At 36.8% G+C, this 144179-nt stretch overlaps 2 protein-coding genes across 2 annotated transcripts; both read right to left on the bottom strand.

Moving 5' to 3' along the window:
- Positions 1 to 32555: 32555 nt before the first annotated feature.
- LOC131044815 (pentatricopeptide repeat-containing protein At2g15630, mitochondrial) lies at positions 32556 to 35876 on the bottom strand. Its single transcript, XM_057978250.1, has one exon. The coding sequence runs from the start codon at positions 35769 to 35771 to the stop codon at positions 33696 to 33698; it is 2076 nt and encodes a 691-aa protein (XP_057834233.1). The 5' UTR covers positions 35772 to 35876; the 3' UTR covers positions 32556 to 33695.
- Positions 35877 to 49776: 13900 nt separating this feature from the next.
- LOC131044801 (peptidyl-prolyl cis-trans isomerase CYP22) lies at positions 49777 to 117100 on the bottom strand. Its single transcript, XM_057978242.2, has 7 exons — positions 116754 to 117100; positions 92020 to 92043; positions 91690 to 91777; positions 91394 to 91486; positions 66902 to 66934; positions 50436 to 50492; positions 49777 to 50178 (listed from the first exon to the last, which is right to left on the bottom strand). Exons 1-7 carry the CDS (start codon positions 116912 to 116914, stop codon positions 50068 to 50070), a joined length of 567 nt encoding a protein of 188 aa, XP_057834225.1. The 5' UTR covers positions 116915 to 117100; the 3' UTR covers positions 49777 to 50067.
- Positions 117101 to 144179: the final 27079 nt, after the last annotated feature.

The raw sequence follows: 144179 nt of genomic DNA, 5'->3' as shown, positions 1-144179 counted from the left end.
GTATCTTGTTCTGGCTTCATGTTTTGGTTCAACTATGTACTGGCAGACACTTCACCAGCAGGATGGAAGGATTTCTTTGGTTACTAGCAATGCAGACTGACGTGGTTTGGAATAAGGTTATCGGTATTGGAGGCCGACATATTTTGGATCCGACATCGGCAATTGTTTTTGATATTCATGTATTTATGTTATCTAGATGACATGTAATTTGATATTGTAATTATCTTTGTAAGTCCACATAAGGCATGATAAATTGTATAGGGTATATAGGCTAGTTGGATTAGATCATTCTGTGATATATGGGATATGTGAGATTATGAAATATGTGAATGTGATATGATGTGAAATATATCAAAGAGATCATGTATGTGAGGATATTTATGTAAGGGTTATTCCGGTAAAGGGTTTAGGGTTTCAGACTGGAACAAACAGAGCTTAATTGGAACTGTATTCAGGCATAGGAGATGTTATCTTTTATAGTTCAACACTTTTCTGGATTGTAGTATGGATTTAATTTAGTCAGTGATTCTCCTTTTGTGATTGAGCAGTGTGCTCTAGGTTGTAAGCCTTCCTGCAAGTGCAAGCCCCTTATGTTTTGTAATATCTCTTCATATGGTTAGTGAATTGATATTGTGGGTCACAAATCTCATCGTGGTTTTTCCTCTTTGAGGTTTTTTGCGTATAATTTTGTGTGTTATGTTGTTCATTTATGTGATTGGCTTATTGGTTTCTTTACTTCTTTCAATTATTTATGTACCGATATACCGGTTGGTGTATGCATGTTTTGATAAGGTTAAAATTGATCATACCAGTAGAACACTAATTCACCCCCCCCCCCCTCTTAGTGTTCTTGGATTCCAAAAATAGAAGCATATCAATCCTCTGGAACTTGCCGAGGAACATACGAAACAAAAATTGGGCCAAACAAGGGCAAATCACAATACCTACACAATTGGACTGAGTCTTGTGCATTTAGGGATTAAACCTACACATTTAAGAGCCCTAATTATGTAATTTATCCCTGTTACTATGCAGTTGAGCCAGACCCTACACAGTTGGAGAAGGGCCACAAAAGGCTCACAATCAAGCATCAAATAGGCCTTGCAAGAAAAAATAGATGAATAACCATTTGAGGGGTGTCCATTTCCCTTTCTGAAAACCCTTCAATTTGACCCCAAGACTTAGCAATTGAAAACAAGACTCAAACCCCTAAAAACAACCATATAAAACTCAATTAAAGAGAGAATTCCAACTTAAAACTAAACATACATAACCAAAAATCAAAACCACATTAAGATTGCAAGAAAGACGATAAATGCATCATTTTTCCATTCCCAAACAAAGAAAGAAAGTTCCAATAAAAAGGGTTATAAACCCTACCTCGAATACTAGAAAGACAAGAAGAATGAAAAAGGAAGAAAGAAGGAAGAACATAATCAATCCATGAATAGCAAGGAGTTTCCAATTAGCAAGCAAGCTAAAATGTAGCAACAATCCTCCAGCCAATCCTCAAATATATAATGCAAACAATCTCCAAGAATCTCCTCTCAAAATTTTCTCAAGAATTAAAGAAAATCTTTTCCAAACCCTCTTAAACCACATCCAAATTCAATCTCTCCAAAACGTTCCAGCAATCACCCGGCATTCTCTCCCCAAAAATCAATAAAACAAATAATATTTATCCGCACACAAACATGTATGGGAATTCACAACCGCCATCCCAAAACAAACTATACAAATCTCCAAAATAAAATAATTAATTAAACTCACCTATGCAACTAACTCCCACCATAATAATAATAATCCAATAAATAGCATTAACTTCCTCCAAAAAGAATAGTATAGTAAAAAGTGTGATAAAAAATTTACTTCACATAATAAATATAATTACACCCACCATAAATGCTCATAAATACACAAAAATGAGATCAAATATTATAATATTAATATAATCAATTTATAGCACATAATAAAATAATAATAATAACAATAGTAATAATAATTAGGAGAGAAGCTAATACCATCAATAATATTATTAACATAAAAATTATTAATGGCATAGGATAAATAAATGCACATAAACATAACCAAGATTAAAACATCAAACACCACGCAACCAAAGCTAACTGACTTAGGGATACAGATATTGCCTTCATGGCAATTTGAACAGGTGATCTCAAGATCAGGGTTATTTCCCTAATTTAGGACAACGTCTAGGGCTAGGTCAACTTGGGCCTTAATGTTATCTTCATTACCACCATCAGGGATTGTTTAGGCACGCTCAGACCTGTGAAGCTAGGTAAAATCGATGTCTTATACCTATTGGCAATTGACACTCATCCGGTTTAGTTGTGTTGTCATTGATGGCAACACACATCATTTTGGGTTGGACACTTAACCAGTACTCACTAGTATTCATGATTTGGCAATCGGCATTCAAGTCATTCGGCAGACAAGGGAAACCGGCAAACTAGGAACCGGTATATGAGGCCGACATAGGAGATTGATCTGACAGGTCTACACAACAACAATCAGCGGCATTAGTCACAAAGTTTAATGTATTTATATTTGTCTAGGCAGACATGTAAATAAATTGTAATATCATTGTAAGCCGGCATAAGAAATTCATGTTTATGTTTGGGAAGGGTATTTAAGTCAATCTGGTTAGGTTATTTTGGATATACATACAAAGAGAAGGAATATATAGTGGTGTGATATTGTGCGAGCAATGTTGATCAACTAAATGCGAATATAATATTTTGTAGTCAGTCTTGGTTATTGGTTTAGAGGTTTGGGATGCGAAGTAAGTTATCGATAAAGGAGGACACAGTGAAAACTAGTACAGACAATGCTTGAACCAAAACTCATCCAGCATAGTAGATGCATTCTCTGGGTTTAGAATTTTTGTTTGTAAACCAGTATTTGGTGTTTGTAGTCAGTGAGGCTCCTTTTATGATGACCCGTGTGCTCTAGGTTGTTGGCCTTCCTGCATGTGCAGGCCCCTATTGTAATATTTATTCATTTGGCCAGTGGATAGATATTGTGGGTCACCAATCCCACCATGGTTTTTCCTCTTTGAGGTTTTCCAAGTATAAATATATGTGTTATGGTGTATTTTCTTGTGGTGGCACCATTTCTACTTACTGTTATATTCTTTTATGGTTACCAGTTACTGAATTACTTTGTTAATAAGGTTAAAATTGATCTCACCAATAAAACATTGATTCACCCCCCCCCCTCTCAGTGTTCTTGGATTCCAACAATTGGTATCAGAGCCTCATACCTTGGAGTAAGTCTAACAGCTTAAGGAAGATCCTGAATCCGAAATCCATGGAGATGAGTATTGACAAACAACTTGATGTAGCACTTGAAGATTATGGTGTTGAAAGGATGAAGAACTTGAAGTTGCAAGATGAGTTGAACTCTACAAAGGAATTCATTCTTATCCTACAAGAGAGGTTGTCATCTGCTCAAGCTAGGAGGAAGGAACTTTTACAAAATCAGGATGATGAAGAAAAGAATGTCCTTAAAGAACAATGTCAGAAGCTGAGTCAGGATAATATTGTCATGAAGAATGAAATGCAAGCCCTAACTATGAGGAGTTGCAGCAGTGTCTGGAATATGCAAATAAAACAATTTTTTGGAGCAGACACCAGCATGTGAGTCTAATGGTAGGTAGAGTAAATGAAATAGTTAAGGAGACCCACGAGGCATGGGTAAAATTCTTTGTAGATAAACCTTTTTTTTTTACTCCACTGGTATTCCCTCCTAAGTCTAGTATTCAAGATATCTCAATTGATGGTAAGGGGAAAGGTATATTAGGTTTAGATTCATCGGTTTTGGAGTAGAAACTAAAAGAGGATATTCCTCTAGTAGTATCACCTGTACATAATATAGAGAAGCCGGTAGATAACACTGAAGTTGTGCATGATAAGCAGGATACACCGAAACAGAACATTTCGGATGTAGAGTTATTGATGTGGATATAGAAAATAAATAGGTTAAGGATATTGAACCATCGACAACAAATGTACATACATAAGAGGTTAAGGTTGAGCAGGTTACTACACCAAGTGGTGAAGCCACCAGTGCCAGTCAGCAGGTTAGAGAGTCTAGTAATTCATTGTTGGCACTTGGCTCATCCAATCAAGTTAATTTTGGATACAGGAATATTGAGCAACTGGGCAGTTTTGAATTGATGTATATTGCATCTCAGAGGTTAAGGAAGGAAGGAACATAAGACAAGCAAGTCATTGAGTAGGCCAATTCGGTTCTGCAACAGCTAGTTCCAGGATACACTAATCTGGTAGCTAGCCCCTCTAGTGAGCTTAAGAGTTTGACTGAACACATTGCAAAAGAGTTTCAAACTCTTCAACAGATATCAAACTGGTAGTTAATAAAGAGATACAATGCAGCTAGGAAGGTCGTCTGTGACAATATGATCATATCAGACAAGATCAAGATGACAGAGCAACCAACAAAGATTGATGAGGCTCTTAATCGATGCAGTTGTCTATAAAGATCTTGTACTAACACTGGCAAAATTATAGCTAACCTGGAGGTAAAAACAAAAGTGGCAAAGGCCCGGTTGGAACATTTGGCTAACAATTTTGATGGTACTCAATCATTGACCAGCACTATTGATGGTCAAATTTTTGTTACAGAATCAGAGATATTAGCCTTGGAGAAAGATATGGACAGGTTAATCCAACAAGCTTGGGAATTGAGAGGATCGGTTAGTCCCCAGTTGAACAATTTGTTACTTCATAACCGAGAAAGTTTAGAAGATGAATAAACCCACACCGGCAGACCTAACTGAAGAAGAACTTCATGCATACAATCTTAATGTGTTTGTATCTATTTTGGGAACATTGAAAACCGGTTGGGATACTTAGTATTTTTTAAGGGTGCTTACCCGGATATATTCAAGTACATCTAGATCCGGTAAACACATTTTTTATTTCATTCTTTCATTCATTTGCCCAGCCTTTGTCATTAATGTCAAAGGGGGAGTGGTTTTTGTGAAAAATGTTAAGGGACATAATAAGTAATGTATATCTCAGGGGGAGCAGGGTCCGTTTTGGGGAGGAACCGGACAGCACTTTAGTGACACATTTTTCACATGAGTGTTGCCATCAATGCTAAAGGGGGAGATTGTTGGCAATTGGCACTCATTTGGTTTAGTTGTGTTTTCATTGGTGGCAACACACATCATTTTGATTTGGACACTTAACCAGTACTCACCGGCATTCATGATTTGGCAACCGGCATTCAAGTCATCTGGCAGACAAGGGAAACTGGCAAACTAGGAACTGGTATATGAGGCTGACATAAGAGATTGATCCGGCGGGTCTACAGGGAAACAATCAGTGGCATCGGTCACAAAGTTTAATGTATTTATTTTTGTCTAGGAAGACATGTAAGTAAATTGTAATATCATTGTAATCCAACATATGGCATTCATGTTTATGTTTGGGAAGGGTATTTAAGTCAGTCCAGTTAGGTTGTTTTGGATATACATATAGAGAGAAGGAATATATAGTAGTGTGATATTGTGCAAGCAATGTTGATCGACTAAATGCAAATATAATATTCTATAGTCAGCCTTGGTTATTGGTTTGGAGGTTTGTGATGCAAAGTAAGTTACCAGTAAAGGAGGACATAGTGAAAACTGGGACAGACAGTGCTTGAACTGGAACTCATCCAGCATAGCAGATGCATTCTCTAAGTTCAGATTTTTTATTTGTAAACCAGTATTTGGTGTTTGTAGTCAGTGAGGCTCCTTTTGTGATGAGAAATGCACTCTAGGCTCTTGGCATTCCTGCATGTTCAGGCCCCTATTGTAATATTTATTCATTTGGCTAGTGGATAGATATTGTGGGTCACCAATCTCACCGCGGTTTTTCCTCTTTGAGGTTTTCCACATATGAATCTCTATCCTATGGTGTATGTTCTTGTGGTGACATCATTTCTACTTACTGTTATATTCTTTTATGGTTACCACTTTGTTAATAAGGTTAAAATTGATCTCACCGGTAGAACACTGATTCACCCCCCCCCCCTCTCAATGTTCTTGGATTCCAACAGTACCTATGTCACCCAACACACAAAACACATGCAAAACATATATATCCATATACATATCTAACGATAACATTATTAATCATAATTCAATCCTCCAAGAATCACCTAAAACAAATATTAGTACTTCATATTTGTTCATAATCATAATACTTCATCTCATTTCTAAACATCAAGAAATCATAAGCACTAAACCCTAACATACCATCATTATATCATCATCATCAAAATCATAATTGTAACCATAAACCCTATTACCACCAATAGGTCCTTAAAAATATAGATCATTATAACATAATCATGCCCTAAAACATTGAGTCATTAAGCATAAACAACCTTCAATAGACCAACTTCGTATGACTACTCCCAACAAACAATATGAAACTAAAGTCAACATGAATTCAAGAGATCATAATCAAGAACGAACATAGAAGGTGTTACCCTAGATCATAGTTTATTTCCCCAAAAGAGATCACATAGAAAACATGGTCAGAGAAACCACTAGCCAACTATTCATTACATCATTTATAGAGTAACATTAAATAGCGACCTCTAGATAAGCACAATCAAGATATTACACATTATACCTAGGCACCCTCAAAATCATATAAGCAACCAAAATATTAAATTCATTGGAAGGGGGTTTTAACATCACACGCACTCTCCAATTATGTGATATCATCCCTTTCCATCTAATCGTCCATATAGACATATCCATGCTAGCTTCAATAATTAACCATATTAATAAGAACTTTATCATTGAAATGAACACTATTTCTAACAAACATCTCTATCTATACTGATTTTTATTACATCACTTACATCATCTGCATTAAAGTGTAGGTTCAGTATCATAATACTTATTTTATCATGTGATGGTTAGAGAGGTATTACATATTGAGGATATTTCTAATGTTCCTTATGCTAGTTCTATTGGTAGTTTAATGTATACAATGGTTTGTATTATACCAAATATAGCCCAAGCAGTGAGAGTTCTAAGTAGGTTTATGTCTAACCCTAGTAGAGAGAAAGACAATGAGGATTGGATGTGATAGTGAAAATGTTGTATGTCTGGACAAAAATCCTATATATCATGGTCGTACTAAGCATGTTGATGTTCAACATAACTTTGTGACAAAAATAGTTGAGAATAGATAGGTCTTGATAGAAAAATTTATCACTTTGGATAATGTTGCAAATTCTATCACCAAGGTAGCAACCACAAATAAGTTATTTTCATGCAAGAACACCACAAGCCTTAATCACTATACTTAATTTTATGTTTATGTATCTCTATGGGTGTAAATTATAATATATAACGCAAAGTGGGAAAATGCTAGAATTTAGGTGTCATCAACCTTCTAAATCCTTTAATTATGTGTTCCTCTAATGTTACTTTTAATTTACCCATAAGAGGTGAAACCTTTTAACCAACGATGGTGAAAGAGCTCATGTACAGATAAAGTCACTGATACAGTTTGGACTTTAGGAAAAGAATAAAATAGCTAGCTTTCCCATTTGGAATCTTCTATTTTTAGCTTGTTGGACACATGTAAGGGGTTGTAAGTTCATGTATGATGGTTATGACAAATTTCATAGGCTATCATGAGTCACTATGAGTCCATTTATGATAGAAAACTACTATATTGATCCAATTTGGTGAGACGCTTTATGGAAACGATAAGAGCATCTATAAGTGGTTATTTTGGGCTACATGCATGATTCTGAGTTAGGCGTAGGATTTTTCCAAGTGGTTTTGATGCCTATAGTATTGTGATACCATAATGGTATTCACTTTCAAGAGTTTCTACTCATTGGGGCCTTGAGCTCATAGTTTGTATCAAGTTTTATTTTGTTGTATAAGTAACAAGGTGTTTCCATATTCTACAGAGTTTTCTAGAGAAGTGTATAGATGTTGTAATCTCTCATTGGATTATTAATATACCTGCCTCTCTTCTTGTGGTGGAACTTTTTTTCCCTCAAGGGTTTTCATGTATTTGGTGCTAATTGTGTTCCGGTTCTCTTTTTTCTTTCATTCTACAATTGTATTCTTTAAGGGTTAATCTTTGGATTCAGATTTGCAAAAACTTTAGTTTAAGTTCATATTGTAAGATTTCTTCATTCGGTTATTCAACATAAAGGAATGAGGTTGGATGTTTGATTGTAGAGGTTGCACAAGGAAAAGGTAGTGTTTTAATTGCTATTTATAAGCAAAAGGAAGATAACTACAATGTGAGAAGGCAATAGAAAAGAAGAATCTAATTGTGATATGCAATAAAAGGTGCTTTTTTGGTCTCCCAATTTTTTTAAGAAAACCTAAAATGTTTTGAATAACATTACTTTAGAATAGAAAACAATTTTAATAAAAATTAATTAAAAATTATATTCCAATAGTTGAACTTTTAAAAATCGTCAAAAGTGTAAATTATATAGTTAAAGATTACAATTCATATGTATCATTTCGGGAGTAAAAAATTGTAACATTTTTTTGCAAGAAAGGGATTAGTAGTTTTGAAATCTCATTTAAAGCCAAACATTGGGGAGTTATAAGGTTTTTGTTTAGATTGATAAGGATTCTCAAAATTAAAAACCAATGGCTACCAATACACCAAAAATAATACTTCTTGACTCTCAATTTTTCAGAGGTGACATCTACGTTGATTGGAAGATAAAAGTACAAGCCCAACTTGAGTTTGAGGATCTTTTGAATATAGTATTTAGAAGAAAAAAACTAGACCTATATATGCTAGTGGTGATAAAACCATATTTGGAAAGGCCAATCAAAATGTAAAAGTGGTCTTTTTTTTTTTAATTTTTAGATGAGCTTCACCCTGATATTAATATCGACAAATCAGCTTGGCATCATCTTAAAATAGGTTATGATGCCAAAATTAGAATTGAAATCTCTACTTGCAATGTCAATTTTAGTGCCTACAAATGCAAAATAATGAGAAAGTAAAGACATTTCTTAGAAGAATTGTAGAGATTATGACTTCACTACAACCATTTAGGGAAGATAAATACCCCCTTCATTTAAGATGTTTGTTATTTGACTTAATTTGGAAAGTAAACACCCTATTTTCAAGAGTTAGTAAATTTGCTTAAACAAGAAGAAGCAATCCATGGTGAGACTTCAAGATCCTCAGATAATTGGGCTCTTCCAATAAAGGAGGGAAAATCAACTTGAACATCAAATTGGTTCATTAAGTTCATCAAAAAAACTCAGGGAAACTATTCTACAAAGAAAAATAAGTGTCTCATTTATGTAAGAAAGGGACGCGATCTTAAGGATTGCTAGTAAAATTCATGTGTTAATAGTGAATTTAGCCATAAAAATTCTTAGGGGTGAAACAAGAAGAATCCTTATTGGTAGAAAAAATACTAATAATCAACATGGAAATATTGCATCTACATGAGATTCAAATCAAGAAAACTTCTTGTATGCTACAAAAACAAAGGCCTCCACTTCAAATAGTTTTATCCAATACATTGGTTTTTTGTGCATCTAGACATATGAAATGTGAGAAAGAATGGTTTCGCGATCTCACTCCACCCACCTCCTATGGGAAAGTATCTTTTGAAAATGATATATTATATGAAGTTCAAGGAATAGGAGATATTTCCTTTCCTCTTAAAACTCATAAATATAGAATTACAAAGGTTTTGTATGTTCTAAGACTCACAAAGACCATTCTCTCAATAATATAGTTAATTGAGCATAACTTGATGTTAGGTTTTAGGCATACCGAAGAAATAAATAATATTAAATATAATGCATAATAAAAGACAAAAAAAATAATTCACAATAACACAAATTCAGCGTGGCTCACACAATGTGGGCTACATCAACGAAGAAATAACTGTCCACTTTTTTTTATTATCAATGAAGAGAAAATTATAATACAATGATATTTCACATTACATAGCCACTTATTCATCAAGCCTTTTGGTAGTTTCCAAAGGTCAATTTACATGAAAAAAAAAATAGCCAACTCCTTTGTTAAATAATGGGCATTTTTTTGCTTTGAGGGTACTACACCCAATCCCTTGGTTGGGGGTGCTACCCCCAAAAACCCTTGTTGGGGTGTTGTTGTCAAACACCTACTATGGGCTCCACCCTTGATCCCTCCTTGGGGAGATATCACCCCTTGGGCCCCGCAGGAGGGGCTTTGCCTCCCCTACACTGCTTGTCAATTGATTTGGGGGGAAACCATGACTAACAAAGTTACTAAAGTTTAAGTCCAATAGCATGATAAGTTGCCACATACCAAAAATCTCCCACTTGGAGACCAATCAAGCTCCACGTCAAACAATTTCCCACTTCGACATTGATTAAGCTCCACGCCAAACAATTTCCCACTTGGAGACTAACCCAAGATTAACACCACTACACATATATATTCCACTAGATTGACACACCTAGACTTGGCTTGTTTCTCATTTCCACTATTATCATGCTTTAGGGCCAACAAAAACTGAGCAAGAAATCAGTTTCTCTCAAGTTACAACATTGTTTAACATATCTACAAGAATTTTGGCTAGTGTGTAATCCTTCTAGATTCAACTATCTATCCTCTAAAATTAAGCATACGAAATGCTACTTGAGCTTGTAGCATTGTAAATTGTATTCCTTTAAATATGGAGTCTAATTTCACACTCTCCTAACACTCATTTTAGTATTTCTCATTCCTCTATGCATTATAGGGCCTTTATTGTACTAAATTAATATTTAATTCAATATTATGAGTCTCACTTCACTTTTATATGTCAAAAATTTATCATTTGGGCCCTCATTTTAAGTGTGCCCTTTATAGTATTTTATTTCATGCTTATATGGGTCCTATGTTACAATCCACCATTTCTCACACCTAAACATTATTTTTCATATAAATTACATTTGTGGTATCAAGGCCCTACTATCTCACAATCCTAAGAATTTGGGCCTAATTTATCAGGAGAATGTCGCTTGAGCCACCATTGTCTGACACTTTTTGGATAAAATTTTGGGAGGATAATATGTCAATCTTGTCATTTCAAGAACTATCTCCAATGTGAAAATATGATAGTTCTAAGTTGACAAACTACATCAAAGCATCTTCAATTATATTTTTAATTACGAATTTCATGATATAATTTATCATGTTATTGCATCAACACATGGAGGACTTATCCTAAGAGAATTGCATCATCAATTGAAGGTATAATCATTTCAATTATTTATTTCCATTGAATCATTTCAATTCATATTTCTACTTCCAATTCATCATCATTGTAGGGTTGAGTCACAACTCAAGGTTTGACTAAGGCACTACCCTATATAGACCCAAACACAACTTTCTCCTATTATATGCAAATCTAGGCTCAACTACAAGCCTCCGATAGAGATTGAAGAAAACAAATCTCAAGACCAAAAGATAGAGGACCTCTTAAAAGCTCATAAAAATTCACCTAGAAGAGAGAATTTGGGGTGTCATTGTCCTAGACAAGGGTGTGTAGGGCACCATTATCCTCCTTGTTTAGGTTTAGGTTTGGAAATAAACAGGCACATGGTCTTGGGGTTTTAGATCTAGTTTGGTGCTCATAAGTTCTTCAATTTGACAAGGTCACCCCAAGCACCATCATCCACAACATTTCAACTCATATTTCAAGTGAAAATTCCTCTCTGCATCCCGTTTCCAAATCTAGGTTGGTTTTGTGTTGCATTTACTTGTTTAATGTTAGTTTTTCACCTTTTGACCCTAGTTCTTTACATTCAATTTCAAATCAATTGACATCCTTTCAATTTCTCATTTTCAATTCAATCAAGGAGTATTGAATTCACCTTGTACTCAGCCATTTTCTAATAAGTTTAAGGTTGAGCCTATTGAGTTCATTATCTTTCTAAGTATGATTATTATAAAATGGGTTTAATTCCTAGTTTGCATGCACAAACTAGTGAATCCCTATTTTCCTACATTATAGATATGTATATGTTTCATCTTAAAGTGAAGGGTTGAGTTCTTTGCAAGATGAATGACACTTCAACTATTATTGTACAACCTACTATTCTCCTTCTTATTGCCTAATTCCTCCATAAACCTTTATAACCAAATCACCTCCTTACTAGCCTTTGTAGCGACAACACACACTACTTCTATTGTGGAAGGGGAAACAACCTTTGGCAATCATGAAATCCAACTAACCATCATTCCAACTATAGTAAACACATACCCTATGGTGCTCCTCATTCTATCAATATCTCCTGCTATATCTAAATAAATATATCCATGTAGAGTAGAGTTGAAACCTCCAAAATATAATGCATAAGTAGTAATACCTCTCAAATACATGAGAATCCACTTTACTACATTCCAAATGTTTTTCTAGGATTGTTCAATATACTTTTTCACAACTCCCACTACATGTGCAACATCTGACCTTGTACACACCATGACATATATCAAGCTACCAAATATTGAAGAGCATGGAACATTATACATGGAGTCCATATCCTCTTGTGTCTTGGGACATATCTTTTTAATCAATTTAAAATGAACGGACAAAGGTGTACTAACTGATTTTACATCTTGCATCTGAAATATTTTCAACACCTTCTCTATGTAATTATTTTTAGATAATGTTAATGTGTATTTTTTCTTGTCTCGAGTTATTCTCATACCAAGGATTTGTTTTGTTGCACCCAAATCCTTCATATCAAATGAATTTGCTAATTTCTACTTAGGTTCATTGATATGTTGTATATTAGATCCAGCAACAAGCATGTCATCAACATATAATAACCGATTAATATAGCTACCATTATCCAATCTCTTAAAATAAACACAATGATTAGAATGAAATCTATTGTAACCTTGTTCATCCATAAAACTATCAAATTTATTTTTTAACTTGCACATTAAGTTTCCCTTACCTTTGACCTCATATTCTTGTGGTTGCTATATCTAAATACCTTCCTCCAAGTCTCTATGGAGAAAAGTTGTGTCTACATATAATTGCTCAAGATGCATGTCTTGTATAACTACAAGACTTAAAATAGTTCTAATTGAAGTCATATTAATAATAGGACAAAATATTTCATCAAAATCAATACCTTTTTACGTGCAGAACCTTCTATTGCAAATCTGACCTTATATCTTTTATTGCCTCCATGTTCTTCCTTTAGTTTGTAAACTCATTTATTTGGAAATGCTCTTTTACTTTTAGGAAATTGAAATAAGTTCCAAGTCTAGTTTTGTATTAAAGAGTCCATCACATATTTCATTCCTTGCTCCCACTTCTTTCAAGTTTCTGCATGCATTGCTTTTGCAAAAAATTATTTTCTACTACATAGTATAATGAAGGAGAGTATCATTTAGGGGGTCTACTCATATTGGTAGATCTTCTTGTAGGATTTTGAGGTACCTATTGTTGTTCTAGTTGAATATTTTAGTTTTCTAGCACCATTGGAACTATATTTTCTTGTATTTCATCAAACACGACATATTTTATATTTTCATTGTTCTATTTCTTTCCTTGCAACCGATCTTTGTACATGACCTTCTCATTGGATATGGCATTTCTACTCCTAATGATTTTGTGGTTTTTAGAATCCCATAAATGGTAACCAAAATCATTAACAACATATCTTTAATAAATGTACACTTTTGCATTTTGCCTCAATCTTTGTTCTATTTTGTATTTCAATATGGACAAATGCCTTTCTTCATGGGATGAAGAAGATATCACTTCCAAATTGTGCCTAAGATAAAAATGTCTACAAATTTTCTTCTTGTGGCATTGTAATCCAACTTGACCTATTGTCTGCTACACACTCTCTTAAGAAATGATACTTGATAGGAATATGTTTTTTCCTCAAGTGCATAACAATATTTTTTGAAATGTTTATTGTATTTGTGATGTCACAAAGTATTGAAATTAGATGATCATACTCTACTTTGATATGTTCTAATATCTACTTCATCTCATCACTCTATTGCTATGTACTTTTCCTCTATTTAAAATAAAGAAAAATAATAATGCTTCTTACTTAACCAAGACACTAGACTATTTCCAATTAATAATGCTCCTCCACTTCTTCCTTTCCTATCATCAATAATACCTGCCCAATCTACATATGTATATGTTGTTAGAGTGAAATCCTCATGTCTAGGCCACCACAGGCCAAAATCCATATTGCCCTTTAGATATCTAGAAAAAAAATTGACAAATTTCACATGAATCTCTTCTGCTACCCATTGCTTGCATGATGTCTAGTCTTTATGATGTTACATATAATAAGTTGTCAATCATTCACCTATATCTACTTTGTTTTAGGAGATTCATCAATCTTTCTTAATTTACAGCTTTTGACAATGGATGTACTTACTAGTGCATAGTCTTCCATTCTAAACTTGTTCAACATATCCTTGATGTACTTGGTTTGTCAAATAAATATGCCTTTGTCAGATTGAGAAATCCGTAAACCAAGAAAGAATGACAATTTGCCAAGAATGGACATCTCAAACTCCTTCTACATATCCTCTAAAAATTATTTGCAGATTTTATCACTACTACCTCAAAAAATGATGTCATCAACATACACCACAAAATAAACTCCTTTATAACCTTAAATCTTGATTTATATATTACTATCAATAATTCCTCTCTTGAAGCCTTGTTTTTGTAGATGTTTGTCAAGTCTTGAATACTATGCTCTAGGGTCTTGCTTTAGCCCATAAAGTGTTTTCTTCAACTTGCACACATAATCCTTATTTTCTTATAATAGAAACTCTTCTAGATATTCAATGTATACCTCTTTATCTAAATTTTCATTGAGAAAAGTAGATTTGATATCCATTTGATATTTGAAATTCTTGAAAAAAGAAATGCCAAAATCATTCTAATGGAATCTAGTATTGCAATATGAGCTAAATTTTCTTCAAAGTTGATACCTTCAGCTTGAGCATAGAATTTACAAACTAACCTTTCTTTATTCCTTATCACTTGACCTTCTTCATTCAACTTATTCCTAAATACTGACTTGGTATCAATCATATTATCATCCTTTGGTCTTGGAATGAGTTCCCATGTCTCATTCTTTTCAACTTGATTTAGCTCTTCTTCAATAGCATCAATCCAATGCTTTTCTTCACTTGTTTATTAAAAACCTTTAGGATCTATTTTTTATAGTAAGGATTGCATATTCAAATATTCTTAGTGATCTTCTTCTAGTTTGTATTCCTATATCTTTATCACCAAGAATTATATTTTATGAATGACTCTTGTAGACAGATTTAGTTGGTGCTTTTGATACCACCTTTATATCCTTTCGTTCTACTTCTTTTTATTCTTATTATTTTTATAAATAATATGATTCCTCTGGTGATCATTCTCTTGTTATTTCTCTTTTTGATGCCTTGATTCATCCACTTTTACATTAGTACTCTCTACGATCTTCCGCAATCGTTTGTTGCAAAGCCTCACCCCTTGAAGAATAGCTAAGGGAAATGCCTTCATTAGATTTGGAATGAAATTTACCCAAGTCTTCATCATATCTACTTATTTACCACTTACTCCCAAACAGTTTGAAGCATTTAATTATTGTTGATTTGTCCTTCCAAAATTCATAAGGTGTTTTTCTACTGTTTACTTTGATTTATCCTCTATTTAGAATGTAAAAAATTATGTGAACATATTTTCTCAAAAACATGTATGATAGCTATGGTTAATTCCACATTGTTCTAGTCATCTCTTGTATAGTTTTATTCTTCCTTTCTACAACTCCATTTGTTGTGGATTCTTTGCAATTGAGTAATGCCTCTTTATTTAGAATGATTCTTGAAGAAGTCTTCAAATTCATTTGAGGTAAACTCACCTCCTCAATATGATATCAAGAACTTGATTTTTGAACTAGTTTCATTCTCAAAAAGGATTTTTAAAACTTTAAATTTCTCAAATGACTCAGATTTTCATTCAAGAAAGTAACCCATGTCATTATAGAGCAATCATCAATAAGCAAAATAAAGTACCTTTGACCTTGCAAACTTTTTTATTGTAGGCTCGCAAAGATTTGTATGGGAAAGTTCCAGTGGCTTTTTTGTTGAGTACTTTCTCTTGAAGCTTGCTCTTGTCTATTTCCCATGTTGACATTGCTTGTAGAGAGTGTATGAGGTCTTAGCAATCTTTGGCATATCTCTTATAGCTTTTTTGTGTGTTGATTTTACTAGATTATCAAATTTCATATGGCTCATTCTTCTATGTCATAACCATCTATTATTTGTTTGTCCTATTTAAAAAAATTCTCCCTTGATATCAATAAGGTTGTATAGGTTATTTTTTGTTGTGTTTGCCTCTACAACTAACTTTCTTGTTGTTGAGTAGAAAATTGCATACCCTTTTACAATTCCACCTACACTTTTGTAGTCACTTTAGTGTTCATTCCCCTAGCATTTGAGTAGGCTCATTTCAGCCCTTTCATCAACCTTTTCACCAGCTATCCTTCAACTTCCGTTTTGTACTAGTTGTGTGTTTCTCTTGTCGCTTGTCATTTTTTAGCATGATTCGTTTGGACACTAGAACACCATGAAGACATCCATGTGTTGCACATTTGTCCCATGACATCTTAACATTCAAATGTTGGTTTTGTACATTTTGACACTTGTCACCTATCTTAGTCGTTGGAAATGGTTTAGAATATCCTAAACGGCTAGCTAGCCTCTTCTTTCCCTCCTCTTCTCTCTTTTTAAATCCATCTTTTCTCTCCATTTAGGATCTCTCTCTCAAGGTTCTTCAAGCAGTCTCTCTTGTTCTCTTGGATCACACATCTTTCTCTTTCTCTTTTGCTTGCTACAATAGTCTTTAGTTTGCTACAGCACTTTCAATCTCTCACAATACTCTTTGCATCTCTCTTGGCTTTCTCAAGCCTCTTTGGTAATATCTTTCTATCATTATATCTATCTTGTCTTTGAGCATCTTGAGATTTATCACATCCCCTATCTATTTGATCATTTTATCATTCTATCTATTTATCTTTTTTATCTATATATCTATCTAGTTGTTTGTGAAGGTGGACACACCAAAGCAGGGGTTTGCCTAAAGCAATCCCCTATATGTCCCCAACAATTTTCCTCTTATGTATGTATGTAGGTTCCTTGAAGGGCATTCAAATGCATAGAGATTTGTTGTATCTATCAGTTATCCATTTCTTTTATTTAAATCTTTATTAAATACTCCTTTGTATCTCTATTGTATAATGTTTGTTGGTATATTTCTGATTCTAGTTTTCGTAGGTTCTTTGAAAGAGGGAGTTGGGTTTTCTCTATTTTCTGAGTTTTCTATTCGTAGTCCCTATGAGACTACAATGTGTCGCGTAGACGTTTGTGTGTCGCACTGGCGTCCTTGATCGAGATGCTCGGATTCAGATTGAAAACTTCCTATCATCCGCTCTCACTATTTCTATAATTAGATATCTTCACGAGTCTCACTAGTTGGAGATATTTGAACATGTATTGTGAAATTGGCTCTCAAGGGAACATAGTTCTTACCTTTGTAGGGTCACTTTTGCACCATTACATTTTGGTGAACCTGACATGAACACTTCTTCTATATTATTTTTAAAGCATTCTTTGTCATTCCTTCAGTCATTCAATATCCCCCCTAAAAAAAAGGACAATTTCTAATCTTTCCCCTTCTTCCAAAAAAAAAGTTTAGGGTGTTGCCTTGAACCCCATTCCATGTTGTCAATCTTTAAATGATACATCAGCCTTCAGCTGACCTCTTTATGCATTGTTCCTTTAATATAGTTTACTATTTTCAAAATGCATTTTTATCTTCTTTTATTAGTTCTATTTCTAATTTTATTCAAAGTACTAATGATGTTCCTTTTCATGCTTATGATGGTGACTTGGCCTTGCCTATGTCACTCTATATCTTTGATCTCTCTTGTAAAAATTATTTTGTCTCAGAAGATATTTTGTTGCAAGAGGATGAAATAATTAACACCTTTCTTAATGTAATTCTACCTTCTCTTCATTCCAATGCACTCTCTTCTAGAGTTGATGCATTAGTGGATGATGAATCTCATGTCACATCCAATCTCCCACAGGTTGATATTGAGTGAGTTCCTTCAACTAATTCTTCTACAAGTTGTACCAAGTCTGGAAATATTATTGAAGTCTCTATTGCCCCTAGAAGGCCTAAGAGATCAGTCATTTATGTGATTTCAGCTAGTCCTTCTCCAAAGAAGATAATTTCTATTCATCATGTTCCTTTTAAAAGTTACTCACTAAATCTTTTTACGAGATACAAATAATCTAAGGCTCATTCTTGTAAAATGGTAGCCCACACTTATAACACTCGTAGAAATAAGAAAAATGTTGATCACTCAAATACTTCTTTACCACCTTCTCCACTGGATCTTCCTCAAGCACCTTAGCCTTCAGTTAAGCAACCTAGTGATAACAATCTTATTGAGCAACTTTGTGTTACTCCCGCTAAGATCTCACTTTGGGATTTGCTTCAGACTGCTCTAATTTATCAAGGTATGCTTCAGGAAGATCTTCAGAACATCTTGTTGCCTTCTTCTACTAGGCCTTCAAATGTAAATGCATTGATGGATCATATTCGTGCATATTTGCCAAATATTACATTCTATCCACATGAACTCCCACCTCCAAAAGTAAGAAATCAAGCAGATCCATTAATGATAATAGTTTACGTTAACGGTGTTGGTATTAGACGAACTCTCATTAATACTGGCTCAGCACTAAATGTTTGTAGTTTAGACCTATTTCCCAAAATCAAAGTGGATTTGAATTCTCTTTTGACATCTTCTATGTTCATTTGTTGTTTTGATAATACTGGTAAAACCACTTTGGGCATTGTTACTTTGCCTGTAACGATTGGGCAAATTACTATTCCAACCTTGGTACATGTTATGTTAGGACCTTTATCATATAATCTTCTCTTGGGTAGACCTTGGATTAGTGCTTTAGAAATCGTAATGGCTGGTCATGTTGTCATGCCCAAAATTTTGGGCACAAACGGAATAAAAAAATTTTGGAAACATATCCTTATAAAACTAAATTTGCTAAAATAACGCAGTAACAAGTCTTATCTTAACTATGTTTGAAATATTTTTCAACTAAATTAAATTTAAACAACTAATTCAAGTAAGCGAGGTAATCTAAATTACATGCGGAATATTAACTCTCCAAAAGAATTATTATTATTTCATTAATTAATTAAATAGTAAATTCATTTAAGAAAAAACCTCTAAATTAATTGACAAGAGATATTATTAATCTCAATTAATCTTTTTAATCATTGTAGGAATTTATTAAATTAACTCTAGCAATTGGATTTTAAAATCCCATGATTTATTTTAACAATAATTATAATGTGTCTAAAATTTGACTAAAGGGCTAAATAGATACATAATAAAAATTTGCCCTATAAAGTTTAATCTCGACAAGCCTAAATTTAGGTGGACTACAATAATCCCCCTAAGCCAATTAACTTACAAAAAAATCGCTATGAAGTTTCAAAGATTAAACTCCAAAAGTATTTTAAATGTAAAACATCATATTTAACTGATTGTATAATCTTTTATAAAATATGAATGTTTAAATAAAGTAATTAAATTCAAGTTAGATTTATACATTCATATTTTTAACTATATATATATTTATTTTTTTTCATTAAACACATATATATTTATATATGAGGATATTTATTTTCTAAACCAACATTATTATAAAAATATCCATGTAACCTAATTAAAAATATTATTATATACCCTCTCAATCCATATTTTTTTCTTTACAACTTCAAGACTACCCTAACCCGAACCGGGTTAGGGTTTTATGTTTTTGTGCAGGGTCGAGGGTGAGCAGGCAGAGGCAGCTAGAGGCGGCCGCAGGGTTTAATGGAGGTGCGGCAGTGGTGGAGGCCATGGGGGCTCCCCGTAGGGACGACCGCAGCCGAGCCTGCGGGTCACGGCCCACAGAGGTGACCTTGGCCGCCACTGTGGGACGCGGCCCGCAGCACGGTTGTTGTCGTCCGCAGGGGGGGCCGAAGCCACCCCGTCTGTGGGTTGCGGCCCACAGTGCGGCTATGGCTGCTGCTGGGGTTCGCTGCCCACAGCGCGAGGGGGGCTAAGGCTCCCCTTTTTTTTGTTTATTTTTTTTTTAGAAAAATAATTTAAATCTTTTTTTAATATATATATGTATTTTTCTGTGGTTATAATATTTTCAAAAACAACAGTTCCACAAACTGAGAATATTTTTAAATAAAATACGTAGTCTTATACACACACACACACACACACACACACACACACACACACACACACACACACACACACACTTAAGCAATCTATATTTTTCTTTTTAAAACCTTTTTAAATCATACAGAAATTAATAAAATATTGACAGCATGGAAATAGGGGAAAATTTTCTTTTATTTACTTTTAACAATCTGTTTATATTTCTTTTTCCTAAAATCACTTAAAGCAGGTTTTCAAAACTAACATGTTTAAATAAAGCATTTCTTTTTCTATTGACAATCTAGTTGCTAACTTTAGAGATGGATTACTAATTCTAGATTTATTTACTGCAAATAAATAAAATGACAAAATTTAATAAACAGCAACTATATTAGACTAGAATTCATTTGAAATAATCCTTAAAGATAGACAAATTAAATCTTTTAACTATAATTTGTAAAAGGAAATAGATATGCCTAATTTTTCTCTCATTTCCATTATTTCAACATGCATAAGGAAATAAACTGAACTTTTATTTTCAAAAATAACATGAATACAACAAATATTATTTCAATAACTATAAGAACTTAATCCAAAAATAAACATTTCATTTTGCAATAATAACTTAATAGAATAATGCATTTCTTTAAAGCATATTTAGAATACATTGTAGTCAACATTACAAATGGGTGGGATACCCATCTAGTCTCTCATTTCTATTAAATGAGGGCTTTAAATAAAATGAATACATTTCTTTTTCAAAATAAATACAACATAAGGCTTTTCTTTTACATTGCTGCAACTAAAATATAATATCTCATTCCCTAATCTTTTTCTGCAAATCAAGTAAAAACCAGCTTCTCCTAGATGTCTCTTTCCTTTCTTTTCCAAGCAACCTGCATAAAATCATTTGGCTATGACCATGGAGAGCTCACCTCCCAGCCTAGGCTTACGAGAAGCCACCCCCGAGCTTGGAGAACCAAGCCCTAGACAGGTTACACTTAGGCAAACACAACAAGCAAGGGAAAAACATACAACAAACACTTTCCCAACCAAGGCTACACTTCATCACAAAATGTGATGTTCTTACATGGGTGGAAGTGGACCAAATACCCTAAGGAGACTGCAAGAATGGTAGATCACAAAGTCATCTCATGGCAAACGAAGATATATCATAAGTACATTAACCCCACATCCTTATGCCCCCCAAGGCATCCATGCCATACTTTCTCTCCTTATGACCCCCAAATGCATACACAAGGCTATGCAGCAAGGGTCACATATACAACCCTTGAGATCACTCTCATAAAGAGAGCCTCCCACTCGAGGGTTGTCAAACTCCTTCCACCCGCAAGGCCATCCTACTCTCCTAAGAGTAGGAGGCCTTGGTTACTCTCAAATCACAAGAAAATGCATAAAAGAAATAACAGATAGGTCACATAATTATTTCACAAAGGAAAATACAAGAAAACAACTTATACATACAAACAATCTTTCCAACATAAACATGCAACATGAAAGGGAGAAGATAAATCCAACCTTCAATCTGCCCAAAGGTTTGCTAGAACTAGTTTGAGGATGAGCAGCCCAATTCCACAATCATTTCTTCTACACTTAGCCAAATTTCTATCCCAAAACTATTCTTTTCAAAATTTCATGATCTCCAAAAATGGAGAGTGCGTGATTACCCACAAAATCTCTAATCCTTGCCTAAAAAGGTCACAGTGAGAGTTCACATAGGTTTTTAAAACTGAAAAAGGAAAAAGTAAGAGAAAGTGGGAAAAGAATCTCACATCAAAAAGGAAGGTTATCTAACCTAGATGGCACCTTCTAATTTGAATTTTCGCTCACCTTAGGAAACCCACTTTTTGAGGTGACTAAACAGTCACATGGGAGTAGTCACATGCCTAAAAATACTCCTAACCCATAGGTATACCTTATAGGCCTTAGGAAAAACTTTTAAACTACCCCTAGGAGTCCATTTGACCCCTTAGAAACCCATTTGAAGTTAACTTTCGAGTCAAACCTGAGTTGACCACTCCAAAGACTCTCTACCCAAGGAAAATTTGGGACCACATTCAAATGTTTGAAAAGGCTATGGTTGAAACAACTCCCTCCAAGAGACAAGTCAAAAATCAAGACACAAATCAACACATGTGTCAAGTGACACAATAAAATACATTACAAAATTACACATGAAATTTGTCTCTTGTTGGATTTAAATAAATCAATAAATAAAATTTAACACACATGCATCATTTACTATTACAAATAAAATACGATACATACGAGGTGTTGTCTCTCCAAATAGACAACCCCTGGTTTTACGAACGTACATAGGTCTAAGTTTGGTTCTCCATAGTATTTTCATGGTCACATGGATAATTTTCCTACGCAACTCAATTACACATTAGTAATTCCAAATAACCTCATATAAAATTAAACGCATGAATAAGAATACACATCAAACACTCTGCATACAATCGACATTAAACAAATCAATCTATCTTATATCCAAATAAATCCACATAAGTAATTATCATAATCCTCATAATTTTTGATCCATACATAAGACATGCATCATATTTCTATCATCATAGTAAAGTCCTGCAACTCCAATAATGACATACATCATCTCAAAGTTATCCTAATCTAGAAACATATAGTGTACTATATCCATAATGCATATAAATGAAGCATCAATATACATCAATGTTATCCAAATCATGGAATCATATAAGTTATAAATCCATAATGCATAAAAATAAAGCATCCATAATAGTCTCAACATGAAAATCACTGAAATGCTAGGATGAGTCGGGGTAGGGCTTCACACATGCCTTAGTCACACCTACCTTTAAGAACTATATTCCATCTTTATCTTTCAATATGCCGACTATTGTTCCCATCGACCCTCCTAAAGAGGAAACCCATGAGAAGTTTGTCCCTAAAGAAGATTCTCCCAAAGTAGAAAGTCCTAAGTCTACTCCTACTCCATCTCCTTCAAATTCTTCTTCTTCTCAATCAAATGCATTCCTTGGTAATGACTGGGGCTCCTTTAACTTTACAAGCTCCTTCATTGGAGAATATAAAGTCAACCCTATCCACCTTAACATTCAAAAAGTATCATTCACACCCGCTATCAAAGATGATTATTCTTCTATATCTTGAGATCATGTGAACACCATTGGCTATACCATTAGAGGTGATCCTCCCCCTTTGGAGGAGTTGCAATCACGTTATGGTCCAGGATTCAATATTGCTTCCACCTATGGATATAAAGGAAATGGTCTTGGGTGCAAGGGTCAAGGAGTTAAGGTCCCTTTGGAATCGATACTATGCTCTTTTACACTAAGTTTAGGTTACAAAGCTTCTCCTTTGTCTTCATCCCCTCCATTGTCTAATGTATCTATGTCTTCTTCTTCTTGTGAGCAGTCAAACTTTTCTCCACAAGAAAAAGGCTTGCTTCCTGCTCCTCATCCTTTATCTAATCAAGAGTTTATTTTGTTGAGGCTTCTTAAAGCCTGCTTGATTGCTCTTCCTCCTCCTACACATAATAACTTTCATAAGGATGATAAAATAAAACATTATTTTTGTGCATACCATCGAGTTCTTAGCCATTCCACAAGTGAATGTAAGGCCTTGACAGACAAGATACAACAACTTCATCAATCGGGTGTCATTAATTCTTCATCTATTGATGCACCTTCTTCTTTGCACAAAAAGTGATGTCGAGGTTTACCTCTATCCTATTCTTTTACATATTCCACTCATTTGTGCATTCTTAATATACTTACTCTCCACCCATGGTGGCACCTATCTCTTCTTCACTAGCAATGGTGCATGTCTATCTCTCGCCCACTGTGGTGACTATCTATTTGTTGCCCATTATGGTGATCGTCTATCTTGGCCCTTATGGCTCTTACCAAAATTGATCTTATCTATAATGGCCTCCCTCTGTAGTGAGGAGGTCCTATATAGCATCTATTTATCTCTATCGATAGTGGCTTTCCTTCATAGCAAGGTTGGTTCTACTTATCTTTGATCACCTGGCGTAACACAACTTGCTAGACTATGATCTATCTTTTTAATCATTATCATCTACATGAGCGCTAGCTACAAAGCAAGCTAGTGTCTAGGTCATGTACTATCTCTTCGATATTAATTGTTTCTCTGACTTTTGGGTGCATGCCTCCTTGAGGCAATTGATCCTTACTTTTTTCTCTCCTTTTTAGATTTTCTCTATGTGTGGTTTCTTGTATTTTGGGGACGATGCATAGTATTGAGACAACCTTTTATATTGAGGTCTCTTTCACTTTGTTGACTCGAATATTTTAGTTTGTTATGTGCTTTCATGTGTGTGCTATACATGTTCTTATTTGTATGTCTATATGTTTATTATGATCTAACCCCATTATCTTGGGAATTTTCACGTTCTAGCCTTGTATTGTGTAGATTTTTCTATCTAATGCATTTTCTTTGTAGTCTTCATCTTGGAGGCAAGCTTCCTTGGCCCGAAGATTTGTCTACTTCCTCTACAGTATCCTTTTGGCATCATGATGTTATCTTCTGTTCAGTAGATTTCCTTTAGCATGCATATACATGTTGATTCATAAGCCTGCTAAAGTGGGGGCAAAATGTAGAGTAGAAAATTGCACACCCCTTTGCAATTCCACCTACACTTTTGTAATCACTTTAGTGTTCATTCCCCTAGCATTTGAGTAAGCTCATTTTAGCCCTTGCATCAACCTTTTCCCTCTCGGGATGCTCAGCACACTTTTTCAGCAGCTATCTTTCAGCTTTTGTTTTGCATTAGTCGCGTGTTCCTCTTGCCACTTATCGTTTTTAAGCGTGATTCATCTAGACACTAGCGCACCACGTGGACGTGTGCACGTCACGCATTTGTCCTGCAACATCTTAGTGTTTGAATGACGGTTTTGTGCATTTCAACACTTGTCAACTATCTTGGTCGATGGAAAAAACTTAGAATCTCCTAAATGGCTTGCTAGCCTCTTCTTTCCCGCCTCTTCTCTCTTTTTAAATCCATCTTTTCTGTCCATTCAGGCTCTCTCACTCTCTAGGTTCTTCAAGCAATCTCTCTTGTTCTCTTGGCTCACATAGCTTTCTCTTGCTCTTTCGCTTGCTACAATAGTCTCTAGTTTGCTACAGCACTCTCAAGCTCTCACAATACTCTTTGCATCTCTCTTAACTTTCTCAAGCCTCTTTGGTAATATCTTTCTATCACTCTATCTATCTTGTCTTTGAGCATCTTGGGATTTATCACATCCCCTATCTATTTGATCATTTTGTCATTCTATCTATTTATTTATTTTATCTATCTATCTATCTAGTTGTTTGTGGAGGTGGACACACCAAAACAGGGGTTTGACTGAGGCAATTCCCTATACAGCCCCAACGATTTTCCTTTTTTGTATGTGTGTAGGTTCCTTGAAGGGCATTCAACCGCACAAAGGTTTGTTGTATTTATCTGTTATGCATTTCTTTTATTTAAATCTTTATTATACTTTTTTGTATCTCTATTGTATACTGTTTGTTGGCATATTTATGATTCTAGGTTTCGCAGGTTCTATGAAACATAGAGTTGGGGTTTCTCTGTTTTTTGAGTTTTCTATTTGCAGTCCATACGAGACTATAGCATAGTGCGTAGACGTCTGCACGTCGTGCTGGCGTCCTTGACCGAGACGCTCAAATTCAAATCGAAAACTCTCTATCATCTGCTCTTACCATTTCTATAATTAGATATCTTCACTAGTTTCACTAGTTGGAGATATCTAAACGTATGTTGTGAAATTGGCTCTTAAGGGAACATAGTTCTTCCCTTTGCAGAGTCACTTTTGCATCATTGCACTTGTACTTGCCTTCCTAATCTCACAACCTTGAGCATGAAACGTATGGGTATGCCTTTGATCACACATTTGGTTAACCCTAAAAATATTATGCTTTAAACCTTCAACATACAATTTATTTTATGTTTTTGTCTTTCCGCTATCAAGGCTAAGAGTACCTTTATCAACTATCCTTGTTGTATCATCATCACCAAATTTCACAATGCCTCTAATTGCTTCCTTCACAAAGAGAAACTTTCTCTTGTTCCCTATCATGTGGCTTGAGAGCCTACTATTAATGTCCCATTGGTTTCCTTCATCTTGGACACGAAATGTAGTTTGCACAAGCATGGACTTATTTTCTATTTTTCTTGCTCTTGCCCCCTTTTTCTAAACTTTTGTAGGTTCTTCCTTTTGTTTAGTAGGGATATCCATTCTAATATCCTTTATAGGAGATTCCACAAAACCATGTCTACAAGTGTGCTATATGACCAAAATTGTTGTGCTTGTAGCATATAACATTGCAATCCAATAAAAGAAGAAATTAGTTGTAGTTTCTACTTGAGAACCTACAAAGTTTACTTTTTTATCATCACATAATCATTTCTTACATTTTTCCTACACTATGTTGCCTTGAAGGGAATGATCTTCTAAAACCCATGTTATCCTTGTTGGTTTTCTGAGAAATGTCACCTTCTCTATTCTTGTTGCCCTTATTAATTATAGGTCCCTTGAGTGCATATGGATGGATGTTAGGCTTTTCTTTCAGTAGAGTTTGACTCCTGTCATCTAGCCCACTTAGGATTCACCACCATCAACTATAGAGGTTCATGCACCTCAAACATCTTCTCCAACAAGATGAAGTAAGTAGCATACCTATATTCATTAAAATAATAAAAAAAATTAAGTAGCATGCTATATTCAATGTTCATTAAAATAAAAAACTGGAAGTTTGATACAAAATTAAATAAGTGGAATACCTTGTGTCAATGGGTTTGAGGAACTCCTTTGAAAATGACCTAAAGAGAGCAAGTGAGGTGTGGTGGTTGCAAATGAACATTTGAATGTCTCTAGGTTCTACCACCACTTACTTCACCCAATCTATTTTTCCTATGTCTTTCAATGCATGAACACAACATGGGGTCCAAAAGATGTGTCTATAAACACCCTCCACCATCATACTTGATGATTTGCACACATATGTTGAATCAGTGATCACCTCTACAAAATTAGCAGCCCCAACCTCCTTTATGGCATCTCTCAAAATGCTAAACTGGAACTCTACATCTTTACTGTAATGTTCCTTGACCGTACGGTGTAACTGGTAAGGGCATATGGACGGTTTGAACTGGCAAGGGAGAGGTCGTACAGTGAATAGGCAGTATAGTGGTGAGAGGAGGAGTGGCAGTACGGTGGTATGAGGAGGGGGGTCGTACGGTGCAAATGTCATACAGTGGAGTGAGGGGGTCGTACGATGCAAAGGTTGTACGGTGGCGTGAGGAGGGGTAGCAGTACGGTGTGAATGTCGTACAGTGGAGTGAGGGGGGTCGTACGGTACAAAGCTTGTACGGTGGTGTGAGGAGGGGTGGAAATATGGTGTGAGACCGTACGGTGAGGGTGCAGACCGTACAGTAGTGAAGACTTGTGGCCCGAACTAGGTCGTTCAACATGTGGTGTATTCAACCAAAGTGTGGTATGTGGAATCGATGAAGCTTGCAATAAGGTATGATGCTAGATAAACGATGAACAAGAAGATTTATATGTTATTGCACGAGCCAGAGAATAGTTAGATTAATGCACTTCAAATTTCAACAACTCGGGACTGAGAGCAAGGCAGAGTAGGGTGAGGAGTTACTCCCACAGAAACTGTGAGAACCAAATAGGAAGGGTCTTTCACCTCCGAAATGGCGGATAACAGAACTCCAACTAGAATTCGCACAAACAAGAGAAAATACCAAATTCGCATACCAACACAAATGACAGACTCGGCCATAAATAAGGGCTTCGGGAACTTTCCCGAAGGGTTACAAACAAGCCGGCACGACCAAACTAAGACTTGACTAATCTAATTAAATAAAGGACCCGAAAGATTTGTTATTACATTTGGGGCCTTACAATAAAGTATTTAAATTTATTATTTAATTATATCGGGGACATCGCATTTACACTTCCCTGAACAATCCACAACTTTTACAAAATAAGAATTGGTAGGGCATGTGACAATGATATTGATGAGTGGCCGATATTTAACATCAATCCACCCATCCATCACAATAGAGCAACCAAACCTCATCCAAGTTCGCCTCATATCCTCCATTAGCACATTAATCTTGGAATACTCTTTGTCTAGGAGAGTAGTCTATAGCTTATGATCTCCAAGGGGTGTGAATGTGGAACCGATAATGGCTATATCTTTGACCATTTGTTTGAAGTAAGGGGAACATGCCACATGAAATGGGATGACATTAGCAAAAAAAAAAATCTACCAATGGATGTCTTTGTAGCTTCACATCCTTGTACATTAAACAAAGCTTCTACTAACCCTCCCTTCTCACTACTCATCTTCCTCTTTCCTCTTGTCTCGACTTGACTACTACTACCAATAGTGGATGTCATAGGCACTGATGTTTGTGAACATGCAAAAGAAGGTGCCGACATTACCCCATCTTGTTTCCCCATTTATGCCTCCACGTGCAATCTATGACACTCTATTCTCTCCTCATCTTTTCAATTTGGACAAGCTTTGACCCCATGGCCTGGAACACCTTAAAAATGAGATTTTACCCTTGTGTAGCTGCCCCTAAAATCTATCAAGCAAACATGACAATCCCACACCCTACTCCCTCTTAAATTTCTTTTCCTTTCACCCTTAGGTGTAACATATTGGAGAAGAAGTTTTTTTTTTTATTGAAAGGGCCCTTGCATATGTTTCCATGATTTTTGAAGGGCACTTAATTAGGTTGCTACCCACTACTTCTCTCAGCACTTCCACTTGAATTTCCACCAACCACTTCCACTTCATTCTCACTACTACCATCACCCTCATTGTTGCTCTTTTTTTGAGATTGAATGAAAGTTTAAACTGATGAAATACAAAAAAAAAAAATTTAAAATCAGACATTTCACTCATTTCATTCTTCAAATTTTGAAAAAAAAAATGGAAAATAGGAAAATCGAAGAATGAAACTTACCTCTTTCAAGCTTGAGGAAGATACTTGCCCTAGTTTGAACCACATTACCTTCTATTCATTGTTGCACCTCCTATTTCAATGGCTTCCTTCAAACCCTCTTGCTGCTCCAAGTTTTTTCTTCACACACAAATGACGAAATGAGTCAAAATGTGTAAAGCGATAGCTTTAGGGTGTTTCTGGAGGTAGGGGAACAATGTTGCTTTTTTATGTTTTATAGTTGCAAAAAAACGCCCCTGCCGCAGGGGACGCCCAGTTGCCCTTGGGACAATCGAGGGACATCCCAGACGTCCCCTACCATCCTCGGGACGACCGAATGTCTTATGCAGCTAGGGCCGGTGTCCCCCTGTTCCCAAGATGTTTCTTGGAATTCCCAACAGATTGGTGACGAGAAGGAAATGTCCCCTAGCCGTCCCCGGGACTAGGACGAGGGATTTTAAGCCAGTGATGCATCCCCGGGTTACATAGGGGTATATCGATAAGGCACAAAACAAGGTGAGATGGAGATGTGAACAAGAAGAAATTAATGCAATATCCATTCATATACTAGCAGATCTTTACAGCAGGAAAAAAATGTTTTATCAGAAGATTTATGGAGCAGATTTTAATCAGATTTATGGAGCAGATTTGAAGAAGAATGTAATCGTATTTATGAAGCAGATTTGAAGAAGTTTTAATCAAAATTATGGAACAAATTTGAAGCACTTATAATCAGAATTTTGGAGAAGATTTCAAGCAAATTCCATGAAGGTCACTCATTGAAGAAACTATATTCTAGAAGGCGAAGTTTTGGAGGTTGACTCCTATCAATAGAAAAGATTGGAGTCTCCTGCTAAGTTGGTGCTTGGTGGTGGGGATTGGTATCTCTAGTGGGTTGGTGTCTACAAAGCTTTGTAAAGAGATCCAAGCAGCAGTTGTTTCTCTGTGGTTTTCTCCTGAAAGGGTCTCCACATAAATCTTGTGTCTCTAAGTTGGTAGATCTGGTAGGATTTCTTTTTCATGGTTATTGGATTTTAAAATAAAAATACCGATTCACACCTCCTTTCAGTATGTTGTGCACTTGTCACATTTTTCACTACCTCACCACATCTTCTCATCTTATTCAATATGCATGTTACTCTAACATAATTATCTAGAAATTTATGTTTATCTTTCACTCTTAAAGTTTGAAGCTTTGTAATCCTTACCTGATTTGTACCTCAATATGAGTTTTCTAATATTGTCTATACTTCCTTTGATGTTTTGCAACCTGTGATTCATAGGTAAATACTGGGATCTATTGCACTCTAAACATAGAAAAGTACATGACCATTATTTTCTTTTTTTGTTTTTCCTCATCTTCTGCATTCAATACATTCCAATATTCAGGTTCAACATAACCACTTGCTACTATATCCTATACTCTTTTCCATATTAATAATCTTTTCAAGTAATCTCTCCAATAATAAAAATTCTCTTTTAAACTATGTAACTAGCATGTATTAGGATGTTAAACTCTAGTGAAGAAGCTTCAAATCTGAACTTGTCCAATGTAATTCACACCTGCACTAATAAACATTTGTCCCGAAAAATGTAGCTCTAATATCACTGCAGGGAAATTTCGTTTGGAATAGAGGCAGGACAGCAACCTCAAAAAAAATTTAGACATAGAACACTAAATTGCATCCATAGGATGTTAAGAGTCTTCCAAGACCTTTTGGAACAATTATCTCTTTTTGTCAAATCAAATCAATAGCCTACTCCACTTTAACATCAGACCAAGCTTTCAAAATCACTTTTTCTGTTGTTTTGCTCTCACTGCTATACTAACATTGATCTAGCATTTCTAGATTTAATAATAAAGCAAAACACTCTAAATACAGCCTTGCTTTTGAAAACAAAAAACTGTCCTATTTTTATCTTCCTAATTTTATATTCAACTGCTGCTCCTATTTTTGACTGCCGCTTCTGGCATCATGCTTTGTCGTATTCTCCTGTTCTGATTAGTATTCTGACATGTTGTTCTGCTGCAGCTGTTTAGGCTGTGCCTTTTTGACATCAATTTTTCCAACACAAGTACTGTGTATTACAGTATCTATGATGAGTTGAACTTTACTGTTCCACTGAAATCGATTCCTTGATCCAGACAATTGAGAGTTCCAAGAGTTGACTCTATCTCTGTCTCATAATGTGTAGTTGTATGTTTGATGATTGATCATATCCCATAAACACCATTTATTGTTTTGTGCCCGAGTGCAATGGTTTAACTTTACTAGAATGGAAGGTGAGCCCTCAATAATACTACACAACATTACGGTCACTAACACAAAAGCATGTGCTAAACTTACAGCATTTGCTTTAAAGTTTGATTTGCTCATACTTTACCATCCCTGAGACCAAGCCAGTCTCAGGAGTGGTAAGATAGTTGTCATAATTAGCAATATGTTTTACATATAATGCTCATGTTAGTTGGAGGAGAAAGCAATGCCTCTGTTCCAACAATCATTCATACACTATGTAACCAGCATGGATATTATTCCACAAACTAGGCAACTGGCTCAATGCACCTGAAAACAAGATTACTTTGCAGCAGCAAACTGATGAAGAATATCACTCATCGTTTGTACCATAGTGCAATAGTTTATCTTTACCACAACGGAAGTTAAGCTCTCTATTATTGCTACATATCATTATGGTTACTTATACAAAAGTGTGTGTTAAACAGTATTTGGTTTAAAGTTTGATTTACTCATACTTTACCATCCCTAAGACCAAGTCAGTCTTAGGAGTGGTAAGAATGGTTGTCATTATCGTCAATATATTTCACATATATTGCTCATGTTAGTCGGAGGAGAAAGCAATGCCTCTGTTCTAACAGTCATTCATACACTATGTAATCAGCACGGATATGATTCCACAAACTAGGCTACTGGCTCAATGCAGCTGCAAACAAGATTACTTTGCAGCAGCTAACTGATGAAGAATATCACTCATTATTTTGATTTACTAATATTTTACCATTCCTTAGGAACGGTAAAAAATAGCTGTCATAATTATCAATATATTTTACAAACATTGCTCATGTTGGAGAAGAAAGCAATGCTTCTGTTCCAACAGTCGTTCGTACAATATGTAATCAGCAGGGAAATGATTCCATAAACTAGGCTACTGGCTCGATGCAGCTGAAAACAAGATTACTTTGCAACAGCAAACTGATGAAGAATATCAAAAGGAGAAGAAAATATTTAATTATATCCAGTTAACAGAACTTGGTAACTTTATCGAGGTGGCAACATGACTTCCATGATCAGTGTCAACATTTGAAAGAATCTCCAACTTGGAAAAAAACATTCTGACTCAGACATTGTCACCCCAGACACTTTAGAGTTGAGATCGATTGATGCCAACACCTGGCAGCAGTGCCCTTTACTATCTGTGCTCCCTAGTTCTCTTCTCTTGGAGGACAGCAGAACCAACCATTAGTTGGTAACTTCAGAATATTGTAATGCATTTACACCAATCAATGAGATGGTCATTTCACCTCCTGCAAAGAGTTTTCCTTCATTCATCTCCTCTTGGATGAAGCTCGTGTCAACATGTACAGATGTATTCTGATCACAGATATTGTTCATAGATTTAGACATTCAATGGCTATTACCACTCTGATGTGTGTATTAATGATGTTTCTGTTTTATCTGATTCCTGTTTGGAATTCGCTTCCACTAGTAACACAACTGAATACACAGTAATTTGGAGTGTTGAAACCCAGAGTACCTCTGCGCTCTCGATCACCACTGCGAGACTAAGATATTTCAAAAAATTTCTCCTGAGAGAGCCATCAACCAGGGAAGAAGAGAGTCAATCTGCTAAGTCAGTTATGTCGCTCAAAAAATTGCCAGTAATATGTTGTTTGGCAGTCAAAAAATTCCAATTTTTTTTGGTGCTACAAGCTCCTGTCATATGAGGGTTAATTCTTTGAACATAACGGGTTAGTTCATGAGTATTAGTCTCAGAAGATAATCCAAGGGTAATTCATCACATTCATTACAGGGTATAGGATAATCATAAGAGATCCAATGAAACTGCCTTCTGCAAGAAAATGCACATGTAGTGGAATCTCTTGCAGTTATGCATGAGGACTGCCATCCCATGCACAGAGTACATACAAAATATGCCTAACGACCACATTTTATGACTTGCATGGAAAGATATTATTTTAGTTAGACTAGTTGTCATTGATCTATGCTTGTTCCATGACAAGCAATTGTGTGGGACTGCAAAGGATGTTTAGCCCAACTGAACATAATCACATTATATACAAAGCTCGAGTCACTGCTGTCAAGTTTGACTGCATACATACTACGAATTTCGCAAATCAACAGCCTCATTCAAGTTGCCTTTCTCAAAGAGTCCATGTACCATTGACATGTAAGTATCATCATCTGGAGCAAGGCCTTTTCTTACCATTTCTCTCAAGAGCTCCTCTACTTGTTCTCCATTTCCTGTTCTGCATAACCCATGAATGAGTACATTATAAGTACACACAGTAGGATTAAAACCTTTCCTTAACATTTCTCTACGTACCCTGCAAGCTTCTTGCATATCACCCTTCTTACAGTACCCACTAATAAGTATGTTGTAGGTAATATGACTGGCTTCTGTACCCCTCTTGATCATCTTTCCGAGAAGCTGTTGTGCCTTCTTGACCTCTCCAATCTGGCAAAGTCCATAAAAAAGTGTATTGTAAGTAACATCATCAGGAAAAATATTTCTCTTACCCATCTCATGCATCAGATCAAGGGCTCGCTCAATGTTCCCTATATTACAGTGTCCACTGATCAAAGTATTGTACGTAATTCCATTGGGGTTCAAACCCTTTGCAGTTATCTTTTTGAGCAACCACTCTGCATCCTCCATATTACCTTTCGTACAAAGCCCACAAATCAGAGAGGTGTAAGTGGCAGCAATGGGGAAAAAGCCCTTACCGAGCATTTCTGCTTGGTTCTTAAATGCCTCCTCTAGTTCCCCTGCTTTGAAGTAACCATCGATCAATATGTTGTAGGTGATTTCATCAGGAGATAAATCCATCTCAGACATTTTATCGACAAGGTCCTTGACTTCTGCAATTTTGCCCTCAATCAACAGCCCACGAATCAAAGCATTATAAGTGCAAACACTGGGTTGTATTCCCAGATGAAGCATTGAATTTCTGAGTTCAAAAGCCTTTCTCGTATTACTCTTGTTGCAGTACCCATCTATCAGCACATTGTAGATGGCATCATTTGGCATCAAACCCTTCTCCATCATTTGTGTCAAACACCCACTTGCTTCATCAACTCTTCCATCTTTACACAATCCTTTGATGACTGAGCTATAAATCAAAACATCAGGAAAAATATTCCTCTCAAACATCACAGACAGCAACTTAAGGCCATCTTCCACCTTATATCTCTTGCAATGGGCATCAATTACAGTGGTATATGATACAACTGTAGGCCTACATCCCATGACTTCCATGTCCTCTAAAACCTTTTTTGCTTTGGTGAGCTTCCCTTGCTTGCACAGGGCATTAATCATTATATTGAATGTGTAGGCATTGAAAGATATCTTCGATCTAAGCATTTCTGCATTAACTATCCACAGACTATCCATTTCTTTTGCTTTCAAGAGAGCACCGAGGAGGCCATTACAGGTCTCAATTGCAGGAATGAATTCATAGTTTTTCATCAATCCAAAGACTTCAACAGCACTATTAAGCATGCCTAAATATACCAATGTCCTGATAAACAAATCAAAGACAAAGGGTGTGGAATTGCATGCCTTGTATGTGGCAACAAGGTTATCAAAAATCAAGTGGGTCGATCCAAAGTCAAAATTCAAGACCCTTTTCAGAAGCTCTTGGGCATAAGAACTCATTCTAGCCTTAGCCAAGATGTGTATCACAATACAAAGTGAATGGAGATCAGGCTTCAGTTCCAGCTGGCTCTCTGCCCAGTTAAGCAATTCAAGAGCTAGTTTAGGGCGCGTTTGTAGTTTTATCAGAACATGTTGAACAACATGAGGGAACCCCATTACCGATCCCATTTCAATCAAATCATTCCAATGATGTTGTGTAATGGTGTTAAGGATTTTATTCATGGTTTTTTCATCTTGCGAAGCAACAGGGTTTCTTGTATTGGTATCAAGCACATCGGAGTTCTTGAGCTTAGGTACTGTAATAGTTGCTATCCTATTAGGAAAAAAATCTTTGGATAATTCATTGGAATAGTTAGATGGGTGTAACTGACCTCTGTGGTGGTGGTCTTCTTTTTCTGTGTATTCCACTGTCATTGCTAGGGTATGACCGAAGGTATGTTGACAAGTGTAAAGGTCTTCTTGGAATGAAATAACTCTTGTATATAATCTCCATGGCTGAAACCTCCCTCGTTTTCTCATTGCCTCCTGTATAAATCCATTGAAATCTATGAGCCGAGTGAGCCCCGAGAGGCAATAAACATCTTTCCTTTAAATACCAGGGGTAGTTTAATCGGTGTTTTTATCTTCTACCACTACCCTCGACTTTCTGCCGTTTGATACTATATTTATTAATTTAAAAAAAAAAAACACAAATTGGTATTATTATTTTTTTTAATATTCTATTTGGAAGTCGTGTTCACTCAGCACATTATAAATTGCGGAAAATCTAACACTATTTGTGTTCATCTCTTTAGAATTCTTTTTCATCCTGATGATGAATCACGAAGTGTGATTTGAAACGTTGATGATAAAAATTTGCATACAATTGAATCCAAAAGCAACAAATGGATAATTATTTGTTGTGTTCAAAGTTATTCTTTAATGTAGGATGATTGAAGATGACGATTCGAGTGGTTAAATATTAATTTTAAATCATCAATTGAAACTTCATGTGTAGGAAGGGTTCCATAAATTGTGAATTACACCTACCAAAACAAAACTAGTAGAAGCTATTCGACACCATTCTTTTATTCTTTGTTTCTCATGTTTATTTTTCATCTTGTTAGATGTCTTTCAAGAAGGGAAGGGATATGAGGATCTAAATAAAATCATCTATCAATTTTTGTGGTCTAATTGAAATAATTATAAGTCTAGACTTCTTGCCTACATTATATTCAACCCAAAGCCAAGGGTGGTTTGAGCCTATTAGATCTCAAGACTCAAGGCATTTGTCTTGATGCCAAATGGATAGTCAAGGTAGTTTCATGAGAAGAACTTTGGAAATGTTTGGTTCAGCATCACATTAACCGTGTTGTTGTCAAAAGAAATGATATGATGTGAGATGGGTTGATAAAATCCTTCTTGATCCATAATTTTGTTTGAGAGCATCTTTTCCTCTTCGGTCCATCTGGAAAGCGTGGCAAGTAATTTGCAAGTTTTTAAATTGGAAATACTATTCCTTGCAACATGGGTTCAACTTTGCTTCTTCTTCCATTTGATGGAATAGGCTAATACAATACCATGTTAGCCCCTTCTTGTTGCATTTCTTAGGAACGCTTAATCTGGTTCCATTTTGTTACTTTAGCCTTCTTGTTCTTTGCACTGAGTATGATTTGAATAGTCGAGCTCTGACACGATTAAGAAACTGCATCGAAGTCTGACGCCTATTTTAAAACTTGGACTTAGCAACTTCTACATAAAAATTGAACAAAGATTGATCATAATATAAGTTTGGGTTTGGGCGTCAAAAGTCGACAAGACACTTAAAGCTTACACTTTGGAAAACTACAAGCCTAAAGTTTAAATGTTGGACAACATGTTGGAATATGATGTAAATGGCCAAGCCTCGATGCGGTTAGGAAATTACATCAAGGTCTGACGTGACTTTTGAAACTTAGGATAAAGACTGCCAATAATGAAAACACTTACACGGAAAAAGAGCAAAGGGTTTGAGCAAGTACTTAGGTGATTGTCGAACTCCGACAAAGGTTTTTAACCAAGGTAAAACCCCAACACACTTCAAAAATGACTAAGTATTGAAACTTAAGTGGTGTAAGTGAAAATACGCATTCTAATATTTGAATTATCATATCTAGACCCACAAGAGAGGAAAAAGACTAAATTTTAACAAGGGAGGGGGAATTTAGGCAATAGTTATCTCTGACTAGGAACAAAGACTATTAAGGATGAAGCCATTGTTGCAAGGTGCGGCCCTTGGTCTCTGTGCAGCAAAAGCGGTGTGTTTGTGACGTGGCTTAACCACCTCCTATGGATTTTATAAGTCTAGTGCTTGTATCGGGCATTAACAGGTCAATCTTTTGGTGCAACGGCAACCACTCCCAACAAATGGTATCGGAGTTGGGTCACAGGTTCAAACCCCGCCTGTGCTAAGGGGGGATTGTTGCAATGTGTGGCCCTTAGTCTTTGTGTAGCAAAAGTGGTGTGTTTGCGACATGGCTTAACCACCTCCTGTGGATTCTACAAGTCTAGTGGTTGTATCGGGCATTGACAGATCGATCTTTTATTAAAAAGGTCTATCTTTTGGTGCAACGGAAACCACTCCCAACAGCCACAGACCTTGAATCTCTAGTTCGTAAAAAGAGAGAAACTAGACACAACAAGGGCCAAAACACACATACCAAAAATGGAACACAAACCAAAATTAACAACACCTAAACTACTATAATACAAGTCAGGGTTTACCTACTTCATATTTGATACAATTTAAGATCTTGCCATTGAAATGGAGAGGCAATAGTGTTTTATAAAGATAAGCTAACTTCATTGCATTCCCCCACATCTCTGATGAATCTTGAATAGGCCCTTCCATAAAAAATTAAAGTTGTCGTGCACTCCTTTCGTCTCTCTCCTTTTATCCCACAGTAATACCAAGTCTCCCTCCATGAAATTCTTGGTCTAGCCCTCCTATCAAAAATATTCTTTACTCTCGCCTGATGCAAACTAATTTTGTCTTCCATATCCTCTCTCTATTCTTCAAGTTTATCTAGATACATAATTCTCTTTTCTAAAGAATTTTGAAATTCTTGATCTTCAATCACAATCAACAAATTTGACACAAGTAATTCTGATGGTAGAGATAACACAACCTCAATTCCATAAACTAACTCAAAAGACGACATGCCTATGGCTCTTTTTGAGTTGTCCTATCAGCCCACAATTCTCCACAAAGTTTCTTGTGCAAGTCCTTTTGGTTATCACTCACCAACTACTTCATTATTGCAACTAGATTCTTGTTACTTGATTTTGCTTTCACATTGCCTTATAGGTAATAATTTGACGAGAGTGAAAGTGAAATGTCATGTTCATAACAAAACAAGGTAACCTCGAATGAAGAAAAATTAGTTACATTGTTTGTCGCAATTTTCAAAGGTACTCCAAAATGTACTACTATATTTTCTTTTATGAAGTCACATACCACTCCAAAAGTAGTTCATTTGACTGGTATAGCCTCTACCCACTTTGTAAATTAATTTGTCGCTGTTAGAATATGGGTATGCCCGGCACTCAAAGTAGGATGAACTGGCCCTATGAAGTCTAAGCCTCATTCTTCAATGACCATTGGTTTGTGAGGTAATGCTTCTAACTGTGGTCTTCCTACAAACTGTCTACATTTTTCACATCTGGCAACCCATTGATAGGCATCTTTGAACATCCCAACCAATAATAACATTTCCTTAAGATCTTAAAAGTTGTCATGGTTGAAGAAAAGTGTCCACGACATGCTTCATCATAGAATGATTTTAAGAGCTTCTTTTGTTTCTCCTTATCTACACATCTCAAGAAAGTACCATCAAGACCTCTCTTATACAATGTATCATTCCAAATCACATATTTTGTTGTCTTTAATTTTAATTCCCTATTTTCTCTAGGAGATAAACCAAGGGGACACTCACCATAAACAAGATAAAAGGCAATGTTCGAGAACCAAGAATCTTGTATGCTAACTAATAGCACTAGAGGTACTTCTTCTTTTGCTTCAGCTTCATTATCAGCTATCAACTTGCAAAATCCTCAACCTCTGACTAATTTGGTTGGCTTAATTTCAAGGTTGAATTCCTGAACTTTTGCCACCTAGGCACCTCTCATGTTACAATCAATATCTTGTTGAGTGAGGACACTCTTAATGGTTGGATCAAATACGAATACTACAGCATGTGAGTGTAGGATATAACATCTGAATTGTTTTACTGCTTTCACCACTGCAAACATGTATTTCTGTATTTGAGAACAATTCAATCCATGCTTCTTTAGGGGAGTGCTCATGAAGGTGATAGGTACTTCGATTTTTTATTCATTCATTTGCAACAGGATGGCTAACATGGTATGCTCTGATGTATAGCAATAGATAATGAGATCTTTACTGAAATCTAGATGTAATAATACAGGGGCATGTGCAATTGCCTTCTTGATATCTTCAAAAGCCTGCTTACCAAAATCATTCCATTTGAAACCATTTATTTCTTTCATCATGACCACTATGTGTTGAGTAATCTCAAAAAATCAAGAACAAATTTCCTCAAGAAGTTTACTTGAACAAAGAAAGACTTTACCCTTGTCCTACTAGAAGTTAGGCTCAATTGTTGCATAGCTTTAACCCACTCATGATCAAATTCTAATTCCTTCTTTAGAGACTATATGACCGAGGAGCTTACCTTTGGGGACATAGAAAATGGATTTCTTTGGATTCAAAAAGATGTCATGCTCCCTACATCTTTGCAAGATCACCTCTAGGTCTTTTAGGTGATTTTCTCTCTTTTTAGAGAAAATAGTCAAATCATCCACATAGATAACAATGATCTTATTCTTCAAATCTCCAAATGACAAGTTCATATCTCACTAAAAGGTAGCACTTACATTGATTAGACTGAAAGGCATATGATTGTATGTGAATGTTTCCCAAGATGTGATGAAGATTGTCTTATGTTGATCTTTCTTATCCACGTTGATCTGATTATACCTTGAAAATCCATCTAACATAGACACCATCTCTAGCTAGAAAATGTTTGTAATACATGGTCCATGTTTGGTAGAGGATAATTATCCTTAAGCAAGGATTGATTAAAATTCCTGAAATCCACACGTATTCTTATTTCTTCACTCTTTTTGCACACTAGAACAATATCGGTAATCTATGTGGAATGATAATGGGGTACGTAATCCTGACCTTCGGCATCTTATCAATCTCCCTAAAAAAATACCATCTATAATTTTAGGATTATAATTTCTTTGTTTCTACTTGAAAGGAGAAGCTCCTAATTTGAGCGGTGTATGACGTTGAAACTATCCTCCCATGAAATTCTTTAGGTCATCATAGCACCAAGAAAAAACATCTTTATATTTCATCAAAAGTTTAATCAAATTGCCCCTCTCCTCGAGTGTATAACACTTGCCAATACATACCAGTTTGGGATCATCTGAACTCCCTATATTCACTGTTTCATTTTCACCAAAAGCATTGGTCGACTAAGCCATCTTCATTTTGATATACCCATTATGCCTATCAAAAATTCATTCAAGTGAAACCAAACAATTGGAAATTTTGTTTCCTTTAAGGTGTACCATGCCTTCTAGTTCCTTCTTCTTATCTAGGCAGAATTCATTGCAATTGGTTTTGCTTTTGTCAAAGAAAGTCTCCATGAATGTCTCGGTATTTTTCAAGAGCGTTATGATTTGCCTGTCATTTTCAAAAACCTACCATGATTCTACATTATCAACCTATGGCCATTTATAAACAAGGATATATAAAATACGTGGGGTTTAAGATTTGACTGAGCACAAGAATGGGTTTTACTATTGGACGACAAGCTGGAAGTGGTATCTTCATTGTTTATCAACTAATCATTAGCCAATTTTGGTGAGTTAGAACAATTGTCTTTTAAATACTTAGTAGGAGAAATTTGAATTCTAAATGTAGTAAAGAATTCAACTATATCAAAAGAACATTTGTTCTTCCCTATGGGTTCAATATTAGAGCTTTTATGAAGAATAACAAGAGTCTTTAGAGAATCATAAGTATTATTCTTTGTATTATAAGGAGATTTCTGAGAAATAGACACACCTTTATGATTTGCACTTTGTTGTCCTCTCATTAGCACTTTGTTGTTTGGTAGGGATCTCCACCTGCCCTGAAATCTAATTCATATTTAAAACATTTAACTTCAGAGTCACCAATACTTTGTTGTACATCTTCCTCATTAGTTACTTCCTATATCAGTTGTTTCATTGTGGTCATTTGCATGAACTTTGTCATCTCCAGACAAGAAGAGCCGTCATAGTCTATTTTCAGATGAAAAGTACAAATGTTACTCCTACTAAGACCATATGGTGCCTTGATTGCTAAACTTTGTTGTGCAAGAGGAAATTGAGCTTTTTTATAGTTACTTCCAATCTATTGATTAAAAAGCTTTCCAGTATTGTCGTAAGGGTTTTGATGTTGAAAGGGAGAATTAATATTTAAAATTTGTCTTTTCAAAGATATTATATCATTGGCCAACCTTTGGATCATATGATCTGAAGAAGTTGATGTTTGTGCATTGTGTGATTGCAACTTCTTCCACTTCCCTGATGTTATAATCATCTTCCCACTCAACTGCTATAGACTGAGCATTCGCCAAAGCTACCACTTTGGCTCTTCTTAAATGGGAGTCGATATCCAGTAGCATTGAATTGCAATAAAGAACCATTTTTTTTATTTTCAGGTGTAGGTCTCTTAACAACAGGAATATTATTCAAAAATTTGTTGAATTTAGCAACGAATTCTCTCATAGGCTTGTGTATTTCTTTCTTCAATTATGTTAATTGAGCCAACAAAGAATGCCCATCTTCTGCACTTTTAAATATATTCATAAATTGTGTCCTTATATCATTCCAATTAGAAATAAAAACATTTGGCAAATGATAAAACCATTTAGTTGTTTCATCAACTAGAGTTTCAACAAATAATCTAACAGACATATCTTCGTGTTGCACACCCAAAATTCCACAAGCAAGAAAGAATTTATTAATATGCTCATCAGTTGAAATTTTACCATCTCCGCTAAACTTAGGTAAGTTCTTGCGAGATCCCTTTAGTAAATCATTTAAGTTTTGTCCTAGATTCAAGGACCAATCGTTGCTTCCCAAGGTACCGATAATGGTTGGGTCATGATGTTATTGATATTGATTGAAATAGGCGAGATAGTATCGTGCATGACTAAAGCTTGGCACACTAGAGTCTAGGTTGATTTTTTATGAGGTGAAGGAGGTCTACTCCTAGCTTTTCTTGTGTGTCAAGGTAGGTAAGAGAAGTTATCTTTTAACAACTTCTCAAATGTAGGTTCAACTAATCCCTTCTTACAGTTACTTCTAGTAAACCTTTTTGTGTCCAAATTGCCTCAGATAGTATACTAACTTGCAAAGATTTGGTCGAATTGGATTCGATAGGATTATAAATTTAATTCCTTCTGAGATTATCTTGATTTTGACTTCTCCTAGGGTTTGACTGATTTTGACCAAATCTAGGATTTTGCAAATGTTTAGGGTTTCTTTCAATGAATACCATAGGAACTCTTTCAATCACTTTCAGACACTGCTATTGGTCATTAAGCGAGTTCTTCCTCTTCCTCCAATACAAGATTTGCTCACATATAATTGGCAGTGTTTCCTCTGTCTCCAGGCAAGGGTGTTCAACTATGAAATGATATCTTTATGTTTTGCATGCACCCAATCCAAATTAGGTTGAACTACTGAAAAGATGTTTTCATGGGGTAACACCATCTTGAAGCATAATGTAATCAGGAAATTGTGATAAAATCTTCTTTTAATCCCTAGCAGAGTTGCCAAAAATCTATTAGTTAGCAGATTTTGTCCTTCCCAAATAACTTTGAAAATGACTCACTAAACCCAAAATGAAAGACAAAATTTGAACTCACATTAGCAATTCTTCAATTCTTTTGATCATTCAAAGAGAGTTGTACCTTTCGAAAATTCCAATTGAGTCCCTCTTCCCAAACATCCAGTTCTTCTGAAAACTTTTAGGATCCTAAATCCAACACTAATAAATAATTGTTGGCAAAGTTGCAAATTGACAGTCATTTTGGTCGAATGGCTTAGAAATGGATTGAGAGGATCAAAGTCAAAGGGATCCCATTCGATAACAACATGTGTAAATCTTTCAATGAGCAACTAGAAATGCAATTGTCACCAAGATAAGTAATACCAAAATGGAAGAAACTTCACATGTGCAGACCATTGAAAAACTACATGAAATTATGGATATGGTTTTTGAGGTTGCAGTCGTGAAGAAGATTATTACTTCTACCACTATGTGAATTGAAAGCTTAAAATGGAAACATACCTTCTTACAATAGAACCTTTGGGAGCAGGACAAATTATTGAAACAAGGTAATAAAATGATTGTACATCTCAAACAAGAATTCTCAAACATTGGATGCCAAATCAAGAAGGATTATTTTGGAAGTGCTACAGTTGAAGAGCTCAAAGCAAAGTTCTAAAATAATATCAATTCTTTGTCTAATCCAAAGACCTTCAACGAGGAAAAATATGAAAAGTTAGCTAGGATAGATACCTCTTTGATATGGTGTGCAAATCATGATAAAAAGTTCATAGCAAAGAGTGAGCAAATCGGGAAAGAGAAGGCATTATGGGGGTTGAGAACAAGCAATTTCTACATTCCTTGTGAACAAGAAATTCCACCTGTCTTGAAAGCATTGCAGGAGTACAAAGATCAGCAAGCTCAACCACTGACAGGAGATGCCAGCACAAGAGATAAGGAGTTGCGACCTCAGCCTTAGTGTTGTTTAGATTTTCTTCTATGATGATATATGTTTGATGTTCTAAAAAAAGGACTCTTTTTAGTTATATTATAACGATTCTTTAAAAGAATCGATTTTCAAGAAGTTTAGACACTTATGAACAAAATGTCTTAAATATGCATTGAACGGACTATGCAATGGTTGGCATTTTTTATTCCTCTTATGCTTTGACATATGAGTGAGACTCAATCAAATTGGAAGATTAATTTAATTTGGTTAGATATTTTAGCTTCTATGACTATGTGCATTGGAGTTGGGTGTTGTTTATGTGTGTTATAAATCTTTGAATTTATGCAGTATGAATGTGATACTCTTTGAGGTGTTGGCATTCACATGAATAATTATCTATTTTCTCGAAAATTCAGTCAGTGTTTTAGAATCAATTATTCTATCTATCCATACATAAGTTATCGATCTTTGAGTTGATGCTTGTGTTGGAACTTCTTTTGTATATTGTGATACTTTGTGAGTTATGAAGTTGCAGACTTAAATTATAGTTAATTTCAAGCTTTGTTCTATATCTGCTTCACGATAATGGACAAATGTTAGTCTCCTTTACTACTTTCTAGTTAAAAATATACCTGAATTTATGCATTCAAAAATCTAAATTTTGATCATACAAAAGGAGTTGTACCTTTCCAAAATTTAGAAGAGACCTACTAATTCAATAGTGATTCCTCCAACTATGAGTTATGATTTTGTCTTTCATTTTTGACTTAGTGAGTCATTTTCAAAGTTATTTGGGAAAGACAAAATTTGTTAACTAACACTATGTTATCAACTAGATTGGTGCTTATTTGGGAACCTATGCCCTCAAAACATATGGTGCAAGTGCTATTGCATGGATGGTGCAATACTTTAATAAAAATACTATCTTCTATGCGTCTTTGAATCAAAAGGGCAAAATATGAAAGTAGCTCTTGAAGAATCAATGTGACCTTGAAAATATATGGAAGAGTTTTAATTGGATACATGTAAAAATACCATCTTACTTGAAGTTATCTTACTTATATTTTCAAAGTATATTATTTCTGATGAGGAAAACGCATGTTGAAGATCATGGGCACATGCAATATATTGGGATCTTAGCCATCACTTATTAAAACCTTTGTGAACTGATTGGTTTTTAGGTGATGTCATTAAGGGGGAATGTGCATGTCAATGACACGACTTAGTGGCTAAATCTTTTGTTTTAAATCCTACATGTAGGTATAAGTAAGTCCTAATAGGCATAAAACCTATGTAGTTATTAGTAAGTCCTTAAAAAGCATATAGGTAGGCATAAGTAAGTACTAATAGGCATAAACTAAGACCTACATAGGCATTAGTAAGTCCTTAAAGCCTACAGGTAGGCATTAATAAGTCCTTAAAGCCTATAGGTAGGCATTAATAAGTCCTCAAGGCTTGCAAGTAGACAATTAGTAAGTCCTTTGTTTTAAGTCCTATGGGCACATTATCGTAAATCCTATGGGCAGATGTTTTAAGTCCTACGAGCACATTATCGTAAGTCCGACAGATGTTTTAAGTCCCATGGGCACCTTGTATTAAGTCCTATGGGCATATTGTAAATTCTTCTCCTTGTAAATATTTCACTTGCAAAAGCATTATATTAAGACCTACAAGCACTATGTAATGAACTTGGGTAGAGGCTACTTTGAGGAGACTGCAACTCCAATATATTTTTTATAGACTTCATAGCATCATTTTTAAAACACTAGGATTATAAATTATGGCAAGATGATTTTCATGTGGTCCGAAATGCATGATCTTCATGTTGGCATATATTTGTGTCCCTATCTATCACTATCAAAGAAGACCTACGATACTAGTGTACTTCATTTTTTCTTTTATAAAAATTGACATGTGATGCCCCCTATTAACATTAAGGGGGGATGTTAGAACATAATGTTATTAGGGGTCATAACTTTTTATCATTTATATATAATGTTCTAATATAAGGTCATAAAACCTTATATATTATATGTTTTTTAAGCATGTCCCATTTGAAATAATTATAATCTAATAACTATTAGATTTTTAATTATTTATGAATGGAGGTTATTGAAAAGATGTGACTAGTGAAGTCACCCTTCCTCCTATATTAAAGGAAGTCCTCTCTCATTTGAGAGGTGTGCAAATTGGGAGATTTGTAGTGAGTTGTATCACTATAAAGAAGAGATATTGTTGGCTAGGTGTAAGCATTGGAAGAGTGTCCCCAAGTTCTATTCTATTTTATGATAAGACTACATTTGTAAGTGTTTTAATAAAATGAAGCATTACTGAGTTTTTCACCCAAAAGGGTTTTCCCCGTGTATATCTTGTATAATGTGTTAATTTATGGTTTTATTATTCTTAATGCATTTATTTTATATCTTGTTTATAATGATTAGTATCCTAAGATCCTAGTTTTTAGTAAAAACAAATGCAAACTAACACGCTAAAAGGAGGTCACTTGAAAATGCAATGCCCCATTTTTTAGCAAAAATGATTTGTGCACAATTGGCCTTGTTTCCAAACTCTTCTTGAGGCCAATTGGTGTGCTTTGAGGAACTCCAAAGTTCTCGGAGTGTACAGGGTCATTATTGCAGGGTTTTCATTATTGGCAATTAACTCAATTGACAATATGGAGTAATATGATGATTTCAAAAATGTTTTCTAACATCTAGAGTGTTCTCCAAACTTCTTGAAGAGCACATCTATTTTTAGTAAGTCAACAAGTTGGCTCCAATTATCATGATGTTGCTTCAATTTCTTCATCACGTCGTCAAAATTTGATTCTTATGTCGTCGCAGAGCTTTCTACAACCTGGGTGAGTTATTGAGTTATTAATCAATATTTCACTAATGTTGTATAATGTTGAGAATCGTTAAAAAGGCAACTTGGTGTAACAACTTATTGGAAAGGGGAATAAGTGTTTTCTTAGTTGAATGCATAGATAGTTAAAGGGGCCTTTGCATATGAAATGATATTATTATTTCCAAAAAATATCTTTGTGATGGAAATAAAATGAATTGTTATACTTTTAATTTGGTTTATTCCCTCCAAAAAGCTATAAAAGGAGGTGTTTGGGCTCATTTTGTGGATATGTTGTTGATTGATACTATTGTTGTTGGATTGAACTAGAGAGTTCTTCCACAATTATTTGAGGATAAAAACCCTCCTCAAATTTCTAGTTTCGAGTTTGAAAGATAATCCCTAGCTAGACAGGTGTTGTTTCATCCAAAGGTCACCATTTGCATATTGAAGTTTTAGTTTAGGTTTTGATTTAAAGATCTTTGCAAAGTTTGCTAAAATTCTTGAAGGGCAATTTGAGTTTGGTTTTTAATATGTTGTTTGGTACACAATTACTATTTACATTTGTAGGTTGTACAATGTTTTGGTGCATCTTTGACTTGTTGGAGGTTGTACAACGACCCTACGTTGGTCATACTTCCTAGCTTGATGTAAGAATTTCCAGTTATATCATTACCCTTTTCTATGGCATTTCTTATGAGTTGCAAGCGCTTAAATCCATGGAGTTTAGTTGCACATGTTTTTGGTTGAATTTTAGATGTTGGCATGATTACACAAGCCATACATGAAATAAACATTAAGTATAAGTGACATTTATACTTGAACATTTATTTTCTTATACTTTTAAATTATATTTCATGTATATTGTCATGGTGTTTGAGATGGGTTTCAAATCTTGAGTTACAATGCAAATTCTAATTTTGGAGGATCTTATCAATTTTCAAATTTAATCAAATTTTAGTGATCAACAGTGTTTAGTGTGCTCTCAATGTGTGTCCAATTTGTTGACATCATTTATAGAAAATTTGGAGTGTGTTTGATGAAGTTTGAAGTGACATTTAAGCATGTGCTCATATTGGATGTGTTGGACAAGACTGGTGAATTTCTTATGGTTTTCGCTTCTTGTTCAGGCATGTAGCAACTTATTTCCAGTGCATTTCAGGCGTCTACCAATAGCCACATTCATCATCATTAAGATATATTGTTGTTATTTCAAGTTAGGTTGGTCTATTCATGATTTGGAGTACCTTTAGGGGCGTTTCAAAAGTTTAATTTTATATCAACAATTGTTATTAGTAACCATCCTTTTTTATTCTGGTAATTATGAAAAATATGTGCCAACTTGTAAATGCTTTGGATGGTCGTACATTCGAATGCTCTTTCATACATTTACATTGTAACATTGGACGGTAGTACTACCAATTGAATTTGTCTGAATTTATTGGTGATACTTACCCCACTAAATAAGTGGTTTGTTGTAATCACTTATCACTAGATAAATGGAAGGAGCTTGCTTTTCATTTCAATTTGTATAAGCTTATCTGTTACAAGTGTATTTGCCCAAAGTTAGTTAGCTTTCCCACTAAAAAGTTGATGTGCCTCTTAAGTTTTGTTATTTACTTCAAGTTAGCTTTCCCACTGAAAAGTGGATGTGCCCCTAAGTTTTACCACAAAAGTGGATGTGCCATTGTATTTCCCTCTAAAATGTCATTTTACATTGCATAAGCATTCCACTAAATAAGTGGTTTGGCCAACTTGCCACCTGATTCTTTTCTTTCAGCAATTGATTTCAAGTTAGTTGCATTCCAAAACACCTTGTGCTCTCACCTTGCCCTTTCTGAGATCTAGGTGATCAAAAATTGGAAAGGAAATTGTTATGCATTTCATCTCAATTGAAAACTAATGTATTGGCAAAAAACCGAGGGTGGTTATTACAGGAAAAAACACATAGCCATATTATGAGGTTTCTTTATCAGCATAGAAGTTCCATGTGATGAACTTCTATGCTGATAACAACAGTAAGATATACCTTTTGAAACCTATAAAAGTAATCATAATACAAAGTACCTCGTAAAGAAACCTTAATATTGTTATCAGCATAGGACTGTTACATTCACAAAAGCTCAAGATATTAACATGAGACAAGATCCCTGCATTACATCATGCGACTTTAAGAGGAGTTTTTATTAAGAAACCTGCCATGATGACCAACAAGGTAAGAAGTTCCATGGAGCACGATGAAGCTCCGTTAGGTGGTACTAGATAGACCCAAAGAAAATGTCACCCAACATAATGGGGAATTTGATCCTCGCGCACAGATGAAACTATGGAAACCTTTATGAATTAAAATGTACAGTCCTTGAACAAATAAGTATTGTGTTGCTTATTCTATCACTTAAACTTTACCGACTTGATCATCAAATCTAGTCATAAATTAAAGTGAGAATTTCATACAAGGATGCTTGTATTTGCAAAAATCACATAATCCACACACGACATGCTACCATGAGTTAATGATTTGTATTTAGAAATCTTCACAATTATAAATGACACAAGGCAACAGGATCTACAAAGCATCTAGACGCATCACTAAATTGTACCAATACTAGAGAAATGTTGTTCAACTATATGCGAGCTTGGCTCAAGTTTAGGAAATCTTTACCAGTAAAAATTTATAATCTAATAAACTAGTATTATGTTGTTGACGCTATCACTTTAACTTTATCAAATTCATTCTTGAAGTCTTGGAACAGCATGAGCTAAGCTAATTTTGCAGAAGTAAGCCTGTTACATTTGTAAAACAACTTTCAAATAACAAGAATCAAGGAATCCTCTAAAACTATCAAGTGCCAACTGTGTTCAGTTTGTCCCATAATGAAAGATTATTCAAGCCAGAAAATTCATTGTTCTTCATATCAAAAATTCCTTATTAAACTGATTTACAAATTAACAATGACCAATCACTAGTCTCAACAAGCCCACAATGGCATAAATGATCAAATCAAAATGCATGAACTTATCCTTTAGCACTAGATCCACCGATGATAAACAACAGTCCATTCACATTTTACCCAAATTAGCATTATACAAAAACAGCAGGAAAATTTGGAGCTATGAAATAACACATCCTGTCATAGAACATTTGATTATTACATTTCACCACATTCTGCAATAATACAAGGTAGCTTGGGTCGATTATTGGGTCCAGTTTGTACATTTTCAATTTTCCTCAGTACCAAGAGCCCTTCTCCTAGCACCCTCTGCCAATAGAAGGGGAAGCCCATAGTAAATAACTTATTTAAATATATCCAATACTGTCGAAAAATGTAAGCAGAAAAATAGAAATAATATAGATATACTATTTAAGTCTATAAAATGGTTTTATAATGCAACTCGTTGACAAGATTGTACAAATATTAAGTAACATTAAAAGCAGTTAACTAACTCCATGATTTTATAATGCAACTCATTGAAAACATTATACAAATATTAAGAACATTAGAATTAGCTAACTCACCCCAAAAACGACATGCTTATTGTCCAGCCAATCACATTTTGCACAAGTTAAAAAGAACTGCACAAAAGAAATAAAATGCATTATAATATTTTTTAAAGAACAGGCAGGACACTTAACAGAACAAGAAGCAACAAATGCGAAACTAAAAACTTAAAATTGAATTTTAATTAAAAAAATACATAGGTATAGCATTGAAAAATGCAAACTAAAGCACAATAAAACAAAAACATTATAACGAAGCTTAAAACAGAAAAACGATGTATTATTATTTAGAAAATCCCAAAATCAAATAATAACGCCATCAAAAAATGAAGACCCTGGATGTCAATAAAATAATTTTTTATTTTTTATTTTTGTATACAATCAAGTTGTGATGAACCATTGAAGAACCGGAGATGTGGAACCAGAGGAACCAGAGATTTCAACAGGCATGGAACTGGGAAGGCCTTCCTTAGCACTCGATTCGGAGGGGCTCCTCCCTCAGTTGAAGCTTTTCACGTCCATGGCGGACACATGAGCAAAGTCTTTGGACAAACAGAGATACAAAAGGCCTAAGCAGAATGAGTGTGAAATGGCAGAAGCATGATATGCCTCGACACTCAAGGCCTCAGCTTAACCAGAACGTTGTTTCAACCAAGTTCACTAACTTGGACTCTTGGGCAAGCAAAGTGGCAACTAGTCCAAATAGCATTCCTCTTCAAACAAGAAAGCCCAACTTTGTTTCGACCAAAGAGGTTTTTCCCTCTCAAAAGCAAGCACATTCTCGGCGCCTCCACTCTCATTTCAGTACTCTGAGAGAGTCGGCTACTCACAGAGATCATCGGGCTTCGGGTTTCAAAAAGTCCTTTCGTCCTTGGCAAGTCCCTCCTTTCAATCACAAGCTTCAAAAATGGAAAAGGAAAGGTATGGGGAGTAAGTTGTTTGTACTCCCCTCGGATTCTTTAAACCCAACAATAGCTCGCTTTCAGGAGAATGCCCTATTTTCTCAAAGGTGTGGCTGTCAAAGGGATAGCAAAGAAATCATGTCCTAGTGCACTTCCTCATTCCCAGGATTGATCTCAATAAGACCTTTGCAGAATGATTATTTCTTTTTAGAATGTGCGGTCTCCACCCTGAAAGAAGTCATTATCAATGGTAGCCCTCTCTTCTTTCAGGGCTCAACTTTCCATTTCTTAGACTGGAAACCAAGCTTCGACCCTGCAAATCACAGATTTCAGAAATCCCCAGTATGGCTTTCTTTAGTTGGTCTACCTTCTGGGTTCTGGTGTCTGGAGGCCCTTTTGAAGATAGGAGAGGCATTAGGATCTTTAGTGGACATTGAGGAAGACTTTCTGAATGGGCTTAAGGGCGATGTGGCTAATATCTATGTGGAAATTGATTTAAATCAAGGTTTTTATAGCGAGTTAGAGATAATCTCAAAGGTTGGTAGATGGAAGCAGAAAGTTCAGAGGCTGGGGAAGGAGACTCCTAGCAAATGCATCCTTCGAAACCAAATAGTACTCAACTGTTCTATGGCTGCTGCTAGAGGCCCTCTCTCTCCCCTCCATACAGTTGTAGTTCCAAAAAATGACGATAAGAACCTTGAGATGGGGAACATAGGATTGGCATCTCCAACTGAATCGCTTGCAGTAGCTGCCTCATGCCATGTTCAAACCCCAAGACCTTCTCGGCTTTCTGATACTTTGATTGAGAATTTTAAATCTCAGTCTCTTCTAGTTTCTGCTTCACCCGCTTCTTCTCAGCCTCCCCCTTCCTTTCCCACGCTCATTTTGTCTCCGATCGTTAAGATTCAAAGCAACAAGACTTCGAGGAGTCTGTTTGGCCAAAAGAAAACCCCTTCTCTAACTCAGGTGGCTTTCAATATTTTCGCTCAGAATCCTAGAAAGGCCTCCAAAAGAAAGAACAAAATTAGGTGAAAGTGAAAGATCCCTGATGGATCTCTTTTACTAATCTGCTGTAATTTTTATTATTTTAAATTGATTTTTCCTGCTTATTAATATTTTCTTTCAGAAATAGACAGAAGTTGCAGAAGGGTTGGATTCTTTTTGTAGTTTGATAATTTTTCAACAAGTAAATAATGAAGTACAAGTACATGAACAAAGTACTGAAAATGAAGTTCATATACAGCCAAAACAAATTCGATTCAAGGCAGATTTCTGGATATAAAATCAAATATTTGACCAGATGAAGATTTCCAATAATTCAGGAAGATTACAATCAGGAATAATCCCAACCTGAATGCTGAAAGAGTAACATAACCAGGAATGAAGCTGCGGCAAGATTCCAGCCCTCCAAGTGCTGCACGTGGGAAGGAAAGTGGCTGCCAGGTACAGCAGTACAGCTGCCAAGTACACCCAACTGGTTAGAAACCCCAAACCCCACGCTGAACTCTGTCAGAATCGCTAAACCTCCAGAAAGAATGTCGTACAATCTCCAAGATGCTAATAGTTGCAAGCAAATCCAAACCACTGTATTGGAGGCTACGTCCCAAACAGGCAAGGCATTGGCGTTGGCATCCCAGATGCTGAAAAGCTCTTCTAGAGCCAAATCTCAAATCCAAGATGTAAAATGTGTAAAAGATAATAAGAATTAGGTCTCAACTTCCTTATAACACCTTCCCACTTAGCTCGAACCCTAAAAGTGACTCAATGGGGCGTTTAGGGTTAAAATGTTATATTTCTCATTTTAAGTTGCCAAGTGCATAGAAAATGACCTTTTTTCAAATACAAAGAAATCCGTTCACCGAAAGGATCTGAGTCAAAAGAGAAATATTTAGAAAAGTCCAAGACCTTTCCAACGAGCTATTACACCAAGGGATACGCATCTAGATGAGGCCAAAAACCCCTTATTACTCCAAAATGGCTATAAACATAGCCTTATTTAAATAATTAAATGCTAACTTAGGAAATATTTAAATATATTAAAAAAAATATTCCAAATAGCTGTAGAAGGCTCAAATGACTCCAAAAGCCTGAAACGGAACCTGCCACCTGTCTATGACTGAAGTTGGAAATCATGGATCAACTAGCAGTCTCATCCCTAAAATATAGGGATGCTCCTAGAAACTAGGAAACACACCCAAATCTCCTGAAACTGAAACCATCAAAAAGGTCATGAATAACCTCATGACTGGCAACTGTCACGACCTCCTAAAATTTAGGGATACCCCCTAAAATCTAGGAACTGCTCCAAACTGACTCCAAACTGCCTGTAAAGCCAAAATCCAATCACTATATGCACTGAATGAGTCCCAATCAACCTCTGCTAGCCTACGAGACTCCAATGATAGGCCAACTCCTCCGTCTCTGATGTCCACTCTAGAAAGGGGACATGACAGAAAGCATGAAGGGGGCGCTCCCACTTTAATAGAGACAAGCAAAGGATAACTTGTGTCCCTAACTAATATTTTACAGGAGGAAATCATTGCAAATGACATTGTAGAAGACATGGAGGATGCATATGATCTCTCACCTACAGATGGTAAGGTTTCTTTAGCTAGAGCTCAAACCACTTTGCCTCTAAGCCCCCTGCCTCCCTCTAACAGGAGCCCCTCAAAGGTGCTTCCTCTTTGCTTGGCTTCCCCACCCATTGATCCCCTGTCTTCTAAACAAGGATTTAATCTTTCCTCTGAAATTTCAAACCCTCTTCTAATGTCGCCTTCTTTGATGCCATCTGATTTGGAAATGGACCTAGACCTAAAAACACAAAGACTGCTCCAGGATTATATGATTGATGATGATGATATGGATCTTGTTCTAGAAACTCCCTTGGCTGTAATGTATTCTAAGATCAAGGAGAAAAGGAAACTGGGATTAAATCAGTTGATAGATGGGAAGGTTAAACCTAATTATGGTCTTTCTCCTCCCAAGAAGGGCTGCAGATCTTTGATTGAAGCAAGAACTCAAGAAGGGGCAGCGGAGAGCCAATCTAAAATCACAGACCTTTGGAAAGTAGGGAAGGGTAACACCCTTCTTAAACAACAATGAAAATCCTTTCTTGGAATGTTAGGGGCCTCAATGCCCCTAACAAATAGAGGGTGATCAAGAGAAGGATTCTCTTGGTCAGTGCAGATGTCACCCTCCTTCAAGAAACCAAGCTAGATTGTCAGCAAACAGTATCTTTTGGTTCAGGAATCAGCTCTCGTTTTCAAGCTTCTCTCCAATCCTCAGTTGCATCAGAAGGGGCCTTGGGGGGTCTAATGATAATCTGGAAGCCTTCTCAAGTTCAAGTGGAAGGTATTGCTTCTAATAGAAACTGGTTGCTAGTAAAGATCACTCACTTGCAAACAAATACATCCTTCTTTATCATCAAAACTTATGGACCAACATCTCCTCTCAACATGCGGCTCCTGTGGTTAACCCTTGATGGAGTCATATCTCAACTTTTGGATCAGCAGGTCATCATAGGAGGAGATTTTAATGCTATCAAAAATTCGTCAGATAAAAGGGGAGGCATTATTAGGCTAGGCAGATCTCAGCAAGATTTTAATGATTGGATAGATAGGAATGGGCTTTTAGATATTGACACGGACGACAGCTCTTTTACTTGGACAAATAGGAGAAAAGGTTTTGGCAGCATTTCAGAGAAAATTGATAGATTTTTTTGGTTGGAGGATCTCAACTCCTTCCCTTTCTCTTTCGAGTGCTCGGTCCTAGCTTGCTCAGGGTCTGATCATTTTCCCATTTTGTTAACTCTTCAAGGGGTCTCGGACAATTCAAAATCTCCCTTCAGATTTGAGAATATGTAGATGAAAGATTCAAACTTCCTAACTTTGATAGAACACTGGTGGAAAGAAGAAACATTTGAAGGTTCCAAACTTTATTGCTTCATTTCAAAGCTAAAGTATGTTATGCAAAAGTTGTTGCAATGGAACTCTCAACACTTCAAAAACATCTTCTCTTCCAAAAAATCTATAGAAGAGAGAATGGCTGATTTAAATGCAAAAATTGTCTCTGAAGGCATGGATCGAGATTCCTTTGATCAAGAAAAGAGGCTACTCATGGAGTATGAGGATATTCTGTCTAAAGAAGAAGTTTTCTGGAAGCAGAAGTCTAGAGAAAATTGGAATCGGATGGGTGACAAAAATACCAAGTTTTTCCATAATGTGACAAGGATTCGCAGAAGCATGAATAGGATCTCAAAGCTGGATTTGAATCAGAACCAATCCATAGTGGACCCTGAAGGGATTAAGAGAGAAATAGGCTCATATTATTCAAATTTACTAAACAATGAAGATGGTTTTCATCTTATAAAGCAGACAAACCTCTTGGCCTTGATTCCAAGGATCATTTCAGATGAACAAAATACGAAGCTCAATGAGAGATTTTTATTGGAAGAAGTAACTCAAGCTCTTAATCAGCTCCCTTCGGGTAAGGCTCCTGGCCCAGATGGTTTCCCTACAGATTTCTTCAAGAAATGCTGGCATATTTTTGGACAAGATTTAGTTGAGGCTCTGGAATTGGCAAGAAGATCAGGCAATATGCTTAAAGAAATCAACAATACCTTCATAGCCCTTATTCCAAAAAAAGAGAAAGCCTCTAAACTAGGGGAATTCAGGCCTATTTCACTCTACAATACAGTTATGACAAATAGAATGAAACCCCTTATGGCTTGCATTATATCAGAAGAACAGACTAGTTTTGTCCCTGGCCGCTCAATTCTAGATGGTGTCATTGTTGCCCAAGAAGTTATCCACACTCTCCAAAATTGAAGAGACCAGGTATGGTTGTCAAATTACATATTTCAAAGGCTTATGATAATGTGGATTGGTGGTTCTTATGCAAAATTATGCAGGCTTTTGGTTTTGATAAAAAATGGATCAACTGGATATTTGAATGCATTTCTATGCCCAAATTCTCAATCTTGGTAAATGGGAAGCCAGTTGGTTTCTTCTCCTCATCAAGGGGCATCCGGCAAGGAGATCCTATTTCTCCATTTCTTTACATCATCATGGCGGAAGCTCTAGGGAGGGCTATCAAATAAAAACAATCTAGCAACCTCTTGGAAGGAGTTAAAATAACTACAAATTTTTTAGTCACACATCAACATTTTGCAAATGATAACCTCTTGCTGGGCGCAGCAAAGATCAAGGAAGCAACTCAGCTGAAAATGCTTTTGGAATCCTTTGGAAAGGCCTCAAGCCAAATCATCAACAAAGAAAAATAATAAAAATTGTTCTTCTCCACCCCTGCCCCTTTCGAGGTTAAAATCCAAAGAATTTTTAACTGTAAAACAGGCATCCTTCCCTGTATTCACTTGGGCATTCCAATTGACAGAGGATTGAGGAACTCAAAACTTTGGGATACTCTAAAGCTAAAGATGGATCAGAATTATTTCCTTGAAAGGGAAATGGCTCTCATGGGCTGGTAGGCTGGTAATGGTCCAAACAGTTATTTCTGCTCTACCTATCTACCTTCTATCCCTCACTGTTGGTGCAAATTCCTTCATCATTAAAAAAAATGAGAAACTTCTTCTGGCAAAACACTGAAGAAAAACAGAAAATTTCTCTAATTGCATGGGATAAAATCATCAGACCCAAGTCCATGGGGGGTCTAGGAATCAAAAATCTTCACTTGCAGAACAAAGCCTTGGGAGCTAAACTAGTTTGGAAGTTCATTAAAGACCCTAAAGCAATATGGGTAAGGATGATGGCAACAAAATACCTTTCAGATGGGGATCCTCAAAACCTCCTAAGATCTAATTCTCATCCAAAGGGGTTCTAGGGCCTGGAATTTCATTGTCACGTGCAAAAATTTAATTGCAAACTCTTTGTCTTGGGATATACATGATGGATCCTCTAGCCTTTTCTAGGAAGACTCATGGGGAGGATATCCAAGCATTGACAGCTCTCTCAATATTCCAACAGCAAAGCATTGGCTTCAACAGCATTGGGGATCTCGAGTTAGTGATTATTTGGTTTTGGACAGGGCTTCTAGCATGCAAGGATGGAGCTGAAAGCTTTTGGAGGGATTGCCTATTCCTACTGTTGAAATCAACCAGCTATCAGACCTCATTAGAGCAAGAGATATTAATCCTAGAAGAAGAAAAGATTCTCTTATATGGGCTTGTTCTAAAACAAGACAATATAATGCTAAAGATGGCTATAGGGTTTTAGCAAACTTTGAGAATCAAGAGGAACAAGATATTCCACAAACTCTTTTGGAGCAGCAAGATTATCTCAAAAGCAGGAATCTTTGCATGGTTGGCCTTCAAAAAGAGGATCCTCACAACAGAAAGATTCACTAAAATGGGCTATGAAGGGCCCTCGAGATGCATTTTGTACAAAGCTCAAGAAACAGTAGACCACCTCCTTTTAAACTGCCCATTTGCCTCAAAATGTTGGCGATGGCTTTGTGCAAAACTAGGGTGGATAACAACCCTTCATAATGATACAGTCTCTCTTTTTCAATGTTGGCCACTTCCTTCTAAGGAAAGCACTTTAAGTCAGATTCTGGAAATCTCTCCTTCTTGTTTGGGAAATCTGGAAAGAAAGGAATCGAAGACTTTTTGATGATAAAGCAAGAAGATTGGAATCAGTTTTATTCTCAATTGAAACATCAATTGTTGAGGCAGTAAATTGCAAACTAGCCTTCTCAACAGATTCTAGCAAAAAAAAATCTTCTTGGGATGATAGAATAAGAAATAATTGGCAAGGGATCAAGATTTCTCCTTCCTTTGGGAGAAAACCTAGTGCAAGAAAGGATGCTATATGGTCTCCCCCTAAGCAAGGTTGGTTCAAGCTAAACTTTGATGGAGCCTCCAAAGGAAACCCAGGTGCTTCAGGTATAGGATTTGTGGTTAGAGATCATACAGGAAGAGTAATTGGAAAGAGGGCCATGCCACTGCTACCGGATACCAACAATGTAGCAGAATTCAAAGCTTTGCTCCTAGGCTTACTTGATTGCCACAATCATAGGATAAGAAACCTCATAGTAGAGGGAGACTCAGAGATAGCAATCAATGCAATTAAATTGAGAAGAACCCCAAACTAGCGGCTACAGGCAATTTTGGACAGCATAATTGAAATTTTGTTCAAATTAGAGCAATATGAGGCTAAACATGTCTACAGAGAGGCTAACACAGAGGCAGACTCTCTCTCAAAAACTGCAGCAGAAGGCCTTTCTTTACAGTCGTGGGAGAAGGACAGCAGTAATCATGGTTAAAGTTGCAGAGAGTTTATCAATATTGCTCAGTAATGGATTCTTGTTTTCACACGTCAAACATAAAACTTTTCCGCCATCTTATAATAGTGAAATTGTCACGTCATCTATGACGTCATTTATTTTTGGCCTTTCTAATAGCAAATTCACCCACTCTCATCCTGAAAAGACAGCCTACGGTCCGTCGTCATTCCAAGTATGAGGCATGCGTTGTCCGTTGGATAGAGCTCAATTTTTTAGCCTCAAAATTTGGCATGATTTTAGACAGATATCCCTTGCCACCTGTTGGTGTTTGTTTTATCATCTACCAAACATTAGGATAGGATACCCGAAGGTATTCTATCCTCTCCTGAAAAATCACTACTGATTCCAAGGTCTATATGTGCGAACAAGCGACTTTAGTGGAATAGCTTCTTGGGTAGTGTATGCTGAAATTTTCAAGGGGGACTTACGTTTGACAAGTATTTTTGAACTGCTGGACTTAGATGGATTTAGCAATTTAGGCTCTTCTTTTTTTTTGGGAATTTTCTGGGATTTAGACTTTCAAAAGAAAGGGAAAAAGGGATAAAGTTCAGGAAGGCTAATCTAATCCTACGAATTCTGGAGACGGTATCAACTGGGTGCTCTCAAGAAACCAAACCTTGCTTCGCCACACTAGGGACAACTACACAAGGCCGGTGCAATCTTCAATGGGTTGTGCTTATGATCGAGATGTTGGGATGCACAGGGGATGGCCTCAGACTAACTTTGCACGGTGAGATGGAAATCATCCATACACCAAAAGTATGAGCAGAGATACACCATCAATTGACACTTATCAAATCCTTCATTCGAATTAACAACAATGAAAGGAAATCTAAGTTAATTTTAACTAAGTGTTGAGGCAATTGAAACCATGCAAATCATTCAAATAATAGAGATTACAAAGCAGCGCACATGCAATATATTATCTGGAAATGATCTTAAGCAACATTACATCAAAAACCTCACCCTTTTCAAATGAGAGGAGGCAACCTTATATAGTTTCTCAAAAATAAATGAATGGCCGAGATCAAACAGTGGTCAAGGGCCAAGATTGAAAGTCCTAAACCCTAATTAGGGTTTCCCGAAATACCATCAATTCAAACAAATGAAAGAGTGACAAGTGGCGCAGCTGCTAATTTCACTGAGGTGAGTGGCCACTTTCCTCTTTCAGAGATTCAACATATCTAGACATAATGAGCTTGACCTTAGGCTTTCCTTCTTCTAGATCTCTGACGCCACACGGAATACCTTGCCCAGGATCTCTCTAACACTTGCCTCTGTCTCAAAACAATTGGTCTTGGATTTCTTCAGAACCTCAATCCGAGTGACCAGAGCATAGTACCACGTGTCGAAGTCGTACCTGTCTCCTGTCTGTATGATGCCTGCATCCACTAAGCTCCTCTTTGACATGCCTTGGATAACCTTCAGGTGAGGTAGTATTTCATTTTGAATTTCATCCACTTCTTCCCAATTGGATGCTAGATCCTGGATACGATCAATCAACAAAGAAGTTGCCTCATGTGCCGATACTAAGTTTTCTACCAGGGTGTCAGCACGCACCGAAGCATCTGAAATCCATTCCTTTCCTTGAGTGTACGAACCCTTCATATCATCATAGTCCTTCCTTCATTGATCCCTGCTGAAGAGGCTGTGGTGGAGTAGCCGAGACTTCATGGTTGAGCGGGCTGGTAAGATGGAGAACATACTTCTTCCACTGTTGGTTCTCTTCTTCCACTTTCTTCCTCTTTTCCTTTTCATGAGCCAACCTCGTCTTTAGAACGTTGCAGGAGTCATCAAAATATTGGATCTCTTGGTCCTGGGTAGGCTTACCCATCTCTATGGTAGTAACCTTGTAATCATCTGTGGTGACATTGTCCCTAGTCTTCCCTTCTTTGGGCACCGCTATCTGGACTGTCCTGAATCCGGAACTGCCTCTCTAAATCAGGGAAAACTTCCTAGCGGGTTTGGGTGGTTTAGCTATAGCGGGTTCATTCACCTTCTCCAGGAATGCTGCGGTGACCTCCTCGGTTGAGTGGGCCTCCTTGGGAACCTTGGCCTTTATCCTTGCTCTCAGCCAATCCGGAATGGTTGATTGTTCTACAGTGTTCCGATCAAACTCATCATCTGCCTCTCCTGGGTTCGCTGGTATGCCATCCAAGAAGATTGTAGGTGCTTCAATTTGCCCCCTGTCTGGACTTCGGAAGACCTTTTCCACCACTTCCTCAACTGGCTGGGAAAGCACTCTTACTTCATCATCAATCACACAGATGTTCATCTCTTGCTCCCCAATTGCACTCTGATCAGGCGCAATGAAAGCAGCACTTAGGATGGAGTGACTTTCGCTGGATTCTCTTCTTTCAACTACAGCCCTTTTCCCTGTGACCTTTGTGGAGCTTCCACCCAACTCCTTCCTCTTTGGAGACCCAACACTTTCTGGATTTCGAGCATCACCGGCGGAGGTACAAAGGTCGACGGACAGAGTATCATCTACTCCCATTAATTCATAAGTCAAAGTCATACCTTTGGTCTTCAACTATTTTGTCTTTTCAAACGCCCACCACCTTGAGTACTCAACCACCGACCTCATGAGGTCTGCTAGATCCGATTTCTCTCCCTCTGTCCAATCTATTAAGACTAAGGGTTCATTCTTCATCTTTTCAAAGCCCGGCTGCTGAAGTTCTAGGCTTTCTTCTACCTGATCAGCAACTCTGAATACTTCCGTTGCTCTCACCATACTCAAAGGAATTCTTGACTACAACCTCTTTCGGATCTCGAAACTATCGGCTGCATTAGCCCAGTAGTCTTCTAGATCCAGTCTGTGCTCAAACGTTGTCCTTTCGATCTTCTTTATCCTATGGAATGGATCGAAATCCTTTCTTGCCTTGTATTGATAGAAGGGATACCAGGCCAATTCTTTCTCAGCGGTGGCTGCAGCCTATGATGATGGACATTTTTCCAGCCCATTACCAATTGTAAGTGAGGACATCCCTGCCTTCTTCTGCTTATCCCTTTGAATCACTATATACTCCTCCAATTGTCTCACAACCTCGAGCAACACCACTCAGTTGGTAGGGTACGCTGGAAGCTTGTATGGAGGCCCAGAGAATCCCTGAATTCGGAGGTAAGTGAACTTTGGATATTGGATGTACCAACACCCGAACCGACCGATGAAGTCCATAGACTCTTGAGAGAGCCTCTGGTGCAGGCCACCTTGAAATGTCCGGGTAATGTGCATCAGGAAGGTATCATTCACCCTTTTGAAATGGAACTTCTCCTCCATGTGGAGCTGGGGATAGCAATCATATACTGGAAATTGGTTCTCCTTGTTCCCAACTTCTCCTCTACAAGTGAGACCTCTGTACCTGTAGGTCCTGGCCAAAGAATAAAACAAGTAAGAACTCATGAAGAAAGTCCTATTCGCCTCCAGGTTCCTTAGCTGGCTATCTAGGTTGTCGATGATCATCTGGGCCCAGTCTATCATTTTTACTCCATTGATTATTTCATTAATGAAATAATACATCCAGGGTTCGAATGGAGCTCCCTGAGGATTTCCTATTATTCTATTGAACAGGACAATCATGTCCCCAATGTCCTCCTTGAAGTATGCTCGCACTAGGCTCTTTCTCTAGAGTTTGGAGGCACCCTTCCTCGGCTTGTCTAGCCAGGAATGGTTAACTATGGCATCATATTCCTCTAGGTGGTCGTGGTACAAACTGTTAGCTTCGTCCTTTGTCATATATACTACGTTGTGGTACTCAGGGATCCTGAAGGCCTCTTTGATGGCCTCATCGCTGACATTCGCCAACACTCTTCCATCAGGTGCAACAATATCCTTACTGATGGGGTTGTAGTGTTTGGCACATTCGACTACTAGTTCATTGCACTGCATGGTGGGGAGGAAGCCGGCAGCGTGCACGATACCACTCTTCATCATTTTTCGCGCAATGGTGGTAGGCACAAGGTTGTCCAGACCAAACATTCACTTCTTAAACTCCCTCAGATTGATGTGTCTGAGGTTGGTGTCATTGATGTTCTTCCACTTTGAAATCATCCTTGACTCTGGAGGAGCATCTTTGTCTACCTGGAATTTCATAATGTATAAGGCCTGAAGGCAAACAATGGAAATTTTAAAGTTAGAAAAGGATTTGCAAAGTTTTGAAAATAACGGGTCTGCGAAATGGCTAAGTGTTGGAAAATTTTCCCTTTTTTATTCTCATACTTAGCCATAAAAATCGAATTTTCACCTTAAAACCCTCAGTCTTAAGGCTGGTTGTGGTTACCACCAAGTGTCAAAACTTTCAAAAAATTTCATACTTAGCCAAAAAAAAAGATTTTCTTCCTCCAAAATTTTCGAAAAAATCATTTATTAAATTCTGGAAAATATTCAGTAAATTCACAATTTTAATTTCACCTCTGACTTGGATAGAAGTAAGGCTAGAACTTTCTCCGAAATATTCAAAAAATTCAAAAAAAGTTTGGATGATTCTTCCTCGTACTGGTTGCCTTTCTCCGGAAATCTGTAAACCTTTTGCTAAAAAATATTATCCAACTTCCAGCAATATCTAGAATTTTCTCCAGATGATCTTCAAACTGACATACTTTACTAAGCTCTCCTTAGTAACTTTGAACTTCTTGGTGTAATAATGAAGTTGATAATGAAGTATTTGTAGACAAGGTTAAATCTTCAAGTAGAAACCCTTAAAATCATCCAACCCATACTTCTAATTTTAACTTCACATTTCCCAATTTTAAGACTCTCAAAAAAAACATTCCATTATGATTTAAGTTTGAAGATATTTATCGATTCTCCTTTCAAAAAAAAACTTTCCATTTTGATTTAATATCTCAATAATCTTTCAATATTCTCTCAATATTCTCAAAAAAACTTTCCATTTTGGATTTATTTTGAGGATTTTTAGATATTTCTTAGATATTTTCTTCATTTTGGATTTAATTTTGAAATCTCTATGGATTTTGTGACATCATGTTGACTTTTCAATGCGTAGGTGGACTTTGGAATTTTATTTCCATCTTTTCCAAGGTATGGCGAACTTTGGAGACCTCTCCTCTTGGCCCTCTTCAAGGCGAAATTTTGGCTAAGGCATGGGGCGAACTTTAGCCTTTGCTCCTTCATGGCCTCATAACCCTTGGTGAACTTTAGACTTGGCTCCTCCATGGCTTTCTTACTTTGGGCAGACTTTGGTGGCCTCTCCCCTTGTGAAGATCTTGGGCGGACTTTGAACACATCTCCAGTATGGCCTAGGGCGGAGTTTAGACATCTATCCCACATGACTTCTCTAGCCTATGGCGTACTTTAGACTTCTCTCCCACCTTGGGCGGACTTTGGTGACCTCTCCTCAAGACCCTCCTAGCCTATGGCGGACTTTAGGCATCTCTCCTAGCCTATGGCGGACTTTGAAGGTTGCTCCCAACACTTGGCAAGCTTGGGAGGACTTTGTTGTTAGCTCCCACATGACCTTTCTAGCCTATGGCGGACTTTAGGCTAGGCTCCTCCATCACTTGGCATGCTTGGGCGGACTTTGTTGTTAGCTCCCACATGACCTCCAAATGCATGGCGGACTTTGGCTAAGGCACCTTCATGGCCTCCATTAAGGTGAAAATTTGGCTAAGGCATTGGGGCGAACTTTGAAGGTCCCTCTTCATGACTCTCCTAAGGCATGGCGGACTTTGGCCTTAGCTCCCACATGACCTCTCTAGGGTGTGGCGGTCTTTAGGCATCCCTCCTCTTACTTGGGCGGACTTTGGTGCTGTCCCCTACATGGCTTCCAATGCATACATGGCGGACTTTGATGGTTGCTCCATGCAAGGCGATCTTCAACACATCCCCTCATGGGCGGACTTTAGAGTGCTGGCCATCATGGCCTCTTCAACACATGGCGGACTTCTGGCTTAGCACCCATGTGACCCCCAAAGGCATGGCGGACTTTGAGGTGAGCACCCACACAGCCTCCTAAGGCATGGCGGACTTCAGGCAAGGCTCCTTCATGGCCTCTCTTACATCGTGGTGGGGTTTGAACCTGCAAAAATACTTCAAAACCCTTGTTAGCCAGACTTAGAATAATTTTCAAAGAAATTTCAAAATTTCATAGTTTAGCCTAATTTAATCGGATTAACTTGAAATTTGAAATCCATGCCTAGGTGGATCATTTGAAGCAGCAAAAGGCCTAAAATCTAGGGATTTAGCTTTTTAGATCGAAACTTGGAATTTTAGAGTTTCGATCGAAGCTGGTCAGTGGTGCAAGTGTAAACCCTAGGTTTGCATCCCAAAAAAGCAAAAAGCCTAAAATCTAGGGATTTAGCTTTTTTAGGTCAAAACTTGGAATTTTCAAGTTTCGGTCGAAGCTGGTCAGTGGTACAAGTGTAAACCCTAGGTTTGCATCCTGAAAAAGCAAAAAGCCTAAAATCTAGGAATTTAGCTTTTTTAGGTCAAAACTTGGAATTTTCGAGTTCCGGTCGAAGCTGGTCAGTGGTGCAAGTGTAAACCCTAGGTTTGCATCCCGAAAAAGCAAAAAGCAGACATCCCTAAAAAATAGGAAAAACTTTCTAAAAATAGCCATACTGGGGATCGGGCTGAAAATGCCAAAAACGAAACTTCCTAAAAAATAGGAAAAAGCAAAAAAGCAAACTTTCTAAAAATAGAAAGTTGTCCAAATTCGTCCAAATCGATTGCGATCTTCGTCCTTTGGCCTTTCTAAGCACTCTGGTGGTGTTCACGCTTCGGAATCACATAACTTGCAAAAACTAACTTTCAATCGTCAGGGCCTGAAATGCTCTGAACTGGACAAGGCTTGGTGAAACTGCAGCAAAAAGGTCACAGGACGCTAACAAAACCCTAGAAAGCAGGAAAAATCAAAGGGTCCCCAGTAGCAATGGGGTGATGTGTGAAAAAGGTCACAACACCACCTTTGCAGGCAAATTCATTGCGAGGCATTTTGCATTAAATGCATGTTGAAGACAGCGCTCATTAGCTTTTATTTGGCTTCCTTCGCAAGACTATCAACTAGATTCTCTCTGCAACCGTCTCCACAAAAGCTTAAGCTACTTCAGTTTTCTAAGCAATGTCTGGGGAGGAGTCGTTTGGGTTTATAATGAATGTCTAACCCAGACCAATCTCTTGCTTTGGAGCAGATACCCCCATCTCTCTCTCTGCCTCAACCCGCCAAGTCTCTTTTAGATAAATCACGGACCTGAGATTGAAGAGGCTCCTCCTATTTCCTGAGCCAACGGTCATCCTAGCTGTTAAGCTCATTCTTGGTAGTGGGCTTATCAGCAGAGAAGAATACCTCTGAGACAACACGAGCATTTCGTCCCGGTTTGTTGCCTCCTTGATGGACCTCAAGCTGGATAAACAGGAAGTCTGGAACCTCACCAAACGACTCTTCCCAAGAGACATCTTGCTTGATTTGCAAGAAATCCTAAACAAAGCGCGACATGACTCTGGCGCTCCGCGTCCAAGTGAGGGAATCCTCTTCAATGTCCCGAGAGAGCTGATTAAATTCTATCCTTTTCTGCTCGACCTGACAAGAAAGGACTTACAGAAGCACAGATCCTTTGCTGGCATGGCCCTCGAGTTTCTAAAATGGAGGTTTCTGGGGGACAATCCGGAGGACACAGGCAGGGAAGAAGAATTCCTAGACTTTGCCAGACTCAATGGTGTTCTGCCTCCCAAATCAAAAGCAGAGGGTCCCCAAGCGAAGCACAGTAGACGAGGTGGTGGCCAAGGTACCGGTCATGCTTCTAGTCGAGGAAGGGGTCGTCCTCCACGAAGAGGTCTCGGAAGAGGTCGTGCCCCAATGCCTTTGCCCATGCCTCGAGCAAAGAATTAGACAGATATGTTTTTAGTTGGTCTGTTCTTTTTTTAGGCCACTACAGAGCACATAGTTGGCTCTTTTTTATTTCTCTATTAATTTTAAACTTACATAGAAACTTTAACGTAGCTTTAGACTTATAAATTTTGAAAAACTTTAAGAGATTTTATTAAAAGGATAAATGAATTGTAATCAGCACTCAAATCCCACTCTTAGTCCAGAGAATCTCAGGGCTTTGGATGTGGTTTTCTTTTTCTGTGCATACTCATGGACATAGCTCTATTTTCACAATTTTTAGACCCTCCAGGGCCATTTTAGAAATCTGTGGTTTCATGGTATAAATTCTCTTTAAAATCAATATATTATTCTGGCTCTACTTTTTATCGACCAAAAATAAAATAATTGTTTTTGCAAGGATGCATGAAAAAAAAAAGTTGTGGTTAACAATTATTACCTGGCATCCATTTGTATTAGGCCCACTATTTGCCTGCATGCCATAAAACAGCGTAAGAATGCGAACCACGAATAATAGATTACCTCATCTAGTTTAAAAACCACCAACTTCTAATGCAATAACATAATAATATGATCTTGGCAGTCACCTCAAGCATCGTACAGATACAAAAAAAAAACAAGCAGCAACCACCCTGCAAGCCCAAACACTTATTCTCCAAGCTTCATTCACTTTTGACCTCTATTATTTTAACAATTTAAGGTCAAAGCTAGCTACTTCAAAAATTATAGCAAAAATGCCAATATTAATTGTGGAGAGTGTAGAACTAATAAAGGAACTGCTACCTTTGAGTGGCTGGATATTATAATGGCCCCCATTCTAATTGATTTAATGAATGCTTTTCAGGTGATCTAAAAAGGGAACATCTCATACAGAAAACATCGTTACCGTCATAGCGGTGCAGAAGTTATGAGAAAATTCCCTTCATTAAAGGCATGTGCATCTTTAGCATCTCTTAGTACTTAAGCATGTGCAAATTCAATTTGTTCATTTCCCGTATCTCATAAAGATGGCGATCATTTGTGGTTAGGACATCTTCAAAAATGGTCTCAGACACTGTTCTAGAATAACTGCTTATATCAAACTTCGAATTAAAGCACATATTGCTAAATTGCTCAACAGAAGCTTGTAATCCGTTTATCTACATCATATTATATGAAATCAACAGCAATACAATTTAGAAATCACGGTAATGACAAACAATAACTAAAACTTGTGTGTATAATAAAGCAAATGTTATGGACTTTAAACCATGCTAATGTGAGTAAAGACATGGCATTTCCCTGATCCATTACAGTAATAGTAGAGAGCTTCTAGTAGATAACAGTGTAAAGGTTTTTGTATCAACATGTTTCAGATCACACTTCGTGATCCATCATCAAGATGAGGAACAAAATGCTAACATGTGTCATGATACAAATAAAAAAGAATTAACTATAAAACTTATGACTTTGAGTAAATAAATATGGAGAGATCCGTCTGCATGGTATTTAACAGGGTAATCTCCACAGGAATAACAAAAGGAATAATTTAATAAACAAAATATGTTTGTGTCCTCAAGTCACCAAAAATGGCTCAATGAACTTTGTTATAGCAAGTGTAAATTAGGCAAGGGAAGGGATGTTAGCCCTTGTGAAGGCTCAATTTGTAGTCAAATGCATGACGACAAGTATGGTTATGCAAATGCTGAATGGGAAAGACGGTATAACAATCCATTTACAGCATATCATTTATGCAAATGATCATGGAAAGAGAAACCAGAACTGTCAGTTCAAGCACGTGCAGAATCAAAGTGAAGGAAACAAGAGATCACAATTGGGAGTCCAAATTCAGAAGATGGGATAAAAGAGGTCAATTCCTCAAACATATAGTGTGGCTAAAAATTCAAGAAACTAAACTTATAGCAAACTAACCATGTGTTTGACTTGGTGATCTTTAGGACTAAACAAGATAAGAGGGAACAGATTGCAGCCCAGATTCTAGAATAATCACAAGGAATATTATATTTGGTAATTTGTATAACATTATAAAAATGGGATTGAAGCCAGGCAGTTGCGGAAAGAAAAATGCATATAATTTGTCCAAAAGATATGGTACAAGATCTAAGTCCCAAAGAGTTAAGATAATGAGCATTCCCAGTCATGCAAAACCAACAAAAGTGACTGTAACATCAAATACATGAAAGTTGTTGAGACCACTACAAAAAGAACAGCACATATCATCCTCAACATGCATCAACACTCTAACTCTTTCAACAGTTGTTATGAGGCATTGCTAATAGTGGTGAAGCTTTTTATGAAAATAGCAGTTGAAAGGATTTACAAAAAATTGAGAACTTGACAATGCCAAATATATTATAAGGCCCACTGAAACATCAACAAAGCCCATGTTAAAAACACTAAGGCTAATGATAAATCATTAAAATTCGTGACGATATTGCGGGTATATTAGAAAAAAAGAAACGCATCCTATTGATGCCCATCAATGAGATAAATTGTACATTATGGGATCCACCAGCTTCCAACTTTTAAGTATCTTCATCATAAACAACAAAAAATAAAACAAATATGCTTCAAATATGGTTAGAAGGCAGTTGCTGTAGCTTGATCCTATATTGTCCTTGAAAGTAAAGTTTTGGTTACAATCAGCATCTACAACTGTAAATTCACATTTACAACACCACTATTTCTACGTACAAATTGTGCTCTACTTACTTGTTATGCACTTGCTTGTACTCCCTACCCTATATTAAGTTGTCCATCCTATATCTCCTGGGTGTAAGCATTCCTAACATTGTTAAGGTCAGGTGTGGAAACAGGTGCAAGCAAGCCATTTTCAAAATCTAGGTACAATGTTATGTAGGCCCAAAATATCTCTTGATTAAATTACACAGATGCATTTGCAAGTGAAGAATTTTAATATATTAAAACTTGAATCAAGCAAGAAGAATTCAAATTCATGTATTTGTCATTGAAAAATACTGTCCTCCATACTATACAATTATGCATGACACCTTTTAAGTATATCAATCCCATTTTATACACGACTCCAAATATAGGACAACTGTGCACTCATAATGGGTGTTTGCATACATCTTCACATAGCAATACAGATACTTCTTGTAAAATCTCTAGCTGTTGTCTTTGCATAAACTTGAAATAGTTCTACTCTATGTTCCACAGCAAGCATTTCAAGGACAATAGTATATGGCATCGAGATTCAAGTTTCGACATTCACATAATGCATCAAAATTGAGATTCAATATTGAATGTTCGTTGATTCAAGTGGAGCAGCAATAAAAAATTCATCACTTTCATTATGATAAAAACCATTGACAATGAATGATCAGTCCTTCCTCTTCACAGTCACACATGGAAATTGATTATGGTAACAAGACACAAAATGCAAGCTGTGAATGGGAGGCAAGGTTGGTTAGGGAAGCTCTAGGGTTTAATAAGTAGTTTGAGGAGCCTTGTGAAACCCATGGCCTTTTTTTTCTTTTTTAATTTTTTTGCTTCTTTTAAAGTAAAAGAAAAATTGCGGACATGTGGACATCCCCAAGACAGTTGAGGGATATCCAAATGTCCCCAAGGCATAGGACGTGTTTAGAGCCTAATAGCCCATTTTAGGACACTTTCCTGTGATCTACTAGTTTCTCTTCATTATCACTCCTACATATCTAAATATTCATAATCCCAAAATTTTAATCCAAAATATAGCTTGTTAAGACAGACTAAACTTAAAGCAATCATATCAAAACATTAAACAAAAAGAACATTAACTCTTGTAATACCCATGAGGCATTACTAGAAGGTAAGTAGTGAATCATAAATACTTCTAAAAAAATTAAACATGAGACATAGTGACGCAGCCATGACACGGAGGATCCTCAAAGAAAACAATCCAAATCATGCAGCAAGAGTAACACAACGGAAGCAACAACACAGAACATAGAAAATGGAAAATCAGACATCCGCATCATCATATATTCATCATAGAACATCCGGTAATATCCGGGTTACATGCAAGCTAACATGCCCAGTTACAGACTACATCCCAAAATACAATTCATCTGAACCTCCAAGAAGCATCCGAATTACAATTTACGAATCTAGATCATCATACAACACCTCTTGTCTCAAAGGATCACATACAAAAATATATATACCATCTGGAACACATCTGGGTCGGCCACAAAAGATTACATTTACCAAGGAAGGAAAATGAAATGTGTAAAATAGGTCGGCCCCAAAACATGAAGATCTCATCCACCAAGAACAAACATGAAGTGCGGACCACAAAGAAGGGTCGGCCAAGGGCCTAAGAACATCGTGTGTGGTGCCAAATTGTTTCGCAATCCAAGGAAACGCTCTGCATGAGAAGAAATCTCTAACATAGACGATAAGCTCAAAACTGCTCTGGAACCAAGAAACAGACACTCCGAAAGGAATAACTTGCTGGAAAAGAATCCAAATGAACTGGAAATCTGGAATGATAAACAAGAACAAGATTGGAAGCCGAAAATCTGATCCGCAACGAAAAAGAAACAACTACCGGAAAATGCTGAAAGTAACACAGAAACTGCAACAAAAACAAAAGTAAAAGCAAATATTTTTGGTTGATGCAAGATTGCTCATAGACCGGGGATGCTCCTGCATCAAACACCCCAGGTAGAAAAAGATGTTCCATGAGAGGCAACTCATGAACATCAAAAAGGATTCGGGATATAGACCCCATGCTCATTTCTGATCCAATGTCTTATTTGTCTACAAACTTCTTCCTTACCTCTTCCGAAACCTCAGCCAGATTCTCTAACTTCTGTTTTTCTTTATCTCGCTTTACTTGCTTCATACCTGCACACTGTCTCTGACTGTTGCTCTCTTTCTTTTGCAACTCTAATTTATTTCTGCCACAAGATTTCATCTGGTCTGCCACCATCACCTTAACCTTACTGCCATCCGGTACCACCTTACTATCAGACCTATCCACTAGATCCTTCTGCAAATCCATGCCGCCATTCCGTGTATCCTCAGCAACCTGCTTCTCAACACTGCAATTCTTCACAAGACTCAAATTCTTCACTGCCTTCTCCTTCTCCTTCAAAGAAGCCAAAGTAAACTTCTACCCATCCTTCTCAATAGTGATCAAGTTTCTTCTACAATCATAAATAGCTCCTCTATCAAATTGCCAAGATCTACCCAACAAAACATGACAAGCACTCATAGGCAAAACGTCACACAAGACTTCATCCTTGAAAGGTCCAATATTAAAATTCACCAAGCACTGCTCTCTCACTTCCACCTTATGATCATATTGCAACCAACTCACCTTGTAAGGGCTAGGATGTTCAAGCCTCTTCAAACCAAGCTTCACTACCATCTCCTCTGATACCAAATTATCAGTACTTCCAGTATCCACAATAACCTTACAGCACTTATCACCTAATTTGCAAACAATCCGGAAAAGATTCTTCCTTTGAGTAGGTCTGGTATCTTCACTATTCCACTCCATCAAGACTCTTCTGAACAAAAGGGACTCTCCCTGCTCCGGTTCTAACACATTCTCTCTAGTAGCTCTAGCTTCCTGATCCTCATTTGCCATGCCATTCCTTGCCATTCCTTGCTTACACTCAAAAGATCTATGTCTGGTTTCTCCACACTTAAAACATCTACCTAAAAATTCTCTACTACTACTACTGTAGTCACATAAATCCGTCCACTTAATTAAATGAATACTTAGTATTTATTTGATTATTTAACCATCAATTAATAATTAATTAAATTAATATTTAATTAATTCATCTTAACCCTATTCTCCTATTAATTAAATAAATTATTCAATTTATTTGATTTAATTCACTTAACCAAATTCAGACCATTAATTAAATAAATAAATCATATTTATTTAATTAAATCTTCTCTCACATTTAAATAAATTAATATTTATTTAAAACCCCCAAAATCCCACCTCTCACATTTAAATAAATAAATCATTTATTTAAATCACCTTTATCCTCCACCCACTTGTATTTTCCTACAAATACAAGTTGCACAATTATTTTAAATAAATAATTTATTTAAAACACCTTTATCCTCCACCCACTTGTATTTTCCTACAAAAGCAAGTTGCACAACTATTTTAAATAAATTATTTATTTAAAATCTTATTTATCCTCACCCACTTGAAACCTTTAATGGTTTCCCTTAAAGTATTCAAACTTGATGGCTTTAAAGTCTTCAAACTTGATGGCTTCCTTCTATAATCTTCTTAAGACTTTAATGGTTTTCCTTAAAGTCTTCAAGCCTTTAATGGTTTCCCTCAAAGTCTTCAAGCATTTTAATGCTTTATCTTCATTTTTCTCATTTAAATAAATTAATATTTATTTGAATATTTATCCAAATGCAAATTACACCATTTAATTGAAATAAATGATTTTATTTTAATTGAAAATACCAAAATTTCTCCCACTTGCATTTTCTTACAAAATCCACTTGTATGCCTAAACCCCTTCTAGATTCTTCTAAACCCTTCCTAATTAGCCTAATCCATCCCCTAAATATTGTCACATTCCTAAGCAAATTGGAGTCACTTCTCAAAGACTCCAAAGTCTTTGAAAAGCAATTAATGCTTTGTGTGTTCAACAAATTAACCCTCAAAGTCTTTGATAACCATTGAAGGCTTTCAACCTTCAACCACTTAATCCCCAAAGTCTCCAATAACCATTAATGGTTACCTCAAACCCTCCCACATGGTTAAAACATTTGTTTTGACTCAACCTCTACCCAACCCAAAGGTCTCATCAAGCCTTTAATGCTTTGACCATGATTATCTCTTAATCATTTGCACAAAGGTTTATCCTTGGATTAACTCTTAATCCAATGGGTAATCTTAATTTAGACTTGACCCTTACCTTCTAGATAACCATGAGGTCTTCTCAGGCCTTTAATGCCTCCAACCTCTTCTCTCAACCCAATCCTATGTTGACACTTGTCACCATTTTATTGGTGCCAATTGTGCACATGGATCCCCAACTTTCAAACTTGGCCCTTGATTAAACCATTCAATCTTAACCCTTCATTTCTCCATTTCTTCTATAAATAGAACCCTTCTCCTCAAGCAAAAGGAAGCATTTTAGAGTATTGTTGTTATACTGGCATTAGCATAGAGCTTTTTCATAGCATCACTATCTACTCTTGCATAGTATTTGCTTATCATATTCAACCATCTTGAATCTCCATATGGCATCCATGGCTAGTGCTAAAAGCTGAGAGCTACAGTCATTTGGGACTTGGAGAGGAGAGAAACAAGGGAGAAGCATCAAAAGGCATCATGGAAGCATCTTAGGGAGGCTCTTCTCCTTTCTTTTATTTTGTTAAACTTCTTTCATGCTTTTTGAAATCTCTCTTGATATGTTTGGAATGGTTTTTAGTTCTTTGTTTTGTTTTTATGGTTGAAACTAACTTATTAACATTGAACTTTGTTGTTGCCTTGTCCCCATTTCCATGACATCATTTGGTGAACCCGACGTGAATCCAAACACCAAAAAGATCAACTTTTTTTTTTTTAACCAATAACATGTTTGAATGTTGAAAATGTCACACAGGTTGCGCTTTTGACACTGTTTTGGTGCGTTTGACATTATTTTGGCGCTATTCACTCTGTTTCAGTGCTTTTCCCTTCTCTGTCTTTCCCTTTCTTTTAGTGCGTTTGTGTTAAATAGTGCCTCTGTTCAAACGCAGACTAGCGCTATTGTAACAAAACGTTGTACAAATCACCTTGTAACCAAAAAAAAAAAATTAGGCTTGTAGAAGCCCACCAAATAGGCGGATTTTACTAACTATTTTTCTCTTTTGTGCAAATTTAAATTAGATTAAAAAGTAGATTTATATTTTTTACTAACTTGTTTTTTGAAGTTGGTTTTAAAAATGAATTCACTTTTTATTTTAGTTTAAAATTAACTTCACATTTCAAATTTGGGCTTTTAAAAAAAGAATCACACATTTGTTTGGGGCTCTTAAAAAGAATTCCATTGTTCCAAGGTAAAAAGAACCACAAACTTATACAAAAACAACTTTTTTTTTTTTTGAAAGTTAGGAAACAAACTTCGTTTTGGTGCTTAAAATCAACAAGGCAAATTTTATTTCTTGCATCAAGATAAAACTCACAATCCACACTTCCATTTTTGGTGCAAATAAAATTCACAATCAACTTGTCTCATTTTCAAAGCAATTTTACTTCATGCAAACGTGTTTTTCATTAAGTTGACCAGGATTTTCAAATTCTAGTTTACTCAAACAATTGCCTTTGAAAATTAAAAAGAACACCATGATTGTTGGAGCAACATCTCCAAATAGTTAGATCACATTGCAATGATAGATTAAAAAGAACAAGTGTTTTTCGTGCTTGGCACACTTGTGCAAAGAGTTGGTCGAGTGGTCCTACCTCTAACACACACTATCCTCTCCCTTGGCTCTCGTGGTCCTAGGTGCAAGAGAAAAGTGTTAGTAACGCTCAAATTTTATCTTTTTAAGAGAGGCCTGCCAAGGGATCGATACTCTTAGGAACGACCTCGAGCGATAAATCCTTCGAGCCGCTATAGAAATCAGGTGAGAGCGAAAGCTGTAGCCTTGGGTATAGCTGTTCCTACAGTGTAACTGGCCGAAAGGACAAATGGACCCCACCACCAGTTACAAGGCTCTTAAGTGAGTCACTGCAAAATGAACTTATGTCCAAAAACATCGAACATGACTAAACATTTTTAAGTAGTAGCCCACCCATTCTATTGATTGAGGATATTTGAGATATAATTTAGTGCAAGAGCATAGATGGTTTTGCTCCCAAGATACTCACCATACATATTTCCTTGAGTAGAAACATAGCTTTTTGAAAAGTCACTTGTGGCTTGATAAAAGTGGTGACTCCCCCATCATAGGGATCATCTCTTTGTTATGCTCGTGCAAGACTTAGTATATCACATCCTTACCTGCCACGGCGGGATTCATAAGGTATGTAGTACCAAAGTCGAAGAAATATCAAGATGTGGGCTAAATTTATCACAACTGGCCATTTGACCTTAGGGATAAAAAGTGTTTGAAGTGTGTTCGTTTTACAGACCTAGTGCAAATTGAGCCGACTTCAGGCTTTGGAAATACACTTTAAAATAAATCTAAAGGAAGGGTCATATACAAGTCCAAAGATTGGGTTGATCTAGACCCATACTCATTTGTGCCTTTGGGGGCAAAATTCTTGTGTTTGTGTGCTTGCTTTGTTTTCTTGTCAAAGAAAAATCAACAAATCACTTTCAAAAACAAAGTACTCATCCAACATTTCTCAAAAACAACCAAACACATCAAAAACAAAGTACAAACAACAAAGAGTCAAATTTTATGACCATTCTTCACATCTTGCGAAAGAAGAAGTGTCATCAGAATATCAACTTAAGAAGGAGACCATTAAGCTCAAAGGCTTTGATCAAAAGGAGGAAATTCTTCTATCTCAATAGACAAATCTTTGTCTCACATAGAGTCTTTCTACATCGCATGCGTCTCTATCTTCAAGGTAAAACAAACGAATTTGATTCCGAATCATTGAACCGCAGAGCTTTTATGCAATATAGAGCTCTGAGTTATCACAAAAATCAAGGAGGAAAGACTAATCCCAACTTCTTCCCAAACATCTGTATCACCTACAACACAGCTCGAGAAGTGCCACCAACGCCTGAAAGGGAAGAGATAGAGTTTGTCCCATTTGTAACACAAAGTTTTTATTGAAGTTGAAAACAAAACATCCATCATCTCATTCATACATCATTTTTCCATCATCAATTCATCCCAAAACTCTCAAAACATTAAGAGGTTCTTGTCCCAAGTTCTCTTTTAAATATTGCTTGAAATCAAACACATCACATCACTTTTAGATTGTTTCTACATCTAGGATAAGCTCATCCTAAGAGACACATCTACACAGGTTAAAACTAGTTCATGAGTGAATTCTCTCATTGCTAGGTAGTCAAAATCTGTAACACATCTCAGATTTCTCTACACCTTATCACATCAAATCTTATCAAAACAAACAAGCAATTCAAAGAAGGAATTTCGGTTACATTTACCTTAAAGTGCTAGAGATCCCCATACAACACAAATCACCAATCATCAATCTTTCATTTCATCACCAACTCATCATCATCTTCAATCAACTTCAAAACAAACTTGCAAACAAAATGGCTCAAACCCGATCACGATCAAGGCAACGAGAAATAGAAATTGAGGAAGAAGAGGACAACCTCAATGAATTTCAAGAAGCACTTGGAGGAACTGGGAATGATGAGAACCCAGGTACACCCACTCCTTCAACAATCGAAAGGGTTCAGCATAACCCTCATTTTAACAGATTATTTGATGAAATACTAAGGAGCAACGCAGATGCTCACTTCTTAAGACTTGCTCAAGAAGGAGCCAAACTCCCCTCAGACTTTGATCTTGCCCAATTAAGACAAGCATCAGAAAAACAAAGTCACCATGAGGAGGAAAGAGGTAGAAATCACATCAGATATAACATCCCTCGAGGTAACCCACCACCTCCTCCTCCAAATGAAATGGAGATGTTGCGGCAACAAGTCGAGAATCTCGCCCAACAACTTCATAGTGGTGTTAAGACCAATCAATTCTCACTTAACGACATCTGTCCCTATCCGTTTGATAGGAATCTTTATATGCCACCCTTTCCACGCGGGTTCGAAACACCAAAATTCGAAAAATATAGAGGAAAGGGAGATCCCCGGGATCATGTCCGAGAATTTCATTCCGCTTGTCTCGAAGTCGCTTATGAGGACACATACCTAATGCGCCTTTTTCCCCAAAGCTTGGGAGGAACAACCACATCATGGTTTTCCCGACTACCAGGTGGCATAAGAACATTTGAGGAACTCATCCAGAAGTTCCTATCTCATTACTCTTATAATATTGAACGCGACATCACCATGGCTGATCTGTGCAACACCAAACAAAAACCAGGTGAATTATTCTCAGTATTCCTGCAACGATGGCGCCAAATGTCTAGCAGACGTTCTCTTCAGTTACCTGAACGAGAACTAGTGGAAATTTTCATTTCCAACTTAAACGAAGAAATGGAATTTCACCTGGATGTCAAAGACACAGACTCTTTTAACGATATGATCACCAAGGGTATAAAATGTGAAAGGGCACTCATCAAAAAAGGACTCATCAAAATCTTTAATGAACCAAAAGATGGTCCTCGCCCGCGCTTCAATAGCGATAAACCGAACTTCTGGAACAAGAATAAGAATATCGTCAACGATGGAGTTGTGGATGCTCGGACTGTCCAAAATGCACAACCTGTGGTTCGGTTTGCAGGACAAAATCCTCCACCTCAAAATAACACAAATGTTCCTCTTAATCAAGGTCGCATCACATCTCATGATGAACCAAGACCTCGTCCACAAAAACAAAAACGCACATACACTCCCTTAGGGGAACCCATTGAAACAGTGATGCGACAACTCATTTCTCAGAATTTGATCACTTTACCTAAGTTATCAAATTATGAGCCTCAAGTCAAACCGGCATGGTGGAGAGATACTGAACATTGTGAGTTCCATCAAGGAAGAGGACACAAGACAAGTAATTGTCACCGATTGAAAGATCTCATTCAGGATCTTATTGATCGAGGAGAAATTGAAATTGAAGGGCATGACCCAAAAACAACCAATAATGATCATTAGATGTTCAAGAATCCACTTCCATCGCAAGATCAAAGGGGTCCTTCGACGTCCAGACGAGGTCCTGATACCACTGATTATACGCAAGCTGCGTATAATTACACTGTCAATCACCTGTATGATGCCAGTGAACAAATTGCAACTATCACCTTCAAAAATCCCACCTCAAATTGCAATGTTGTTACACGTCGTGGCAAGGTCACCATAAAGGCAGCTCCACAAGGCACCACCTCCATCCCAAAGCAGTACAATCTTGTGGAACAATTAGACAAAACCCCTGCGCTTATATCCATTTTGGAGCTTTTGCGTCTGTCACCCTCTCATAAAACTATCTTGGATCAAGCACTCCAAGAGGCATCAGTCCCTGCAAACCTTAATATGGACCAGTTTCAAGCCATGGTTGGAAATCTAAAGTCATCACCTTGTCTCACTTTTTCCGAAAGTGACAACTCTTCGTTCCAGCAACCTCATAACGCCTCACTCCACATTGAAGGCTTTGTCAACCAACACAGGATCAAGCGAGTCTTGATCGATAATGGAGCAGGCCTAAACATTTGCACACTACAGTTGGTCACAACATTGGGATATGCAATAGAATCAGTGGATCCTCGCAAGAAGATCACCATCAAGGCCTATGATGATGCAGAGCGTTCATCCAAAGGAGCGGTGGTGCTACCAATCCGAGTGGGCCCTGTGGTAAAACACATAATTTGTCAGGTTCTGGACCTTCCTCTGCCATATAATCTATTATTAGGGAGACCTTGGATACATGTCATGCAAGCCGTTCCATCTACCTACCATCAATGTATCAAGTTCCCACATAATGGTGTAGAGATCACAATCCTGGGTGACGCAAATCCCTTTGCATTTTGCCATAATATCAGCCACCAACCAGAGATTACCGTTCCTAATAATAGAGAAGCCATTTCCTCCACATCATATGTAAATCCCGCCTCTCTTGCCAGTTCAAACACTCCTATACCCAAGCAAGAAAAGCTTAAGATGAAAGTAGCAGAGGAAGGTCCTAGAGAATACAACTTGAGTCAGCTCTTTTGTGTGGGACAAATGCCCACTTCTCCTAGAACACATGGTAAACCACAGCAGTTACTCCAGCAACCACTAAACACGCCTGCATGTGCCTTAACGCCTTTCATCCTTGGAAAGAGTCAAGAGGAAGAGACACAAGATGAGGACCTAGCGGAATGGATCTATAAAGATCCCATCACCACTGACAAACCGGAAGTTACACTTCCTACAGAACAATATGGCAAAGGCCTCCTCATTATGCAAAGAATGGGGTATGATGGTCAGAGTGCTTTGGGATCCTGCAAACAAGGACGACATGAACCGCTGCTGCCAGAGTTCAAGCCCAAAGGTAATACTGGCCTAGGCTTTGAAAAAGAGATCCTTCCTAAACTCAGATTCAAAGGAAAACCTAGCAAACCATTTTGCCCACCTACTGCAAAGAGGACACCTTTCATAATCAAAGCACCATCAAGCAATATTGTCACTGCCCCATCGAGGCTCACAAACCCACCGCAACCGTCATCAGTGCCAAAAATCCCACCAATCGAACTAGTAATCCCATCCACAGCAGTCATCACATCAATAAAACCATTCATAGCAGCAACTATATTGGAACCCGTAGCAGCATCTATGGCACCAGCCGTTCCAATAAAAGCCACTAAATCAACACTGTCGATACTTCCAGTGACAAAACCTTTAAACCCCATCACAGTTCCTGCAGCACCGATCACCTCAAAGGTACATAAACCAATCACACCTGCAGTATTCAACTCCAGCGACATCCCAGTATGGTATAGCAATCGGATGCTGGAAAGTGATTCAAAGACCGACTCACATGAGTGGGAATTTGATTCTGTACAGCTTAACACTTCAGATGAGGAAGACACGTCACCACCTCCGCCACGCAAAGACATTCCTGTTTACGGAGAAGCACAGATAAAGACCACTTGGGTACCTGAGCTGGAAACATCTTCCACAGACCCTACGTCTCATCCTACGCCGGATTCTGATAGGGAGAGTACCATCAACGACCTTCATCACACTGTCTTAACCCTCACTGATACATCTCCCGCACTTAACTTAATCGATGAAGTAATGCCCATTATCCACCCTGAACTCATCGAATGGAACCAACCAAATCCCCCATGTCTTGACCTCTTCCAAAACGATGAGGCTATCATTGACTTTTTGGAATTAAGGGATAATCTACCAAGCGGGGATCACAAAGCTGGATTCACCATTGAACTTAATAGCGCAGCATACTTCGGGGTGGATGCCAAACCCTTCAGTTGCAAAAATATAACATTAAAACATGGATCTTCCAGTGAAAACCACACTGTGGCACTGTTTGATCCAACAAAAGTAAAAAGAAAGAGCGTATCCAACGGTGAAAACCTCTCTGAGGCACTTGAGGATGAAGGGTTTGACATTCTCCCTGCTAGTACACAACAGGAACGATCGACGATTCTCATTGAGGAGACTAAAGAATACAATGTGGGGACTCCTGAAAACCCTCATATCATACATCTAGCATCTCTTCTCACTCCAGAGGAACAGCCTCAATTTATAGAGTTCTTCCAACAGCGTCAGATCAACTTTGCATGGTCATATGCAGACATGCCTGGGCTTGATCCTGATTTAGTCATGCATCATCTCACAGTAGCAAAAGGAGCCAAACCTGTCAAGCAGAAGCTTCGTAAGATGCATCCTCAGATTGCCGTGCTAGTCAAAACAGAACTCAAGAAACTCCTGGATGTTTGTTTCATTAGACCAATTGATTATGCAGAATGGATCTCCAACATTGTGCCTGTCGGCAAACCAAAAGGGGGCATCCACATTTGTACAGACTTCAGAGATCTAAATAAAGCATGTCCTAAGGATGACTTCCCTCTACCAAATATCGACATCATAGTAGATTTGACAGCAGGACATGCCATGCTTTCACTCATGGATGGCTTTTCAGGATACAATCAAATAAAGATCGCACCAGAGGACCAACATAAGACAGCCTTCACATGTCCATGGGGCACATATTGCTGGAATGTAATGCCTTTTGGTCTAAAGAATGCAGGAGCGACCTATCAAAGAGCAATGACCACCATCTTCCATGACATGATGCATACTATAATGGAAGATTATGTGGATGATTTACTAGCAAAATCACTTACTAGAGAAGGACATCTTCACATCTTAGATAAAATCTTTGATAGACTGGAACAATACCATGTTCGACTCAACCCAAAGAAATGTGTCTTCGGAGTGACCTCCGGGAAGCTTCTAGGATACATTGTCTCAAGCAAAGGCATTGAGGTCGATCCAGCAAAGGTTAAAGCAATCATGGACATGCCACCTCCAAGGAATATCAGTCAGCTAAGGACACTACAAGGACGGCTTCAATCCATCCGAAGATTCATTGCACAATTGGCTGATAAGTGTCACCCATTCACACACCTGCTACACAAGAACATCCGCTTTCAGTGGGATGCCAGATGCCAACAAGCATTTCAGATGCTTAAAGACTATCTCATGAATCCACCATTGTTGATGCCACCAGATCCAAGTAGACCGTTGTTACTTTATATCTCAGTGACAAGTACAGCATTAGGTGTATTATTGGCACAACATAATGCAGAAGGCAAAGAGTGTGCTGTTTACTACATTTCTCGCACACTGGTGGGCTATGAACTCAATTACACACCTATTGAGCGAGCTTGCCTAGCAGTAATCTTGGCAGCCACTAAACTGAGGCACTATCTGTTAACACACAAGGTGCAACTCATTGCAAAGATTGATCCACTCAAGTATTTACTCAGCAAAGCAGCATTGACAGGTCGCTTGGCCAAATGGGTAATGATTCTAAGTGAATTTGACATCGAGTATGTGGACCGTCAAGCTATCAAAGGGCAGGTCATTGCAGATCAGTTGGCCGATGCACCACTCATAGGCGATCATCCCCTCATTTCCAATTTTCCAGATGAAGAGATATTCATGCTCACAAAAGTACAACCATGGAAACTATATTTTGATGGTTCATACACTAGGCACGGCTCAGGGGCAGGCATTTTGTTTATCACACCTCAAGGTGACAGCATCCCGAAGTCTTACAGGCTCACATTTCCATGCACAAACAACATAGCAGAGTATGAGGCCTTGATCATAGGACTCAGGCTAGCCGTACAATGGAAATTACAAGAACTACAAGTATATGGCGATTCCCAACTAGTCATTCGACAAGCAACAGATGAATATCAAACCAAAGATGATAAACTCATGCCATACAAGCAAATGGTGGACAATCTAAAGACATCATTTACTACTATCACTTTTGAGCAGATACCAAGAGCTCAGAATCGAGCCGCTGACGCCATGGCTACCATCGCATCTCTCCTAGATCTTCCACAGAATTCAACACGCTACGAGTTCTTGGTAGAACAACTTTGGATCCCCGCTTATGATATCCCCGAATCTGAAATGATATGTTGCCTTGTTGGTTCTGAATCCCCATGGTACGGTGAGTTCTACACCTATCTCCGCGATCACACCCTTCCTCCCAACCAATCAAATAACCAACGTAAAACCTTCATTCGCCAAACTGCTCGATATACCATTATTGCCGAAACCCTATACCGACGCGGTCTTGATGGTACTCTCCTTCGATGTCTAGAACAAGGTGAGATAACAAAGGCTTTGGAAGAGGTACATGAAGGAATTTGCGGGACTCACTCAAGTGGTCCATCACTAGCCAAGAAGATCATGCGAGCTGGATACTATTGGCCATCTATGGAAAAGGATTCCTACTACTTTGTCAGGAAGTGCAAAAAATGTCAAGTTCATGGCGACCTAATACATGCACCAGCTCAAGAACTGCAACCAATCACAACACCATGGCCTTTTTGTCAATGGGGTCTTGATCTTGTGGGTAAAATCCATCCATCTTCATCCAATGGCTATAAATTCATTATTACCGCCACCGAATATTTCACCAAGTGGATCGAAGCTGTTCCACTTACCCAAGTCACCGGCAAGCAGATCGCCTCATTCATCCTCAATTACATCATCTGCCGGTATGGTGTACCCATGTCCATCATCACAGATAACGGTCTTCCTTTCAAAAATCAGGATGTCCGTGAGCTTTGTGAGAAATTTCATATCCAACACCGCTTTTCCACTCCCTATTACCCACAAGGCAATGGTCAGGCCGAAGCATCCAATAAAAACATACTGAGGATCCTAAAGAAGACAGTCAATGATGCCGGTCGCGATTGGCATGTTCAATTGAATCCAGCGCTATGGGCATATCGAACTAGCATTCGGACCCCTACAGGTGCAACTCCTTATTCATTGGTCTATGGTGCTGAAGCTATCTTACCTATTGAGGTTGAGATACCATCATTACGAGTTTCCTTGCATAATCTCATCGATGATGAAGCATACAGAGTCTCACGCCTTCAGGACTTAGAGTTACTTGATGAGAAGCGACAAGCTGCATACAATCACCTCAAAGCCTATCAGCAGCGCATGAGTAGAAGCTACAATCACCGAGTTAGATCTCGTATATTTGAGGTAGGTGATCTTGTTCTACGAGAGAATCCTCGCAACCAACCAAACCGAGAACATCAGGGCAAGTTTGAATCAAATTGGCTCGGCCCATATGTTGTCACTGCTGTATTCGGGTCCGGGGCATATCAGTTGGCTACATCAGACGGAGAACCACTCACAGATCCAATCAATAGCATGCACCTCAAACGGTTTTATACCTAAGCTGTACAGAGCATCAGGCTCCCCTACATACCATAAAATACCAAAAACATTCAGAAAAATGTCCTGAAGAAAATACAAAAACATTCAAAGGAAAATCATGCATCCAAACGGTGAACAACCACTCCGGTGGCACCTTGGGTAAGTACGATGGCGAAAACCTGGCAAACAGGCGCCACTCGTAAAGGCAATGGCTCCAGTATCTTTCAGGCTCGTTGCGATCACATTCATACATACACACATCCATCCATCTAACCATGGCTTGTTATTTGATCTGTAATCCAAGAAAGTACTTCATGCGTCTAGCATCCCGCTTTTTCATAAATCATGTCCAACTTGGGGGCAATGCCCTTACAATCTAGATGATGGAAGTGGATTCTACATTACTGGTGATTCATTGGCAAAAACATTCAAAAATGTCTCGCAAAATACAAAAACATTCAAAAATGTCTCGCAAAATATCAAAAACATTCAAAAATGACTCACAAAATCCACAAACATTCAAAAACTATTACACAAAATCCAAAAACATAGAAAAACCATCGAAAATCACCCAAAAAACATGACAACACCTTGTACATATTCATCCGATCAGATACAAAATACTCACACAAATGACCACTTATCACTCGACCAACACAATCAACATCAACAATCCAAACTGTCTTAAACAAGGATGCATCCTTCCTTATCAAAACAAAGACAAGATGACATTTTCTTTGACAAGAAAATTATGTTAAGCTATCAAATACTTGGTTGATTTATGAGTACAATCATTTGTTTATCTGTATCGGGATCTTTCAGCATTGTTTTGTATCGTTTGCGCATTATTTCCGATGAAGTTCTGGGGCATGTACTAATGGTGTCTACGTGGGAAGTTCACTAAGCTATGTGATCATAGGCAAAAACACAATCATAGATCACTACGGCTTGCTGACTACAGCGTATACCTCGACCATATGAGCATGAACCATTACCAAGGATCCATATTCTTTATTCTTTATGTATATATTATTTGTTTACAGGTACAATGCTCATTCTTTGGTTCCTCCTCATCCAATTTGGATAAAGGTTTTTATTTCTTAGTATGGTATGCACTTGTCTCAGGATATGATCAGCCTAAGATCAAGGAGGACGTTCCAAGTCATGCATGAAAGGAGATAATCCTTATCTGTTCCGCAAGCAATACTCAGGTCAACTTGATCCATTATATCAAGTTGCTTGTATTAACTTGCTATATAAAAATCCATGTAAGAAATACTCTGGTCATCTTGAATCTTTATGTCAAGTTGCTTGTATTTTCTTACAACATTTTAAAGCTCAATGATGAAAAATAAAGCACCATGGATCGTCATTCCATCTCATTTGTATATATTGCATTTCGTTGCATTCCACCCATCCATACATTCATAATAGCTGCATATCATGCATACGTAGTCATAATAATGCATACTCTATTTTACTCATCTTCTTCCATAGGACTCGATCCTAGTCCTCCATATCTTCTATCTAACATCAAATCCCCTCTCACCCTCCCTATCTTGATCATCAACATCATCCTAATCCCTTCATCGCTTCCCATCCTCACTCATCCACAAAATTAAGCCAGTTACTCTATCTACACAGATACATCGACTGCCACACACCTAGACTATCAACAGATACTCTGATCAAGTATCTTCGGGTCTCAACAGGTAATCGATCATGGTAATCCTAGACTACATCAGGCATTTATCATAATGACCTAGTCTCAACGGGGCTGCCATGATTCCCCACAACCATCCATAACACGCACACACTATCAATTGATCAACCAATCAAACACAATCCAACAGACAATTACATCAATTGTCTATGTCTTAACGAGTATTTTGCTTCATATACCTTGACTTCATCAGGCAATTACATCAATTGTCTAAGTCACATCAAGTCACTTTGATTCACTTACTCAGACTTTATCATGTCCAAGCGACCAACTGACATCAACTGTCACGCTTTGACTTGACCGGGGCAATTAAACCGATTGCACCAGATTGTCCAACCAATTTTGATCAATTGTATAGCATCAATCCAAACCCCACACTACATCTGCTATGTATCTCTTGCATGACCTCAGGGTACTCGCTGGTTTGTTGTTTCTTCATATTCACTCCATTTTCTCCCATTCTTTCATCATTAGTTATAATTTCTTCTATTCTACCTCCCCTCCTCTTTTCATTCTTTTTCGAGAGATCGCCCGATTTTTCAAAAAAAAATTGGCTCATCTCTCGAGGGGGCATACCACCCATTAAATTTACATTTTATGGGGCATTTCTTCACACCTATTTTTCTTTCTTTGAAACGACACGATAAACCGCACCGTCTCAAAGAGGGGCAAATGTAGTCACATAAATCCGTCCACTTAATTAAATGAATACTTAGTATTTATTTGATTATTTAACCATCAATTAATAATTAATTAAATTAATATTTAATTAATTCATCTTAACCCTATTCTCCTATTAATTAAATAAATTATTCAATTTATTTGATTTAATTCACTTAACCAAATTCAGACCATTAATTAAATAAATAAATCATATTTATTTAATTAAATCTTCTCTCACATTTAAATAAATTAATATTTATTTAAAACCCCCAAAATCCCACCTCTCACATTTAAATAAATAAATCATTTATTTAAATCACCTTTATCCTCCACCCACTTGTATTTTCCTACAAATACAAGTTGCACAATTATTTTAAATAAATAATTTATTTAAAACACCTTTATCCTCCACCCACTTGTATTTTCCTACAAAAGCAAGTTGCACAACTATTTTAAATAAATTATTTATTTAAAATCCTATTTATCCTCACCCACTTGAAACCTTTAATGGTTTCCCTTAAAGTATTCAAACTTGATGGCTTTAAAGTCTTCAAACTTGATGGCTTCCTTCTATAATCTTCTTAAGACTTTAATGGTTTTCCTTAAAGTCTTCAAGCCTTTAATGGTTTCCCTCAAAGTCTTCAAGCATTTTAATGCTTTATCTTCATTTTTCTCATTTAAATAAATTAATATTTATTTGAATATTTATCCAAATGCAAATTACACCATTTAATTGAAATAAATGATTTTATTTTAATTGAAAATACCAAAATTTCTCCCACTTGCATTTTCCTACAAAATCCACTTGTATGCCTAAACCCCTTCTAGATTCTTCTAAACCCTTCCTAATTAGCCTAATCCATCCCCTAAATATTGTCACATTCCTAAGCAAATTGGAGTCACTTCTCAAAGACTCCAAAGTCTTTGAAAAGCAATTAATGCTTTGTGTGTTCAACAAATTAACCCTCAAAGTCTTTGATAACCATTGAAGGCTTTCAACCTTCAACCACTTAATCCCCAAAGTCTCCAATAACCATTAATGGTTACCTCAAACCCTCCCACATGGTTAAAACATTTGTTTTGACTCAACCTCTACCCAACCCAAAGGTCTCATCAAGCCTTTAATGCTTTGACCATGATTATCTCTTAATCATTTGCACAAAGGTTTATCCTTGGATTAACTCTTAATCCAATGGGTAATCTTAATTTAGACTTGACCCTTACCTTCTAGATAACCATGAGGTCTTCTCAGGCCTTTAATGCCTCCAACCTCTTCTCTCAACCCAATCCTATGTTGACACTTGTCACCATTTTATTGGTGCCAATTGTGCACATGGATCCCCAACTTTCAAACTTGGCCCTTGATTAAACCATTCAATCTTAACCCTTCATTTCCCCATTTCTTCTATAAATAGAACCCTTCTCCTCAAGCAAAAGGAAGCATTTTAGAGTATTGTTGTTATACTGGCATTAGCATAGAGCTTTTTCATAGCATCACTATCTACTCTTGCATAGTATTTGCTTATCATATTCAACCATCTTGAATCTCCATATGGCATCCATGGCTAGTGCTAAAAGCTGAGAGCTACAGTCATTTGGGACTTGGAGAGGAGAGAAACAAGGGAGAAGCATCAAAAGGCATCATGGAAGCATCTTAGGGAGGCTCTTCTCCTTTCTTTTATTTTGTTAAACTTCTTTCATGCTTTTTGAAATCTCTCTTGATATGTTTGGAATGGTTTTTAGTTCTTTGTTTTGTTTTTATGGTTGAAACTAACTTATTAACATTGAACTTTGTTGTTGCCTTGTCCCCATTTCCATGACATCAACTACCACTACCTTTTCTCTATGTCTTCTGATCCAATTCTTTACTCCATTTAGATTTTGGTTCTTCTTCAACATTTTGCTTCTCTATACTGCAATTCACCTGCCCCTTATATCTCTCCTTTTCTCTAGGTTTATTCTATTGTCTCCTTTTTATTTTATCTTCAGCCTTCAAAGCATATTGATAAGCCTCCTCAACTGTAAAAATCTTCACCATACTCATCTCATCCTGGATGTTAAATCCAAGTCCATTTATGTATTTAGCCACCTTCTCTCTATCCATCTCTCTATGTTCAAATCTGATCATCATCTTGTAGAATTCCTCAGTATACTCTTTCACACTCATGTTCCTCTGCTTCAAGTTCTGCAACTTCTTGAACAATTCCAACTCATAGTCTCTCGGAATGAATTTAGCCTTCAATCTTGCAACCATCTGTCTCCATCGGGTTATTTTCATCTCACCGTTCTCCACTCTATCTCTCTACAACTTTTTCCACCATAAAGCAACATGCCCTTTCAACTTAGTTTGTGCTAACCGGACTCTTTGTGGGTCTTTAACATCTTCAAACTTGAAGTAGTCCTCCAACTCTCTGATCCAGTCTATCGGGTCTTCCGGATTCAACGAACCTGAAAAGTTAGAGACCTCAACTTTATGAACTTTACTCACTTGCGCCACTGCTCTAATAAGTCTTTCTTCTCCCTCATTTGTCAGTCCTTCCTCTTCTTTGGCCTCAAGCTCTTCTCTTGCCTCTTCATACTCATCCTTCGATTCTGGATTCCTCCACAAACTAGCCAACGCATTTTGGATCTCATTCCTCATCTCATTCTTGAAATCCTCCATCATCTGCTCTACCCTCCTAGGGTTCATCCTTCTCGGCAGCATCTCCTCCCTTGCTTCGTTGCAACTGCCTCAACTTCGCAATCTGACTACAAGGTTTCAATTGCCTCTCCGTCGGCAGTCTATTAAACACACAAGCAGCTGCCTCAAATCGGTGATCTATTCACCCAAAGGAATGCCTCAAGGTTCGCAACCAGCTCTAATACCATCTGACGCAGCCATGACCCAGAGGATCCTCAAAGAGAACAGTCCAGATCATGCAGAAAGAGTAACACAACGGAAGCAACAACACAGAACATAGAAAATGAAAAATCAGACATCCGCATCATCATATAGTCACCATAGAACATCTGGTAACATCCGGGTTACATACAGGCTAACATGCCCGGTTACAGACTACATCCCATAATACAATTCCTCTGGACCCCCAAGAAGTATCTGAATTACAATTTATGAATCTAGATCATCATACAACCCCGCTTGTCTCAAAGGATCACATACAACAATATATATACCATCCAGAACACATTCGGGTCCGCCACAAAAGATTACATTTACCAAGTCAGGAAAATGAAACGTGTAAAATAGGTCGGCCCCAAAACATGAAGATCTCATCTGCCAAGAACAAACATGAAGTGTAGACCACAAAGGAGGGCCTGCCAAGGGCCTAAGAACATCGTGTGTGGTGCCAAATTGTTCCGCAATCCAAGGAATCGCTCCACACGAGAAGAAATCTCCAACATTGACGATAAGCTCAAAACCAGTGTTACAAAACTTTGCGAGGAGTCTTGGCAAGACTTGCAAAGTCCAGAGGTGGGTCGCCCTTGCCGAGGCCCATGGCCTCTAGACTCGGACTCAGCCGAGTCTGGTCGAGTTTTGGCAGACTCGTCGAGTGTGTCAAACTCGGCAGACTCGCCGAGTCCCATGGGTCAGACTCTGTCGCGCAGGCAAAAAATAATAAGTTAAAAAAAAATGACATTAGTGGCGATGGCAGAGGCAGTGGCAGTGGCAATGGCAAAGGAGGAAGCTAGAGCACGAAGAGACCCATTGGAGGACCTCGAGGATGATGTGGATGAAGATATGGATGTCACTGAGAGTGAGCCTGAGCCTCAGACACAGGCAGAGATCATGGCTACAAAACGTTCCAGGACCTATCTTAGGCACACACATAGGATAGTTGCGGGGTCGACTGATATTGACTCCTCTGAGCCTTAGACTTCTAGGCTCTAGCTTTTATGTTGAACTTGATATATGTTTTGAACTTTTGATGACATGGATTTCATATTCCATGAATTTTGTAGACATTTGACACTATCTATATTTCTAATGTGTTATTTAGTTTAGCTTATTTCCTTCAACGCATGCCTAAAATTTGCATTTATACTCATGTGATCAATGTAAACTTGTGTATGTACTTCTATTTGATGAGATTATTGTGTCTTTAATGTTTATTTATTAAAAAATGCTGAAAAAAGTTTAAAATCGTTAAAAATCTTTGAATTTCTTAGGTTTTCAATTTATCGAGTCTCGGCCGAGTCTACACGCCGAGTCCGAGTCAAAAATCAGTTTGCCGAGTCCGAGTCAAAAATCAGTTTGCCGAGTCCGAGGTGAGTTCGAAGCTTGTAACTTGTCAGAAAAGAATCCAAATGAACTGGAAATTTGGAATGTTGAACAAGAACAAGCCTAGAAGCCGAAAAAGAAACAACTACCGAAAAATGCTGAAAGTAACACAGAAACTACAACAAGGACAAAACTAAAATCAAATATTTTTGGTTGATGCAAGATTGCTCATAGACCGGGGATGCTCCTGCATCACATAGTTAACATTGATGTCAATTAAATCATGCTTGCACATGGTGAATGGAGCAAGAAATTGGGAATTACTTAGCAAATACAAGTCTCAAGCTAAAAGTTGGCTAAATTTTAATATCAATTATTCATGACATCACGTTAACTAAACATCAAATTAGCTATAGTGCCTCTAGGTCAACCTAACCATATCGAAATTGCAAAAAAAAATTCCAAATAGAGGAATAAGCATGCCCATTGGCCCCATTATGTTTATCCCAATAGTTGTTTCTTATCCCAATATGCCCATGCATTAAATTTTCATAAACAAATTAGCCTATATGACATCAAGAACTACAAATCTGAATCAATTTTGACTTTGTCCGTACACATCTCTTGCAAACAGATTCAATGTATGCAACGCAAAACCTGCAATAACAAGCATTGAATTCTTTGAATTTGCTACAGGTATTTCAGGTTGGCACAATAAACCTTTTTGTTAAATTTATAACATTGATTAAATCATTTCTCCCAGGAAGAAGAAAAGATGGTTATCAGATGCATTTAACACATATAGTAGATGTAAAGATAACTTACCATAGAAAGGAGACCAGGACCTGTATGCTTAGCTACAAAGTTTTCATCTTCAAACTTGCTACCATAGATGCTAACACATCCACTGCCATCTCCCTAATATCCAACATAAATTTTGTAATATGCAATGAGAACCAAGGGTAATCAAACAATCCTCATTTACATGCTAACTATCTTGCAAAGTAAAACAATGCTCTAAGTTCAATTATTGGTAAGCAACATGCAAAGATTATTTTCCAGATATTTATCATTAAATTGCAGAGACGTGTCATCCCAACAAATAAATTGTAAACGTAAACCTTCACAAAATCACCAGCTTGAATCATGAAGTCCTTGATAACCCTGTGGAAATGGCAGCCTTTATAGCCAACAGGAATGCCTGCCTTCCTACCAGAGAAATCCAAAATTCAAAAATAATATGTTAATGCATGAAATAGGAAACACACTACAAGGATAACTCTCAAGAAAGGATCCATATATGGGCAAATAGGCTACGACCCTGTGACATACTATCAAGTTAAATAAAAAGGCCCTGAGCTGTCACGAACAGCACAAAAAGATTCCACACTGCAATCCAGTTTGAATTGCTTGGAGAAAAGACCAATGACAGATCAAAAATAAGTGCTTACCTGTACTCGCCTGTACAGAACTGCCTGTCATGCCACAAACAAGCCAAATGTGAGCAAAGTGTTCATAGAGAGTACATAACAAACAGACTGATGATCGTAATGATAACAATTTTTGCAACGAGTCCTTCACTAGATGATAGAATACTATGCATGCAGACCAGCATTATAAAACTCAAACTCGACTTGAACTTGGCAAGCTGATTTTTTGACTCAAACTCAAACTAGACTAAGATTTGGCAAGAGACTTGGCAAATTGAAAAGAAGATGAAATATAGAAATTTTTCAGGATTTGAATGAACTTTAAAGACATAATAAACTAATCAAACAAAAGCTACTTTGATAACGTACACAAGCATACATCAATCACATGAGAAAAAAGCAGATTTTAGCTGAAGGAAACGACATTTTTAAATATATAAATATTCTCAAGCATTTTAGGTGTACAAAACTAATGGTTTAGTAGCAGAGAAACGGGAATTGCCCAAAATCACCAAGTTTGGGCGATTCCCGAGTCGAGTGAGGGTCGCCGAGTCTACTGGGCTCGGACTCGGACTCGGACTCAAATGAGTTTGGCCCCAAAAATCACCCAAAAACGCCATCTTCCAAACTCACTTAAAATCGCCGAGTTTGGGAGTCAAGACTCGCCAAACTCGGCCGGAGTAAGGCAATTTAAAGACGCAAAAAAAAAAAAAAAATGTTTTAAAATGTTTTTAACTTTTTTTTTGGTTTATATTTTGCTTTGCCCCTAAAAGTGAACTTCATTTCATTCATTTGGCAAAATAGGAGGAGAAAAGTGGGTTGTGAGGAGAAAGAATAGAAAAATAACACCCGACGCCTTTATCAAATTATAAAAGTCTTTTGGCCTCACAGGGCGCTGCCCCTCGACCCCACCCTGTATTGCGACAGGGAGCGTACCACAGGCGCTGCCCCTTGACCCCAACTTGGGGGCACTACCCCCAAACCCCCGTCATAAAATTAGGGGGGAAACTACGTCGATAAAAGTAGGGAAATTTTAACCTCCGAATCTAATTAGGCTCCATATAACATCTACTTTCATTTGTTGCATCAAGAGTTGGAAAGGAAGAGTTTGCGTCTCATTTGATCATATGATGACATGGATTTTTTATTCCACGAGTTTTGAAATATTGTATACATTTGACAATATTTATATATCTATGTTTGTTATTTCCTTCAGCTACAATTTGCGTTTATGCTTATGTGATTGATGTATACTTGTGTATGTAATCAAATTAGTTCTATTTGATGATGTTATTGTATCTTTAAGGTGTATTTAATAAAGGGTGCATGAAACAAGTTTTAAATCCTTAAAAAACTCTAAATTTCTTGAGTTTTTCACTTTGCCGAGTCCAGCCAAGTTTCGACTCAGAGTCCCGAGTCCCGAGACGAGTAGGCCTCGCCGAGTCGGGTACGAGTCCCGAGTCCCTTTTCTTTGTGGTTTACAATATCCATGGCATCAAAAGAAAAATCACAACATGGAGTGTCATGAACTATAAAAGCCAATGTAAACCATTTATAAAATGATCCAATCAAACAATAATAATGCTATTTTCCTTGTATTGCAATCATTGAGCATTTATAATTTCAATTTGATATCAGAGCTGAGATCTCCGGAAGAAGAAGATGGAGGCAGTTTGACATGGTTGAGGAGAATTAAAGGGATTGTTGAAGAAATCCATGAGGAACTTCTTGACCACTGTCAAATTTCTATATGCCTTGAGGTTCCTGTGTTGGTGCACAAAACAGGAGCCCATGGATCTACATCAATGTTTAGCTCATAAACTGGCTGAAATCATTTATCTGTAAAATTAAAGAGAAGATGTGATTTTCACACTAATGAGTCACCTGTAACGATCTATTTTAGAAGAAGAGTGTATACTCCCATTAAAAAGAGCATATGACACCATACAAATGACCAAATTTTCTTGTTTATTGAAGAGCAGTTTCTATCTGATATTTGTACTGCCTTTGTGCCCATCAATCTCTGTGTACTATCAGCTGTGCTGAACCACGAATGCAAGTGTGTTGAATTGTTGATTGCTGAATCTGACTGAAGACTGCCATTCGTTTTGCAAACCATGTTTCTTTGATATTTAGTATTTACTCTATGTCCAATTTTTCAATCCTTCAGGTTCGTGGTACTGTCTCTGCCTGACCATGATATTGATCCCTGTCGTATGTAAGTCAAATACTATGTTGACAAGTTGAAAATTGATGTGATTACTATTACAACTTGTATTGAGTGGTGACGTGACAGTTACGGGCAAATTATGTTTTTTTTATGGAGTCCTTGAGTTACACTTAACACATTAGTATTTATGAGCAGCACATAGAAAAGTTGGTGACAAATATTTTATTTGCATTCAAGCGGGGTTTAAAAGGTCGAGGATCAAATCTCACAAAGTGCATATCCTTAGTCACACTGTGTCCACTTACTTTTGGAGTCTTCTTTATAGAAAAGGCTTATTCAAAAATATTTGTAAAATTCTTTTGTATTTTAACACAAGGTTTTATTGTAATAAGGTGCATTTTTGGTTGAAACCAACACCTCCAAGATCAAAAGTCTCATCATCTTACCAAACACTCACGCTTTCAGAGCTCTTAGAACTTTATATAATGCATCTAACAGTGTTACATCCCACTTGTGCCCTAGTTGATTTTGTGCAATATTTACGCCCTGATACATGTTAACCCTAGTGCATTTTTTATATACTTGTATGATGTATAATGTGCCTAGTTTATGCTTTAAATGATGGATTTGTTCAGATGATTATGCATATGTGAATGATGATAATTATGCTTTCTATAATGATTTGATGTACTTTGATTGATTAAATTGATGAAATTGCAGTTAACAATATGATATCATGTTTCACTTCTGTCATGAATTATTAATTGTCAGAACTAGACAAGATTGGATCTAACCGATTTCCGTGGGCCAAGTGTGTGCAGGAGACCGTCGTCCTCCACGAAAGGAGGGAAAGTATCATCAGGTCGGGAGGTGAAAGGAAGGAAAGGACTCAATGTCGTTAGAAAACCCTAACCTAAGCAAAGGTAAACCTATGTCGATCTTGTCAGACCTTGTTAGCCAGTGCGCTAGGTAACCTAGTAGGTCAGTGCAGAGAATTTAGGGTTTATAACCCTAGGGTTTGTCGCTTCTCGAGATAATTATTAATTATTAATATAAATTAATTATTTCATTAATTATTAATCAAGTTGGTTGGGACTAATGTTACTTTTATAATATAATTATATATATTTATGTATATGTATATATATGTTACATATATATCCTATACGAGTACCTGGGTACGGGAGTACGTATACATGGTCGTATACGTAATACCGCAGTCAGGTATTCGTAGGGAGTATAGGTCGCATATATATAAATATAAATAGATATGTATATTTAATTAATTTATAATTTGTATGGCAATGTTTATTTTTAATTAAATAAATTATCATTTGCCAAACTTAAATTGGCATCTCTATAATCAAGTGAGGGTTATTTGAAAGGGAGATATGAAGTTTGTCCCTCCTTAAGTTGCTAAGTGTTGATTTAAATATATTATGGCAAAATCGTGAGGGATATAGTTTTTGTAATGTCCCCACTTTAGCAGTTGACCAAGCATATGTGCGTTAGCCTAGCTCTACATGGTCCCGAGGGCTAACGAAGGGTTTAAAGGGATCCTGGAGTGTTTTGGCCTAGTCATTTCCAGTTCAGGCCACAACGGAGTTGATTTACTTAGTTTCAGGCATACTTACTATTTTTTGTAAGTCAACAGGACACAACAGAGGCTAGTTTTGGTGATTGGATTCGATACTCCTTGGCGAAAGCTTTCCGACGAGTTATCAGTTGCGCTATTCGGAGTCCGATTGCTAGTATATTTTAATACCTGAAGTGTTATTAAAGTAACATTTAATTTAATTGTAAAATATTAAAGTGTTACTTTAATATTTATTTTATGGGGATGTGTGCAAATCAAAGGGGCATCCAAGGGAGACATAAGTGAATATTTTAATATGTTTTATATTGCACATGTTTTATCCCACATTGCTTAAGTGAGTTGGGTCGACCCTTGGAGAAAGAATAAAAGGAAGCTTTTGTGGCTTCATTCAGCATGTTGAATTTGAGAAGAAATTGATGTGTGAGTTGCAGATCCTTTCTTGGCATTAAAGGACGTCTATCCTCTCGTGTGACATTCTAGACATCATTCCCTTGGGGTTTCGCCTTTGGACTCCATTGCTTTCAGCTTCATTAACATGCAGATTGGGTGCATTCTGGGTGCATTTCCAGCTACAGGCAGCAACACTATTTGGGTGTATTTCCAGCTACAAGCCGCAACACTATTCACGCGGGCACTATTCATGCGGCACTATTCATGCAACACTATTCATGCAGCACTATTCATGCGGCACTATTCACGCAGCACTCTTCATGTCATTGTAGCAGCAAGATTGGAAAACATTTGACGGAGCATTATTGCTGGAGTATTTAGTGAGTTGAAAAATCTGCTATGTATTTGATTAATTCTGAAAATAATATCATATCAGCAGTAGTTCAATTTCCAGTTGCATATTATTGTAGTTTCATTCTTGTTCATATTCTGTGATTTCAATTCCATGTAAAACAAACCAACATTTCATTTCCGGAGCCATAAGGGAATTTAAAACATTAAATGGAGAAATAAGGAGTTGGATGCAAACTGTTTGATAAAATTCCTAGCAGCAGTTGGTATGGTTTTTGGGCATTCCGAGGTGTCCATTACAGTTTTTTATTAAACCTTTATTCATCACTCTATCTTGCCTTTTGGAATTATTGGGTATTGGAGATTTGAAAAAGAATAGAATAAGCAAGGAAACAAAAAAGAAATGGGTTTAACGCATTATCAATACTTCCAAATATATATATATATATATATATATATATAAATATATATTGATTTCATTTGCAAAGAAAAGGGAAAATAAAAGCACCAAATATAAATATTATTATGCATTCATTATTTTAAAGGAGGCATGGAAAGATATTTTTTCATGGGAAGCTTCTACTGAAAGCAAAATATGTTGAAGGCATGAGAATGGGGCACGGGATTAATGTGACTCCTTGGGCGGTTTGAGAATTCCGCCTGGTATTAGGGCAAACCAAGGAAGAGTCACGGGTTGGTGAATACTTGAACCATTTTTGGAAGAAGAGTGGATTATCGTGTTTTATTTTGTTGTTCTTCCTCTGAATGGCAAAAGGAGGGTTTTCTCTGCAATTTAGTGATTTGTCTGCTCAGCCATTACCAAGTTCAAGGGCTCTGAGTGAGAAGTGCATTAGAGTGCAACCTCTGATGGGATTCTACTTCCTCCATGTCATGTGGTCTGGTTACCCTACTGATTCGACTATGTTATTTTCCGTTTTTCATTAAATTTCTGGAAAATAGAAGAAAGAAACTAAATGCAGTTTATTCTTCAATATTCCATGAAAATTTCTCAGCTATTTTCCCTTCTGTAATGCAAATTCTAGAAATAGACATTAATGGAAAAGGACAAACCCTTATGCTGTCTTAAAGAAAATTTATACGTAGTATTTCTGTTTACTTCTGCATAATGCAGATTTTACCTTTTGTTTTTGGTAAATTTAAATGGAATGATATTATGTACGGGATTCTCGTACCTGGTTAAATTTGGAATACATGTGTAAATATATATACTCATTAATGTATTTGGAATACATTGTTATACACACCCACACATACTTATATATAAGTGTGTGTGTGTGAGTGTGTCTATATAACAATGTGTATGCATATATCATGAAAGGTCAAGAAAATCATTTTAGTGGTTGGAAGACTGTATGCAGAAAACCAGTGAGGTGTTTTTAATTCCTTCAGATGTTGTAAATCTGGAATTATAGTGGTAGACTTATTTTATACCCTAAATCCTCCATAGTACTGTTCTATTATTTTCTACACAAAAATATCCTCATTTCCAGAGTGAACAGCAAGTTTACACTGTCTCTAGATCAGCATATATAAGGTCTGCCAGTATGAATAAATATATAAATATTGGTGTGCAAGCCTGGAGGATATGTTTACTCACACCATTCAGCGAACTAAAATCTGAAAATCATAAGAACATAACCAGGTATCAAGGTGCAGAAAGGCTCCTTTCAGTCAACATAAACCGGAAAACCAATAAGTTAAAATCAGCCGGCGAGTGTCTTAGATATAATATACACCCTTACACAAGTTCATATACCTCTAGGTAGAAATATTTGTGTAATGACAACTGCAGGCCTATGTGTTAGATTTGCGTATATTCTTTAGTAGAACTTTAGACTGGAATAAAATCTTAACCATGGAATCCTTGCCCATCATGAAATTTGGGATTATTGTCATACAAAATTTGGAACAATTGCTAGTTGTTAAATTTAATTATACTTTAAATCTAAGGCACCCTAGAATACCTATCGTACATGTGAAGGTACGGGTACGTATGCATACTTGTACACGTACTTTGACATATACCGTCAAGTAGATACCCGTGTGGTTATAATTGGTATTACTTGACGGATATGTGAAGGTATTTGTACTCGTGTGTATGTGTAAGCGTACCTAACATGTGCTGGTAAGAATATTCAGCATAGTGGTGCAAGCTTATACCATTGAACTAAAGGGTGTTCATACCCGAGTCAACTTAATGGAGAAGTTGATCCCTTAATCAATAATATTCAGAATCTTCCTTAAACTGAAAGTCAGGATAGCTCTAAGATAAATCTATCTAATTGAGATAACCCTCACTAGAGTTAGGAATTAACCTATACCCTAGCCTAGGAAGGCAATGGGTAGAAGAGCACTTTTGTACAGGATGCAGATAGCATCACTACTGGGAGGTCCCTCTCAAAGGGCCGGATAGCATAGACATGCCTGGCAAGTTTTATTCCATATTCAGGAATTGTGCGTACAATTGGCGGCTCTTATGCCCTAACTTTCCCAAGCCAAGGACTCAGTTGATCATCATAAACCAAAGTAGTCTTTAATGAGAAAGAAAATTGTGATAATAGTTCAGAGTACTAAATCTGTGTCAAATGTATGCTAAACATAAAGTTGGGTCTTAATTTCCCTTTGGAGTTCAGTTGAACTTCGTGGACCTAAATTTATTGCCGAGAAGGGTGAGATCATTGATAGCGTGTTAATTCGTGCTTACAGTGTTAAACCTTGGCCAAGGTGGTGCAGCGTAATGCATGCATTCGTCTGATCTTTAGTACCTGATACACCTCTAGTCAGAGCGTCATACTAGTAGGGAGTTACCCTTAGTGTATGACCAACTAAGCGTGTAGGTCCTAACACCGAGTCTCAGATGGCATTGAGTTTTCTTTTTCCTTTACCTCCCTGCGAAGGGCCGGGCCAATCCAGAAGGATATGGCATGGGGGACTAGATAGTGGGTGGTTGGGCGGAAAAGCGCCCTAATGATGCTTTCCCTCCTCACCAGTATCATGACAAAGTTTGAAGTTCAGAATTTAGCATCAGTTGAAAAGTACTCTCTAAACCCTATCTCTCTTTAATTTCATGCAAGTTATTTATTTCTTAAATCTTACATGTATGCTTAATTTTTAATTCAATGTACTTAATCTTTCAATTATCGTTATTCACGTTCCTGTTTTGAATATATAAAAAAAAAAAATCCTTCTGCTATGTTTATATTAACGGCCATATTTGCAACGGTTAGATTATTTGAATTGATATCTCTTATAAAAAATTTAGCATGTTACACATGGTATCAGAGCGTCGGGTTCAACACTGAACCTAGGGCTCACCACAACAACAAAAACTTAGAATAAGAAACTGAAACAAAATACTTGGCTTTGTCCAGGATGTTTCGCACAACCAAAAGAAAACAAGCACGTGACCCGGTTTACCTTCGGCTGTGGAAGGTAATCAATCGCAAGTATGATTACTCATACTGCTCTTTGTCGTCTGACAACGAGACCCTAGTTGATGCCCTAAAAAGAATCTTCAAGGAAAGACGACCCTAGACTGTTGCCAGTAAGGCAGCAATACGAACAAAAATACTAGCAAACAAAGCACTGAAACCGGTTAACAACTAAAGAGATGAAGTATAACACAGCTGTCATCCATCCCGAACCTGAGGAACCGAAGACGGTTCGCATACCTCGACCTGGTTTTTGGTTGGTACCCTTTTCCGACTTTGAGGGGCAAGAAGAGCCCATCACAGGATCGGAAAGTAGTTCTTAGAGAGAGAGTCGTTCTTGTATATATTGAATCCTAACCTGAACTATTTTTGAGAGTAACCCCTGATTGGGTTACATTGTATATATTGAACTTTAACCCCACTTACTTTGACAATAGTTTCTGATAACATTTCATGATATATATATGTGGATAGTTAGATGGTTAAATTTTATGCTTTCATTTCATACTCTTATTAAAAAAGGAAAAAGAGAAAAAAAGAAAAAAAAAAAAAAAACTAAAACTTCATATAATATATTAACAGGTTTAACAAGAACTATAACATGTGCCATCACCAGGAAGGTAGGGGAGAATCCGGAGGTCCGGGAACATCAAATGATAAACTAGATAAACTCATCCAGATGGTTCAAAACAGGCTCCAAGTCTTGGAGTAGAGAGTAAGTGGCCATGCTAGAACACCCAATGTGGAATTTGAGTCTCAATTTAGGGATCAGTTTACTGAGCAGGAGCACACTCGTCAGAGTGGGTTCCAAGAAACACAAAACCGTAACCAGAACCCTAAGGGAAAACAGCTTATGGGTGTAATATCGGAGGATATGAAGAAAGTAAGACCTCCGCAGTACGATGGGGCTGAAGGAGGAGACACTATGGAAGTCTGGCTTTCAGGCATGGAGAAGTACTTTGAGATCAGAGATTATACTGAAAACATGAAGGCTGTTTGGGGAGCCTACCAACTAACCAGAGAAGTTGCCGGTTCGTGGGAGAACAAAAAGACCGAACTTGGCCTAAGATCAGACAATATAACCTGGAGCAAATTTGTGGAGGTGTTTAGACAAAGATGGCTGCCTCAATTATTCTTCGAGCAAAAATTGACAGACTTCCAGGATTTGAAACAAAAACTTTCCATGCATGCTTACTGGGAAAAATTCACGCGTCTCCTGAAGTATGTACCTCACTTCCAGGTAGACAAAAGGTATAAAATCAAGAAGTTCATTATGGGCTTAAACAACCGAATAGGTGGTTCAATAGATGTTTTAGCTCCCACTACTATGGATGAAGCCTATGAGAAAGCTGTTAGGCGAGAACAAAAACTCCATAAGGACGATTCCATTAGAAATAGAAGCAGAAAGAAGAGTAATTGGGGACAGTCATCTTGGAATTTCAACAAGAAGGGAGACAAATATGGGGTCAACAATAAAAACAGTAAAAGGCACCAAAGAGGACAACAAAACAACCGTAGAGATGGTAAGAGTTTTGATAAACCCAGAAGGGACAATGGTGGGAATAACAACAAATCAAAAAAGAAGGGACCACCAAGGGGTTGTTTTAATTGTGGTGGTAATCACTACACCAACTAGTGCCCAACTAAACCACCAGGAGGGCAACAACAGAGGAACCCACTGCCACCTCAACAGGCAGTTTTTCAACAAAGAATTCATGCAGCGGTAGATAACTGCCAAGCTGAGTACCAGTTCACGCCAGTGGAGACTCCAGGTACTTTATACAGTATACCCATTAATATACTCATTGATACAGGAGCTACTGAGAATTTCATTTCGCCAAAACTGCTTAGTAGATTTCCTAGGAGAGCTGGTTATATGGCTAATTCATGGACAGTAGAATATGCCAACCAGTCAAGAGCTCAGGTAGAGAAATGCTTGTTTGGGGCAAGAGTAGAATTTCCAAACTTCACTACCGAAGTTGACTTGTTTGTAGCACCACTAGGCACGTATGATGTCATCTTAGGTATGAAGTGGTTGGGTCAGCATGGGGCAAGGGTGAATTGTTTCGACAAGTTTGTGGAGTGCCAGGATGATTATGGCAACAAAGTATTCTTACAAGGCATGCAACGGGAAATTAGATTGCGGCAACTCTCTGCCATGCAGCTAAGATGAAGCGAAAAGAAAGGATGTCAAGTATTTGCAATTAAAATGGATGAAATCAGTGATGCAAAGGATGTCCTATATCAGGATGATATGATGATGTATGAGAATCGTAATCATCATGCAAAGGAGTTTGGTGAAGTCGAAGAACCAGAAGAGCCTTTTGAAGTGAAATATCCCTACCTCCAAGATTTTCAGGATGTATTTCCAGAGGAACTGCCTGGCCTACCGCCAAAAAGGATATTCAACTTTTCCATCGAAATAATACCAGGGGCAGCACCTTTATCCAAAGCTCCTAACCGGATGACAACGGTCGAGTTAATAGAGTTAAAGGCCCAACTTCAAGAACTCCTGGATAAGGGATTGATAAGACCTAGTGTATCACCTTGGGGGGGCACCAGTAATCTTTGTTAAAAAGAAAGATTGGACTCTACGACTTTGCATAGATTACAGGATGCTGAATAAGTTGACCATCCGAAACAGACATCCTCTACCCTGCATTGATGATTTATTTGATCATATGCATGGAGCAACAGTCTTTTCCAAGATCGATTTGCGATCAGGGTACCATCAGTTGAGGTTAAAGGAAGAGGATATCCATAAAACTGCCTTCAGAACTCGTTATGGGCATTACGAGTTCACGGTTCTACCTTTTGGACTTACTAATGCACCAGCCACTTTCATGAATTTAATGAATGCTGTATTCCATGACTGCCTCGACAAGTTCGTCTTGGTGTTCTTAGATGACATTTTGATATACTCAAAGAATGAAGAAGAACACCTACAGCATTTGTCGTTTGTTATACAGCGATTGCGAGAAAACAAATTATATGCAAAATTATCCAAGTGTACTTTCTTCCAAAAAGAAGTACAATACCTAGGGCATATAATTTCAGCCAAAGGGATAGCAGTAGACCCGACAAAGATTAAAGCCATTTCTGAATGGTCAACTCCCAGGAATGTGCATTAAGTTAGAAGCTTCATGGGGTTAGCGGGATACTATAGAAAGTTCGTAATGAACTTCTCGCACATCGCACACCCCATCACATCATTGCAAAGGAAGGGCAAAAGATTTGAATGGTCAGAAAAATGCCAGGTGGCTTTTGAACTCCTTAAAGAGAAATTGACCACGGCACCAATTCTAAAAGTGCCAGATCCAGATGACCAATTCTTAATAGTAGCTGATGCTTCAAGGGAAGGATTAGGTGGAGCCCTAATGCAAAGAGGACAAGTAATTTCCTATAAGTCAAGAAAGCTCAAAAATTATGAGCAAAATTATGCACCACATGACCTTGAGCTCACAGCAATAGTACATGCTCTACAAATGTGGCGTTACTATTTGCTAGGCAAGCCTTTTGAGCTTCGGTCGGATCACCAAGGGTTGAAATATATTTTCACTCAACCCAACCTTAATGCACGACAGAGACGATGGTTAGAACTAATCTCAGATTATGATTTTGAGATCAGCTACATCAAGGGTAAGGAAAACAGAGTGGCAGATGCGTTGAGTCGTAGACGCCATATAAATGCCATCACTGTAGTGCATACAGATTTCAAGAACCGTGTCCTACAATTGTTAGGAAGGGATAGATTTTACCAGCAGGTAAAAGAAGCTTTACAAATAGATTCCCAGGATCCAAGATATGACGGTTTCCAATTTGAAACAAATGGACTTTTAAGATACCAAGGTAGAATGTACATACCTGAGTCCTCCAAGTTGAGAAAATTGGTGTTGAAAGAAGTGCACTCTACACCTTACTCTGGACATCCGGGAGTAAGTAAACTGCTTGTTGACATCACACCCTTATATTTCTGGAAAGGAATGAAAAAGGACGCTGCAAGGTTTGTGGCTAGTTGTTTTGAGTGCCAGCGTGTTAAGGCCAAACATCAACACCCAGCAGGGTTGTTGTAACCTAACGCAATACCTAACTGGAAATGGCAGATAATCAGCATGGACTTTGTCCAAGGATTGCCTATGTCCAGAAATAAGCATAATGCCATTCTAGTAGTGGTAGACAGACTAACCAAAGTGGCTCATTTTATAACGGGCAACTTATCAAATGGGGCACCTACCATAGCTTACAAATTCTTGCATGAGATATTTCAGTTACATGGTGTACCAAAGAAAATAATCTCAGATAGGGATGCCAGAATGACATCCAAATTTTGGCAAACTCTATTTTCATCTTTAGGAACTCAGTAGAACATAAGCTCAGCCTATCACCCTGAAACAGTTGGTCAGACGAAAAGAGTCAACCAGGTTTTAGAAGACCTTTTGAGAATGTATGGCAACAGTACAAATGGGAGGAATACCTCCCATTGGTCGAATTTGCCTATAACAATTCTTATCAATCATCCATAAAGATGGCACCCTTCGACGCACTATATGGAAGGAGGTGTAGAACTCCTATCAACTGGGATAAGCTAGAAGATAGGATAACCCTCGGTCCAGAAATGCTCTCAGAAATTGAGGAGCAAGTCAAACTGATCAGAAAAAGGTTAGCAGAAGCTAATGATCGGCAGAAAAGCTATGCAGATGCAAAGCATACTCCCAGACAATTTGTAGTGGGAGTGAAAGTGCTTCTACGGGTGAAACCAAACAAAAGTAGCATAAAATTTGGAAAGTCCTCCAGATTAAATCCACGATATGGTGGTCCTTTTGAAGTGTTGGAAGTTGTAAACCCAGTTGCCTACAAAATTGCTCTACCACCAGCTCTTGCACGGTTGCATGATGTATTTCATGTTTCCTATTTGAAAAAGTATATTTCAGATTTTGCACATATGATTGACTGGAACTCCTTGCAGGTACAGGACCCAGGGGTGGTCATGATCGAGCCAATCAGGGTGCTCGAGGTACGTAAGCAGCACTTACTTAACAGAGAAGTTTCTCAGTGCAAGGTCCAGTGGGACCAATACACTGAGGGCAGTGCCACTTGGGAAGATTATAATGAAATCCATCAACGATTTCCCCATCTGTTTAATGTTTTTAACAGCTAAAATAATTTGTTTCTTTAATACTGGATAAACAATGTTATGTTCATTTTTGTTTTAAATGATACTTAAAAATCATCGAGGACAATGATTCACAAGAGGAAGGATATGTTACATCCCATTTGTGCCCTAGTTGATTTTGTGCAGTATTTACGCCCTAATACATTTTAACCCTAGTACATTTTTTATATACTTGTATGATGTATAATGTGCCTAGTTTTATGCTTTAAATGATGGATTTGTTCAGATGATTATGCATATGTGAATGATGATAATTATGCTTTCTATGATGATTTCATGTACTTTGATTGATTAAATTGATGAAATTGCAGTTAACAATATGATATCATGTTTCACTTTTGTCATGAATTATTAATTGTCAGAACTAGATAAGATTGGATCTAACCGATTTCCGTGGGCCAAGTGTGTGCAGAAGACCGTCGTCCTCCACGAAAGGAGGGAAAGTATCATCAGGTTGAGAGGTGAAAGGAAGGAAAGGACTCAATGTCGTTTGAAAACCCTAACCTAAGCCAGGTAAACCTATGTTGATCTTGTCAGAACTTGTTAGCCAGTGCGCTAGGTAACCTGGTAGGTCAGTGCAGAGAATTTGGGGTTTATAACCCTAGGGTTTGTCGCTTCTCGAGATAAATATTAATTATTAATATTAATTAATTATTTCATTAATTATTAATCAAGTTGGTTGGGACTAATGTTGCTTTTATTATATAATTATATATATTTATGTATATGTATATATATGTTACATATATATCCTATACGAGTACCTGGGTACGGGAGTATGTATACATGGTCGTATACGTACTACCGCAATCAGGTATTCGTAGGGAGTATAGGTCGCATATATATAAATATAAATAAATATGTATATTTAATTAATTTATAATTTGTATGGCAATGTTTATTTTTAATTAAATAAATTATCATTTGCCAACTTTAAATTGGCATCTCTATAATCAAGTGAGGGTTATTTGAAAGGGAGATATGAAGTTTGTCCCTCCTTAAGTTGCTAAGTGTTGACTTAAATATATTATGGCAAAATTGTGAGGGATATAGTTTTTAATTAAACCTTTATTCATCGCTCTATCTTGCCTTTTGGAATTATCAGGTATTGGAGATTTGAAAAAGAATAGAGTAAGCAAGTAAAAAAAAAAAGAAATGGGTTTAACGCATTATCAATATTTCCAAATATATATAGATTTCATTTGTAAAGAAAAGGGAAAATAAAAGCACCAAATATAAATATTATTATGCATTCATTTTTTTTAAAGGAGGCATGGAAAGATTTTTTTTCACGGGAAGCTTCTGCTGCTGAAGGCGTGTGAATGGAGCACGGGATTAACGTGACTCCTTGGGCGGTTTGAGAATTCCGCCTTGTATTAGGGCGAACCAAGGAAGAGTCACGGGTTGGTGAATACTTGAACCATTTTTGGAAGAAGAGTGCATTATCGTGTTTTATTTTGTTCTTCTTCTTCTGGACGGCAAAAGAAGGAGGGTTTGCTCTGCAATTTAGTGATTTGTCTGCTCAGCCATTACCAAGTTCAAGGGCTTTGAGTGAGAAGTGCGTTAGAGTGCAATCTCTGACGGGATTCTACTTCCTCCAGGTCATGTGGTCTGGTTACCCTACTGATTCGACTATGTTCTTTTCCATTTTTCATTAAATTTCTGGAAAATAGAGGAAAGAAACTAGATGCAGTTTATTCTTCAATATTCCATGAAAATTTTTGAGCTCCCTTCTGTAATGCGAATTCTGGAAATATACTTTAATGGGAAAGGAAAAACCCTTATGCTGTCTTAAAGAAGATTTATACGTAGTATTTCTGTTTACTTCTGCATGATGCAGATTTTACCTTCTGTTTTTGGTAAATTTAAATGGAATGATATTATGTATGGGATTCTCATACCTGGTTAAATTTGGAATACATGTGTAAATATATATGCTTGTTAATGTGTGTATATGTAAACACACACACACACACACACACATATATATATATATTAATGTGTATCTATATAACAATATGTATGCATATATCATGAAAGGTCAAGAAAATCATTTTAGTGGTTGGAAGACTATATGCAGAAAACCAGTGAGGTGTTTTTAATTCCTACAGATGTTGTAAATCTGGAATTATGGTGGTAGACTTATTTTACACCCTAAATCCTCCATAGTACTGTTCTATTATTTTCTACACAAAAATATCCTCATTTCCAGAGTAACCAGCAAGTTTACACTGTCTCTAGATCAGCATGTTTAAGGTCTGTCAGTATGAATAAATATATAAATATTGGTGTGCAGGCCTGGAGGATATGTTTACTCACACCATTCAGCTAACTAAAATCTGAAAATCATAAGAACATAACCAGTATCAAGGTGCAGCAAGGCTCCTTTCGGTCAACATAAACCGGAAAACCAATAAGTTAAAATCAGCTGGCGTGTGTCTTAGATATAATATATAATATACACCCTTACACAAGTTCATATACCTCTAAGGTAGAAATATTTGTGTAATGACAACTGCAGGCCTATGTGTTAGATTTGTGTATATTCTTTAGTAGAACTATAGACTGGAAAAAAATCTTAACCATGGAATCCTTGCCCATCATGAAATTTGGGATTATTGTCATACAAAATTTGTAACAATTGCTAGTTGTTAAATTTAATTATACTTTAAATCTAAGGCACCCTAGAATACCTATCGTACATGTGAAGGTACGGGTACGTATGCATACTTGTACACGTACTTTGACATATACCGTCAAGTAGATACCCGTGTGGTTATAATTGGTATTACTTGACGGATATGTGAAGGTATTTGTACTCGTGTGTATGTGTAAGCGTACCTAACATGTGCTGGTAAAGAATATTCAGCATAGTGGTGCAAGCTTATACCGTTGAACTGAAGGGTGTTCATACCCGAGTCAACTTAATGAAGAAGTTGATCCCTTAATCAATAATATTCAGAATCTTCCTTAGACTGAAAGTCAAGATAGCTCTAAGATAAATCTATCTAATTGAGATAACCCCTCTAGAGTTAGGAATTAACCTATACCCTAGCCTAGGAAGGCAGTGGGTAGAAGAGCACTTTTGTACAGGATGCAGATAGCATCACTACTAGGAGGTCCCTCTCAAAGGGCCGGATAGCATAGACATGCCCGGCAAGTTTTATTCCATATTCAGGAATTGTGCGTACAATTGGCGGCTCTTATGCCCTAACTTTCCCAAGCCAGGGACTCAGTTGATCATCATAAACCAATGTAGTCTTGAATGTGAAAGAAAATTGTGATAATAGTTCAGAGTACTAAATTTGTGTCAAGTGTATGCTAAACATAAAGTTGGGTCTTCATTTCCCTTTGGAGTTCAATTGAACTTCGTGGACCTAAAATTATTGCCGAGAAGGGTGAGATCATTGATAGCGCATTAATTCGTGCCTACAGTGTTACACCTTGGCCAAGGTGGTGCTGCGTAATGCATGCATTCGTCTGATCTTTAGTGCCAGATACACCTCTAGTCAGAGCGTCATACTAGTAGGGAGTTACCCTTAGTGTATGACTGACTAAGCATGTAGGTCCTAACACCGAGTCTAAGATGGCATTGAGTTTTTTTTTTCCTTTACCTCCTTGCGAAGGGTCGGGCCAATCCAGAAGGATATGGCATGGGGGACTAGATAGTCCGTGGTTGGGCGGAAAAGCGCCTTAATGATGCTTTCCCTCCTCACCAGTATTATGACAGAGTTTTAAGTTCAGAATTTAGCATCAGTTGAAAAGTACTCTCTAAACCCTATCTCTCTTTAATTTCATGCAAGTTATTTATTTCTTAAATCTTACATGTATGCTTAATTTTTAGTTCAATGTACTTAATCTTTCAGTTATCGTTATTCATGTTCCCGTTTTGAATATATAAAAAAAAAAAAATCCTTCTTGCTATGTTTATGTTAACGGCTATGTTTGCAACGATTAGATTATTTGAATTGATATCTCTTTTAAAAAATTTAGCATGTTACAAACAAATAGAAAGTAATGGGGTCAAGAGGAGTTTGGAGGACTCCCAGAAAAATGTGTTGTTTGTAACTAGGGGTATAGGGGTTCGGATTGCCTTAAGGCAACATCCGAACACCCTTTTAGGACCGGGTCCTACCCTAAATAACGTGACCCCATCCTTATTCATCACGCCACGCTAAATTCACCCCAAAACAAAATTGGCGCCAAAATTAATAAGGAGGCCGACCTACAAAAGAATAAAGATGCATATAAATAAATGACAGTTTGCAAGTCATTTCAATCAAATGAAAATCATATCAAAAGGCGATTTAGCTCTGCTGTGTGAACTTAAGGAAGAGGGCGAACTTATTCTGCTTGGTGCGAAATTGTCCAAAGGGACATAGTAGATTTTATGCAAGTCATTGAAGCATACAAGGACAGATCTGATATGTGAAGATCAGATTCGAGCTAAAAATTGTACTTATATTTTAGAGGAGAATATATAATCTGACTTGTGGATCTTTCATGCTGGGTTTTTCCTCCTTGGAGGTTTTCCCAGGGTATGCTTGTTTGTCTTCTGCTCTATTTCTGATTTATGTTGGCTTACTAAATACTGCAAATCTGATTACAATCTAGGGCACAATTTAATCTCTATTGGTTTCCTAAAATACTGCAAATCTGATTACAATCTAGAGCACAATTTAATCTATGTTGGTTCACTAAAATACTGCAAATCTGAATACAACCTAGGGCATAATCAATTAGATAAATCTGGTTAACATACCTAGGGTTTAAAATAACATGGTATCGGAGCTCTAGGTGTCACTAACTTCTGATTTAGCAGATCGATTGTTGCATATAGCTGTTGTTTGTGTTCAGATTAAAGATGTCAGGTTTGAAGGCTGAAGATAGGCTTGAGGGAGCCATTGATTTTGCTGCTTGGAAAGTTCGTATTCTGTTGATCCTTGAAGAAAATGACCTACTGAAATTTGTAGAAGAAGAAAGGCTGTCTCCTCCAGAAGATGCTGAAGAACTGAAACTGTTCAAGAAAGATTCCCTCAAGGCTAGAAGGATCATAATTGAGTCAGTCAAGAACCATCTTGTCACTGTCATATCAAAGTTTACATCTACCAGAGAAATGATCAAACACTTGGAAGGGACCTATGAAGTCAACAATCTTAGCAGGGCTCTTGCCCTAAGACAGCAACTTCTTCACATGGAAATGAAAGAAGAAGACTCAATCATAGCCTACTTCATGAAGATCAATGAACTAAAGGACAAGCTAAGCACTCTAGATTGCCAAATCTCATATAAAGACCTTGTTATGATTGCATTAAATGGTCTACCAGATGAATGGGAACCATTCATTCGTAGCATTGGTGGAAGAGCCGATCGTCCCAACTTTGAGCGTCTTCAATCTGATTGCATCGAAGAAGAATCTCGAATTGAGGAAAGAGGAAAATTCAAGAACTCTCTCAAAGATAATCATGTTCTCTTATCTAAATCTAGGAAAGGTGGTCATTGGAAGAAAGAAAAGAGAAGCAAAGATTTTAGATCCTCCTCCTATGATCCAAGGAAGAAGTCAAGAGATTCCTCTAACATTCGTTGCTTCCGATGTGATAAGTATGGTCACTATGCCAGAGATTGTCAAAATGACCCAAAGGAAAGGGAAGCTAACTTAAATGAAGTTGCCGAACAAAGTGAAGACTACCTTCTTATCTCTGCTCTTTCCAGCAATGTTCCTACGGACAGCAATACGTGGATACTTGACAGTGGTGCCTCCAGACACATCTCAGGATTTCGTGAGCATCTCTCAGATCTTATTGAAAAAGACACCAATCTTCATGTAGTAATCGGTGATGATGCTCGATACTCGGTAAAAGGTTCTGGCACTACCTCTTTAAAACTAGATTTTGGTATTTCCTTACAACTCTGTGATATTCTATTTGTACCTGGTATTAAAAGAAATCTTATTTCCATTTCTGCTTTAGAAGATAAGGGTTTGCAAATAGCATTTTCTGAAGGGAAAGTACTCGCTTGGTCTAAGAAATCTAACTTCAAATCTGCTTGCATTATTGGAAATAGATGTGATAGTTTATATAAGCTTGCAGCTAATCCAATTCAAGCTCTCATTCATGAGACCCCTGAATCATGCGAGCTATGGCATAGAAGATTGGGTCATCTTCACTTTCAAGCTCTTCCCACTCTCGGTAAAATGGTCAAAGGTACGCCTAATCTCAGTTTATCTCATGATGATGCTTGTAAAGGTTGTGCAATGGGTAAGAATGTAAAGAATCCCTTTCATAAAAGCGATAGTAGGGCTAAAGAAAGGTTAGAGCTTATTCATTCAGATTTATGTGGTCCTATGTCAGTAGCATCTCCTAGCGGTTTCCTATACTATGTTATCTTCATAGATGATTTCTCTAGGAAAACATGGATCTATTTTCTTAAAACTAAAGAGTCTGAAGAAGTCCTAAACAGATTTAAAGAATTCAAAGCCTTAGTTGAAAATACTACAAGAAATCGAATTAAATGTTTGAGGTCTGACAATGGAGGTGAATACACCTCAGGTAGTTTCTATGACTTTTGTATTAAAGCAAGAATTAAGAGGGAGTTTTGTGTTCCCTACAACCCTCAGCAAAATGGAATTGCTGAAAGAAAGAACAGGACCATTGTTGAAGCTGCAAGAGCCATGATACATGATCAGGACTTGCAACCTTTCTTATGGGCAGAAGCATCCAAAACCGCAGTTTATATTCAGAATAGATGTCCTCATCAAGTCCTAAAGAATGTGAAACCTGAAGAAGCCTTTTCAGGAATCAAACCAGACATCAGTCACCTAAGGATATTTGGAAGCCCTGTGTATGTTCATGTGCCTAAAGAAAAACGAACCAAGCTGGATCCATCTGGAAAGAAAGGCATCCTAATAGGATACAGCGAATCTTCCAAAGCCTTCAGGATCTACATTTCAGGTCAAAGGTATGTTGAGGTAAGTAGAGATGTAACTTTTGACGAAGATATTGCTTTCAAAAGATCTAAAGGTTCATTAATCAACAATGATGATATGGTGATGGAAAAACAAGATTCAATTGTTGATGCTAACCCTAAGTTACAGGAGGAGTCTACTGATCTTCCAGATCAGGAAGTTCAAAATGACTCATCAGAACCCATGCAATCTACCGATATACCTCAGGATATTGTGGTCTGCAAGAAGAGACCACTTTGGGTTAGAAATACAATTCAAGATGCTGAAGGTTTTGTTGCTCCCAGAGGAACCTTCAGAAATAGCAAGAGTGTCCAAAATCACGCCAACTACATTTCTGTGATGTGCAATATAATTGAGTCTGAACCCCACAATATCGGAGAAGCTATGTCTCATCATGCTTGGAAATTAGCCATGGATGAAGAGTATGGGTCTATCATCAAGAATCATGTCTGGGACATTGTACCCAGACCCAAAGGTAAGTCTGTCGTTTCCTCTAAATGGTTGTTTAAAATTAAACATAATGCTGATGGTAGTATTGAAAAATATAAAGCTAGGTTTGTAGCTCGTGGTTTTTCTCAAAAGGAAGAAATAGATTATGAAGAAACCTTTGCCCCTGTTGCTAGATATACCTCTATTAGGTCTATAATAGCTATTGTTGCAGCCAAAGGTTGGGAACTGCATCAAATGGACGTTAAGACAGCCTTCCTTAATGGTGTCATTGAGGAGGAAGTCCATATTGAGCAACCAGAAGGTTATGTAATCCATAAAAGAGATTCTCATGTTTGCACGTTGAAGAAAGCTTTATATGGGCTCAAACAGGCTCCTCGCGCTTGGTATGAAAGAATTGATAAGTACTTACTAAGTTTAGTGTTTTCCAAGAATGATGCTGATGCTAACATTTACTTGAAAATTTATAATGATGAGATGCTTATTTTAGTTTTGTATGTAGATGATTTATTTCTCACGGGTGAAAATAAATTAATCATAAGATGTAAAAAGGAATTAGCCTCAGAATTTGAAATGAAGGATTTAGGTCTAATGCACTACTTCCTAGGGTTAGAAGTATGGCAAAAAGCTAATGAAATCTTTCTAAGTCAAGGAAAATACACTATTGACATTTTGAAAAGATTTAGAATGATAAATTGTGAACCTATGCGTACTCCTATGGAATCTAACTTAAAGAAGTTAAGTGTTTCTGCTGCTAACTCGGATTTTGCAGATCCTTCTAAGTACAAGCAGTTGATTGGCTCCCTAATGTACCTAGTCAATACTAGGCCAGATATCTGTTATGCGGTGAATGCTCTCAATCAGTTCATGAGTTCACCTAAACATGTTCACCTGGTTGCTGCCAAGCACATTCTAAGATACCTACGTGGCACGATTGGTTATGGGCTGAAGTATTCACTTAATACCCCAATCCTCCTAAAAGGCTACTCAGATTCAGATTGGGCAGGAAGTGTCAAGGACAGGAAAAGCACTTCAGGCATCTGCTTCAACTTGGGCTCCGCAGTGATCTCTTGGGCATGCAGAAAGCAATCTTCGGTAGCATTAAGCACTGCAGAAGCTGAGTACATTGCCGCATCTGTTGCATCCAGAGAAGCAGTGTGGCTTCATAAGCTCCTTGTTGGATTATTTGGTCAAGTCAATGATCCTACCACCATTCATTGTGATAATCAAAGTTGTATAAAGATGTCAGTAAATCCTGTATTTCATGATCGGTCCAAACATGTGGAAACACATTATCATTACATTCAGGATATGGTGCAGAGAGGCGCCATTCATCTAAAGTACATTAGCACAGATGAACAGATTGCTGACATCCTCACAAAACCCTTATCCAGAGTGAAGTTCGAGTACTTCAGAGATAGACTTGGTGTCATGGAAAACGGAACCCTGATTGAGAGGGAGCTTCAATCTCAATGACTATTGGTAGCACTTTGAATCATTCTTTGCTTGTGTGCAAGAATGAATTACATCCAATCTATGCTTGCGTGCTAGATGGATAATTGTAATAATGTAAAGACCCACTGGTGTATTACACTTTCTATGCTTGTGTGCTAGAACCATCCTATGCTTGTGTGCTAGGTGGAAGATGTAATTCTATGTTTGTGTGCTAGATGGAACTTAAAAGGTTCAGATTATGTATTCTCCTCCTCCCTAGTTAAGAGGGAGTGTTGTTTGTAACTAGGGGTATAGGGGTTCGGATTGCCTTAAGGCAACATCCGAACCCCATTTTAAGACCGGGTCCTACCCTAAATAACGTGACCCCATCCTTATTCATCACGCCACGCTAAATTCACCCCAAAATAACATTGGCACCAAAATTAATAAGGAGGCCGACTTACAAGGAGGCCGACCTACAAAAGAATAAAGATGCATATAAATAAATGACAATTTGCAAGTCATTTCAATCAAATGAAAATCATATCAAAAGGCGATTTAGCTCTGCTGTGTGAACTTAAGGAAGAGGGCGAACTTATTCTGCTTGGTGCGAAATTGTCCAAAGGGACATAGTAGATTTTATGCAAGTCATTGAAGCATACAAGGACAGATCTGATATGTGAAGATCAGATTCGAGCTAAGTATTGTACTTATATTTTAGAGGAGAATATATAATCTGACCTGTGGGTCTTTCATGCTGGGTTTTTCCTCCTTTGAGGTTTTCCCAGGGTATGCTTGTTTGTCTTCTGCTCTATTTCTGATTTATGTTGGCTTACTAAATACTGCAAATCTGATTACAATCTAGGGCACAATTTAATCTATATTGGTTTCCTAAAATACTGCAAATCTGATTACAATCTAAAGCACAATTTAATCTATGTTGGTTCACTAAAATACTGCAAATCTGAATACAACCTAGGGCATAATCAATTAGATAAATCTGGTTAACATAACTAGGGTTTAAAATAACAAAATGAAGGTACATTTCCATTTCATATTAGCTTCTCGCTGAAAGATCGGTGTCTGTAAAGATCCTATGGTTTCTAGTCTTTCTTTAAATCAGGAATTCAAAAAAATGAACTCAGAACTATGTCTGAAAAACTTGGAACCAGAACAGAAAGCACACACCAAGTTGATCTAGTATAATGCATGTTACTTGAACTTCACACAACACAATGATAATATAGCTCAAAGTCTCCACTTTATTTGCAAGATAGCAAAACAAGAACAAGATTAAATTGCACTTAAAATTCTCTATTATAGGCTTTTGAGAGCACTAAAATCTTACTGACAGCAAGTTAAAGAGATCCATGTTATCGAGGTTATCCAATCTCCCAAGCCCATGCACATACAAAATAACCTTACAATATGAACATTGATTGAGCCATAAAATTTCATTTACTTATATTAGGAATAAAAAGCTTAGCTGTTGTCGAGCGCTAAAGGAGGACACTTGTAATCACATGATTGGGCCCAGTGCAATAAGGTGACCCCTAACTTGTAATATGCCAGCCCCTAACTCCCACATTGTTGTGTAACAATTTCAGGGTACATCCAAGTGTGACCAATGAAATTTTTGGATGTTACCAATGAGGATGTGGTATAACAATAATAGGGTATATTCGTATGTGACCCATGAGGTTGTGGTGTAAAATTATGGCTTATGATCAAGCTGACTTGTCAGGCTATGATTTATCTACTACAATGTATATTCAAGTGTGACCCATGAGATTGTGGTAAAACTATTATTGGGTGTATTGGAGTGTGACCCATGTTTATAAATCTTATAGCTGCAGTGTACGCATGCCTCAAACTACATTAAAGGCAAACCATAACCAGACCCAATATTTACAAGCAAAAACTTGTAAGTAAAGATAGAGTTTATACTGAATAATTGATAAAATATTAAAATGCAAAAACTTGGCTTTTGATAGAAACAATCTGTTATTTACATGAGACCTGCCGTTGTTTTTCTCTTAAAACACCTTGTTGCAGATAAGCAACAGTAAAACACCTTGTTGCAGAGAAGTAATACTGTTAATTTTCTAGTCCAAGGGGTTGCAGTCTGATGGTAAATACTAAAATGGCCACTAACCATGAACAAAATTATGTCGAAATATCAATAGCAACAACACTCATTACAAATGTACACAAACATCTCCACCACTATTTAGTTATTCTCAACTATATAGTCACACATATTCAGAAGCGAATTGTTAAGCAGTAATATCTGAAACAACGAGTCAAATGGGATGAGCTCCAGGGGTAAAAGCATCAAGGCAGTTAGAATGGAGCCTCAAGTTGAAATTTGGTCAGATGCCCGATCAAACTCAATGGGTGGGCTGTATCCCAACAGATAAGCTGGGTAAAGTCGCAGGCGAATCTGAAAAAAATCTAGAATAACGGAAATCATTTTATAAATTTTTAATTTAATTAACTAAATTGGTATGCCCAATGTTTTCCAGCGATAAATATTGAACCTTCGTTTTTACAGACTAGTTAAGGATAAATTCCATAACTCAAACTCAACTGAAGAATATGTTAGAATCCGTTTAGCCTCTGGAGACTTCAACAACATTTGACCAAATTAACATTCCCCTTCTCTGCTAGTTAAGAAGATGATATAAAATAGTGCGTCAACTCAAGCAAACTAAGAAACTTAAAAACAGACCAACATAGATGTACAAAGTGGTTTTAGGAAGACGAAGAAAATGTACCTAAAGTTTTCAGCTGTCTTGGGGACAATATCGGCAAAAAGCTCCATCTTAATTCGTCCAGCTGGGATTGTGCCAATTGTGACATCGAAGAAGACAATGGGATTCTTGGGGTTTGAAGGCTTTTGATGCCATTCTATCACCCCTGCTCCCCCGCTAGCCATGCCTAAATTTTTCCCCTTCCTGCTGCTGTATATATGGTGAAAGAAATTGTTAATGACGTATAGACGATCGAGCTTACAGTTAGTAGTTTCGATTTGCAGGTAACTGTGGCTGACGAGCGTTCTGGAGGGCTTGATTCTTTTGTTTCTCCCAAATTCTTCCCAAATGAAAATGAGTTCAATTTTTTTATAAATGAATAAAATTTCTTTTAAAAAAGTTGGGTATTATTGGCTTTAAAATTAAAATGCAACTAGATTCCATTGTCATGGTTTCAACATTGAGAAGGTAAGGAATCAATCTTAAATTTAAAAAAAGGAAATACACAATCATGGACTCCATACTTTGATAGACTTATATGGAAGAGATTTATGTTTAATTTTCTTTTATATGTAAGATATTTATGTTTAAATTTTATTTTATATTGTTGGATGAAATTATTTTATTTATATTAGATATACATTTAATTATTAGTCCCTGTCTATATAGGCAGGAAACTAATGTTTTCGTCTCGCATATTAATCCTTCTTCGAAAAGCACGCCAGTACAAAATTAAACCATTTTTCCTATGGTCTGCAGCGTTGGTATTTTCATAATGAAATTTTAGGCAGTTTTTTCTTATTCAACAAAATTTTTTCCTGGCGAGTAGGCAACGAGTAAGAAAAAAATTTAAGACATTGGCTAATGTTTTATTATTTAGGGGTTGATGCACAACAACTGGCATTCTAGAAAACTCTTCGCTTGCCTTTTGTCTCTGCTATCACATTTTGCATACATGCCTATGCAATCAAACTCATACATTATTACAAATTAATACACACAATGGAATTGAGCATTGATATTTCCGTCTACAGATAGTTGTCATTAAATTGTGGAAAGGAGGAGAGCTCTGCATACATTGTGTGGAATGTGCACATTTTCATAAACTTGAGAAAAATCATGACGTGAATCACTTGCTATGCTTTCATTTTTTATTTTTTTAATCAAATTTAAAGCCCAAATGTTGCAATTCCTGAAAGCAGTGGTGAGGAAACACCGATTTTGAGGTGCCACAGGGGTGCCTAACCCTAACCCTAACCCTAGGTCACCCAGAGTTCACAACTCTTCAATTCGCTGGGCACAAATGACTCTTTTGACCAAAACCAACTTCCAAATTAAATTCGTAAATCTAAGAGGATTATTATTATTATTATTATCTGCTTTTACGTTTGCTTTTTAGTGTTAAGCAGAAGCAAAAAAAAAAGTAGTGTCGAGCATCTAAGATTTTTGGGCTTAGTAGCATCTAAGATTTTGAAGGGCTTGAATCATACCACTCCAGTGCTTTGTGAAATAATTTTCAAGGTTAAAAGTTATAAGATAAAATCTACAGTGTCAAGTGTGGTAAATATTTTACTGTGTCAATGTTTTAAATAGAAATTTACAGTGTCAGATTTTTGAAAAATAGTTTGGTATTTGAAAGAATACTTTGCAGGGTCAGGATTCCGATTAATAAATTGCATGGTTAAGGTTTATTAATAATATTTTTGAGGGGCTATGATTCGCAATAATCATTTGCAGCCATGTCAAGCTCTGAATCAGAAATCGGCAATGGCGTCCAATGGCTGGAAAATCGGGTGTGAGGAATTGATAAGTTTTTTCGAGTCTAAAGGTCACACATTTTGGAAATCAAGCCCTGTCGTTCCGCTAGATGATCCCACTCTACTTTTTGGCAGTGCTGGTATTTTTCATATCTCACTTCCAAAGAACAATGACAAAAGAATATTTTAGTTTTTTTCTCTTTTACGGACTAACCTGCACAGAACAAGTAGTGGTTGTCTTTTTAAAATATTAATATAATGCCATTCACACACCCAAAAGAAAAGTGTAGAGGCATCAGACCTTGAATTAAGGCACTAAGGCCCTAAACAACTGATAATTAACTAATAATTAATAGGTAACATACCTTCAGCATACATGGTATGATTATCAGTTATTTATTTGGTTACATCGCCCTGCCAAGTTTTTATTTAATAATGGCAAAAACATGCCTCTGGCTTTGATGCCTAGACAAATGGGTGTTTATGCTTTTAAATTCACCTGGTAATTTTTCTTCAAAATAGAGCTGAACTATACCTTTGGTTTAGATGCTACGACTAACTTGTACTTATTTCATCTAATTCACCCCGTTAAATTGTTTTTTTTTCAAATCATAGTGGAAACCTGCCCTTGGGCAGATGCCATGGCTGATAATTGTCTTTATTTATTCTGTCAACTTTAGCCTGGAATTTGATTTCAAAAGTTTGGTGGAGACATGTCTTTTTGTTAGATCTCACAACTCGTGTGTTCTTTTTTAGTTAAATTAATCTGCAAAATTTAATCTTTCAAACCATGGCTAAAACATTTTATTAGCTTAAGTTCTTTTTCACCAATAACTAAAAGCCAGTGTTTTGTTTATTCTCAGTAGAAAGGAGAAGAGTTTTGGGTAGATTGTGTATGACATTCTATGGTGAAGGTGTGCACGTGTTTAGAAATTTGTGTAGAATCTCGAGGTAAATCACTTGCTATGGTTTCAAAATGTTTTTTTTTTTTTGTGGTTTTCAAATTTAAAGCCCAAATGTTGCAATTCCTGAAAGCAGTGGTGAGAACACGTTGATTTCATGCAAGATGAAATGACTTATTACTGCGCACCCCTTCTTTCCTATTCTTCTATTGAACGCCATTTAGTTTGGAAAGTTTAATATTTCAATCATTGTATTTTATTTGGCTTATTAATGTGCAACAAATATTTGGCTACGTTGGTTATCTCCTTTTGACTATCTCCATAAATGTTGTAAATTTTTTGAGAAGAAACCCTTAAATTAGAAAGTCTAACATTAGAGTTGTGAGAGCAGCATGAGTCCAGTAACTAAAAGATCTATCTATATAAATATTTCTGCCTTATGAAATCTTCTAGTGACATGTAGATAAGGACTACATATTTTGGCAGGCTGATTTTGGGCATGCCATATTCCTTGAATCATGTTTGATTATATGCCCTAAGGTTGTTTTCATATAGAACAACAATTTTCAATGCAAAGAATCATGTTAGAGGCATATGTTATTAGGCACGAGGGTTTGCTTGTTGACTGTTGAATGTCACTGCAAACTTAACTTTAGCTTGTTAAATCCAGCTCTATTGTTGTATATGATAAGGTTATTAAATAATTTGCAATTCTAATTACAAAGAGTGGCTTGAATTTTCCTTGCAATTTATGTAGGGAAACAATTTGTTTTTGGTAATTATTAGGTCTGTAGTAGCTTTAAGTACCCTTAGGTTCTCAAGTTCAGTTATACTTTGTTCTATTGTAAGGAAATTATTTGCAATCACCATTGCAAACATAGCCTCAAATTTTCCATGCATTTTCCTTACTGAAAGCTATACCACTAGATAGTGGATGTTGCACTGAAATCCTCTAACTATAGCAACATTCAATTCATTCTTACTCTATGACATAGCTGAAACAACTTGCATGGTGTAGCTATTAGTTTCCAGAAATTATCTATTTCATTGTAATTTGAAGATTCGATCTAGATATTTATTTGGTTGGAGGAGTGTATAAAAATGAGCTACTGAAACTGTTCATTTTGGTGAAGTTTATGCAAATCTAACCTTGGAGTTGAAGACTAGATGTAGCTATTTGCAAAGGATTCAGAGTCTATCTTCTCTCTAGCTTTACAGAGGCAACACCTGTGTCGCTATGGTCATGTTTTCAATTGAACATATGGTGAATGAAATGTAGATATCATTTTTTCAATTTGACAAAATTCCAACTGCAACCAGACTTGTGTATTTGCCTATTATTGGTTATCTCGGTATTATTTGCACATTACTTGTAAATTTATATATATTTTTCTGAATTTTAAAACTCTTTAGTAGTTAATGGTTTTTTATTTAAGAATAAAGTGCATGTTGATTCCTTTGCTACCAGCCTCCTCATTTTTGAATTGAACCCAATACACTTCATACCACTGCAAATCAGCATTGTCAATTCACTATTTTTTTTATTTTTTTTTGGCAATAGGCAGGGACTCCAGCTCTAACAGAGCTCTTGTTTTAATTCTAGAGTTAAGTTTTTAATTGTTATATTAGGTGTATAATTAATATATTATACTTTAGAGTTAAGTTTTTTTATTGTGGTACGAGATGTGTGATTAATCATTTTTTGTAGATTAGAGTTAAGTTCTTAATTGTATTATTGGATGCACAATTAATTATTTCTTTTAACTTAGAGTCAAGTTTGAGGGCCTTCATGCCACCAAGTTCTTAATCATGTTAGTGGGTGCATGATTAATTACTTCTTTTAGCTTAGAGTCAAGTTTGAGGGCCTTCATGCCACCAAATTTGCCTAGGGCATGATTCTGACCCCATCCCTTTTTAACATCAAAGCCTATGCACCAACAAGTTCCCTAATTATGGTATTAGCTATATGATTCATCATGTCCTTTAGCTTAGAGTGAAATCTAAGGAGTCTTCATGCTACCAAGTTCACTCAAGGCACAATATTAATCTCATCATTTTTAGTATTGAGGCTTATGCAATAAACAAGACTTGATCCCTAGTAGGCCCTTTATCAATCATTAAGCTTTGATCAATAGACTAACGACCACTTAACCTAGGTTTAAATGTTTGAATTATGATATAGTGTCTTAAAGTTAATTAAGACCTACAAAATTAGTTGCCTTAATTGATTTGGTCCCTATCATGTTTCCTAATATAGGGTCAAAAACTGTATACTTTGTACTTTTTCTTTTTAGCTTTACATTCATTTCATTGCATACTTATAAGCATGATTTGGACCATTTTGACCTCTTCCACGCACAAATCATCCCTAAACCACCCTCTCTCGCATGAACATGACCCCATGCACATCAAAATGCATGTTCCAACTATGTTATTATATTTTATGTCACATGAAACACTTTCATGTTGCACTTAAGACCACGTGTTCATGTCCCACAAATTCAAAGTTAACTTTTTTTGCTCAAATGTGTGCCTTCATGAACCCGAAGCCCTAGTTTGCCTTTGGAAACCAAATTAGACCAAAGACTACTTATCTAATTAGTTAAACTAAAATAGAAATCAAGCTAGCACTATTCACATGCCACCTACACACATATAAAACCTATTTTTAGCTACCTAAGGTTTCATTTATTGTTTCATGCACTGCCTATCTCCATTGCTATAGTCATCTACACTAACACCTAGGGTCATATGTCTAAAACCTACACCAAACTATCCTTGTTAATTAAACATAGGGATTTGACTTGGGTTGGTCCTTAAAGGTGCATTTAGGCACCAACTTTATCTTTTTTAGACACAAGATATTGAAGCAAGAGCAAAAAAAATCTAATAGCCACAAAGACTTTAAGTCCAAAAATATTCTAGAACACATGACAATGCTAACACAACACATATTAATGTTGTGTAAGATATCAACATCTCATTAAAGACACTAATGTAGAGAAATAAAGAATCACACAAAAACAAACACAAACATATGCAACCCGAACTTTAACAAAGTGCATGAACTTAATTTTAGCCAATAATGCAATCCACTTTCACCCTTTTTATATCTAACCATGGATCAAATAAATCAAACATGTCTCTTATCTTCTCTATGCATTGTATTATTTTTGCTAGTTCAATCTAAAGTCCATCTTCAATTATTCAAACAAAATCTAAAATAAGTATTGTATTTATTGTTATAAATCAAATAATTAGATAAGTGAACACATTTATTAATTAAAAATCAAATGAAATTCTTATATGTTTTTTTAGGTACAAATTGCTTGCCTCAATTGTGTCCCCCATTTAACAATCAAACCTAAAGTGTGTGGGCAATAAAGTGATGTGTTAACTTTACTAATTAATCATACCTAAAGCTCATGGGTAATAAATCTAGTTGTTCCAGTAAACCTCTCTTTTTTTTCTAAGTAATTTCAAAGCATGCGGGTGTTAAAACTAGATATGTTAACTAGCTTGGTAGTAAAGGCATTGGTAATACATGGCGAGTGGAAATGTTAGGATTTTAGGTGCACACAACAATGTTGTTGGTCTTGTGATAGGTGATGTACATAGAAAATCAAGAGGTCAAGGATGTTGGCATTATTTTGAAGCAACTTATTTCTAGTTCTAGCACTGTAAACTATACTCCTTTAATTGTGGTGTCTAGTTTCACTCTCTCCTAGAACTTTTCTAATTTTCTCATTCCTCTATGCATTATAGGACCTTTTATTGAATTAAATTAATATTTAATTTAATATTTTGAGTCCTATTTCACTTTAATGCATCAACACTTTATCAGTGTGCCCTTTATTTTATATCATTTCAAACTTAAATGGGTCTTATGTCATTTTAAAGTTCAATGCACTTTTTTCCGCACTTAAATATTGTCATTTTTCATATAAATTACATTTCTAGTATCAGGGCCCTATTATCTCACGATCCTAAAAACTTGGGCCCATTTTCCAACACTTTTTGGCTAAAAATCTAAGAGGATATTATGTAGGTCTTGCCATTTCTAGAACTATATTCAATGCAAAAAATTGATTATTTTAAGTTGGCCAAAAGTGAATTCTACCTTGAGATCCCTATGTAAAACATCACTCCTAATTCATTTCATCATCTTCTATTATCTCATTCTTCCCTTCCAAGAGCAATTATTATGTTTCAAGAGCATATTTGAGTTTAAGGAGTAGCAAGCTACAACAAGGCATCTTCAATTATATTCTCATAGTGATTTCATGATGGATTTTGTTATGATTTATCATGTTATTGCATCAACACATGGATGACTTATCCTAAGAGCTTTACATCATAAATTGGGTTAAATTTGATGATCCATTTTTGTTAAAGCATGTTTTTTTAAGGTTTTTGTTGTACAATTCCCATTTTCATACCTTCAAAGGGTTGTACCTTATACAAGCTAACTCATTTTCTAAGGTGCATTTTTCATGTACTTCATTAGAGTGTCTTTTGTTTCTTTTCATTATATATAAATTTCAACTTTATGTTGTATTTAAGAAAATACATTTTTTTTAATCAGTAATAGATATATTTTTATTATTAATATAAAATATGAAAGGTATTGTAAAAGAGAAACTGGATCATCCACCTGTAACATTTATCAAACCCCATAAAATCACCTTTGCATTGTAACTACCAACCCTTAATTATACTTTACAAAATTCACAATACTAATCTAGAGCTAAACCCTATACACCTGCTATGATCATCTATAACTTCTGAAAATACAAAAATTAGAAATTGTATGCATTGTCGATTCAGAGTCAAATATTATGCAAAATCTTACAACTTTAACTATTTTTTTTTTCTTATATGTTTTGAGGGGACCATTCACTTAGTAGTCTTCCAAACAAAAATTTGGACCCTTCTTGCCTTTCCCCACTACAACCCTGACCACATTCTGCTCCAACTCCTTCTCTCACATGCATTCCTTCAATACATCACACCCAATTTAGGCCTCTTCTCATCATTCATCCATGTCACTTGATGCACTCCACCAAATTAATGAACACAACAGTGGTTCAAGCCCTCCAACTTGAAGCCAGACTCCATTAAGAGCCAAGATTCCCTCTCCCAATTATGTCACTGCAAAGAAAGAAAGAATTCCTTACGTCGACTAATCCTTCACAGACTCCTACATGACGCAATGCACCTCTTCCTTATTCCCCAACTCCATGTAAGGAAGCTAAGTAATAGAACAAATTCCTACACAAACCTTGAGAGGAGGGTAATGCAAAACTTTTATAGATTTTTATATCTATTACAAAAACTTAATAGAAATAAACATAATAGCATGCATACCACAACACAATGATTTACGTGGGGAAACTCTTTCAAGAGAAAAACCTCACACTCCAAAAGTAAAACAATATATTATTCAAAAATCAACAATAGATTACAATAAAACTTGAAAAGCAAGCTTCTTATAGGAGTATCACCAATGGATATCAAGAGGCAACTCAACAACTATCAGACTCTTCAAATACATCATAATGCCCAACTATAATACAATTCCCTCGTAAAATAGGGTTGCCTTCTAGGGAAAACAAATCATACATAATATTCATCGTTAGATCTATGATCTAATGATAAACAGGCAAGACTTACAACAATAAATTAACCCTAAAAAAAATTCGAGAGTGTTTCCCCCAATCCCTTATCATTGCATATCAAGAGTACATTTTCATAATTTCAAGGTTCAGACACTATTTTCTAATACTACAAACCCCAAGCCAAAACCATGGATGCAATATCAAAATTGGTGCAGTAGTGGTGCTTCATATTCATGAATTCTTCCTCGACCAGAATGTCAAGAATTTGCAAGAACGTGGGGTCTTTGATTTTGAAGATACTCCTCATCCTCTTCTCCAAAAAAATTCCAAGAAAATACAAGCATTGTTTTAGTGTAATCAAAGTTAAGTTGGCCTCCATGCTCTGTAAAAATGCTCCATCTGTCCCTCTCTCTTAGTGCACTTCTTGAAGTTTCACCTAGCAATGGGAATGAAATGACAACCAGGTATTAATAACAATCTCCTCTTAGCATTTTGCATTAGTAACCCTCTACTTGTCATTATGAATTCAACAATTGGTAGCCTACGAGCAATCTCAAACCTTGAGTTGGATATCTCAATAATCCTCACACATCTCATTTGCTTGACCTTCAATAAATGAGTCTACCAACGTGGACAAGGTGTACGTCACCATGTTCCCACCTCTCAATGTGTGGGAAATTTTGAAATCTTTAAAGGAAAATAAATATTTTCTAATAATCTAACATATTTAATTAATTTCCAAGCTAAAGCACCCCCTTTATTATTGCATTTATAATTATGACTCTCCCTTCCAGTGTAGTTTTGACATGGATAATATTTTTTCCATTTTGACAACCAATCATACAACTTGTGCTTTGGCCTCATTGTTTGATCCTTCCATCAACTTCTTGGCTCCCATCACAACAATACTGCCAATCCAATCCCACGCTACGTAGCCTACCCCTAACAAACTCAAATTACCCTTCAACACTCCATAAAATTTTACCTTTACTCATCCCTCAACTATTTTTATCCATTCAAATGCTTTGTTTTCCAATACTTCTGAATTAACCTAGTGAGGCCCATTAACAAGCCAAAAAAATAGAAATATTATTAAATTTTATAACCACACTAGTGATAAACTGTCACATTCTTATAATTATTTGGGGGGTCTTTTATGGGTTTATTATATTCATTAAATGGAGATACAATTCACTCTAGGTTGGTTTTCTTTCCTTGAGTAGATAAACACGAGCATTGAAGAATTTCATCCTTTTATTACTGTATTGAATGGATTAGCTATGCCTTAGTGAGATAAAATCTTAGAGAATTTTATGTGGTTTCATCTCTTGCCCCATATTTATCTCTTATTTTGAAGAAAGATCTTTTTGATGGAAGGACATTTGATATGAAAAAAAAAATGATCATGTCATAGGATTAATTGGTTATTATGTTCATATCAGCAACATGATGGCCACCTTGCATATTGAGTGCACTTATGACCTTTGGACTAAATTCTATGAGATACATGAATACTTGAATGAACCTCCATTCCTAGAATATCTTAATATGGATCATCTTGCACCATGCGTCCATGATATAGTTGAGTAACTTGCTAGATGAGAAGAGCTTGAATATTGTGATGGCATAGAGGCTTCTCCCAAGGTTTCTTCTCCTCCTACATAAACTCTTGATAATTATTTATGTTCTACGACTCCTAATATAGATTTAAAGGATTCATATTATTATTAAACTCGAATCCAACAACCTAAGGTTGAGCACTCTTACATTCTAAAATCAATAAATATATTTCATGTTCATACTTAGACATCTTGAGTCGACACGTCGTCTAGGGAGGAGAAGTATAGTTAAATGATAGGCATTGAGATATCATCTTCATTTCCCTCTACTTATTTTGAGTTTAATGTTACTTTCAATGAGGCTTCCAATTATTCAATGTAATTGGATCGTGTTCATTATCTTTCAAATATGACTCATTGGGATGAATAGTCGATACATCTTTGTAGTTTTTTTATGATTCTCTTCTTGTAAACTTGGAGGACAACATCGAGGACTTGTGATTATTCTTTAATGATAGTTTGGTCACTATTGTAATTTCTCTACATTCTTACTTCCACAATGACATGTTTTGTGTAATGCCCGCCAAAATACCCTAGAGAAAATAAGCAACTAACACACTAGTGAAGATTAAAAAAAATTAAATAACATCTACTACAACACATAACATCATCGGTGAAGTGCATCCATTAACATCTAATTACTGAGTACATGAAACATATCACATACGTTCATAAACCAATCACGCAAGTGGAAAATTAAACATAACATCACTACCATCTCCCTAGGGTATCTCAATGTCATTACTTACTACCAACTTAAGAAACACAACTACTCTTAATCATTGCAACACTTAAGATTTCCATTACCAATGCAAAATACACTATTTCCTAACTTTCGTGATATACATCTCACTATCTTATATGCCAACATGCTATTCTATTCTTCCAATTCAACCCAATCCATTACTTTAGTCCATTTATCAACCAATTCCAATGATCCTAAAATCCATAAACATTCCCTATACTAACATGATCTCATTCCATCTATTATGATTGTCTACTCACAATGTATAAGCTATAGTTCATTCTTTAACCAGCATGATAAAATAATTTCCTTATTTCTTTACTTAAGCATGACCAAGCACGACATCACATTAATCCTTCAATCATAGAATTCATTTATTAACTTACAAACATATAACAATATAAATTCATTTCTTTCAATATAAGTACATGGCATACATCATATACAAGTCATTTACTATCTATCTAGCATTATACACATTCCATTACTATGCAAATCTAATAATTTTCTATTAGCTTCGTTCTAGAGCATCAATACCTATAATTCCTAATTTTCCTTTACATTCAAAATCTCACAAGAACATGTCTATTTTCTCTATCATGGTTTACCTATTACCAATATGATGTATTCACATTTATAATTCCTTCTTAATGTCATAGCATACACATAGTATCAAAAGCAAGTCCATAATTCCAACAACAATAGTTTCCTTTTCAAATCCAATTACATGATACAATAAGATACATCCACAATTATTCTCTTACTAGATACAAAGACTTATCCCACATCAACTAAATCAAACTAGATTATTTCCTCATGGCTAACCATCCATCCTATCGATTTCCTGTTCACATTTGTAAACAAAAATAACAACCATCCATTAAGAACATTCATTTAATGCCATCATCATAATACATGCATATTGAATATCCATTTACAACAAAACATTACAATGACTCCAATCTACTACTAGTTCACAAACTACGAGATACGTTACAATGCATCTTAATGTCTTCTTTCATAAATCCTAATCAAGTCCTGAGATAACATCTACCAATACATGAATATTTCCATCATACGAAGAGCATACTTCTTTATACATAATTTCATCTACAACTATTGCAAGATAATTACATTTCATGAACCATGATATCAATTACATCCATTTGCTACAATAATCATCCATAATCCATCACGAAGAAGAATCCACATCCAAGCACGAAGAATCCAAGAGAACATCCCAATGGCTAAAAAGCACCAACCACTCGACCATGTGGAACCAAAGGAACCACCCCCCATGCTAGGCGATGACACAAGGTCCCAACACACACTCTATACCTAAGTTGGCACATATAACCAAAGAGACTACCTAAACAAGGACTCTCAAGCAACAACCAACCGCAACATCACAAGAAGAAACTCCCAGAGGCGTACAAATCAATAAGACATTATTGCATATCAATAGGGAAAGATTACAAATCACCAAGGGGACACATGTAGGGGTGGAGTGTCATCACATGCCATCCTCAACATAACAAATACTATAACATAAGGTGCAAGCTTGATGGACATGCGGAGCCATCTCAACCTATGAGAGACCAAGGGAGATCAACTTGCCATCGCAATGGCTTTCACATGCCTATCCTAAAACATCCTACCTAGGATCAAGACACGGGGCTCTACTATTAGTTATCTTGTTTAATAAATTATTTTAACCATCCCATTAACTATTATTATGTTATCACTTTTTTACATCATGATAAACTCCCAATGTGCCCTAGCGATCTAGACTTCATGCATCCTTACAAGGAATCTCATGCAAGCCTATCTCTGGAGACCCCAGTCATCACAAGGAAGCCTACTCCCCCTAACATGGCCCAAACAATAAATCACAAGAGGCTCTAATCCAACATGAAAATCTAAATCATGACATCATATGTAGCCAAATACATCCATACAAACTCCTTGCAACATACACATGGCCACAACAACAAATAATGCAAAATGAGCCTCTTGGCCAACAACAATATAAAGGCCACAACAAGCCATCAAGTTTGCCATTAAAATGGAATATAATACCATAGCAAGGTCAACTCACTTGCTAGTCCAAAACAAAAACATAACCATCTCATCAACCATGGCTTATCAACATGGGAGAGAGTACCAATATATCCACGATGACATAGAAAGACAAATAAGCCTAAAAACCATTGAAATACATCAATCAATTCAAAACTAATTCTGGAAATTATCAACAAACCTCAATCAAGCCTCTAGTACAAAAATCAGATCGAAAGAAGCAAGACAGGATGAGAAAGACTGACCAAAACATCGAACATACAGTACAACGCATTTGTTTGACGGTGCAGCACATTATTAAACTAAACAGCGCATATATAATATTATTCAACACATTCACATTGTTCTAAGGTGCATTTATGCAGTTAAACAACGCATTTATAAAAGAATAGCGTATTCACCTAACTAGGTGGCGCATTTACATATCATAACATCGCATTTACTAGTATAATCAACACATACACATTATAAAATAGCACATACAGGATATTAGCGCATTTATCAAAATCTGACGAAGAAATTACAGAAATCTGTGACAAGGATTAAAAATCAAAGACTTAATTAAAAATCTCGAAACCAAGACCAACAGGGTCGCCCAGAACATAAGAATAAATAGGCATAAACAGAATAAATCAATTCAACAAATAGACTAAGTTGTGATAACATTTTGCATTCACGACAACACAAAAGAACAACTCGAGAACTCACAAGGACTTCAAATAAATCAAAGGATAACAACTCCAACCTTCCACACTCCATAAAAGACTCTCAAATACACACTCAACCAAGCAAAGACTCCTCCAAATTAATTTACAGAGAGGAAGGAAAACTCGTAGAGTCGTGAACGACAAAGTGCAGAAAACCATAAATGATATTTCAACAAACTATAATAAAATCTTTATACTGTATAGCTCCTTCTCCAATATTTATTTCCCATGACTATTCAAACTATAGGATATAAAATATATTCAATCCCATCTCCCACAAACAATATGCAGACACAAAGCATACACGGTGAAGCAAAACCAGAAGTTGCAAAAGGAAAAGAATCTCCAACCTCCAACCCATGTTATGGAATGAAGTTGAAGAAGAGCTCCCAAATCCAACCCAAAATCCAATCAACCAAGCTCCAACAAAATCCAAATGCAAGCCAAAATCCAAGAGCCAAAGAAAATTGCAATAATTTTTTTTCAGAAGAAGCAACTCGAAAACATCTCGACAATGAAAATAAAAAACCATTCAAAAATGTCAAAGTCCTAGCCTCCACGAGAACCAATCAAAATATTCCATTCTATAATATATTTTACCAACCCACCATATATTATATTTTATTTCCCCAATACATTCACAACCAATAAGAATAAATGGTAGGTACGGAATAATATAAGACTTATTCACATGTATAAATAGAATATTGCAAATATTATTTACCAATGTATAAATAGAATCAATCCCATATAAAATAAACTATAGGTTATTAATTAAATACAATCTCATAAATAAGCCAACCAATAGTAATTGACGGTAGGTAGGAAATATAATAAACTCATTTACTCTTGTAACAAGAGAAATAACTAAAATTATATATAATGTTTTTTGTTTTTTTTATCAGTAATATTATTATTTTATTAAGAAGCAAAATGTAGTACATGCTAAGCCATCATTCTTCTAAAAACACCACCTGAAATCAAAACCATACTGTTTATCTAACAAAAACACCAAAAAACCCTTTCCCCCACCCCACAGGGGGTACCATTGTTCATCAAAATTCTTCAACCTTCTATAGCATTGTTTGAACTCGAAGCATCCACCGACCCGAACAAACCACCCATCGCACTATCTTGCTCAATTTGTCTTACCAACTCTGCAGAGAGTTGTTTGGTGGTCGGTCTCCTTCTTTGCGCCTCGTCCACCAACCAAGCCTCCATGCCCGCTTGTCTGATAATTTCTTTGAGCTCCATTATCGGAACATATACCACTAGACCCACCCATCCTCTCCTGGCGTCATCTCTTAATCAGGATTTGACCTCCACGCGGCGTCATAGAAACGGAATTCGCGAGTGTCTAGCTCAAAGCTCAACATTATCCTTTGGAATACCTTCAGATACATTAAATCCCCAACCCGGAACAACCCACTCCAACAAAGACTCCAAGTTTAGCAAATATGCATGGGGAACAATTAGCCTTGTCACCTTCCTAACCTCCTCGCATGCATGCCTCAAGTCCACTCCCCAAGCCATGATAAGAGAATAAATGTCAACTCTCGACCAATATCTATGGCTGATTACCGTGATAAAACCAGCTGAACCGCTTTCAAGAACAAAGGGTCTCTTGCCAGGAACATGTTCTCGAGCTTCTTCACTGAGACAAGACCCCGGAAAGTCGGCATCAACTTTGAAGATCTCAGGGTAAAATTTGCTTCCATGATGGAGGTCCTCAAAACCATCAAGCTCTGTAAAAAACTATCAAGCTCTGCTAAGAATCTGTAGCCTTCTCCACCAAACTCACACAAAAGCCACATTGAATAAGTGAAACTACTAATATTAGAAATTAAGGAGGCACGGTCCACAACCTCTTCCATTTCAAAAAGTTCCGCATTAATTTCCCATTAACTCGACCTAGACTCACAACTTTGGATAAAATGCAGGCCGCAAGTCACACATATCGAATTTGTAGGAGTATTGTTCTTGATAGGTTATCTTAACTCCATTGCACGATACAATCATTGCTATCTCGCCATATCACCTATCCTTTGGAGAGCTCACATGCCATATTTAACAAACCGTCAGCAATGAAATTCCCACCTCATTTAACATGGGAAATACAAAAGTCTTGGAAGGATTTTAGTTTTGCACAAATAATATGTACGAACTTATTTAATTTCCAACATGGGGTGTCACCTTTGATTAGGGAATTGATCACAACTTGGGAATCCCCCTCCAAGTGGACTTTCGATGCTTTCATGTTCACTGCCAAGTTAGACGCTAACAACGTTGCTTGAGCCTCTACCTCGTTTTTGGTTTTGTCCTATAATCTTCTATCTCCTGTGAAGAGGATCTTCCCCTCATCATCATAGGCCACGCACCCCACACCTGAAATACTTGGATTCCCTTTTGAGGTCCCATCAAAATTAATCTTCACCCAACCCCTCTTGGGTTTTGACCATGTCACTACATCAGTTTCAGAAGAACTGCTCACAAGATTAACCCTAGGAAACCCATGAACGGGTCTTAGTTGGATAATAGGCCACCTCACTTGAAGACAACTGTCACCCAAGCTATACGGGTGTTTCACAAAATTATGATTAACTGTCGCTGAGGAGACCACTTCAGAGATAGCCCTCTCCACCCTACCACACATTCTATCAAGCCCTTCCATTTTGTCCCAAAAAATTCTCCTATTTTTTTCTTTGCAAAGTTCCTAGATGACAATGGAGGGCAAGACCGTCCATACACTCGACAAGGTTGACTTACTATTCTCCGAAAACCTAATATTGTAGCCAATTTTGACTGAATAAACTCCTGATTTTGAGTTGCACCATTTGATAACATCATCTTTCAGACCAAGAACTGGGGAGCACTCATCTAGAATAATGTGAAAATACATTTTTTGTTGAGAAGATTATGGGAGCACATCAACATCTTTCCACTACCAAACATCAATACCGTTGCATTGCTCTAAAACCAGGTAATCCTTGACTTTTGTGCCCCACATGGCCTCAAACACCTGTTTAATAAGATCTATGTCCTCCCTCATTGATAAGGCAGGTTTTCCATCCCAAGAATCTTTCCAGAAATTAGCTTTCTCCCCATTCCCCAATCGCCAAGTGATGTGCTCTATGATCACTTTTCTGCTGGACAACAAAAAATTCCACACTCTGGATCCTCTAGGTGTCTCACGAACAGTAAAAATCCTCTCACTATCTATTGAGTCTAGATATTTGTGTTTCAAGATCTGAACCCATTTATGATTGGGTTTCTCATAAATCTACTAAATTATTTTAGCCCCCATAGCTTCATTCAAGAAGCACCACTTTCTCAACCCAGCACCTCCCGCCAGACGTGGTTGATACACGTTATCCCATGCTACCAAAGGATTTTATCATGATCACTCTTGCCATTCCAAAATAATTTCCTCATGAATTGGTTAATGCTTCTAACTATTTTATCCAGGACTTTAAAGCACATAAGACTGATTTAAGCAATAACAACCTACCAGCCAAGGTGAGCCATTTGCATTTCCAACCTTCTAACTTGTTAACACAACTGTCAAATAATCTTTGCCACAAATATGACTTGTTTGGCCCCCCAAACAAAGGTGTTTCTAAGAATCTTCCTGGGAGAGAACCTTCTTTGACACCCAGGATCTTAACTATTTCTCTTTGCTTTCTAGTATCGGTATTAAAGAAAAAAATGTATGATTTATTCCAGTTCACCTGCTGCCCGAACGCTTCACAAAAGACATTAAGAGTTTTTTTATGAGTCGAGCTCCCTTTAGTGAGGCATCCCCAAAAAGGATTGTGTCATCCACAAATTGTTGATGAGTGATTGTATCAACACCTTCATCAACCAGAACACCTTTCCACTTGCCCTCACCTCTCAAATGTTGAATGTATTTACCCACGACCTCAGCCAAAATGATGAAGAGAAAAGGGGAGAGAGGATCCCCCTGCCTTAGTCCGCGAGAGGCATGGAAAAATCCTTGCGGGCTTCCATTGACTAACACAGAAATCCACGGCCCATCAATACACGCCTTCACTCAATTTATCCAGTGAGACGAAAAACCAAATTTTTCAAGGACTCGAAAAAGGAAATCCCGGTCACCATGTCATAAGCTTTCCTGATGTCTAATTTGATTAAAATCCACTCAACCTTTGCTTTCCTAATAGAATGGATAGCTTCATGAGCTATGATAATACCTTCGACAATATATCTACCCGACACAAAGCCACTTTTTTCCTCCAAAATGATGAATTTTAAAAAAGGTTTCAATCTATTCGTGGTGACTTTGGCGATCACCTTATATAACACATTGCAAAGAGAAATGGGTCTAAAATCCCCAAAGGATGTCGGTTTCTCAACTTTGGGGATTAAGGCATGAAAGGTACAATATAGTTCCATTAACTCTTGCCTCTTCCACCACCTACCAGACATCATGACCAACCTTTTCCCAAAATTGTTGATAGAAAAAGGCAGGAAACCCATCTGATCTTGGAGCCTTGTCACCCACCATCGAAAAAATAGCCTACTTCACCTCTTCAACCAAAATGGGTTTGCATAAGAATTGATTGTGATTTTCTAAAATAAACTTTGGAATATTGTCCAGGAGAGTATCTTGATGCTGGGAGTCTAAAATCTGATTTTTTGAAAGTAGCTCTGAGAAAAAATCCACTGCTTCCTTGTTGATGTCCTCCAATTTATCCAAAACAACATTAGCCCCGTTCTTGATATTAGTCACCTTATTCCAAGATCTCCTGACCTTAACAGAGTTATGAAAAAACTTTGTGTTGTTGTCCCCTTCCTTTAACCAGCCTTCTCTAGACTTTTGTTTCCAGTATACCTCTTCCCTGGCTAGGATTTCATTGAGCCTGGATTTGAGAGTCTTTTCCTTATTGAAGGCTTCTAATGTCATTCCTTGGTCCATGATAGTCGACTCCAGATCCTTAAAGATCTTCAGCGATACTTCTACTCACAAAAATATTCCCAAACTTAATCACGTTCCATTCCTTTAACTTATCTTTGAGGTACTGTAGTTTTTTAAAAAACTTAAAGGCCCGCGATCCATTTCTCAACGGAGCATCTTGCCATCAGGAGGATACCAACTCTTTCAATGTGGAGTCACAAAGCCACATCTTTTCAAATTTAAAAGGACATGTGATCGGAGCACTGTCAAGACATATCAAAAGCTCAATGGGAAAATGGTCGAAAGCAGCCAACGATATAACCCCGGCTTCAAAAAGAAGAGGTTTAGAAGCCCAATAACCCCCAAGAAAAATCTATCTAATTTCTCCACTATGTGCTCTCTGCCAACCCTCTGATTTGACCAAGTGAATGTCCCTTTGTTAGTCTTGACTTCCCACAAGCCATTGTCTGAGACAAAGTTTTGAAACCCCACTTGTGAGGTAGTGACCCCCACCTTACCTCCTTTCTTGTTTACAGAATCCAAAATAGCATTGAAATCACCCCCAAGCACCACCGAATCCTCGGACAGGTTGCTCAAAATCATCGACAATTGTTTCCACATTTCTAGTTGAAGATTAGCTCTTACTGGCCATAGACGTTAATCAGGAAGAAATCATAGTTGATACCAAAGGAATGGACTTTGCACAATTGCCATGACTGTGAATTAATAAGTTCCTCCACCTAAATGAGAGCAGAATTCTAAATTATACCAAGCCCACCTAAAGTACCCACGACACTCGATAAAATCCCTGCCCAAGACCTCCAAACACCCAGCCACCCGACAACCTCCTCCAGGCTAAGATTAGTTTCTTGTAGACAAACAAGATCCGGTTTCATCTGATCAAGCCCTCGCTTGATCAGGGGGCACTTGTCAAGGGCATCACATCCCCTGACATTCTAGCTAAGGAGTTTCATTTTCCTTCAGGAAGGGGACCTCCCATCCCTACAAAAAGTTTGGATTGACCTTTAGCATTCCTAGCCATCGCAATCCAGATTATGTTGGGTTTCCGACCCCTGGATTTCTTTTCACCAATAGCAGCTTTATCAATTTGAGAATCAGATTGTTGGATGGTCCGACACTCCAGAATGTCCTCTTCATCAAAAGCACCCCAATCTCCCTCCTCCTCCTCCCATGCAATATCATCTCTGCCATCACTCGACCCAAACCCTGTTTCATTAACCAAATTATCGCATTGCTCTTGAACATGTGTCCCCTCACAATCTATTTATCTAACCTTCTAAGTACCCTCGATACTCACATCAATAACATTCATGGCAACTTCAACCTTTTTAGCGCTTCTTCCACTAATTCTGTGGAATCCAACTGGTTTTCTAAGAGTGTCCCTCCTGTCTTGTCATCCATTTTTGGATCCTCTGCACGGTAGGTCCACAGTCCCCCTTCTCAGTCTTCAGGGAGGGTAAAACCCCAACATCCTGAGTATGTGACTGACTGGGTGTCTTGTTTACCTCAGTAAAATGTTCCACTCTAGCTTCTAGAGAGGAATCAACTAACTTGCCCTTATGACCAATCAAGCAGTCCTCCTTCGAGTGTCCATCCTTGTTACAAACCGAGCACTTTTCCAGATGGTCCAGCACCCCGCATTTGTATGATTTCTAACCATGCTAGAAGTTGGAAGTTAGGCCTCCAGCTAACACAAATTATCGCATATGAGCTAAAATCTTCCTTTTTGATAGCTTCATCCAATTTGAGATAAAACCCTAATTTATTCCAACCATTTAAAACATTTCCTCATTCCAGTACTCTCGAGGGAGATTATAAAGACGCAACCAAACAAGAACCTATTCCACTGAGGCCATAATAGGGTTAAAATTTGGTTCCCAGTCTCTGATATAAATATCTCTGCCTCCTAAGAAAAAAGACCCATTATTGAGAACCTAGTTCTTGTCTTTGTTGTTTTCTGTAATGACCAGAAAAAAACCATTTGATATCATCTTGATCTCCACACTAAAAGGCCACATCTCCTCACACCATTTCTTAACACGACATATGACTGACCAATCCCCAAAGCATTTCAGAAAAAAAAAAAACCCTACTCTAAAGAAAGCCACAAAGTCATTCCAGCTTTTGCAATCCAAGAAGACAAACAACTTCTGGGAATCAACAGGTTTAGGTTTTACCTTTTCTGATAGCTCGGAGCTCAGAATATTCTTCGACCTCCACTCCTTGTCATAGACCCTCTGCCAGTCCATCTTGGCACTAGCCGTATTGGTGTTGCGATTGATAGGGTTGAAGTGATGATCGCCTCTGGGTCGAGGGAAATCCCTTCTCCATCTACCATGATTTATAGCATCTGAACCAAACCCTGACACTCTGTTCTGATCCTCCCAAACCCACTTAGGTTTTGTCCAAGCTCTATATCTTGGATTCGCGAGGAATCTTTACCTGTCATTCTGCCTGAAATCTCTGAACTCTCTAGGTTGCAGCCCCAGTCTCTTGGGCGACGACATAATTGTTCCTCAATTAAATAAAATGCTATTTACCAAGTAACAAGAGAAATGTAATAAGATATTATAAAGTATTGATTACCAATGCACAAACAATAATGACCATGCCCTATTAAATATCTAAGGGCCATTTAAAATAAAACCAATTAAATAATTAAATAAAATTTGCCAAGGCTAATAAAATAAAAGTCGACTGAATAAATAAATATAAAATAACCAAGGCTCAATAAATAAATTAAAAGCCACCGATAAATATTAATCAACATTAAAATATAAAATAACTATTAAACAATAAATAATAAATAAATACCAACTAAACAATAAATCAATAATAAATAAATAAACATTAAATACCAGATAAATAATTAAACCATAAACAATAAATGAATGAATAAATAAATAATTAAACATGATAAACTAAATAAACATTAATTATCAAATAATTAAATGCTCATAACCAATAATTTAGAATATTAAATTAAATATTATTAACTATAGAACCACACATCAAATATCAAATAACTAATCTAATTATAACTAAATAAATCAACAATTACCAACATACTCACAATACCAAGAAGACCAAGCTTACTAACTGATATGGCGAATTACGCCAAGACGCCGACGACTCTCAGTGAACAACTTAGACCTAGAGTATGTGAAGGGAACTCATGTCATCTTCGAACCACATACACCAATGGGATTAAAGACACGCTCAGACCTGTGAAGCCGGGTGGAGTCGAGTACCTGCAAGATCCTGCAACCACAAAACGACAATACAACATATATACATATATAGCAAGCAAGCGATGGAGAGTCGCGATGACACATCCCGTTCGCAATGAGTGATGTGACATCATCTCCATCACAAAGATAGTCATAGAATGGCCAAACACATCTCATAAACATCTCATTGAACGCAATCATAAAATAGGATTAGTATAATCATAACAACATCAAATCCTTAATCCATATAATCCATTTAACATAGTAAGTACCCATAGAGACCGTTAGTATAAATCCATCATTTCATGATCATCAATAACAAGTATTATTTTAAGTATCTGAATTGTAAATAGAGTCAGCACATAGTATTTTACCATCAAATATTATCGTAAAATAAATAAAGCTATGCCAATATGATCTATAAATGTGGAAGGAGGAGTATGAGTCAGGGCGAGACGCTACATTTTGTAGTTTATGAGTCCTTGATTTAACTATGCATTGATATCTTTTATAGTAGTACCAAATTCTTGCTAGTGCAAATATCTTACTTCGATTGAGAGTGCATTTGTATCAATCCATTAAATGGTACCTATTTTTATTGACATCTATCATAACATATTAGTGGTTTGGAGAGTCTTGAGAAATTTAAATAGGGATCATCTTCAACTTTGATTCTCAATCTTGATCGATTTCCACATCATTCTAAATGGTCACTTTCTTTAGTTAGGCCTATGACTCCTAATTCAATTGTGATTCTTCTTAGCATGATGATATTTGAGTAATCTCAAGAGACATTGATCTTATTTCCCCTTCATTCCACCTATGGCATGAGAATTTAGAAAAATGCACCATGAGTTTTCCTTCGTCCAATAGGAAGATGTATTGTTCGATGTAGAGGGACTTACTTTAGCACTTATTATGAGACCATATGTGCTTATATTCTCTTTGCTACATAGAGTTACTACTCTTGCACTTGGGCTATTCTTTGGGGGGTGGGGTGGGGTGAGGGTGACGGGCTATGTGGTCCTCCCTTCTCCCTCATTTCTTTGTCTTTTTTCATTTTTCCTAGGGGTGGGGGTGAGGGGGAAGGGGTGAATGAGGGAGCTCTCTACCTATCTTCTTTAAGGGAATTTTCTCTCTACTTCAAAGGGGTTCTTCCCTCTCCTTTTGGGGGGACTTTTTATTTATGGAGGGATTTGTACATCCATGAGCACCACATTGAGCTACACATTATCATGAACCATCTTTCTTCAACCACTTAAGTTATGTTTAAGGAGGGTTTGTTGGTGTAGGTCTTTATTCATTCTCATTGATTTACAAGGTAGTTTCTTACAACTAGTTTAGCTTGCTTAGGTAGTCTTCTTTTGGCTAATAATGATGAGTGGAGTGAGTAATGTTGCTTCACGTTCCACCTTCCTTCTTTTCATATCATATAAATTCATTCGCTCAGCTTTTCTTTTTCCATTATATTCCATTCACTCATTCTTTTTCATTGTTTTGCTTTCTTGATTAGTGATAAATAGTAATATTCAATGTATCAACGATCTTGTGTAGTCTTGTGACTATTACTATGACATGGAGTCTTGGTTTTTTTTGGTTTTTTTTTTCATATTGTAGAATCCAATTATGTCATATTATCATTCATATTAACAACTATGACAAATTGATATCCATATAAAAAATATACCATCATCAATCTCATAAATAAATATATTACCTTCTTATCTTAATTGACTAAACTTATTATATAAATTTTAAAAAATAAATGACCATCTATTTATAACAACTAAAAACAATGCTTTATTTAAAAAAACAAAAATAACCTATCAACAAAGTAAAGTAATAATTAATAAATTTAAGGAGACACGATATCTTGTCATCTTTCACTTATGTCAAATTCTACTAATTAGAGCCAAAATAATCATTATCATGGGATGCACGCCTGTGATGATTGGACGGTGAGATGCTAAAGTGTATGCATCGTGATAATTGTTTATAAATATTGATATTAGTGCTAACTATCATAATCTGTTATAATTAATGCAAATGCTATTTTTTCTGGGTGAAAAAATATTGCCTCGGGAATTGCATATGGACGTGAATGTTAAATTTGGCTTTAGTGCAAATTTTGGTTTTCTATCTAGTAAATTTGATTTTCCATTGTGGTTTTACGAGGTTAAAAAAATGATTAAAAATGATTAACAAGAGCTCTAATAAAGTTGTAAAGTTTTCATATAAGGCTAATGATTGGTTATAATTGTAATTGTAAATGTGGAAATATGAGATATTTGTTTTAAGTAAAGTTTATTGGAAAATGTTAGCATTAGCATTAGTATTGTTAAAAGGGTAGTGGGTTTATTCACAAAGAATACGGTGTGTGTTTAATTTAAAGTGTTTTATTTTGTTATTAAGTGAGACATTTGGAACAAACAAATAATATTTTTTAGGTAAGATGATTTTTATAATATTTTTGTGTTTGAAAGTTTATAAGAAAAAACCAGCTAGTTAATTAATATGGAATTAAACATAGAAAATAAAAAGAATCATATAGAAAATGAAATTAAATATAGAAAATAAAAAGAATCATATGAAAACAATTTTATTTAGTGAGATAATTTTAAAATAAAAGTATATGTTAGATGGTTGTTAGTTTATTTGTGAGAATGTTTGATTCATACAATCTATTAAAAATCAAGTCTTCTTCAATTCAAAAATAATACTAAAACAAATTGAATAAGATTTAAGTCTCAAGTAAATTTAATATAAAAAATACCATTTAATATGTTAGATGGTTGTTAATTTATTTGTGAAATGTTTTTTGTATGTAAAATTATATGTTAGATGGTTGTTAGTTTATATGTGAGAATGATTTACACAATCTATTAAATATTAAGTTTTCTTCAATTCAAAAACTTAATATTAAAACAAATTAAATAAAATTTAAGTCTTAAGTAAAATTAATAGAAAACAATATCATTTAATCTTTAACACTAAATTAAAACAATCAAATTATTTATATATATTTAATATTTCATATTATTCTATAAAAAAAATATTTCTTAAATATCATATGAATTCTAAAAATTTATATAACAATAATAATTTGTTCAATAAATTGAAAAAAAATTGGCTCTGCACTTTCTTCCACGAAAATATCCAGACATTGAACGACATAAATTGTTTTTCGAGCAAACGAAATACGCGGTTTCGGCCTGCAATTCGGGGAACTGGGCTCCCCTTCCTCAGGAAAAATCAGAATGGTAGATGGTGAAACCAAGGAGATATTAGAGGGCTGCTAGGAAAGGTTTGTCATTTTTTTAGGAATGGAGGACATGGCAAACAGAATACCCTTCGCTTGGAAGGCTCTATCAGGTCGACCATCTCCAACAGATTCACTCATTTGCAGAATCTTGAGGGAGGTTTTTTAAAACTGGTTCCCCGGGTCAAACCAAATAAAAAAAAAATATTGAGAACTTGGATAATTGGAGGTCGGGTGGCAATTATGCCAGACCTAAGATATCTGTGGAGGGATGCAAGAATCCCAAATCTTTGCTTCCTCCCAAACCTACAAAGGTGAAGTCGAATTTGAAGACAAACCCTAAATCAGAAGAGAAAAATGTGTTGGAAATCAATGATAGTTTGGTTGAAAGGATTCAACAATCTTGCAAAACATTTGGGGTTTTTGCTAGATGGTGTGGACTTGGAGTCCCGACAGAGGTAATTGTAGATTGGTTCAAGTCTTCCTTCAAGTCGATAGTGAGTATTGCTATCTTGTCCGAGGGTTTTCTTTATATTGATGTGGAAATGCCAGGCATAAGAATGAATTCTTAACAGGTAAATCTTTGTTTTTTAAAGGCTTTGATTTTAAATTTTTAGATTGGCAACATGCTTTCAATCCAAAAAAACTAGAGTCATTTAAAGTAGATAGTCCGGTTTTGATCCCCAACTTACCAGTAGAATTAATGGATAAACAAATTATTAGGAAAACAGGTAATCATTTAGGAAAATTCGTAGAGATTAGTGACAAAGATAGGAAGTATTCAGACTGTGCTTTGATAGTTAATATGGATATTAATGTGAATTCACTCAGCCCTATTGAAATCAGAACTAGGAGCCGACTTTCCTGATTTACCCTGGATTTTATATAGGGATTTTAGATCTAGACTTAGCAATCAAACCGATCTTAGAAGTTTTACCCTCTCAAAAAAAACCCTAGGGAAATCCCTAAGCTGGATATTTGTTTCAATTTGGAAAAGGGAGGGTTTGTGATCAAGGATAGCCCTCCCCCGACAGGGTAGTCCGATGAGGTAGAAGAAGGGGAAAATATAGGTGATCAAAGCATGGATTAGGGGGTGAATCCCTCTCCCTTTCTATCCCATAAGGATATTTTGAAGGATGGGAAGGGGAGGGTTACTGACTCTAAGGAAGAGAAGAGTTGTTGTGCCCTTGAAATGGCAGAAAGGGAAGAATTAAAAAATTTATCATATGATAGTAAGGATGAAATCAATCATGATATTGATTATCGGGTAGCTGGGGAGGGGGGGATAAGATTCTTATCCCTGAACAGGATGTTGGTATGAAAGTCGAGGATAGTCTGGTAGAAAATGGTTCCTCACATTCATTGGGAGCTCCCAACAGATTGGACAAGGCTGAACAAGAGGAGGATTTGGTTCGTAAAGAGGAAGAGGTAAACTGCATTATCAATTATTTATGTGATTCAATCACTGAGGACATCCTGGAGAATTTAATGGATGAAATAGTAGACTTAGAAGAGATAGAATTATAGAAAAAGGTTGTTGAAGAAAGGGATTATGAATTTTACCAATCCCCCAAAGGTCACGGATACGGAAACCCTTTTAATGGAGTTAGATGACAAAGAAAATGGTGAAACTTTTGAAGCATTAGGAATTGAACAATGGGTTGGGGAGAAGGTTACTCTAGATTGTGCTAAGCTCTGTAAAAAGAGAGGCAGAAAATCCCTATCGGAGCTGAGAGCTAATGATGGTATAGTTGAAGGTAAAGTTAAACTCACGCATATGTGTCATGCAGGGAAGGGGAAGGTCCTTCCCACAACACCATGAAAGTATTATCATGGATAGTTAGGGGTTTAAATGCCCCTAACAAGCAACAGATAATCAAACGTTGTTTGTCTAACTATAGTTATGATTTAGTTATGTTACAGGAAACCAAATTAGAAAAAGATGACTTAGCCTTTTTTGGTAAATGACTAGGCTTTAAACATATTACAGGTGTTCTAGCCATTGGAGCCTCTGGAGGTCTGGCCATAATTTGGGACCCTCACAGTATTGGGTTCTCATTATTAAAGTTGCATGGCAATTGGATCAGTGGAAGAGTTACCAATTTTAAACACAAACTAGATTTTCTCATTATTAATGTTTATGGACTGACCCTAAATGAGGACAAAATAAGAGTTTGGAAGGAAATCGAGGAATTCACAAATTCCCAGGAACGATTTTGCATTATAGGAGGTGACTTCAATGCTATCATGAATCAATTTGAGAAACAAGGGGGCAAAGGAAAAACCTCTAGAGCTACTTTAGATTTTGTAGACTGGGTCCATCGTAGTGGCTTGATAGAGATTAGCATGGTTAAGGATGCCTTTACCTAGAATAACAAAAGATTAGGTTTTAGTAATATCGCAGAAAAACTAGATAGGTTTTTTGTATCGGGTAGTCTCATCAACTTTCCGTATACCTGAGAAGCCTCAAGTTTACCCTTCTCGGGCTCAAATAATTTTCCGATCCAACTTAGCATTCTCGGTGACTCGGGTCCAAGAAGATGTCCTTTTAAATTCGAATAGATGTGGCTGAGAGACAATAATATTCTTAGGATTTTA

This window comes from Cryptomeria japonica, chromosome 8, assembly GCF_030272615.1.
Source record: "Cryptomeria japonica chromosome 8, Sugi_1.0, whole genome shotgun sequence".
Lineage (NCBI taxonomy): Eukaryota > Viridiplantae > Streptophyta > Pinopsida > Cupressales > Cupressaceae > Cryptomeria > Cryptomeria japonica.
The sequence above is the reverse complement of the archived record's forward strand: the minus strand, read 5'-3'. Positions and strand labels throughout refer to the sequence as shown.

Bases quoted from the DNA above. Each gene is read 5' to 3' on its own strand.
- LOC131044801 (XM_057978242.2), bottom strand. From the start codon at position 116,914: ATGGCTAGCGGGGGAGCAGGGGTGATAGAATGGCATCAAAAGCCTTCA. The intron at 66,935-91,393 runs GTAAGTTATCTT...TATGGCATGCAG, and splicing joins GTCCTGGTCTCCTTTCTATG to GCAAATAGTGGGCCTAATAC. The intron at 50,179-50,435 runs GTGAGTTAGCTA...TTCTATTGGCAG, and splicing joins ATAAGCATGTCGTTTTTGGG to AGGGTGCTAGGAGAAGGGCT.
- LOC131044815 (XM_057978250.1), bottom strand. From the start codon at position 35,771: ATGAGAAAACGAGGGAGGTTTCAGCCATGGAGATTATATACAAGAGTT.